Here is a 102,964-nt window from a genome sequence, read left to right as displayed (position 1 = left end):
AATAGCTGAAGCTCTAAATTGCAGAAGTTAAATAAGAAGTAAAGTATTTCAATGTTGTTGGTTTGGATGTTATTGTACATTTATTTTAAATTTTCTACGAAACTATGCAACTAATGATACTTCTTAGATATTTCCTTAACTCAAAAATATATATATTTAGGCCAGGCATAGTAGTGCCATTAATCCCAGCACTCAAAAGGCAGAGGAAGGCAGATGTCTGTGAGTTTGAGGCTAGTCTAGCCTACATAGTGAGTTGCAGGGCTATTTAAAGAAACCCTGTCTCAAAACAACAATATATTTATGAAAAGATAGTTGAGGGGTGAAGGAAATGGCTAGGTGAAAAAAAAAAAAACCAGTTGCCACATAAATGTGGAGACTGGAATTTTGATTCCCAGGACCCATATGGAAGCCAAAAGGATGTGGTGTCCCATCTTTGAGTACACACATGAATAAACAGGCACGCACACACACACACCACCACACACACACACACACACACACACACACACACACACACACACACACACACACACACTGCGCATACACAAACAAAACAAGAAAATGTAAAAGTCAACGGAAATTTGAAAATGAGAATTGGTTGAACTGAGCAGGTAGCTCAGTCAATAGAGTGCACCTTGCATACAGAAGAACAGGAGTTCAATCCCCGGAACCGAAGTAAACATGTCAAGCACGCAGAGCACACACATGTAATTCCTGCACTGAAGAGGCAGACACGAGAACGAGACAGCCTCTGGAACATGCTAGCCAGTCACTTTAGCCTACCTCATGACAGTTAGGCTACTGACAGACCTTGTCTCCAAGGAAGTGGACAGCATCTAAGGAATGGCATCTAAGCTGATCCTCAAGCTTCCACCCAGGTCTGTAAACACATGTGCACAAACACATATGCATTCAAGATGAGACTTAGAAATGTCTCATCATGGTGACATTGATGAGTTTTCAAAGCCTTACCTGTGTGACTCTGTGATCCATGGCTAAATTCCAGACTCCAGTTAGGTTCTTGATAACGATTACCTCACCTTATTCTCCCAACACCTCAATGAAGGAGTTGTGGATCCCAGAGCATCATTCCCAGACCATTTCTTTGGAGTATATTTAACAGGCCAAAGAGAGCCGGCTCTCACCTCTGTGTGACTGGGTGTGCATCCATGTAAGAGCTGATGTACAAACAAGAAATGTTTGGGTATAACCTTTAAATTTTATTTCAAAATTAGGCTTTGAGGGTTCTGGAGAGCTGGGTCAGAGGTTGAGAGCACTTGTTGCTCTTGCTGAGGACTCAGGTTCAATTCTAGCACCCACACGATGCCTCACCATCACAGGAATCTGACACTCTCTTCTGGCCTCCAAAGACACTAAGCATAAAGGTGGTATTCGTTCATATGTGTAGGCAAAACACTCATATGCATGCAATAACAAAATAAATAAAAAGAAATTTAGGCTTTGATTCTGGCATGGTGGCCTCGTGCCTTTTATCCCAGAACTCAGGAGATAGAGACAGGAAGAGCTCTGTAAGTCTGAGGTCTGTATAGTGAGGCCCAGGGGACTAGAGCTGCATGGTGAGACCCTGTCTTGAAGACAAAATTAAACGGAAAATTTTGGGCTTTGTCTCTATACAGTATTTAACTTTTAAGTAAGTGCCTTAGTTTGCTTTTCTGTTGCAATGATAAATACCATGACCAAAATCCATCTGGGGAGGAAAGGGTTTATTTGGCTTAAGTCCATCATTGAGAGAAGCCAAGAGGGACTCAAGCAGAGACTCTGGAGGATTGCTGCTTCCAGGCTTACTTTCCAGGGCTTGTAGAGCCTGCTTTCTTATGCAACCCAGGATCACCTTCCCTGGGGAAGTCCCACCCACAGTGAGCCTTACCACACTAATCATTAATCAAGAAAATACCTTCGAAGCCAGCTTTTAACCTCAGCCCTCTGGATGGCAGAAACAGATGGATCTCTGCAAGTTCAAGGCCAGTCTGGTCTACATATCAAGTTCCAGGCCAGCCAAGGTTATATAGTGAGACCCTGTCTCAAAAAAACACCAGAAAGCGAGATAGAGACAGAGACACAGAGACAGACAGACAGACAGACAGACATGCCCCCAAGTACTTACCTGAAGGCCAATCCAATGGAGCCAATTCCTCATTTGAGATCTAAAACTAACACAATTAAGTTTTCTTCCTCATTTAAATCTTTAAGTGGATTGACATCTACAGAAAGATTGTCCCTGTTTAGGCTGTGGCTTCCATCACATTTCTTTTGAGGGAAAAGTTTAGGGTCACTGTTTTAGTTGGGGTTTCTATTGTTGTGAAGAGACACCATGGCCACAGCAACTGTTATAAAGGAAGACATTCATTGGGGCTGGCTTCCAGTTTCAGTGGTTCAGTCCATTACCATCATGGTGTGAAGCGTGGAGGTGTGCAGGCAGACATGGTGCTAGAGAAGGAGCTGAGAGGCAGGCAGCCAAAGTGAGTGCCACCCTAGGCTTTGCTTGAGCATCTGAGACCCATCTCCAGTGACACACGCCCTCCAACAAGACTATATCTCCTAATCCTTTCAAATAGTGACACTCCCTGATGACCAAACATTCAAATTTATAAGCCTATGCAGGCAATCTCATACAAACAACCACAGTTTCCCACAATAATAATATGTTGAAAATTTTAAAGACCGGGTTATAAAATATTCAATAAATATTATACAATAATATTTTAAAGAAATATATCTGTATGTACGATTGATTATAAGAAGGTTCTGGAACACTATACCCAAGGGGGCCGTATGAGAAATTTGTGAAATTTTTAATTTTCTTTTTGCATATCTAAGTATTCTAATTTTTATGCCACAAAAATAATATGTTACATTTTAATAAGATGAAAATGTTTCAGCCACTAAAGTAATATAGGAGTCAGACAACCTATGGCATGGGAGATTGTTCATTTGGTAAAGAGCTTGCTATGCAAGCATAAAAACCAGAGTTTCAGACCCTCAGGAACTCAGGTAAGAAGCCAGGTGTGGATATGGGCATCTGTAACCCCGGTGTTCAAGGGAAGCCGATACAGGTGGAAACAGGCAGATACTTAAAGTTTACTGGCCAGCTAGCCTCACCAAATTAGTGACCTTCGGGTTCAGAGATCCTGTCTTAATTTTTAAAGGGGAGGGGTGGAGAATTATAAGAGGAAGACGGCTGACATCTACCTCTGGTCTCTTCACACCTGCTTGCACATGTGCACACACACAAACATGTGCATACATACACACAGAGAAACTCTGGTTCTGAAGACATCATAACTGCTCTTGCAGACCATGCCTCAAGAACACACACTTGTAGTATTTCAGGCACTTTGTCCTTTCATTTACTCCTCTCTGTGGCTCTACACAGTATTGTTTTCATGTCATATGTGAGGAAACATGAGACTCGAGAAGATCACACATATAGCTAATCCATGTGTCCAGTACAATAAAGGCTCACATGAGTCCAATGGCCACACTTCCCCCACCTGAATTGACAGCCTCCAGAACATGCAAGCAAGCTAGCCTAGGACCCTGGATGTATTCATCATCACCACCACCCATGGGACCCTAATAGTCCTGCATCTAAGCGCATCTAAGTCACGTTCCTTCCTTATAGGTCAGGAAAGGAGTGCCTTGTTAAGCGCGTGTGCGCGCGCGCGCGCGCACACACACACACACACACACACATACGCACGCACGCACGCGTCACTAGCTTCTCCTCATCCTATGTCAAGACGAATGATCCAGTTCTCAGCAATCCCAATGCAAAAGTCTGGCTTGTTGTTGTCATTTTAAGATTAAATATGGGTTCTCTTGCTGCCTGTGATAAAGGCTCTTTGTGAGAGCGACTGAGGAGCCCTTTCTGAGGTACAACTCTCTCAAGGGAAGAGTCTCTACCTCATACCTGGCTGACACAATTGGCCTCTTATTGTAACAATAACCTGTAAAACATCAAGGCTTTGCCTCAATTACCCTTTGTTTTCTTGTTCTCTTGGATGTTTGGTTAAGTATTAATAGGACTTTGATTCACCATTACACCAAAGAGCTTCAGCTGATTCATTTGCAATGTCTCCTTGCAGTCATATTACTTCTGGGAAAAACATAATTGCCGGACAGTTTTCCCATCATGAAGGGACACAGAAGACTCATATGCTGCACCTTACAGAGTAGGTTTGGCTGAGTGACAAGTGGTAAGTGGTTGGCCAGGAGCCAACATTACAAGAGGAGAAGGAATCTGAGCAGATATGGACACGCAGTGACTTTGGGAGTGGAGGACAGATTTGTGGGAGATGCAATAATGGAGGGAACGTATCTACACTGGCACCAGGAGCTATTTGTGAAGTACTCTACTCATTGCTGGCCAGCCCCGGGACTACAGGCTTTTACACATGTTAAGTGATTCATTCTCTCAAGCAGGAGCTAATCCAAGGTTTAGTGGGAGTAGGTTACAAATACAACACGCTCAAAGTTGTCCTGTGAGAGTCAAGCACAGGTGACCTTAGAGGGAAATATATCTGACCTTCATGGTCATAGAAGTGTGGTTCTATCAATGTTGTGTGTATTGACTCTCTGCAAGGCCGGGGACTTGTCTATTCATAGATCAAAGATTCCAATCAGGCTTCCAAAATCCTTCAAGAAGCTTCTAAAATCCCCCAAACAGGCAAATTCCTGACTACTACCACCAGGACAGAGTCCCTCAAAATAGCAGTGGGAACACGTTGAGTTGATTCTGTAAGTTCCTGGCAGAGGTCAGATCCTGTTAGAACCCTCAGAGCTTACAGGTAAGGAATCCTGCCAAAACTTGAGCAGGAATTTGCTTTTTTCTGATCCTAAGACTTGGTAAAGAAAGCTCCTGTTGAAGTGGGGATAACACAGACTTTATTTGTTCTCTTCAAAACACTGAGAATGAGAGAAAATCTTCACTAGCTGTACACTGATAGAAGATTAATATCTAAAGTATTCCAAGAACTCAAAGAAAGAAATCAAACAACCCAATCAATAAATGGGCTAATGGAATGAACAAAGCATTCTCAAAAGACTAAGTACAAATGCACAATAAGCACAGGAAAAAATGCTTACCTTCACTAGCCATCAGAAAAATATAAAGGAAGACTCTATTCGGAATGGCATCTCAAGATTCCATCTCACTCTATTCGGAATGGCAGTCAGTAATAGTGGGGGAAGAGGAAGGCAGATCCCTGTGGATTCCAGGACAGCCAGGGTTACATAGTGAGACTATGCCTCAAAAAGCTAAAATCTAAAGTAATGATGAGGGGAGAAGGAAGGAAGGAAGGAAGTTGATAAGAATTTGGAAGAATCCGTATACACTGCTGATGGGAAATCTGTCAGACCCCTATGGAAATCACTATGGAGATTTCACAAAAAGTTACAATAGATCTTCCACTTTACCCAACTATACCACCTCAGGATATTCATCCAAAAAACTCCAAGTCAACATACCACAGAGTTACTTATACATCAAGGCTGAATGCAGCACAACTCATAATTCCTAAGTCAGGAAACCAACATATGCTGGTTCTAGCAACACAGGACTAGATAAAGAAACTGTAGTAGGACTGGATGTGATGGCACAGGAGATCTCAGTGAGTTCAAGGCCACTGTGATCTACATATGGAGTTCCTGGCCAGCCAGGATACATAGTGAAAACTTGTCTAATAAAACTGTGGTATACATACACAACGGAATGTTTTTCATCAATAAAGAAGAATAAAGTTGCTTGTAGGAAAATGAGTTCAATGGGAAATAATATTAAACAACTTAAATCATTCTCCAAAAATTTTTTTTCTCTCATTTGATAGGCATAGAAAACCATGTATGTCCATTCTAGGACATTTGCACAATAACACAAAAAGCTGAACCATGTGTTCTGAAGGATGTATTCTGTTGTTGAGAGGGTCCTTACAACAACCCCATGAGGAAACTGTCATCATTATTTAGAAACAACACGATCCAACCACCAAAAACTTGTTTGTTGTGTTTTAAGGCAAATGGCCCAGACTGCTGTCTGTTCAGTCACCATAACCCATTTTCTCTTCTTGGGCACACAGCCAAACTATTTCTCAGACTCCTGTGTAGTTAGGTAGAGCAAGTGACACTGAATCCCAGCTGAAGGCATACGAGCAGCACCATTCGAATGCCTGACCCATTAAATGCTGGTGCCTGTCTACACTTGCCTGCCCTCCTGGTGTCTCCAGAAGCACATGCTAAAAAATAGCTGCTTCTCTATTGAGCTGGGTTTCTAGATAAAGGAGCGTGTACCTGGTTATTCGCTTATCCAAAATAATTGTCCCAAACTGTCAGTTATGCAAGAAACAAATTTTTATCATGTGTGAACTGGCAGAAACCTTTGTGTCTTTTTTAATATGATTCTACATCTTTCAGAATATCTATACATATATACAAATATACATATACACATACACATATACATAAAAAGTTTTTCAAGACAGGGTTTCTCTGTGTAGCTTTGAAGCCTGTCCTGGAACTCACTCTGACCAGGCTGGCCTCGAACTCACAGAGATCTTCGTGTCTCTGCCTCCTGAGTGCTGGTATTAAAGGCTTTTAATCCCATTACTCTAGAGGAAGAGGCAGATGAATCTCAGAGGCCAGCCTGTTCCACAAAGCAAGTTCCAGGACAGCCAGGGTTACACAGAGAAACCCCCACTGTGTGGAAAGAGAGAGAGAGACAGAGAGAGAGAGAGAAAGAGAGAGAGAGAGAGAGAGAGAGAGAGAGAGAGAGAGAGAGAGAGAGAGAAAGAGAGAGAGATATCCCATGCCTCCGTGGCTAGCAGTTGAGGAAGGAGGAAGTCACCGGATGACTAAATGACAACCTCTGGTCTATGAAAGCACATGCACACATGTTTATATGCACCCCTGCCTGCAGACACATGAATTCACACATGAATGTACCTCTACACATACATACACATGTAAAAAAGAAAAAAAAAAAGCTTATCCTTTCCTATCTTCAGAAGATCTGGCAAATTTAAGGATTTAAGGTGAGTATGATTGTGTCTACCTATAACTGTATTACAAAGGGTGCTGAGGCAGGAGGATTGTGAGTTTGAGGCCATTTGGGGACACATATACTCTACCAGGAAAAAAAGAGAAAGGGAAGATGGGCAGAAAAGAAATCACATGTATGTATAGCCTGGATTCAGCAGTAAGGACAGTTGGAGGTCATATTGTTAGTATATTGTATTTATTTGTGTGTGTGTGTGTGTGTGTGTGTGTGTGTGTGTGTGTGTGTGTGTTACATGAAGAATGTCGTCTTCCTGAAAGGATGCAGTCTGTTTGTGCAGGTGGCTGTAGGGGACCATGTTGAGCACTTAAGGAAGCTATTTAATTCACGTGTCTCTAGAACCCATGGGAAGGCAAATTCCAGAGTACCTCCACTAGCTTTCGCTTGATTGCTTCAGAGCAGTGAGCCCTCCACTTTGGATTTACTTAATTCCAGGTGAAGTCAAGTTGACAACCAAGAATATCCATCACACAGTGCAAGCATGAAGACTGGAGTTTGGATCCTCAGCATCCACATCAATGCCAGACAGACACAACGGTGTGTTTGCGATCACAGGGAATCCCCAGAGCAACTTGGCTACTAGACTAGCTGAGTCAAGGAGCGACAGTTTCACTTGAGAAACTTCACTGCAACACAGAAGGTGGAAAGTGATCAGCGGGATGGCCTACATCAACTTCTGGCTTCCACGCTCAGGTATAGACATACCTATGCCCAACACATGCTTGTACACCACCTACACACATACATACACATGCAAAAATGTAGCCACCAATATAGCTGACACTCTTTCTCTCAAGAGGCATGAGCTGTATCTGTTCTTAAATCTAGTGAACCCTGACTGGCATGGAGTAGGGTGAAAATGAAGCAATGTAACATCTGGGTCAGTCCATATAAGGCCATGAAGCTCCTGCTTTACTTGCTGAGGACATTGGCATATAGATAATGTCTATACTTATCAGAACAATTAATTGGAAAGAATTGATCTAGGTTGCAAGTGATGAAGCTCTGTAGAGAGTTGCGAAGTGCTGCGCCTTAAAGATGGTGCTGGCTTCCTTCTTCCATGTTTCTCTGTCGTAAACAAGTCCTTATTGGCTAAGCCTGTTCAGCTTGCTTGCTTCTGTATAAGAGCTGCCTATCTGCAGGGTCCATGTGGCTCACTAGGGTTGGTCAGCGCAAGGGGCTTTAAGCCTGTGCGGGAGTTTCCCCGGAGTTAGAAGAAGAAGCTTGTTCAAGGATCCTGATTAAACTGCTAGAAGAATAGCTCCCCTGAGTTGCGTCTTCCTTGCTGGTCGAGGTTGGGCGCGACAAATCTCCAACTCACACTTGCTTGAATGTATCAGCTTACATACTGAAAAGTTCACGGGAAGATGCAGAGAGAGCTAGATGCCCAAAATTTGTCATCTGGGACTTGATCTCTTTCCTCTATGGGTTCTAAATTTGTATGTCCTCATTCACTTATCCTCTTGCTGGTTATCCCTGTAAGGTAAAATGGCTACCAGCAACCCTAAGTTTATAATCAACTGCTTTAGCCACTAAGTAGAAAGAGCCTTGTTTCCCCAATAATTCAACCAACAAGTTCTAGGAACAACTCTCACTGACCTGACTGGGAACACACTCACACAAACATTCAGACCCACACGCACACCCAGACACACACACACACACCTGAACCGATCATTTTACTTTTACACTTCTATTGTCTCCATCTGGCACATGTATCAAACCCAGAGACAGAGGCAACCCTGTTGTCATTGCAACTGCATAGATTGAGAATAAACAAATGTGGGTGAGGATCCCCAAAGAAAATAGAGAACACAGATTGTGTAACCCCAATACAGGCAAACTAGATGAAAACCACACATGTGCACCTGTGTGTTGTTTACTCCATACCCTTAATGAATTTGAGCTAAACAGTAAAATGACCACTGCTCAGCATTGTCTTTTCCACCCCACCCAGATGAATGGTTTAAGAACCAAAATTTAATTACATCTCTCTATCAAATTAAGTGGATAATAAGATCAAGTGGCTACAGACATCAAAGGAAGGGCTTGCAACAACCCCAGGAGCAAGAGGATCTCTGGACTTGATCTCAAAGCCTGTTGAGTTGTGGTGCACTTGAATTACCTGAATCCCAAGACTGTTTCCAAACCCTCTGGATATAGTGCATGGGCTAAGAGCACAGATTCTTAACGCTACCTGAAAATGTTGGGTCCTTATGAGATTAGCCAGTCATTGACAAGTTACTCAAGCTGCCTGTCTCTTAGCTTTCCCATTGGCAAGTGGAGGTAATAATATAAGTACCTCGTAGGAAGAGTAAATGAGTCGTTATTTGCAAAACACTTGGAACAGTACCTGAAGCATAGTAAGAACTATACAGTACCAACTATTCATCACCTGGGAAGATGAGCACAGAGCCAGGGCCTTTGAAGCCACCAGCAAGCAAAAGCATGTGACTCTGGCAGAATTGTTTATTTTCTCTAGAACTATTTCATTTCTTTCTGTTAGATACTATAACAATTATATCGTTCTGCTTATTTTACGGGCTCTCATAAAGACCAGTAGTGGTAATGGGTGCTGAATTCTTTGAGAAGCTCAGTCTTTTATAAAGAAGGAGTCTTATTAACATTATTTCCCTTTGGATTATTTGATTTGTGCATAAACAGGGCAGTTTTACACCTTACACTTTAACTCAAAGAATCGTGAGGAAAGAAGCTGGGCAGTGGTGGTGGTGGTACATGCCTTTAATCCCAGCTCTCAGGAGGCAGAGAAAGTTTCAAGACAGCCAGGTCTACACAAAGAAACCATGTCTTGAAAAACAAACAAACAAAAAATACCATGATGAAAAAAAAAAAACCAAAAACAAAAACAGACTACTTCATGAAGTGATGATTGATTGTCCAACCAAGCCTAGTTCAGAAGTCAGAGGAATTGTTTCATGATTTGAAATGCCCAGTTCACTACAATGGGAAGAGTATTAAATAAGGGTGAGGATACTTGGATTATAGTTTCCAGTTCTACTGTTAATTTCCTGTATCAGTAATTAATATGTGCTACCACGATCTGTAAAATGAAAAAGTGTGTCCACAGCCCTTTGATTTCCTCTCCACTCACTGTATTCTATTCGTGAGGGGCTTCTGGCTATTATTATTCCAGGCTGGAACCCAATCCTGTCTCAGGGATTTTTCACTTGAATGCTCCTTTACCTATTTTTGTACAAAAAGCTCCATGGCTCATTCATTTTCTTTTTATAGGCTTCTTCATGAACGTTATACATGCAATGTTTGTGCAAATGTCTGTAACTCTGTGACTATATGTCTTATGGCAGTCGAGGTTCTGAGCATAAACAGAGCTGGTCACCGAGGTTAAATACCCATCAGGTCTCCGAAAAGTAACTTCTCTTAGGCAGAAGTTATTTACAAATATAGTCTATGATTAATAGAAATAGCCAACAGTTTATGTCAAGCTCCACAATGCTTTCTTCTCTCAAATTTCCTTCAAACAATAGCCCAGATCGCCTTGTAGATACCAGTGGTCTATAAGGCAATGCATCCAACTCTCTACTTACAGTTTGTCTTGACTTTCTAAGATATGAGCACTTTAAATATTTCTTAGTAGACTCCCAGGAAATATTTAATCAAACAAACATTAAATGGAGAAAAGTTATTAAGTATTTTAAAAACTGTACATATATACACATACACATTGTATACAATTGAACAATCGTGCTTAACAACATGCTACACATAGACGTTAAACTGTTATGGAAAATACCAAAGGAAAAATGTTGTGAATGAAACTGAAGAATCTTCATTAAATTCCCCTTTTTTCTTCAAACTAGTAAGATTGTATTAGGAGCTGTTGGTTATAATAGCTCAGTGGTAGGGCTGTTTCTTGGCATGCTTTGATTCCCAGGGCCAACAAAATAAAACCTGAGCCTCTGAATTTGAGAGTGAAAGATCATCACACCAACCGCAAACTTTGGTTTCCTTGCATGCCAAGGGAGCTTTAAAAAACACATGCACCTTACATTCAGTGTATAACAAGCATTACTGTAAATTATGGGTGAATAAGGGCCTTTGACAGTGCAGGGTCTATAGCGAACAGCAATGTTAGCCGATAGTGACTGCTGTGTTTTCTGTGTAATAAAAACATATGTTGCTTTTTTTATTAATATTTTCACTCAATATAGTTTGATCATGTTTTCCCTCTTCCAACTTCTCCCTACTTACTCAACTTTATGTTCGACTCTTTAAAAAAAAAAAAATCCATTAAAACGAAAATCAAAACCAACATGTAAATGACGACAAAACAGAAAAACTCCCCCCAAAAAGAAAATCAAGTAAGTCCACAAAAAAAAAAGCAAACCACCGAGCTCGTCTTTTATTGGTCAACTAACTGCGCTCCCGCAAACCGCAGGACTGGCTGCCCGGAAGAGCGCGCTGCTCGGCCCGCCTCTTCCGCCCACGTGACCGCCACATCCGGCTTTCTCAATATGGCGGCGCCCAGCGGTGCGGACTGCACGTGAAGGAGAGCAGGCGAGCCAGCCCCGGAGAGAAGCGTGTGCGCGCCGCCGTCTGCTCCGTGCCGCCCGCGGGCGCCTTCCTGCCCCCCCGGAGGCCCGCGGAGGGCCGCTGCTCCTCGCAGCCATGAAGCCCAAGCCGCTTTCCCACAAGACGGAGAACACGTACCGGGTGAGCGCGGGCGTTTGGGCCGGGAGCCGCGGCCCCCACCGCGGCCTCTGTCTGACTAAGCGGATACCGGGATCCCTGGGGCTGCAGAGTCGGGGGCGAGCTGGGATCGCTCGGCCCGAGCCCTGCCGTTGTAGCAAATGCGAGTTCCCGGGGAAGCTGGGGGGTTTGGGCGGTGAGCGCTGGCCTGTCTGTGCAGTTCCCGTCAGTTCAGGCTCAGATGCATGGCCGGGAGATTTCCCGTGTTTCCTGCAAATGCGTCTCCCCTTTAACCGTGAAGACTGAGCTGAGGGCCGCGGGGGGGGGGGGGGGCAAGTGCTGAGTGACTTCCAGCTAGTTACTGTCTTTCCAGATCTTACTGTGACGGAGTCTGCCTGAGTTTTACAAAAAGAAAACGAAAAAGAAAAAGAAAGAAAGGAAGAAAAACACTTCTTGCCATGATTTATATAGATCCCTGTGCTTTTAGTGTGGTATGAAATATGAAAGACTCAGCAGGTGTACATGTCAGCGGTCATCCAGCTTCCTCCACCTATGTGGAAATGGCATTGGAAAACCATAGCTTAGCAGGTAGATCAGTTGTTAGAGTACTTGGTTACTTGGTTGGCGTGCAGGAAGCCCTAGGTTGGATCTCTGGCACACCTACACCTCATTAATAACAAATAAATAATAATAAGTAAATGATGTGTGGTGGCTAGTATCTGATATCCCAGAACAGGAGGATCCGAGGTTAAATTTAAAGGTCACTCTTGTCTACATAGCCAGTTCCAGGCAAGCCTGGGATATATAAGTCAAAAGTAAGTAAATAAATACATTTTTAAAAAGTAAGTTATGCAAAAATATGGAAGTATTTATTGTCGGCAAGTAGTTGCACAATGCATTTGTTTAGAGTTCTTACATTTTCCTTTTGTGTTTCATCAGTGGTAGCCTTTCTTATTTTTTAAAAAAAGTTACACATTTTATGATCAACAGGATCTGTTGTCTGAAATGACAAGCTAAGGGTACTGTTATTTGTGATGACAGTTCATAAAAAGCTGTTGAAGCTCTAAACATTTTACCTTCAGAGTCTGATGTGGTTGTGGTGTAGTGAACTCCAACCAATAGCAAGATACAAGCATTAAATGCTAATGTGCCTTAAACATGCTTTTCTTCGCAGTTTCTTACATTTGCTGAAAGACTGGGGAATGTGAACATTGATATCATCCACCGCATTGACAGAACAGCAAGCTATGATGAGGTAAGAGAACATTGATATTAGCAACTTCAAACCGTTTTGCTAACATAAGTAACTGTTTTTCAAGACGGTTTTTAATGTACATGGCAGCGATTTAGACCTGTGGTATTTAGAAAAGAAAGCACACATAGCAAATACATTTTAAATTCACTTTCAAAAGTCCTCAATATCTGTATGTTGCTAGCTGTTACCATTCTGGAGTCGTGCCATACGGGCTTGGGCATTTCCATCCTTGCTGTGGGTTCAGTTGGGTGATTTGGGTGATGCAGGGTTGAATAGTCAGCTTGACTTGATTTGGAAACTCTTCTCGTACATTTCAAGCGGATCTACAGACCTGGTATTTTTGGTTTGGGGTTTTTTTGTTTGTTTGTTTGTTTCAACTCTGATTTCAAAGAAATTGATTTCTTGGGGTATAGTTTCTTCCTCTTTAAAATGAGAGATGCTAGACTACACAATTTCCCATTCTAACCACATCCCTGTCGTTCTTCTCTGAAGAAGTGTTTTCCTTTTTTGCTGCCTCAAGCCCTTATGTTTCTGCTAGTCTTTCAAGCTGTTGTTGATGTAGACACCTTTAGCTTGGGGTTTCAACCTCAGTTCTTCTCCATCTATTACTAATCAGAGTCTACTCTGAGTCTTTGCGTGCATTGTCTTCTGACCTCTTCAGTGTGTTAAATGGTACCGTCTAGATCAGTATAAAATGCTTTGAGAACTCAGAATGAGTTCTTTGAGAGTAAGAAGGATGTCAAAAGATGATCTGTGTAAGATTTTACCCTAATTGAATTTTGCTGTTTGTGTGAGGACAAAAATGGCTCTTTCAAACTGAGGGAAAGGTCTTAGAAAAGCAGCAGAAGCTAGGAAATGTGAGTCACATTTGAGAGCCTATAAAACTGTTCAGTCTTAAAAGATGTGCTCAGGGTACATGCGTGTGTGGTGAGTGGCGTGGGAGAGATGGGAAAGATCATGAAGAGTTTCATGTGCCAAGCTTGGTCAGTTGCCTTGGAGTTGCACTAATGGGCTACCTTACTCTTGCAGGAGGTTGAAACCTACTTCTTTGAAGCTCTGCTGAAGTGGAGAGAGCTGAACCTTACAGAGCACTTCGGTATTTTTGTTTTATGTTTTATTCTCCCAGAATGTGTACTTTGTATGTTTCCAACTAGTGATGTGATGGAGAAACAGATCATAATCCTTTTTTTTTTTTTTTTTTTTTTTTTTTCCCCCGTTAATCCAGGGAAATTTTACAAAGAAGTCATTGACAAATGCCAGTCTTTTAACCAGTTGGTCTATCATCAAAATGAAATTGTTCAGAGCTTGAAGACTCACCTGCAGATTAGGAACAGTTTTGCCTACCAACCTCTTTTGGAGTAAGTCACGTCTCAAATGAAGACTTGATGGCATTTATCTGAGTTTTAAGAAAGTCATGTCTCATCACTGACCTTAAGTAGTGTTTATAATTTAGATAAATCTGCCTCCCTTTTTAGTTTACTATATCAGAAAAGGGTATGTTGCCGTAAAGCAGGGTAACACTTGCTCTGCCGTACATACATTACACATACAGCTCCCGCAAGAGCTGTGTGCTTCTTTGACACTAGGGGAGGGGGTCCCCACATTCTGCACTGACTGTTTCTGCTTTGATTTCTCTGCTCATCTGTACAGACTTCAAGACTTTTCTATCTCCTAAGATTTGAGCTGCTGAGCAGGGGTGGAGCATGCCTTTAATCTCATTGCTCAGAAGGCAGAGGCAGGCGTATCTCTGAGTTTGAGACCAGCCTGGTCTACCGAGTGAGTTCAGGGCAGCTAGGATCACACTGAGAAACCCTGTCTTAAAGAAGAAGGGGGAGAAAAAACCAAAGGGAGGGAGGAAGACTTGAGCTGTGAATGACAACTCTATAATCCTTGCACTCAGGAGGTAGATGCAGGTGGATCTTGTCCAGCCTGGGTTACATAACAAGACAAGAGCTTGTCTCAGAAACTAAAGCAGCAACAATAGAAGTGCTTCAGTTTAATTCATGAAATAACCATAAGCTACCTATGCTATCTGTGTCATCATACAGCCTTTGTTGTTGTTGTTGTTGCTTCGTTTTCCATCCAGTTTGGTAGTACAGTTGGCACGGGATCTGCAGACCGATTTCTACCCGCATTTTGAAGACTTCTTCCTGACAGTCACCTCCATCCTGGAGACTCAGGACACGGCACTGTTAGAGTGGGCTTTCACCTCGCTGTCGTACCTGTACAAGTACCTGTGGAGACTGATGGTGACGGACATGCCCAAGATATACAGGTGACCCTTTATTCGTGCAGGGTGTCTTGATATGCCTTCGTCCTTTGTCCTGACCTCTCCCCGACTCTGGCTTATTTCCTTGTTCAGAGCTGATTTACCAGTCACCGTGGTCTGCATGCCAGCTGGTCTGTCAGTCTGCTGTGTGTAGCATACCTACGTACTTTCTTCATCTCCTAAAGTGATTCCTGCCATCTAAACTTGACTTGGAATTTATCATATTAGCAACCCACACCCCCATACGAGCCATGCTGGCTTTGAATTCTGTACCTCTTTGGCTGCGTTTTGTTTTGTTTCTTCACTTAGGTAACACAGGCTTTATTATAGTTCTCCGAAATATAATCCTGTCCTCTACAAAACCCTGAGCTGCTGAAGAACCCCGTTTAAAATGTTCAGCTAGCAGAGATGCCATCTCTAAATACACAGGGATGTAGAAGGAGAGTGAGTTCCTTGAAGCCTTTTTGTCTAAAGAAAAGAAAAGATCGATATCTGTTCAAATCCGTCAGACTTAGTAGAGCTCTCATTTGGTTTTCTGATTATTTCTACTAAGATTACTGTAGGAACAAAGATCAGTCCTGTGCATCCCAACAGAAGGTGTGGGTGTGGGGCAGGACAGTGAAACCAGCCTTCTTCTGTCTTGGCTCTTTAGAGGCATCTTTGATTCTTTGGTGTAGTGATTCCAGATTCCAGAACTCTTCTGTCACTCATGCAGCTCAGAGAACTTGTCGTGAATGCTGTCTGCTGTTAAATTTCTTGGGAGAGTCACATATAAAACAGATAGAAATCTTTGTTCTGTGTTATATTAAGAGGGAGAGGCTTCCTGGGCACACACTGGTATGTGTAAGGGTAAGATAGGTTAACAGCAGAGAAGCAGTAGGAAGAGATCAGATCATAAAGGGCTCTGTCTTACTAGGAGGTGTTCAGCTTCATTGTGGGGACTCCGACATCTTCTAGGTCTGCCTTTGCCCAATCTCTCTGACACTTGCCTCTTCCCATGCCCTGATACCTCAAGTTTCCATTATTGACTAGTTTTTTTTTAACTAGATTAGCCTCTTTTTTCTTCCTTTATTTGTTACACCAACTTAATCTAACCGAAATAGGGTATTTCAGCCACTTTTTATTTGCACCTGTAATTAGTAAGGAGCTGTTAGATACTAGAAACATGGCAAACGTAGGATAGTTATATTCTGGTTTTTTTCCATCATTAAGTAGGCTAACCTGTGTGGTTACATAATTAGTTATAGCGGTGTGGTATGTGACAGTGTACACATTGTTTACCCTTCCCCTCAGCTCACTCTCTAAATAATGGAAGTAATAATAGTGCCCAGCTTATAGAGCTGTGCTGATTAAATAAAGTAAAGCAGAGGAATTACTTGTAGAAATGTAAACTAGTGCCCAGATTCCTCTGCCTGGGCTTCAGAGCTACATGTTTACCTGGGCAGATTTATCCATCAAGTCCCCTCTCTTGCCTTATCAACCCTCCTCTTTGAGACACGCCTCCTGCCTCCTTATAAGTTCCTGAGTGTGATCGTTTACTTACTACTTACCCATCTTTGCTCTTCCTAATAATAAGCTCTCCAGTTCACACCCCAATTCACCCCGCCTTTCTGAAGTCATCATGAGTTTCACCGTTTCATGAAATGTTTCTTTGAAGTCCAACGCCACTTAACTTACGCTGTTGTCTCTGGCCTCAGCCTTCAGTTTGAGCCTGGCTGTCTCTGTGATCATGTGTGCATACTAGCACTGTTGACCAGATGCTGACGTGAAGCACGTGTGTACTAAACTGATACCTAACTGCCCGTCTTTCTCCTTTTACAGCATGTACAGTACCCTCTTGGCGCATAAAAAACTACACATAAGAAATTTTGCTGCCGAAAGTTTCACTTTTTTGATGAGAAAGGTTAGTCTGCTGTTTTATGTACTTATTGGTAGTAGATTGTGAGGAATCTGATGATCAGAATAGATGTTTTTTAAAATGTAATTACAAAGTAACTTTTTAAAATACATAAACAGAAGCTTGATATTATTTCCAGCTTGTGTCGCTCTAAGGTTTAGACTTTACCAACTAATTAGTGAACTGTAATTAGAGTCATTCTGTTACTTAGGTCTTTACAGCTTTCAGTGTATATAATATGTTATAAAATGTCCTTTGAACTAACTCAGTGAAGCTAAGTACCATTTATGTTGGTCTGATTTTTTTTTTTTTTTTTTTTTTTTTGCTTTTCCTGGTGAATTTTAGGTTTTGGTAATAAAATAAAAACATTGGTATTAAGTTTCTTTTGTGCTCATAAAATATAAATGCTTGATTTACTTTAAAAGATAGAATGTTGCTTTATGTTGTTTTTCTTAGCACATGCTTTCTTACCATATCTGAATTCATCACCCTCATGTGACAATTACGAGGGCAAGTACGTGATTCTAGTAGTTTGAAATCATTACACATTCTGTTCCTTTCAGAGTTTTTCAGACCCTATTTAAATATGAGTATATAAAATAGTATGGATTCTTATTTAGTCATCCTTGTAAGGGAAATTTTCCATTTCTCATTTTAGGTCTCTGATAAAAATGCACTTTTCAATTTAATGTTTCTTGATCTTAATGAGCATCCAGAAAAAGTGGAAGGAGTCGGACAGTTGCTCTTTGAGATGTGCAAAGGAGTCAGAAATATGTTTCATTCCTGTACAGGCCAGGTAAAGGGGGGGGGGGATATTTGAAGTTTGCAGAAGGACAACAGAGAATAAAGTGAACGGTGTCAGGGTGGGTAGAATTCCTAGGATACATAGGAAGTACAAACTGGGGAGTGTCAAGGTTAATAATGTGCTTTTTAATGTACACTTTGGGTACTTTTACTTATAAAATCACATTGGTCTTCTTGGTCCCGAGTACTTGAAACTATAACATCAATTGATGGTTATGGGTGGAGGGGAGAGAGGCTTTTCTATGATAAATTCCACATCCTAAGGCTAGGCAGTGTGGTTGGTACTTACCTGTAATCCCAGCACCTGGGATGTTGAGTTATAAGTCAAAGCTGCCATATCCTAAATTTTTAATAAGATCAGTATGATAAACCACAGCTTAAGGCTTTCTTTAAAAATTACTATCCAAAAAAATGTTTTAATTGCTTTCTCTTGCATTCCCACAGGCGTTGAAGCTCATTTTGCAAAAGCTAGGGCCAGTTACTGAAACAGAAACTCAACTACCATGGATTTTAGTTGGGGAAACGCTGAAAAACATGGCCAAATCCACTGTAGTCTATATCTTTAAGGAACACTTTGGTGTGTTTTTTGACTGTTTGCAAGTAAGTTCTAATTTTTAGGAATGGATATGTACCAGGACAGTCTGCATACCCTTTGTCATTGCTCTGAGCTGAACGCTGTTAGAGATTGGATTCCTTATCAGCTCCTTTATGCTTCTAGCCATACATCGATCTTGCATCCTCCCCGTAGTCTTTCTTGTTTGCTTGCTTGCTTGTTTTGTGGTATCATACAATACAGTGGATCATAGTGGCTGAGACAATCGCCAGATTTCCTGCTTGTATCTTGGTTCTACCAGTTATTGCAAGTGTGCCTTGGAGAAGTTATGTAGAGTACCTGTTACTTGGTATTTTCATATGATAAAATGGGGCTGATGTTACCTATGTCAAGGATGCTGTGAAGGTGTTGAGTAAGTACTTCCAAAGAATGAAGTACTCAGGAAATACTAGCTGCCGTTGTCTAGTGATGCCTGAACTGTGCCCCCTTCATTAGTAATAAGAGTGTGAGAAGATGAGCTGTCACAGGACATCCTGTTATTGCATGAGCAAATGGGTTTGGTGTTTTGTAGTTACTCTTTCTCTCAAATTCCTGATTTGAAGGAATCACTCCTGGAGCTACACAACAAAATGACAAAAACAAACTGCTCTGAAAACTCTGAACAGATGAGTCGGCTGCTGGAAACATTGCTGATCCTTGTGAAACACGGAAGTGGGTCAAAAATAGCCAGGCCTGCTGACGTCTGTCGGGTGAGTTTCCCAGTCCAATGTGCCTAAGCGTTTGTTAAAGGCTGGGGCTGGGGTGTGGCTGTGTCCTGCACTCACCTGGCATGTGCGAAGGACTGATGGTCCCCAGCGCTGAAGGGTGGGGGTGAAGTAGAGATTGCTATGTGTGCCTTGTTTTCTCTTTGATTATTACAGGTGTTGTCTGAAGCATTGCAGACAGACAGTCTTTCCACATCTTGCCGGAAGACCCTCTTGGATGTGGTTTCTGCTTTGCTTCTAGCTGAAAATGTTTCCTTGCCGGAGACCCTCACCAAAGAAACCATAGAGAAGGTAGTTCACTTCAGCAGATGTTACTTACTTGAGTAGTTAATAATGTGTTTAGCATTGAGTATACCTGCTGAGAAATACAAATGAAGCGTGGCAAATGCTCTGCCCCCAAGCGATTGAGCTTGTTAGGGAGCTGCATGTCATGATGGGAACAAGCCGGATGGAGCACAGATAAAGTCCAAAGCAAACAGTGAACATGCGTAGTTTCCTGTGCAGTGGGGTGTGCTGCATATGCCAGGGTAGGTATGATGCCTGCCCTTATGGCTGGGTAAGGGAGCCTGGCAGTGAGTAGTTACAGTATGGTGGATTAATGGGTTAGAAATGTCTGTTGAATTATGATCGTAGTGGTCTTTAAAAGTTTCTTAACAGTTTGCCAGCAGAGGGGAAAACCCCTGATGAAACTTTAATGCCTGACCTGTGTTCATAAATGTGTGTAGTCTGAGCACACAAACAATTGAGAAAAATGTGATAGATAGCGGTAGAACTCTCTTTGCTGTGAAAGGTTAGGGTTTATCCTGTAAGTCCGAAAGGCCCCAGAAGAATTGAAGCAGGATCATATCTGCTGTCTGCATTCTAGTGGGTTTTGAAAACATGTTGACATGGGACTGAAAATACAAAACTGAGTTTCTATGGAGCCTTCTGCTTTTCCTGGTGTGATTGTGTGTAGCTGGGAAAGGTCCAAGCAGCCGTTAGTGTCTGCAGTAGTCACTGAGGTGCCACGCTCTGCATCTAAGTTCCTTCAGAGCTGGTTAAGCCTTTGAATGGAATGAATAATGGTTGGCCTGTGGTGTGCCTGCCATCCCTTACTGTAGGGGTAAGGAAGGAACTGTATACATTTATAAATACTTTTTCATCTTTGCTTCACAGATATTTGAAAGCAAGTTTGAGAGACGTTTGATTTTGGATTTTTCTGAAGTCATGTTTGCTATGAAGCAGTTTGAACAGGTAAGCAAGACATTGATTTTAGGGTACTTTCTAATTATGTCACAGTATAATCAAATTTGAAATTTTGCGATTTTTCTGTTTTGTTGCTTTTTGAGAGGAGCAGAATCGGTGCTTGCTATTTTAGTATACTTTTAAAGCAATTGCAGTCAGTCATAAGTTGTATGGGATACTTTATATGTGAAGTCATTTAAAATGCTATCTGTCCAGGTTGACTGTAATCCCAACACTTGGGAAGTGGGGGCTGGAAGATGAGGTAATAGCCCGACTTGACAGGGTGTTTAAGGCCAGTCTGGGCTGCCTAGGCCCCACCTCCAAAACCACCATGCCAAAAAATAAAGCCAGGTGTGACACATGCTTGCGCTCCCAGCACTTCAGAGGCTGAGGCAGTGTGAGTTCAAGGCCAGCTTGGACTATATAACAGGAACCAAGCTAGCCAGTGTGCTCACACAGGTACACACACAAACATAAACACACAAAAAACAGTGATAGCTAGTAGCCACTGTGCTTTTAGTAGTAAGTGAGTTTATAAACCATTGGTAAAATTGAAAAGTCAGCTTAAAGAACTTGGGTGTGAGTTAAAAACGTAGAGAATAGTTTCATGCTCGGCTCTGTAGCCTAAAGTCTCAGACTGCCCTGTGCTGCATGAGACCACTCTCAACCACCCCCCCGTTATCTTACCTGGATGTGGTGACCTACACCTGCATTCCCAGCACTGGGGAAATGAAGGCAGGTGTGTGTCTCTCCCCTGACAGCATTCAGAGTGTTGCTGCATTGTCATCTAGCTGATCTTGCTAGAAACCCATTGAAGTGTTGTGATCTCTTTCCTGGGTGTTCTTTTTGTTAATGATTGTTAATTTCCGTTTTTGTCTTCAGCTCTTTCTACCGAGCTTTCTCTGTTACATTGAGAATTGTTTCTTGATGGGTGACTCTGTGGTCTGTGACGAAGCGCTGGCCATTTTAGCCAAGCTCATCCTGAACAAGGCTGCTCCGCCCACTACTGGCTCCATGGCCATTGAAAAATACCCTCTGGTTTTCTCACAACACACTGTGGGGTAAGTTCTGAATCCATTCTCTATAGTGATGGTAAGATTATCCATTTCTAGCTGATTGCCCAAAATGATAACTGTATATATTCTCTAGAACAGTGTCCATAATAAAGTGTTATGGGAGGCTCAGGCTGTGCCTCTACACACAGTGATTCATAAGATTACAGTTTGCAAAGTTTAAAACAAGTGCATGTGAGTGTAGAAAAATGTGGATGGAAACAGAAACTGTTAGCTTTGTTTATCTCAGAGGGTGATTAAGAAAAGAGAGGTTGCTTTTCTGACTCTTTCTGGGCATCCAAGATGTCGAAGCGAGGATGTGGTGGGTCCTCAAGCAAAATTCCGGATTTTCCTGGGTCTTCCAGTAGGAGCCATAATCAACTGTGCTGACAGTACTGGTGCCAAAAATTGTATCATCTCTGTGAAGGGCATCAATGGACAACTGAACAGACTTTCTGCTGCTGGTGCGGGCAACATGGTGATGGCCACAGTTAAGAAAGGCAAACCAGAACTAAGCAAAAGGTCCATCCAACAGTGCTAATTTGACAATGAAAGTCCTATCAAAGAAAGGATGGGGTGTTTATTTTGAAGACAATGCAGGGGTCATAGTAAACAATAAAGGCAAGATGAAAGGTTCTGCTATCACAGGTCCAATTGCAAAGGAATGTGCAGACTTGTGGCCCAGGATTGCATCCAATGCAGGCAACATTGCACGATTCTCCAGTGTATTTGTAAAATATATTCATTAAAAAGTCTTTGCTACAAGAAAAAAAGAAAAGGGGTGTTTAGCTGGGCAGTGGTGGCACACGCCTTTTAATCCCAACACTTGTGAGGCCGAGGCAGATGGATCTCTTTGAGTTCCAGGCCAGCCTGGTCTACAAAGCAAATTCCAGGATAGTCAGGGCTACTAAACAGAGAAACCCTGTGTTATAAAACCAAAACAGAAAAAAGTGATTATTAATTTTTGTTAACCTTTTAAGGTAATTTTAAATTCATGTGTACTTTCAAGAAATTGTATAGAGAGGTTCTGTGTGTACATTTCCCACTAGCAACATCTTACCAAATCTTGCTGAGGTGTTAGAACTGGATACAACTTAGCAGCGTCCCTGGACGTCCTCACCTGAGTGCTGTCCATATGCACATCTCTGGGTCTGTGCAGGTGGTCCCTCAGCAGGCCTGTCTGTCGTCACCGAGAGGCACGAGGCACAGACGTGTTCGCCCTTGTCCCCATTTGTTTCTAAGAACTCAAAGACAGTGATATAATTTCCCTTCTCCCGTGCCCCTGCCCACTCCACAGTTCCCTCGCCCGCCCGCCCTTTCCTAGCTGTACTCACACTTCCCTTCCTGCCCCGTACTCAGCCAGCCTGCCCTTTTTACATCACCGTGAGAACGCTCTGTACGTACGGTTGTGCGGTGCACTTTGTGCCAGTGGTTGGCCTTTCCACCTAGCACAGTCCCTGTGAGATTCACCCAGGTTGCTATGCCCGTAAACTCGGCCCTCTGTTTCCGAGCAGGCTTCCCTGGTAAGAACGGAACACCATTTAATTCTTCACGTGCCGAAGGACATTTAGTATTTCTGCTTCCTGGCCATTGCTCGCTCATCTACTGTGAACATCTGTGCTTTCAATCCTGAATGTCCCAACGTGGAGTTTGGGGCTTTATTTATGGTCAGTGTGAAGAGTTTGAACCCACCTCTTGTAATAGCGTTATAGTGACTTGTGAAGGCAGGGCTTTGAAGAGCCAAATACAGTTTATTAATTCATGACACAAACAACAGTTCTATAAGACATATTGAAAAGTGAAAAGTGTTTTTGATTTTTTTGTTTGTTTTTGTTTTAGAGCTAGGACCTCACTATGTACTTCTCCCCTCCCTCCTCCCCTCCCTCCCTCCCTCCCTCCCTCCCTCCATCATGTGAAGTTATGCACTAATTCGAGGTTCAGGCCGACCGGCTGCTGACCCGCCTTGGCGTGTTTGTTGAAAAGCTCTTCTTCTCTGAGGTGCTGGTCTTGTACTTGTGTCGTAAATCACCTGGGCATGTTTTCTGTGTCTGCGCACAGTAGTCTGCTCCATTTATACTTGTATTCCAACTGTTTTAAATGCTTTCTTTTCCTGGGGTGGGTGGGGATGGGTACATGACACGTTTGTGAAGTCAGAGGACAACTTTTGTGAGTGGGTTCTTTCCTTCTGCTCTGTGGGTTCTGAGACTCAAACTCAGGCCCTTGGATTTGGCAGCGAGTGCCTTTACCTATTGAGCCACCCTGCTGGCCCCACTCTGTTTCCGTACTTTATTTTGTGTTTGATGGAGTGGTTATACCTGTGCCACCCTTGTGCTTTGTTAGAGACGCTAGGGTAAGTGGATGGAGTTCCTTGAGTTTTGCTAAGTATTCAGCTTTGAACTTGGGTGCATTCTCTGGGGTGAGGGGCACTGTCCCCACAGTCACGGGGTATAGTTTGGATTAAGAGCTTGAGATTGGGGAGACTTGCCTCCTTACTGCCTGTGTACACCTCCCCCTCTGAAGGTAGCTTCTCTATCAAATGTGCCTGCGCAGTCTTGCTTTTTTACCTGAGTCTGGGTAATGAGTAACTCCTGGAGAATCATTTCCTTGGGTCTTCTATCTTGATTTCACAACCTAAAGCCAGTCTCCAGCAGGCACATTCTTGCAAGTGGCTAGAACTCTGGGTTCTGTGCCGTGGAGTGAGGCTGCTTTGTTCTTGGCATCCCCTCAGGGAAGCCAAGGGATTGATGAGGCAGTGTGTCACACCCCACAGTTCTTTAATCCTCCTGAGAAAAATACATAGTACAAAAACTTAGATCTTTTAACCCCAAGTTAGCGCTACAACTTCAATGTCTCTTTCCCTGAGAAAGCATTCCTCTTCTCCCTCCCCCCGAGATGTAGTCTGTGTGAAAGGTCACTTTTGTCTTAACTCTTCCCGTGGAGATTTTTGAGTCATAGTTTGAGCTGAGTATGGTGACATGTACTTGTACACTCAATTAGAACACAAACAAGGAGTTGGCAAGAGGTGTGTTGCAATTACAGTCCAAGCTAAGCAACATTGTGAGTCTGAGGTGAGCCTGGGATCCATAGAGAGACCTGTCTCTTAAACATCATAGTCTCAGTACCATCCCGGCTGTCCATCTCACCGGAACTAAGAGGAAATTGATGTGGACACGCTCATTTCAAGACTCATGTACTTCTGTAGGCAAAGGTGAAGCCGAGTAAGAGAAGCCTCTCCATAGCGCAGAAGATAATGTTGCTGTGGAGAGGGGCCTGGAGAGGCAGTTAGGCAGTGAGCAAGGAGAGGGAGAGAGGACCAGTCAGTCCTTCCTGGAGTTGGCCTTTGGATTTACTATCACTGTGGAAAGGACTGAGGCTTGCAAGATCTGTGTTCAAGACCCCAGGTGAGGAAGGAAGTTAACTGTAGAACAGTGCTGGGACAAATAATGACTTTAAAAAGTATTATCTCAGTATCTTATCGTTTTATAGATTGTCAAATCATACTCATTGCCAAAAATACTAGCAAGATGACTCGCTGGGCAGTAGAAGCACATGCCTTTAATCCCAGAACTTGATGGGGGGTGTTGGGGTGCAGAGGCAGGTAGATCTCTATGAGTTTCTAGAAAGCCTGGTCTATAGAGTGAGTTCTAGGACAATCCTGGCTACACAGAGAAGCTGTCTAGGGGTGTGGGGAAATAGGTATGATAGCCAATGAATTGGTAGTTAAGTTAAATTAACTTAATTGTCTATTTCCAAATATTCTATGTCCTGAAAAGTGTGAAACAAAAAAAAAAAAAAAAAAAAAAAAAATGTAACCTTTTGTTGATTTAAATAACAGAAGTCATTATAGTCCACTTCTGGTGTGCAAGTTAACCAAACTGGACATGGATGATGAGTTGCCAGGCATATTATCTCTTATTTCTGTGACTAGAAAGGGGTAGTTATAACTGTACTGTATGACTAACACATAACAAATGCTAAGTCATAAAAGTTCACTCAGTAACCTTGCTCCACATTAAAGTCGGAGAACTGTCAGTCATAATTAATAAAAGTGATATTTGCCAATTTTACCACGGTAATTTTGTGACATCATTCTTCATTTGGAAAATAGTAAAGTTCGTGTAAAAAGGAAACAGATGTTTGAGTGTGGTGGTTCATGCCTGTAATCCCAGCAGCACTCAGAAGGTAAGAGGCAGGAGGATTGCCACAACTTCCAAGCTAGCCAGGGCTCATAGCTCTACTCTGTCTCACATAAATAAGAAATCGAGAGTAGAGATCGGTTTGTCTCTGTCCATAAGAAATCTGCCCCGCAGCAGTCCTCGGGCTAGGAAGGACCTGGTCTAAGGTACAAATGGCTTGAAACAGAGAAGCAAGCATGGGGTTGAAGCGCCAGGCACTGCACGTTTGTTTATTTGATCCAGCTTTCACCTCCAGTTCCCTCCTCCGTTCAAGATGCACCCTTTCACACTTGCCATCGTGTTAAATATCCGTCTATTGTTTTACCCTTCAGATCCTACTTAAAGCAGAGGAAGACTAACCCTAAGAGAAGACAGGAACAGTTTCCAGTGCTAGAGCATCTCCTAGCCATACTCCAGTTACCCCCAACTAAAGATACCACTTACCTTTCTCGGTCTTGGGCAGCCCTGGTGATATTACCCCATATTAGGTAAGAAAATAACTTTAGTTTTACAGGTGTGTAACATTTTGATTAAAATGTTACCCATTCTTTGCCATTATGTGGGAATTGAGCATTTCCCTTTTTCTCTGCACTTCCTGAACAGACCTCTTGAGAAAGAGAAGGCGCTAGCTCTAGTGCCATGCTTCATAGACTCGCTCTTCGTGGCTGTTGGCAAGGGGAGCTTTGGCAAAGGTCAGTGACAATCAGCACTTGTCTTCTCTGCCTGTAAATTAAATGTAAACATGAGTCATGCCACAGAATAGTACTTTCTCTGTTCTGCTCTAACTCCCTGTATGAAAGATGCATGTGCCAGGGACCTGTGCCACTTGTATGCACCCCATGTGTGACCGGGTCCAAGTTGCCTCAACACAAGGAAAGTCAGGTATCAAGAGGCTGTTATAACATGGGACACTTCAGCCTTCTGTCTCCTGGTCCTCTTACCTAACCCTAGATACACCTGCTCAGCCACGCTGCTCCACACTCGAAACAGAATCTGACGCCCTTACTTACATGTGTGCTCCCTCTCCTGGGAAGAGAGTTCTTATCCCTGAGTTCTTATCCAGGGCACTCGGGCTGCTTGCTTGTTGCTGCTGTGGTAAACGCCAGCCATGCCCTGCCAAAAGTGACTTAGGGAAGAAGTGATTGTGTTCGTGTACAGTTCCAGGAACGTCCATGATGCCAGAGGAGGCATGGCTGCAGGCAGCCAGAGAAGGAAGCTGAGAGGTTGCTCCAGTAGCAAGGCTCTGTGTTAGCTGGATATCTGGTGGCGAGACCCTGTTGGATGTGTGACTTAACTGAAGAATGATTTCAGCATGAGTAATTTTATATATAGATAACTGAGCTTTTGAAAAGCCCAGGGCTACTGTTATGGAAAGTTCTGGTCCAGGTGATGCGGGAGCATGGATTGTATCCCTTACTTGAAGTGCTTAGAACCAAAAAGTGCTTCACGTTTTGGAGCCCCTCACTCAGATTTTGAAATATGTACATGTGTGTCACTGGCTAAGGAGCCCTAATGTGAAAATGCCAGATCTAACATTGTGACGCTGAAGCTAAGTGCACAGCATGGCAGGGCTCAGACACTCCAGTCTGGAGAAGAGGTCTTGGCCTCAGGTGGCTTCTTAGTCAGTGGCATGAACTTCTATTCTCTGCTTCGGGCTTGTGCTCATTGTAAGAAAGGGACATGTCTGACTCGAGACTCTGTTGCTCTCTGTTACATTTAGACATTTGACATACAGTACTGTGTTAGAACGCACAGACTCACCTTAAGTGAGCCTCCTGTAAGTGATGTTGGTAATGAGTTGTTTCACAATGGAGAGAGAAATAATGTGCTTTTCCTGCTTTTCTGCCCTCAGGAAGCTTATTTGTTCTTTGTCAAGCTATGAATACTCTGCTGAGTCTGGAAGAGTCTTCTGAGCTTCTTCATCTGGTGCCTGTGGAGCGGGTGAAGAACTTAGTGTTGTAAGTAAACCTCTTGCTTTGGCTTAATAATGAACCAAATATAAATGGCCCATTTTTGTGAAATCTTGGATATAACAGAAATATTTCTAATCTGATCTATACCTGAATACAGTCACATGGGGGAAGTTAAATGTTGATAATGTTGATAATAGATCCATTGAAATAAATAGTTCTTGACAGATTTTTAGGTTTTAGGTTATAAAGTTAAAATGCCACTGGATTTTTTTTTTTTTTTTTAAAGCAGGGTCTCTCTCTACACAGTCCTAAAACTCAGTGGGTAGACCACGGTGGCCTTGCACTCCCAGAAATGCATCTGCCTCTGCCTCCCAGCTGCTAAGATTAAAGGCTTATGCCACCATGTCCAGCCCAGCTAGATTTAAAAAGAAAAAGAAAAGTTATTTGGTGATGCTGAGAACTTAACCCAAGGCCTCACACACAGTAGGCAAGCTCTCCACCCCAGTGTTAGCCTTTCCCACTGGTAGACTTTCCTAGCACTTTGATGACCCACTCTGCACATTCTGACCTCTTCCTGTTCTGTTTCACTGATGTGACCTGCATATCTGAGCGCCTTCCCTGCCGTCTTTTGCTGAGTGATAAAATGGTCTGGTTTGGTTTTTCTGGCCTGTACAATTGTTTTGGCCAGCCTCTGACTCTGGAAGTGGCCCTGCTTCATTATTGAGAGGCCTGCTCTGGTTTCTGGAAGGTTGTGGCTAAGCAGTGTACACACGAGGCAGCCCCCAGCCAAGTGTTCCTGCCCTGAACGCTAGTGCTGTTGGGAAGCCCTCTGCCTGCCATAAACCCCCACTGGGAATAAAATACTGAAGTCCTCTCCAAGTCCCTCTGACTGCTTGTGACCCCTGTGACCCTTGACATCACCTGCATTTCCTTGTTCACTTGACCCCAGCTACACTGGTCTCTAACATTCTTGTACGTAAGAATGCATCAGTGCCTAGAATGCTTTTCCTTCAAATACCCCCAGGCCTTCTATTCCCTTGCAGTTGAGCATTCTGTGCCATCCTGTGTCGAATGTCCTTCACTCTGCTCACTGGTCCCTGCCAGCTGCTCTCCCCTTGGCTGCCTCAGGAGCCTCCCTCCTTCCATGCTTTCCTCCCCAGCCTTTATCACTGCTCCACTGAGTACCTTCTAGTGCGCTATGGCTACCGTTTCTAGAATCTGAGTTTCAGGTATATGAGAACTTTGTCTTTGGTTTACTTTCTATACAGTGTCTAGAAAAAAAAACTGGTATATGCTAGGCTCTCAGTCCGTATCTGAATGAAGCCGGCGTATAGAGGGTCTGTAGCTTGTCGCAGAGGAAGGGTTAGGTGGGGGCTGCACTTTTCCTCACCAGCTCCGTTCCTGGCATGCAGTAACACTCCACAGATTTCACATGCCACTCACGGATGTGGATTGGGGTGGCAGCGTTGGCTGTTTTAGTCTCAGCTCTGCCTCTAGCCAGCTGATTGTATCTAAGCACATTACTCACTCGGTAGACCTGGTCTTCAGCTATAACTATAAAATGATGTTAGCAAGCTCTATAAAACGTAAAGCCTGCTGCCTTTTATATTTCCCTCGTCAGGAGACTTTTCTTGGTAACTTAGCGGTGTGATGCACTTTGAATCTCATAAATATCTTGTTGCAGAACATTTCCGACAGAGCCATCTGTGTTGCTGCTGGCTGATCTCTATTACCGGAGGCTAGCATTATGTGGATGCAAAGGGCCGCTTTCTGAGAAAGCTTTAATGGAGTTATATCCTAAGTTACAAGCAAACATTTCAACTGGTGTCTCCAAGGTAATACTGCCTGCGAGTTCGGCCCATGACCACCTGGTTTCCCATCAGAGGACGCTGCTGTGGGATTTCTGTTGGAGCAGTGATGACACTGGCCACAGACTGGTCACAGCAAAACTGCTTAGGGCCATCAGTAAGACTATAAACCTAGGGTTCTGCCTCCAAAGATCCTGATTCAGAAGGACTGGGGTAGAAAAGGGCTAGAGGAATAGAATGACTTTTCTTTGTGTACTCATAAGTGGTAGTAGTACTAAATCTCCATTACAACAGCCCTTCATAGTGCACATTTTATGGACTCGATAGTTGTACTTATGCCAATAGGTAAACAACCTATTCATGTCTTACAACTTTAAACTAGAAGAATGTGTTGTTGTGATACGTTGCTGCTCTCAAAAAGTTTTCAAATTTTGTAAAAAGAAACCTTAAGCCAGGCGTACTAGTGTACGCCTTTAACCCCAATAGTCAGGAGACAGATCTCTGTGAGGCCAGACTGTTCTGCGTAGTGAGTTCCAGGACAGCCCGGGCTGCATAGTAAGACCCTGTCTCTGAAAAGCCAAAACAAGAAAGAAAAGAAAAAATTGTTTAGACGATTCACCTACTCATTCAGGTGCGCAGCAATAGCCATGTGACTAAGGAGTGTGGAGCTGCGGATTTTTGCTGAACGGCGCATGCTTATCCAGGCCTTGCATTTCCTGCCGTAGCCAAAGCGGTGTGCTGAGCAGCCTTACCCACTCAGTCTCATGCTGTCTTGAATTCACTTACTGTTTGAATTAGGTATTGGTCACTGTTGGCTATGGAACAAGGACTAGAAAGGGCCAAGTTTCACCCTGATCAATGGGATCTCTTGGATTTTGTGAGATGTGGGTTTCGCTGACTGTACATCCATGTTTTCTTTCACTTAAACTTTGCAGTTTGAAACCTCCCTTGTTCTTTCTCTAGATTCGACTCTTGACAATAAGGATCATGAATCACTTTGACCTCCAGCTTCCAGATTCAATGGAGGTATTGTAATTATTAAGAGTGGATAGTTTAAAAATATAAAACACATAGTTTCTTAAACTTTCAAAAATGATATCTTTGCTATATAACTGTATAGATCCGAACTATATAAACATGTATGGTAAGAATTGGTATTTTTGGAATTTATATTCTTGTCTACCACAAGTCTCCTAAATGTTCTTTCAAATCTTGTGGCTAGCAGACATGGTGAGAGCTCGTGTTAGCAGGGGAGTCTTCCATATCGCTGCCTCTGGTTTTACCTCTTTCTTTAGAAGAATCAGTAGTGCCCCACAGTTTATAAAATCTTACTGATTCCTCTGTTAGTGGAAATTAAGGGGGGTTTTAGTTATCATCTTCCAGTATTCTGCAAAGTAATGCAATGGTGTTTTTATATATAGAATGATTACCATGATGCAAATATTAGAATGGCACATGAATATATATAATGGTGTTTGTGTGTGTGTGTATATATATATATATATATATATATATATATATATATATATATATGTATTTTCTTCTTCATTTTAGTAGATGCTGTTAGTCATTTAGAATCCTTTTGACAATTTCCTGGTGTGTGTGCACGTGCGCACACACACATACATGCATTTAGTGCACGTGAATATGGGGGCCAGAGGTTGATTGATGTTGGGTATTTTCTATTGTTGGTATGTTACTAACCCCCTCAAGCTCCTCCTATGCCCCCTGCCACTTCCTATTCTTTCTTACATATATTTAAGTATGAATAAATGTCTAAGTACAACCTGCTGTATGTATATGTGCGTACAGCTAATAATTTTTTAAAATTTTAAATTATTGTATTTTATTTTTATGTGTGGATGTTTTGCCTACATGTATATCTGTACACTGTACACGTGGTCAGAGGAGAGCATCAGGTTTCCTGGAGTTACAGATGGTTATGAGCCGCCGTGTGGGTGCTGGGAATTGAGCCCGGGTCCTCTGGAAGAGCTGCCAGCTCTTAGCTGCTGACCACTGTCTTTTGAGACAAGGGCTTCCACTGGGTCAGCTTGCCTTCCTGACCCCTGAGCTCCCGGAGTCTGCCCTTCTCTACCTTATTCTAGGTTGGGTTTTTTGTTTTGTTTTTCATTTTTAAAACCTTTAAGCTGAGCATAATGGTGCACACATTTAATCCTAGTACTCAGGAGGCAAGAAGCAGGTGGATCTATGTAAGTTTGAGCCTGGACCATATAGAGAGTTCCAGGCCAACGAGGACTATGTAGTAAGGCCCTATCAACAAACAAACACCTCTAGTCATGCTTCGCACCCCTTTGGGAATGAGTGTTCTGACCTGCCTTGGTTTCTCTGGCTGAGCAGGATGATGGGCTCTCGGAGCGGCAGTCAGCCTTTGCTATCCTGCGCCAGGCAGAACTGGTGCCAGCTACTGTGAACGACTACAGAGAGAAGCTCCTCCACCTGAGAAAGCTGAGGCACGACGTGGTGCAGAGCGCAGTCCCTCAGGGACCGCTGCAGGAGGTACAGTGCTGTCTGCTGGCTTTAAAATTGCTTCTTAAATTATGTTTTAAATCTTACTTTGGAGATCATATGTAGTTATGAACACTGAAAATGTTCTCATAATAAGTAAGGCAAACCTTCCTTCTCTTCCATGATTCAAGTTAAATCTCTTTCCGCCTATTAAATATGTGGTGGCCTTTTGCTCACGTGAAGGTCTGACACAGTGACCGACCGTCATTTTGTGTTGCTTTAACTACAAAGGGAGGCCTTGGCTACTCCAGCAGCTCGTTTCACTTGGGGTTTCTCTTGCGTTTCTTACCTTGTCACAGCATGTGAGCATTTTAAAATGTAATACTTCACTTTCAACCCTCGTCTGGCTTCAGGGCCCTTACAACAGAAAGAAAGGAAGAGACCAGTTTTGTTGATAAAATAGTTCTAAAATGTTCAAAGATGCTATAAAGGGTAGAGTATGATTGGCGGGTTACAGAAATGTGTCACATGAGAAGCAGAACTGACTGAAGGCCCCTTGTATCCTCTCTTTTCTGCTTTGGTTTGGTTTTGCTTTTTTAAATTTTATTCTAGACTGTCCTACAAAGGCAACTAGGAAAACACGATCCTCCTATATCAAGAACATTTCATGTTATAATGGCCACTGCTTTTCAAAAATAGGTTGCAGCTAGGTTTTAGGGTTCTGAGAAAGGCCATGAAACAGGTAACAGTCAGAACAGTCACACTTTGCATTGCCTGTAAAATACATGAAGAAAACAGTAAGACTAAAATACTTATTGTAGTTTTCCTGATTTCTATCCCTGCCATTGCCTCCTGGCGGTCTCTTCCTTGAGAAGGAATATGAAAGCCCCGCATCGGTTCACGTTGGATTTTAGCCATGCACACTGAAGGATGGGGAGTGGGAGGGAGGCAGAGTGTGATACTCCACAGAGAAGAAAGCCGAGGCAGTGAGCTTCAGGTGTGCTGCTGAGGGTCATGCATCCCGAGCTGCTGGGGCTGGGGTGCAGCTAGGTATTCTGGGTCACCGTCCCCGCTTTCTGCTGCTGTGCACCGCTGCCCCAGTCGATGACAGCTCAGGTACTTCCGTGCCAATGAAGGAGCGTGTGCATGAAGCCCAGCCAGCCTAGAAGGAACGACTTCCCCTCCATTGTACTTCACAGTCCACAGCACGCCTTTCCATTCATGAGCCTTCCCGTCCGGAACCTCATTCAGTTCTCACAGCAAAAGTGTGTGTGGGCAGCATTAGTCCCTTACAGAGGAGAGGGCAGGCTCATTGACCCCTGATGAGGGAGGGCGCCCCGTCAGGTGTGAAGCCCATATTCTTCACCGCATGTACCGCTGCTGCAGGGCACTGGCGTCGGCTTTGGAAATCCCTCGTGGATTCTGTAGGAGCAAGGCCAAGGCGGAGGAAGGCATGTCTGGCATGAGCTTGCATTCTGTGTTCAAATGAATGAGTGAGATTTTAGGAGATGGAGAAAAGTTACTACACACTCAGTCCTGGGAAGCTTCTCCCCAGACTTGCCTTGTGCAAGGGGTGTGTGCCCTTGTACTGCAGCTGTCACACGCTTTCCTAACCAGGCTCTTGCGCTTGCAGGTGCCCCTGCGTTATCTGTTAGGCATGCTCTATATCAACTTCAGCGCCCTCTGGGACCCTGTTATTGAGCTCATCAGGTAAGCGTGGGCTAAGTGATGGGACTGACTAACTCACATAGAGTGGGGGGCATGCTTGCTCCACCGCGGTATGGTTTACGTGCATGAGTGTCTGAACCCTTTGTGAAACAGTGCAAAGAAGAATACATACTCTTTGGTGCCTAGCTTTCAGTAGTTCAGATGTATGGGTACTTCTATGGGTTTACGCGACTGAGGGTTTTCTTTTTATTCTCTATGGTACTGTCTGTATGATGGAAAGATACATTGTGATAATTCCATACTTTTATGTTTACATAGCAAAACACAGAACCATAAATACTTTTTAAAACCCTTGCTGTCACCTACGCGCACGCACACACACACACCCTTTTAGCTTTAACAAGTAATTTTAATAGTCACAGAAAATAGCATATGCTGTGGCTGAGATGTAAAAATCTGTCCTTTTACAAATGTTTGTCCTTGACGCTTTACTATGGCTTTTTGTTAGGCTGGAAATATGTCATGTGTCATTGCCTTTCCAGATCCTATTAATTCTTACTTGACAGTAGCAGAATAAACAAATCCTTTTCCAATTTTTAAACCAATTTTCCTGCTTTTACTTCCTTTCAGAGCCATCAAACAAATGTAGTGAAAATAAATGGCTTTTGACTTCAACCTGGATTTTATTTTATTTTTTTTTATTTATTTATTTTTTGGTACCTTCAAAAGATAAGAAGTGACATATTTGTAATCAGTGGTCCATTATCACAAATGATGGCTCTTAAATGCTTTTAAAGTCTCTCCATAGTGACTGGGCTATTTTACTGCTGGGGACTGTTAATATTCGACATACATAGTTCTCCTAGCTAATGTAAAGTTTATGTGTATTAGAAAGTTAACGGTAAGCCCAGGTGTGATGATGAATACTTTTGATGTCCACATTCAAGAGGCAAAGGCAAAGAGCATCACAGATTTGAAGCTAGCTTGGGTTGCATCACTATGTGTCTCATTAAAGAGGAGGACGAGGGAGAAGGGAATGGGGAGGAAAGGAAGATAAGAGAAGAGAAAAGGAAAGGCGAATTAATGACAAGACTAGGGAAAACGTGAGAATATTGGAAGATTTTTCAACTGTAAAAACAGATGAACAAAACCAAAAAAATAACCCTATATAATTCATTTTGTGTCTCATCATTAAGTTCTTAAAAGTTTGTGTTTGAGACAGATTCTAAATACATACCCCAGGCTGGCCTGGAACAAACTATGGTGATCAGGCTGGCCTCAAACTAACGCAGGTCCTCCTGCCTCTGCCTCCCACGTGATGGGATTAGAGGTGTGTACCACCACACTCAGCTGAAAAGTGTATTCCAAATAGTTAGTGAAATAGATGTTTTTAACTAACTTTGAGTGCACTGGTTGCTTTTCTCCAGAAACTTTCTCATATACTATCTCACTTAGCTTTGTCAACTTGATGTAGCCTAGAGTCACCTGGAGAGAGAGTCATTGAGTGCTTTTCTCCATCAGGTTGCTCTGAGGACTGTTTGTCTTGACTAGTCATTAATGTGGGAGGGCCCAGCCCTCTGTGGGCAGCACAGTCCTGAGGTGGGTGGACTTGAGCTGTATGAGAGCTGGCTGCACTTCAGCTTGCGAGTAAGGCAGTAAGCAGCATGCCTCCATGGTCTCTACCTCTAGGTGCCTGCTTTGAGTTCCAGCGCTGACTTCCATCAGTGACTTGTGACCTGGAAGTCAAGTAAACATTTTCCTCCCCAAGTGGCTTTTGGTTGTAGAATTTGTCACATCAACAAAGAGGACAAAGTAGAGGATATATCATGCTCCATTTTCACTAGTCTTCCTAACTGGGTATGGCAATCCATGCCTGTGTTCTAGACTCAGACAGTGGTGGGGGCCGGCATCTGTGGGTTCGAGGCCAGCGTAGACTGCAGGGAAAGGCTGACTCAAAGCACCTTCAGCAACAGCGCTTATTTGTGTCTACTTATATTTTAAAATAAATACTCTGTAGTCATTTGTGACTATAAAAATAATTCCCATAGGTCGGCAAAGTGGTTCAACAGGTGAAAAAAGGTCTTGCACAGCCTGATGACCTGAGTTCAATCCTTGGATCCCACAGTAGAAGGAGAAAAGGAAATTCCCTGAATTATGTGATTCCTCTAACATCTGTACATACACTGGTACACACGCTGGTACAAATACACTCACATACGTCATACGTGCTCACATATAATGATAAAGTAAAATAAATAGTTTGTGCAATGAAAACAGTATAAAAACAACAGAAAAGTGTGAAATTTATTTTATCCTCGTGTTGAAGGCTAATGGAATTGACAAACTAAGTTAATTGTTGTACTTTTTTTTTTTTTTTTTTTTTTTTTTTTTTTTAGTGGCTATCTCACACCAAAGACCATGCTATATCATGTATTTTATATATTTTCTCTTAGTTCTCATGCCCATGGAATGGAAAACAAGCAATTCTGGAATGTCTGCTATGAACATCTAGAAAAAGCAGCTTCACGTGCTGGTATGAATAAAAGTCTCAAGGGCTTGCCGGGATTATTTTTTAGTGTTTACTGTGGTTTATGCATGAAACTGGGAAACATGAACGATATTCTCCTTGATAAAGCCCTGACTAGGCTACTGTTTCCTTTGTGTTGCTAGGAAACAAATGTTCAGTCTTAAGCATAAGTGTGATAACCTGCAGGCATTAGGAAGGCATCCTTCTCTTGCAGAGAAAGAACTGCAGAAGGGTGTGGGAGAGGCGGAGCCGAGCATTGGAGATGAAAGCTGGGAGCAAGCCCAAGAAGGAGATGCGGGTGCCCTTTACCAGCATCAGTTAGCATTGAAAACTGACTGTCACGAACGACTGGACCATACCAACTTTCGATTCTTGCTCTGGCGAGCTTTGGCCAAATTTCCAGAGAGAATAGAGCCAAGGTCCAGGGACCTCTCCCCACTGTTCTTGAGGTTTATCAAGTGAGTACATAGAGCGGTGTCCCTGGCACGGGGGGGGGAGGGGGAGCTCAGCCTCCCCCAGTGACTGAGGGTTTGCACAAGTGTCTGTTGCTAGTCCATGTCTATAAAACACCGCCTCCTCAGGTAAACACTAGACTAGTTTTGTTCACCGTTCAGTTTTATATGAATCAACATGCAAATAGTGCTAATAAAAACAGGTCAGGTCACCACAGGAGAAGGGCCATGTTGAGTCTGATCGGTATACAAAGGCCCTACTATTTCTTGTCCTGTTCATTGTTTTATTACTTACCTGGGAGTAATAGATATTTTCCAGTGACCTAACCCCAACTACTGTTTTGATCCTCTTCGTGCTGAGGAATGCACTCTCGAAGAATAATAAGAGCTTTCTGAAGCTTTGTTTTGCTTTCAGTATCTGAGTAAGAGAGTCTTGATGGCTTTGAAATTTTAACAAGGATAGAACTAAAGAGTAGATATGCTCTGATGTGCCTCATTACATGGGGAGAAGGTAAGGGTTAGGCTGAGTGGGACATAGCCACAGCCCTGGCTTGTCACAGGGACAGCATCGGGGGAGGGTCTGGGGGGGGTTGGGTAAGCATGGCATCGTGACCTCCAGTGGAAGCAGTGGACATGGAACAGGAAGTTGGCACCGTGCCATGTGATGGCGAAATGGGCCTTTGCCATCAGAGAACCTGGGAGTTTAAGCAGAAAACATGAAGGTGCTATTTGGAGAACAGATTGTAGAATGGTAGGGTTGGAGAGAGGGCATTCAGAAGGAGATTACAGATGTGAACAAGGTTGGCTGGTGGCCTGGCCACGGTTGTAGTGTTAAAGACTAGCTTTTTTTTTTTTTTTTTTTTAAAGAATTCCAATTTGAAGAAAAAAAAAATTGAATGGATTCTACCCAGATCAGCTGGTGTGGTTTGGAGGTGGTGTTAGTTATAGGGAACAGAGACGAGTGGGAACTCTGCATCTCTCTCAAGGTTTTAGCCTGAGCATCTAGGAAGGACAGGGTACCACCTTAGGGTAAAGGGACTGAGATGCTGCTGGTTTGTGGGGAAAACCAAGAGTTATTTGAATTTGTGTTAAGTTCAGGATACCAAGTAGCTAGCCAAGTAGAAATGACAAGTAGGCATTACATTTGGAATAATTACGTTCAAGGAATACAAAGTTGAGGATTCTCAGTAGATGAGTGATATTTAACGTCACCTGGCAGAGCGGAGTCCCCTAGACAGACATGCAAGGGCTGCTGCCAGCATGGATGTGAACTCCCTAGTGCGTTAAGTTTCTGTGTTTTCCCTCAGCAATAGCATCACTCTTAGTTTACAGGTGAATGTTTCAGCGAGGGATAGTCAATTGGATCCGAAAATTGGGTATTTCTGAGCAGTCAGACGTGTGTGGAATAAGGTTTCTTGACCTTCGGCTTAAAGAGGGACCTTACCCAGAAAGACACAGAATCCGCAATGAGTTGCTTTACATATTCTGGATAGAAGTCTGCTTAAATGAGCTCTAGAGAAAGTGGAGAAGGAAAATGAACCTGTGAGTTCTTGTGGTAAGATGGAGACCAGAGAGGAGTGTGGGTCAGAGAGGTCGCAACTGTTGATGGTTTTGTTGTTCAAAACTGAAACAGCATACAGGAATACTGTTGTTACAAAGGATCAAGAAGGGCAGAGAAGACAGGTGTGGTGGTGCACTTCTTTAATCACAGCACTTCGAGACAGAGGCAGGTAGATTTCTGTGAGCTGGAGGCCAGTCTGGGCTACACAGCAAGTTCCAGGTCAATCGAGGCCATACAATGAGAACCTAGCTTAATGGGGAGGGGGGCGAGTAGGGATACAGGGAGGAGAAATTGGAGCTAGGAAAGGTTAAAGCAGACAAAACAAGCAATAGGTTATTGGTGGGAAAATAATGTCCCTCCCCCATAATCCTTTGTGGGGTAATTGTTTGTAGAATGAGAAAAGCGGAATCTGGATTTTTACTCATAACGTGTCTTAAAGGATGTAGCAGCTGTTTTGCAAGGTAGCAAGGGCTGTGTGAGTAGACTGAGAGTAAAGTCCTATTCGGTATAGGGACAGGGAGAGGCCGGCGGCAGAATTGGGAGACTTAGATGCCCTAGTCGAACCTAGTGCTAATGTTTAGGAAGAGGGTACTTTGGTTTTCTGTGCTTTTGGGTATTAGTCATTAAAAAGAATATCTTTGCCTGTGACTGAAGTGAAGCATCTCCTTTGCTCTCTTTCCCCTAGTAGTTTCATAGCTTTAGGCCTTTTACCTTAAATGCACTTTGCTGTTGAGTCCTATAAGTGATGAGGTACAGAAGTCTCGTTACAGTCTTTTGCATATGGTTATCCATTTGCCCGGCACCACTTACTGGAAAGATTGCCCTTTCTCCAGAGTTCTCAGTGCGTCATTGAAAGGGCAGTACTGGCTGTGGGCCAGTTTGTATGCTAATGTAATGCTCTTTTGACCAAGCAGTTTGTTAAGAAATTAGGTACTGTCTCTGAGTTGACTTTTGGCTTGTTATTGCTTTGACTATATTTGAGATTGTAATGCTATGCTTTTGAAAGGACATTGGCAAAGTCAGGAAAGAATACAGTCCTAGTACTTTACATTAATCCTTTACTCTATAGATACAGTCCTAGTACTTTACATTAATCCTTTACTCTATAGATACAGTCCTAGTACTTTACATTAATCCTTTACTCTATAGATACAGTCCTAGTACTTTACATTAATCCTTTACTCTATAGATACAGTCCTAGTACTTTACATTAATCTTTTACTCTATAGTCCACTCTGACCAGCTGTTCTTCCAGAGACAAGGAGGCTGATTTCACATCTTTTCACAATGTAGTAATGGAGCAGACTATCTCTTACAGTTAGTGATTGACTTGTCAGTGAAAGACTACAGGACAGAGAATACTAGTATAAGGGCTGGAGAGATGGATCATTGGTTAAGAACCCTTTTAAAGGACATATGGTAGCAGCTCTCAACCATCTGTAACATCAGCCCACACAGTCCAGCGTCCTCTCCTGACCTCTGTTGGTACCAAGTACATTGTCTGGTACACAGATGTACATGTAGGTAAAGCACCCACCACATAGAATAAAATAATTCAAGAATGCTAATGTAGGGGCACCTTGACTAAGGTGCTGTGTGTGTGTGTGTGTGTGTGCGTGCGTGTGCGTGTGCCTGTGCCTGTGCCTGTGCCGTGTACTGTGGATGCCTATCCAATGAAGCATACTCCTCACATACGATGTTATTGCATGCTTCCTCTTAACAGCAATGAGTACTATCCAGCAGATCTACAGGTTGCTCCAACCCAGGATCTACGGAGAAAAGGCCGAGGGGCAGTGGCTGAGGACGTGGAGGAGGAACCTGCTGTGGAAGACGACAAAGAGCTGGAGGAAGAGGTCGTGCCCTCAGATGAAGCACCCCAGAAGAGAAAGACAAGGAGGGCTGCAGCAAAGTGAGTTCCCCACCCCTGGCTGATCATGGGGCTGTGTCTGTTAGCGCAAGCACCGCAGGCTTCTGTCTCCATGGGAGACAGCTTCATGAAGGACGGCTCCTCACAGCTATCGGCCTGCTGTGGTGCATCTTCCTCAGACTTTCCTGGCTGCTTTGTCAGTCTTTGGAGTTTCAGCTCTGGGTTTTAGAGGCAGGGTTTCTCTGTGGCTTTGGAGCCTGTCCTGGAAGTCGCTCTGTAGACCAAGCTGGCCTCGAACTCACAGAGATCCACCTGATACCGACTCAAACATTCTGGTACTGGGCATTGAGAACTGGTTGTAGTGTTCTGTGGCGCCAAAATTAAAGGAAGACAGGCCCAGAATTACACAAGGGACCTTTGTTGGGGATCTCTTGACATCGGCGCTGCCCAGGGCCACACTTACTGATAGTGTGTCCCAGTAAATTGCATGTTGCAGTCCTGCGTCTGTCTGACCCTTCCGTTAGTCTCTTGGCACCGTGGGCACTGCTGGTTTGTTTTGGAATACTTACTGACTGGTTTTTCTTGCTTCACCACAGAATCTTATGAGTTGAGGAAGTTTGACGTGGTTCCCTTTAAAGATGAGAGAGCTGCATCCTAGAGTACCCAGGGACCCGCTGTGTAGGCACTGCGTGTGTGCACGGGCCGCGGGGGCTCTGCACGTCACACTTCCTTGCCTTTGACTGAGCCCCTTCTAGTTACTTTTTTCTTGTGCTACAATACTTTCTAAGTCCCCTTGGTTACTAATTTACTTAAATTGTTACAAACTGTTTAAAACCATATTTAAGAAGGCCTGCTTGCAGATACTTTTTAAGCTTACCCAAAGATTGTATGGACTGAGGGTCTGCGTGCCAGGCTGGTGCTGCTCTTAGACTATTTGATCTTGCGTGTCCCCACAGCAGCCACTTGTAAATTTGTCCATTTAACTGTAGCCAGTGTCCTTTGCTAAGTGTAAGACTGCAAGGATGAATCGCAAAGGTCTGCAGTAGAGGAGTGTGTCAGATACTTTTATGGGGCTTACGGGAGCACGTGAGGAACCACTCTCTTCTGCCAAAAAGACTGAGGCAGACACTCAGAGAAGACCTTCTGCAGAGGGAAGGAAAGCTCTGTGACCTTAGACAGGCCCGGTGTGAGAAAGATGCCAGTGGCAGAGTTCAAGTGCACTTGTAAAAGGGAAAGGGGAGACAGGCCTCTAGGGACAGGAGCGATGACAGGGAGACGGGGAGAGGGCGGTGGGAGCGGGGAAGTAGTGAATGAGTGTGCACAGGTGTGCTCTTAGTGGCTGCAGCTGAGGGCACGTCCCGTCAGAACCCCCAGGCCAGGCCAGTGCATGCCTGGAGTGCTAACGTCCAGGAAGGGTCACGGCCAGCTGCCTGAACCTCTAGTTTCTTGTTCTTTCCATCAGCTTAATCCCTAGCAAAAGATCAGTTGTAGGTATGTGGTTGTCAAATAAATGAATAAGGCATTTATTTCTCCAGTCACGCCTTGGCCTTTCTCACCCGTGGGTCTGCACACATGCTCTTGCCTCTGTCCAAGCGCCCTGGCCTCATTTCTACCCACTGAGGGAATCTTCAAACTCCAAGATGTGCTTCTGGCCATGCTCTTCTGTCTTTTCAAGGAGAAACTATCTTATGTGAGTCAAGCGCTCACAACCCATCAGTCATACTTGGGTAATGGAATTCCTGCTTGCCTGGATATGAGCTCTTTATAGCTCATGAAAATCAGAAATTCCCTACAGGCTGCAGTGGTATTCTCACTGCACTTTGAAGTGTTCTAAAGAAACTTGTCTACAATACTAAAAATGAAGATGTACTGAGCGTGCACCTCAGTGGGCAGAATGCTTGCCTAGCATGCATGTGGCCCCAGGTTCAGGCAATACTTCATGTGCCAGGCATGGTGGTAGCTTGGGAGTGGAGATAGGAGGGTCAGAAGCTGAACGTTATCCTCATCTACATAGTTCAAGGACAATATGGATGGATGGATGGATGGATGGATGGATGGATGGATGGATGGATGGATGGATGGATGGTCGGTCAGTCCAGACAGACAGACAGAGAGACAGATGACGGGAGTGGGGAGGAAGGGAGGGAGGGAAATTCTGTGAGGATTAGGTCTGTGTGGTAATTTGTCCACCACCTATACCCAAACCTAGAATATTGCTACCAGATATTATCATTAAAAATGTGAGTAAACTGTGCTAGATGTGTAGCACATACCCACAGCTTAAGCCCCAGCACTCAGGAGGCAGAGGCAAGCAGATCTGAGTTGAAAGCCTGCCTGATCTATATAGCAAGTTGCAGGTGAGCCAAAGCCACATGGTGAGAACATGAGACCCTTGAGAGGCTTACGGGGAGCGGGTGAATGACTCTGGTGCGTGCCGGGCCTGTGTAAGCGTAGCCTAGCTTTACAGTCCTTCTCCCTAGAGTCTGTTAGGAAATCAGGTGGGCAGATGAGGAAGATGCACCCCTCCCAGGCTGTTGTGGCAGATGGTGTCATTTGCTCTGGACAGCCCTGTCTCCAGTCACAGCGTTGCTGGTTTCTCTGGTCAGTTGTATAAGCAAGAACCGTTGTCATCTAAACTTGGCCGTGTGTTGCATGCCATTGCTGTTTGTTCTGTGAGTGAGAGGGCGGGTGGATCCTGCCGCTTCCTAGTGCTGTTTGGAGGTTAGCAAAAGCTGAAGTGCCCAGATCACCTGCACTCACCTTCTGAGAGAGCACATCTTTGTGTGGTTTAACCCTTCCTAGGCATGCCCTAGAGGGTTTTCTAGTGTGGAAAGCCTGGATTTTGCCTGCCTGAGATTTGAAGTTTCCTGAAAATAATTCCCTAATCATTAAAATTTGCTTGGGTAATTAACAGCAGACTTATGGGTGGGCATTTGGAATGCTAGTCAAGAGAATGAAATTGAGGGCAATGTTGTTTCAAGATCTTTATTATTTACTGCAATAACCTCTTGTTTTGTTTAGGCAGTTAATTGCTCATTTGCAAGTCTTCTCTAAGTTTTCAAACCCTCGGGCCCTATATCTAGAATCCAAGTTATATGAATTATATCTTCAGGTAAGTGAAATAAATTCTCAGTGCTTAATCCTTGCAGACTTTTCTTCCACTTTGCCCACTACCTTTACCAGAGTAACTTGGGTTTTCCATAACCATGGATAGGGCCCATTCCTACATGTTAAGCACTATTTTTGTTAATATGTACCCTTTTAAAAATCATCTTAATGCACTGTTTAGATTGCACCAGTGTAGTCGACTTTAAAGTCAACTTCAACACACAGTGATTAACACTGAGCAGCAACGACAGTAAAATCATGTTATATCATAGGAAAGGGTGACTGGCTGCCTTTCCTGCTTGACTTCAGCCATGGTTCTAAACCTACGGGGGAAATGGCATTTCTCATATGTAGATGGCCTTTGGGTAGAACTTAATCAGTTCGGCAGACTTTGTCCAGGCTCTGCATATAATTTACAGAGACCTTATTAGGAAGCAGAGCTCGGGAGACTCCGGCCACAGGTAAGAGTGGGTGGATAGCCAGGTCCTCTCCTGACACCTTACTATGTAGAATGTCCTTGTCACAAGACCAGGTTCACACACAGAATTCAGGTCGGAGTTTCATCCCCCCCTTCTGTCTTTCTTTTCATATATATATGAGTTTGAGTCCAGCCTGGTCTACAGTGTATGTGTGTATATATATACATATGGGTTGTTAAACAAATTTCTATCTCATGGTTTTATTTATATATACATATTATTTCATTAACTTATTCCATAAAACTTCATTTCTAGTTATTGCTACACCAAGATCAAGCTGTGCAAAAAATAACCTTGGATTGCATAATGACCTATAAACACCCTCATATCCTCCCTTACAGGTGAGCTATGTAGGCTAGAGAAACGCCCCTCTTCCGAAGTAACCATAACCATTTCCAGGCAAGAAATGATAACCAGAAATACAGTTGTTGACTTATTCTCAGTAGCTAACAAAGTGGAAAGGAGACTACTAATTTAAAGCTCTGTCAGGGAAAGCGGTGCCGTTCCTCTGTTACTAGAGTTCCAGGAGCCCTTTGTGATAACATGGGATGGTGACACAAGAAGTGACCCCTTTGTGCCCTGTGCTAAGCACAGGGTTATGGACCAACTCTAGCCCCTCCTAACCCATGACCTCGTGCAATGTGAAGATGTTTTTGTGAGGATTGTCTACTGGGTGTGAGCCTCAACCTGAACTATTTAGTGTGTTATTTTATTTAGTTGTACTTGCAAATCTTGCTCTTCCCATCTTTGGAAAGTACTGTGGCTGGAGTGACAATTTGTGCAAATCTGTTACAGGGAAAACTTACAAAGGCTGCTGGATGACAGAAGCTTCAAGGAGGAGATTGTACACTTCAGTATTTCAGAAGACAACACTGTTGTGAAAGCCGCCCACCGCGCAGATTTGTTTCCAATTCTGATGAGGTAGTTACACTATTGAAAAATGTCAATCAAAACACAGTTCTCAACTGGCTGTGGTGGCGCACACCTTTAATGCCAGCACTTAAGAGGTTTAGGAGAGGTGAATGCTGACTACCGTTACTAAGTGTGTATTAAAGAAATGGTCATGTTAACTTTTTACCATGAGCCTTTCAGCTGTCTTATTCCCATACATGTACTGACTGCTCTCTGCTGCATATGCTGGGATGACCCTACTCTATTTGAAAGCATCAGTTGAGACTGTTTAGGAATATAATGTGAAGGCTGAGAGATGTCTCAGTGGATAAGAACACTGCCTGCTCTGGCAGGGGACCCCATTCTGTGATCAGCTGTTCACAACTGTTTGTAACTTCTGACCTCTGGCCACAAGGCACACACCTGGTGCACATACTTGAAAGTAACACACACACACATACACACACACACACACACACACACAAACACACACAAATAACCTTTTAAAGATAAATGAGGAGTGTGTTTTGAGCCTAGTGTGTGGTTCTGCATGCATGTATTCCTAGGAGCCAGGTTGAAGGCCAATGTCAGCAGAACAAGGAAGGAGGGGGAGGAAAAATGCTGTATTTTATGTTTGTGGGTTATTACCTGTCTAGTATATGGGTTTATTGGGAGGGAGGGGAATGGGAAATGATGTTTTAAGTTTATAAGCAGAAGTAGTGTTGGTTTTTATTTTCACTCATTAACTCATCCATGTATTTGACCACCTTCCATAAAGAAAAAGAAATTACTTTTTCCTTTTTTTCTCTGTGCTATGAAACTATAGCATAGGAGTTACATTTTTTCCTTAAAGCTTAAAAATAATACATGTGAAGCTAGATAAGTTTCATGATTTTTGTTCTGTTTGTTTGGTTTGTGATAGGGCCTCATTGTATAGCTCTTGCTGGCCTGGAAGTCACAGAGATCTTATGGCCTCTGCCTCTCCCTTGTCTTTTTCTTTTTAAATACCTGTTGCTTGTGTGTGTGTGTGTGTGTGTGTGTGTGTGTGTGTGTGTGTGTGTGTATTTATATATATATATTGTTTTGCGGACTTTCTTTAATATCTGTATTGTTGTTTTCATTTATCCTTGATTTAACTTACCCTTGACTTGCCTGTTTTGTTGCTTTTTCCTCTGTTGTACACTGAATTACCTTCTAGCCTTTTTATTTTCTGTTTCCTGCTTCCTGGTAGCCTGGTCTCATTGTATTTTTTCTTTTCTCTTAACTTTATAATATATCCGTTGAAATCTTTGGATTAGCTCCTTACAGCCTTGTAGCAGACAAGCAGCTAGAGATTTGTATGTATAATGCTGTTTTGACTTTTCAGAATTTTGTATGGGCGGATGAAGAATAAGACAGGGAGTAAAACCCAAGGGAAATCTGCTTCAGGCACTCGCATGACCATTGTCCTACGGTTCCTTGCTGGGACCCAACCTGGAGAGATTGAGTTATTCTTGGATCTGCTGTCTGACCCTGTGAAGCACTTCAAAAATGGTAGCTACCCCCTGCCTCTGAGCAAATGCATGCCCTGTGTGGTAACCTTCTGATGATCCTGAGCAGAAGTCTTTCTAATAGGGCTGTCTCTTCCCATCTCACTGATGTCTTTTTGCTGAAATACATTTTACTGTAAACTTTTCTGATCACACAGTTGACCCCCAGGTTGTCAGTGACCTTGCATTAGAAGACTTGGATTACAAAATGTGTATTTTGTTGTTGTGCATATCTACCAATGAGAAATGGCAAATACTTCTCATTATACAAAAAAAAGAAGAAAAAGTGCCAGACTAGTTTACATAATGAGTTCCAGGTCAAGCAGAGCTACATGCTGAAACTGTATTTTAAAACATGCACACACATGAGAGAGAGAGAGAGAATGAGAATCAGAGTCAGTCCCCACACCCAAGAGATTAAGGACAGCTTGGGAGAATTAACCGGGACTCTTGCTATTTAGTCATTTATTTATTCACAGAATCATTTACCTGTTGAGCAGTGAGCAGCGACTTGTCTGTGTCTCCTGTGATCCCCGTGCTGGGCTCAGCTGAAAAGCAATGTAGTAGAGCAGACTACGCTCTGGTGCTCTCTTCTGTAGCGTGTGATGTTTGTCATGGCTATTACTTGTCATGACTAGGTGTGTTGAATGCTTATTCCGCACATAACATATCAAAAGCCCTTTACAAACAACGCAGTTGATGTTTAAAACAAGCACAGGTGCTCTCATTATTTAATTGCCCATTTTACAAATGAGAAAACTGGTAGAGGCAGGTTTGAACCCAGACCTTTCAGACTATAAAATCCTTTGTTCCAGTTCCAAAATTGATTGGCTTTAGCCCAACATGAGTATTTATCCGATACAGTTATAGGTGGTATAGTTAAGTATATACATCAGTAAATTCATCATCTGATCTCAGGTGGCTATGCAAAGCTTAAGCAGTACCAGTTCAGACCTTTTTTAGCAAATTGTGCAATCAGTATTGTATCCGTTGTTTATAAAGTAGTTGTTTTTATTTATTAGCCTGGAAGTATATGAGAAAGCCGGCATTTTATTCCTGGTCTTGTAGGAGTTTTCATGACTCTGCCAAACTCAGCATAGCTCAGTGAGTTCCGTGCTCAGGAATGGTATTTTTTTAATTGGGTAAGCCAGGCATGGTGGTGCACTCCTTCAGTTCCAGCACTTGGGAAGCGGAGGCAGGTGGATCTCTGATAGTTTGAGTCTACGTAGTGACTTCCAGGACAGCCAGGGCTACATAATAGAGAGACCCCCCCATCTCAAAAAAGAAAATAATAATAAAATACAATTGGGTGAGATTTTTTTCCACTTAGAGTCAGCCCTCCAACCACCATCTTATCTTTCTTTATCCCTCAGTTTCCCTATCTGAAATGTAAGTAGTAAAACCAACTTCCTCAGTTCACTGAGCATTTGTAAAAATTGGGAGATAACACATGAAGAAAGTGTGTTGGTGCCTATAAAGAACACATAGAAAGTTGCATTATTTAGAGAGGCGGGAAGGAGGCCATGACCACAGCACACTAGCATTTCACCGAGCCCCACATCCTCTCTTTCACTAGGGGAGTGCCATTCCGCAGTCATTCGGGCAGTAGAGGATTTGGATTTGTCTAAGGTGCTTCCTGTGGGTCGTCAGCATGGCATCTTAAACAGCCTGGAGGTTGTCCTGAAGACCATCAGTCATCTGATCAGCGAGTACCTTCCCAAGATTCTACAGATTCTGCTGTGTATGACAGCCACTGTCTCACACATCCTCGAGCAACGAGAGAAGGTAAGACTTGCTTCTCAACTGAAAAAGTCTGTTCTCCTTGGAGCTGGGTTGTCATCTGAATCACTAGTGGCTTTCAGGGTTAAGTCTCCTTCTGTAACCCTTGCTATGTTGAGTCACATAGACTCTTCAGGGATACATGCAGGGTTCTGAACAAATATGCAGCCTGATGAGCAGGGCTGGTTAGTTAGGTGGCTAGCTGCGGGAAGGTGAGTGCTGTAGATTTTTGTCTGCATGTGACCTTGTGGCTGTGAGCTTCTGTTTGAGGACACAGGGAAGTAATTTGTACAGTATGATGCGCAAAAGTGTCTTGGAGCTATTGGGTTTGGAGTAAAGACCCAGGCTCCAGTTTTGTCTTCTGAACTCTGGCTATTATTAACAAATGAGCATAAATTTCGATTTGTCAAGAGATTGTCTCTGGGGGCTGGAGAGATGGCTTAGAGATTAAGAGCACTGGTTGCTCTTGTAGAAGATCTGGTCCAATTGTTAGCACTCTCATAGCAGCCCACAGCTGCCTGTAGCTTCAGTTCTGGGGATCCAACACTCACGTACACATACACATACACATTCAAGCAAACCACCAATGCACATGAAATAGAAGTAAGTTAGAAAAGAAATTGTCTCCGTCGATTCATAATACACCCAGTGACTTTGGAATGCAGTCTTAAGTAGAAGTTGCCTACCACAGTTCTAAGCTGCTTTTTAGAAAGACATAAATTGACCTTGCTAATGAAATGAGTCACCGAGCTGTAGTGTGTTCTGAGACAAGGGAGAAGTGCCCAGAGCACAGTGAGTGGAAGCAGCCAGTGAGGTTGCTGATCCTACATGAATGTATTTGAAAGTGTGGAAACTACCTTTCTACTGGAGAATTCCTGATGAACCTTGAGCAGAGGCGTGATAAGTGAATGGCTTCACACCAGTTGTGGCAGGCACACCAGTAGCTGTGATTTGCTGAAGGAAGCAGAGGCAAGAGGATCATGAGCTTCAGGCCAGCCTGGGCAACGCATTTTAAAAAAAAAGATGGCGTTGTATCCAGGTGTGCTGGCACACCAGCCTAGTCTACATAGATCCAGGACAGCGAGTCTCACATAGTAAGACCCTGTCTCAAAGCAAACGGAGGAAGGAAAGAAGAAAGGAAGATATTGCCTTGGTTGCTTTGTGGGAAAGAGGCTTGGAGAAGCCAAGAGTGGTACCAAAAAGAGCTCATGGGAAATTCTGTAGTGCGTGAGCTTAGAGGAGAATGTGAGCATTGAGCATTTCAGAGAAGCGGGAGCGAGTGTCTGTGCACGTGGTAAATCACAAAGGGTGACAAGTTTCATAAAGACACGTCCTTTGGACTTTTAATTAACTTAGAAGTTACTCAGTAATGGGCCTTGCTCCCAACTCACATTTTATAACTCAGGATCATTTGTGCAATTTCATGATTCATTAGTTACCGAGGTGTTAGGCTTGCTCAAGGGTGTGGAGCTTCTTGCTCTTTTAAACAGGTCCAAGGAGTTCCTGTCAGAGGCATGGTGCATTGCCCCACGGTGATTTTGACCTAGTATGTGTTTGAGCTCAGTTACACACTTACACTTTATGACTTTGATGGCCTTTGGGGTGTTGGCTGACAGGAAGTGTGTGTTGTTAGGGTTGTAAAATGGTTTTGTGGTGTTTGTACATTGAAGCAGTGGCTGTGTATAAATATACATAAAGTCTACAAAAGCTTACTTTCCGGGTTTTCCTCTGGCTTGGTCAACAATTACGGAGTAAACCGGACGGCTGGAACTGTGGTTGTAGAAATGGATAGAGCATGCAGCAGAGATGGAACACGGTCTTGTTTGTTAGCACTCGTTTGTTGCTTGCTTCAGACGATCACAATACCACATTTTTTAAAGTGTCAATGATCATTTTTGTCTTCTCCCGAAACCTGACTCTAGGGACGGCACACATGATCCCAGTGGAGTGGAAACAGATAGAGTGGCTTGTCGCTCAGTCACCTTGTGTTTGCCTATTCCTTCTGTAGCCTGAATAATGAGGTGATAGGTGGAGGCAGATGGTGTGCTCTGTGGCAAATGAAGAGCATCCCTGTGCATAGAAATAGGCATCTGACTTGAAAATGTGTTGTTTCAGATTTGAATATCTCTGTTGACCAGAATGTTGGTGTTTTATGGCAAGTAACTTCCCTCTTAGTCTTATTATTGTGTCTTGAACATAGACTTGACATTCACTATGTCTCAGGTTAGTTTTTAGGTAAAGCTGTAGGAAAATAAGGACATACACACATACGCACACACAGTCATTTAAATATCTTCCACCCACGATATAGTGATCAGGGTTTGAGGCATCTCTGGTTTGTTGCTTTTAACATTGTTTGGAGAATATCACTCTAAGGCCTTATCTGTCATCTCTAGAGCTAACCCCATTCACTCTTAAACTTCTGGTGGAAATTTTGCAGAGTGTTTACCATTCCCAAGTTTATAAAATCCCTCACATACTGAACTCCTCATGATTTTCAGTCCCTTGTATAAATACAGACTTTGGGCTATAATGCCATGTGTTGATGGAGACTCAATAAATAAGTCTGCACTGACTGTGAACAGAGGGACTGTGTTGTTATGGTTTCACACTGTGTAGGCAAGGAAATGTGATGTCTCTTTGCTGTTTGCTGTGACTTCCAGCCTCTGGAAGTTTCACTGTGTGTCTGTGCACCATGTGCATGCAGTGCCCTTGAATTGGAGTTAGAGATGGTCATAAGCCGCCTGTGGGTCCTCTGCAAGAGCAGCCAGTGCTGTTAACACAGAGCATCTCTCCAGCCCTGCTACGTGAGAAAGAATGCCTCTCTAAGGAATCAGGGTGTGTGTGCATGCATGCATGTCTGAAAAAGACCTTTGTTTGCAGATACAGCTAAGGTTTATTAACCCACTGAAAAATTTAAGACGTCTGGGAATCAAGATGATCAGCGATATCTTTTTGGATTGGGAATCCTATCAGTTCAGAACAGAAGAAATTGATGCTGTGTTTCATGGTGCAGTCTGGCCTCAGGTAAACCTTGGTTTGATTTCTACATCCTGCCTGACACCTTCTACTTCTCAATTTATTTTTAATTTACCAGCATAGTCTACCACCCAGACACGAATATCATCTGCTCTTCTTTCTTACATCGAGACTCTTTAACTTCTTCAAGTTGTTGGAATACTTAGTCAGTTTTTAAATACCATGACATTTATACCGAAGGTTAACGTGACTGACTGTGAGCATTAAAGAAATGTGACCCAGTTTCCATAGCAGCATGTGCTAACAAACATAGGGGACAGTGCGTGTGTTCACTAGCTTTGTCCTGATTTCTCTTCATGTGACCAGTTGTTAAGTAACCGGTGTAGTTAGCTAAGACCACGGTGGGAGGGACTTGATTTTGAGAACAGTTTCCAGCTGTTTAAACGCAGTCATTTCTGATCATTTAAAACCCCGAGTAGCTGGTCCCAATATCTAGACACTCCATGCGCCCGCCATTGCTGCGTTTTCTGTTGGTATTATTTGCTGCCCTTCTCTTTCCTCCGTCTGTCCTTTATGTGTGGTCTGTGCCCTGCTCTCTTTCATCCTCCACTGCGGTGCTTATCCTGTTTAGTGGTTGCTTTTGCTTCTTCTGTAAGGGTGTGTTTTATACTGCCTTTATTTGGTATCCTAGATCTGCAGGCTTGGATCTGAGAGTCAGTATTCACCCACTCCTCTGTTGAAGCTAATTAGTATCTGGAGCAGAAATGCAAGGTAAGACCTCCTTTTAAAAAAGAATGGTGTTTAGGTCTAGTCAAGACTGGTCTAAGGACCATCTGCTGCATAGTGAGTTACCTTTAAATACAGTCAAAACTGATGAAGCAATTCAATGAAAACATGGAAAGAACTCAGACTACATAATTTTAAGAAAACTACATAATGTAAGAAAACAATATGCATATGTTTGTCTGTGAATATGAAATAAAACAGAGATGTCTAGGATGTGCGGCCCTGGCTCTAATCACGACACACACCCGTGTCACTCATCTCTTCCTTTGAGCTTCCTCAGCCCACGTCCCTGTCGTCACACCTGACTTGTGCTCTCCCTCTACGGTTACCACCTAAAATTCTCAAAGAGCTATTATTGTGTCTCCCTGCAGTCCTTCCCTTCCCTCACATAGGGTTACTTGGTACTCGCTGCGTGTCTAGTGGGTGGGTGGTTGAAGTTTCTGGTTAAGCTACGCCCTTCAGCATGGTCGTGTCCGTTGTGCTGGGGGTCTTGGAATCTCCTCTTGTTCACGTGTAAGACAGAAATAACAGACCTAGGACTGGGTGCTGGCCCGGCCAGTGAAGTTCCTGCCGGGCAAGGTGAGAACCTGAGCTCTGTTTGCAGAACCGTGTAAAGGCAGGCAGTTGAGAGGTGGGGACAGACAGACGTTTGGACATTTGCTGCATCTGTCCCGGCCACTTAGCAAGGTCTGTGCCAGTGAGAAACTCTGTTTCCAAACAGCGTGTGGAAGAAGATTCCGGAGGAACACACATCCAGCGTTGTCCTCCAACCTTCGCATGCTCCCACACGTGACCACACACCCCGCACACACACAAACACACACACAAGTAACAGATGTACTCATTGCTTATGATGGTCATATGTAGAGTTGAAGCCTATCTATACTGTGTCAAATATTAATTGGGCCAAAAGATACAGAAACAGAACTGCTTAGAATTTCACTTCTATGTTCCTGGCGCTAAATATGTTACAATACTTGAACTCTTTCCAGTGATAAAGAATTGATAAAGTTAATCTACCCATGGTTTTTTTCCTAAAAGTTATTTGATGTTTCTACGTGGAGGAATATTCTAATTTTTCTTCTGAGTACTTTATTATTCCAATGGCTTCATCCTCTCCAAGTGAATGTATTCTCTGAATTCTATATATCCACATACAGCTATTGTCTCCTGTTGTGGTACATAGATCTCTATATGAGTTTGTAGATAATGTATTTGAAAAACCTTATCAGTACAAACAACTTTCATATGGCTCTTTAGGAAAGGCTTGAGACTGAGAGTCCAGCTCTGACTCAAGTCTCAGTGGCTTAGCCAGGTCTGTCCTTCATTGTCATGTGAAATAATGGTGCTTCATAGAGATGTCATGAATAATAAAGTGTGTGTGTGTGTGTGTGTGTAAATCTAAGTAGTATAATGTTTATAGAGTGGTTGGAATTAGCCATTGAGTTCTAGATTTTAAAGTAATTTCACATATGCATACACATGTTAAAGAAATTCTTAAGGAATGTCTTAGACATAAACATACTGAGAAATATAATGACTATTGCAGTGTCTTTCTCCTGGCAGATACTTCCCTCTCCTGGCTAAACAGAAACCTGGACACCCAGAGTGTGATATCCTGACCAATGTCTTTGCAATTCTCTCAGCAAAGAATCTGTCCGACGCCACAGCTAGCATTATAATGGACATAGTCGATGATCTTCTCAACCTTCCAGATTTTGAGCCCACAGAAACAGTGCTGAGCTTGCCAGTAACTGGCTGTGTGTACGCCGAGGTAGCGGACAGTACAGGTGTGTGCAGGGCACAAAGCCCGTGACTCATAGACTTCACAGGTAGCTGTGGCTCTTGGAAAAAAATCTGCTCATGTGGGGAAGTCTCTTGTTTCAGAGCAGTGTGTAAACTGAACTTCTTTGCGCATGTAGAGACGTAGATTATGTCTACCTAGGCAGTTCTTAGCCATCCCCCAGGACACTGGGAAATGAGTTCCACTGGTGCACCTGTGAATTCTTCCTGCTACAGTAACCCAACAGTTCCTGCACTGTTATAGGGAATAATTTATATACCCTGAGGTCTTATATGAATTTGTAATTTAAAAGCCAGGTGGTGGTGGCGAACAGAAAATCTTTAATCCCAGCACTTGGGAGGCAGAGGTAGGTGGATCTTCTGAGTTCGAGGCCAGCCTGGTCTACAGAGTGAGTTCCAGGACAGCCAGGGCTATACAGGGAAACCCTGCCTCAAAAAAACACAGAGAGAGATAGAGGTAAATTGATTAATTAGTAAATTAATTAAAAATGTGTGTTTAACTACTGCTGTCTCCTTTAAGGAAGAAAGGGTTATTTAATGATTAGAGTTGAAATTTAAATGCTCATCGATAGTTGAATACTTTTTCTCTGTCATCGAGAGGGTAATATATAATGGCGAGGAAGGACTGATTGAAATAACCGTGTTTCAGAGCCGATCACTGTGGGAGGGAGATTGACTGTGCCTCATGTGCCTGCAATCCTCCAGTACCTCAGCAGATCCACAATAAGTGCGGACACAGTGAAGAAGAAGAAGAACAGGGCACGAGTCAGTAAGGAACTGGGCATTCTTTCAAAGTGAGTGGCGTTCGTCCTGCAAGGGGAAGGGTGGCATCCACAGGGTTAGCTTTTATTAAAAACTTTGATCTTGTTTTTCCAAGATAACAAGTTGGGAGTCAGGGGGAATCTTTTAAAATGCATGCAAGGCTTGTGCAAAGTGCTGGGTTTACTCTCTGGCATTAAACATCAAACTAAAGAAGGGGAGTGAAGAGGGAGTGGGCACTTGCTGAGTCTTCCATGCCCTAATCAGACCAAAGGTTTGCTTGTCCCACCTTTGCAAAGTCTCAAGTTTGTTAGATGCTAAAAGATTTGAGAAGGCGCGAACGGGAGACTCAAGCCAGTTTTTAAAAAGTTTAGCAGTAAAAATAATGTATAACAATTTCTACAGAGGCAAACAGTAAGAAATAATATTATCTTAAATTTAGTGGAAGCCTTACAAGACATTGATAACCATTTAATACTGCTTTTAACAACATAAAGATGATAAATTGGAACCTTCTAGAAGCTAGGATGTTTTGCTTATGTTTCTAAATTTCGTCCCGGTTCATCAGTGTGACGGTGTAAAGATGATGATCCCGTAGGCTGCAGGAAGGCCAGCATCACAGACCCACTGATGCTTCCAGCCAAATGACAGCCACTCTCCCAAGTCTGTTTTTCTCTAAGCAACAACATGGAGCTGAATAACCCCTGCCATGAGCTGTTAATGGGTTTACACCGAAATACTGTGTGTGAGACACTTAGTGGTGCTCAAGAATGCCATTTCCTTGCAAACCAGGGAAGCATGAATTGCCTGATGACAGCCACCTAGAAAAGCAGATACTGTGAAAATGATAGAACAGTAGCTGGGAATAAGAGTACCTACTGTACAACAGGTGGTTCTCTGCAGTTGAACACTCAGAGAAACTCTTCTCCCTGATGCATCTTCCTAACGTGCCCATTGTCTTCTTTAGGATAAGCAAGTTTATGAAAGACAGGGAACAGAGTTCCCTCCTCATTACTCTTCTCCTTCCGTTCCTCCTCCGGGGCAGTGTTGCTCAGGTACAGTTCAGGACGTTTACTTTGTCTTCGAGAGAGCGATATCCCATTAGGCTTGTTTATAGAGGGGATTTTATAAGTCAACTCTGTGATCTGTTTGTTCTAGAAAACTTACGGCTGTATAAAAGTCACCATTTAAAATAGAGGGGCATTGGGCTAGACTAGATGGGAGAGAAGTAATCACCTGCCACTGCAGTAAAAATGTCCCTTTCATTAGCTTCTGCCCATTCCAGGGTTTCTCCCTCTTTTGAACAACAAACAGAACCCAAGACATTCATTGTGCACTGCAGAGTCATGAATATAGAGCACACTGGCTAAGTTGAGTGAGGAATCTATTTTTTATTGTTCAACCAAGAGTTTTCTGATCAGATTCTAAAACCCTAACTAACTCCAGGCAAGAGTTCTTCTAGTGGCTCATTTCTCCGGTATCGGGAGTGAGCATCGGTCGTTCAGCGACAAGCCCACAAATCTGCAGACAGCAGAGCATTCCTTTTCCTCAGCGTGCTCATGCCGCTGGCTCCGCTTTGATTAGCCAACCAGAGAGACCATGCTTCCAACTCACGTACATTCGCTATTAGAACTGAAGGAAGGAGCTGTAACTGTAGATTTTGTGTTAAGTTAAAATGCTAATTTTTATAAATGCCATGAAATGATTTCTCCAATTCTTGTAATGTTTTTCAACCCTATATCATAAAACATAAAATGAACTGGGTGTGGTGGTGCATACCTGTAGTAATCAAGTGAGAGAGTGTGTGTGTGTGTACGTGCATGCGTGCGTGTGTATAAATACAGTTTTAGGAAATACTGAAATGCACTTTCTCCTGACTCTCAGGATACAGAGCTTGATATCCTGGTGACAGTGCAGAACTTGTTACAACATTGTCTGGACCCCACTAGCTTCCTCAAACCCCTGGCCAAACTCTTTTCCGTTGTAAAGAACAAGTTGTCAAGACAGTTGCTGTGTACTGTTTTCCAGGTATGTAATAGGCCGTTTTATTCCAAATTGCCCTGTCTCTGTCCCATAAAACATCGGAGCAAGCCACATCTGTTCCGCATGATGTTACGTGAAGTTGAACGGTATTGGAGAACTGAGATTATTAGAGCAGGGAAGTTAGAGTTTTTACTAATAGTTATGCTCATAGTCAGGGATGGGCTACACAGTGAAAAACTGCCTCATAAAACTCAAACAATAAACATACTGCCCTTTCCTTCTAGAGTCTGTCTGATTTTGGAAGTGGACTGAACTATATTACAGACATTGTAAAGGTAAGAAGGAAACCTCATTTCTTTTTGGCTTCAAAAGTATTGTCACTTTGGTTTATTAACCCTGCTGTCCCTGTGTTTATATGTTTGTACCATCACTTTTTGTAGCTTAATGCCTTTGATAAAAGGCATCTCGATGACATCAACTTTGACGTTCGATTCTCAGCGTTCCAGACCATCACCTCCAACATAAAGGAGATGCAGACGGTGGATGCTGACTACCTGGTCCCTGTGATGCATAACTGTTTCTATAACATGGAGGTGGGTGTTCGTGGCAAACACTGAGACTGTTTCGATCGTACACCACTATATACAGTGGCTTAATTCCTAAAGTTGTTTTACACAGAGTAAAGACATTTTTAGGGCAGAGTTTTCTTTTAGCTGCTGACTTTTTTGTTTTGTGAACTACTTTCAGTTACTGTCATGATTTGAAAGACTGAAATGTTAGTGAATACATAGAAGCACTTGGGGAAAAAAATCAAGGTATGTGTTGCCTGGGTGTGGTGGCACATTCCCGAGGTCTCACCACCAGGGCAGCAGGACAGATGGGTCATAGTTTTGATGTCAGCCTGGTCTATAGAGCAGGACACCGTCTTCTGTTGGATTGTTGTGTGGTTTGGCAAGTGTGTGTTTATAGACAGGGTCTCACTGTGGAGTCCTGTCTGACCTAGATAGAACTCTCTATGGAGATCTGGTAGAACTCAGATTCGCAGATCTTCCTGCCTCCATCTCTTCAATATACGCTGCTGTCATGAAACACCACACCTGGCCCTATCTTAAAGAAAGCTGGATATTTACCAAGAGATAAGGGAGGGATTACCGGTGGTGAAAACCGTGGGAAAGCAGGTAGCAGTGATGGTTGCACAGCCTCTCTGGTGTTTCATAAAACCCATGTGGGCCAGCACGATGGCTCAGTGGGTAAAGGCATTTGCCAGTCAAGACTGATGACCTGAGTTCAGTCCCCAGAACACATGTAACGAGCCAGATGTGGTATCTCACATCTTTAATTCCAAGTACTTACTGCAGTAGAAACCCTGCCTTACCAGGGTGGAAGGCAAGAACTGACTCCTAAAAGCTTTCCTCTGCCCTCCTCCACAGTGGGGCTGTGGCATGTGCACACACAGGCAAATAAACAGTTTAAAACCAGTGAATTGTATACTTTAAAAGAATGAGTTTTTTGGCAATTCAGTAATCTCATTTTTAGGTTAACTGTTACTTGAAGGTTTATCTGCTTTTACTAGAGTAAAGGGTGTTTATATTAAGGGCCTTATTACTCGAGGGAATTAAATCTCAAGTGGAAAATGAAGCCAATGACTGTTAAACTGTAGTGGCATCAAGTAACTGGCATTTTATGCACTCTGATGTTAAGAGTTTTGTCTGGGATGTGAGCAAGGGCACAGGCATTTCTTAGTAGGGTTTGCAGTAAAGCTTTGATAGGGTTTCGCTTTCTTGATAAAAGATCTTAATAGTTGAATAACTTGGGCTTTTGCTTATTTTCAGTTAGGAGACATGTCTTTAAGTGACAATGCCAGCATGTGCTTGACCAGCATCATCAAAAGGCTAGCTGCTTTGAATGTTACAGAGAAAGACTATAAGGAGATCATTCACCGCACCCTCTTGGAGAATCTGAGGAAAGGGTTGAAGAACCAGACAGAGGTAACTTTACCCTTTAATTACTGGTGTCTACAGGAGTATCCCTCTTCCGCTGTGGGAAAGCAGCCACATTCAGGGTAAATAATTAAAACAGTCACCAAGCCTTTGAGGAGGAGGTGGATGGGAGCAGTGTGACCTGGATTTTTATTCTATAATTTTTTTTTCTTACAGTGGAAGAAATGATTTCTTTAAAACACGAATAGCTTTTTCACGTACCTTACGTTATCTAGGAAATGAAACTTTTAAAATACCTTTTTTTTTTTCCCCCTCTCAACTTGACATTTGCAGAGTGTTCAACATGATTACACTGTGATCCTCTCCTGTCTGATTCAAACGTTCCCCAACCAAGCGGAGTTTAAGGACTTGGTGCAGCTCACTCATTGTCATGACCCGGAAATGGACTTCTTTGAGAACATGAAGCACATCCAGGTGGGTGTGGTGCTGCCTCGTTCAGCCTCTTTGGAAAGGTGGCCCAGGGAGTCCAGGTTCTCTCCCTGGCCTGCATGTCCACCGGGTAGGTTTGCACAGGACATGATCGTCTTCTGGGCGGGGGTGGGGGGGGTGTCTCATTTCTCGAATGGCATCACCAAACACACATCATAATAGTGTCAACTTTCTCCAGTTTTCCTATGTGTCCAGGGCCATTTTTAAGTGCCATGGATTACATTTCTGGGAACAAATCAAGACCCAGGTGTTTGCCCAGGGTTTCCCGCCCTTACACTTTTCATGGAGAACACATTTGGGGCTGAGGCGGAGGTTGTTTTAGGAGAGAGTGTAGTAATCGCTGCACATTTTATCTAACTTTCTAGATCCACAGACGAGCAAGAGCGTTGAAGAAACTAGCCAAACAACTCCTGGAAGGGCAGGCTGTGCTGTCTTCCAAATCTCTTCAGAATTACATCATGCCTTATGCCATGACTCCACTTTTTGATGAGAAAATGCTCAAGGTAGGCTACTAGGTGCAGGAAGCATGGGCATTAGTAACCACATGAGTTTATCATCGTGGTTGGATTGAAATGAACTTTTTTTAGAACCACCCCTGGTATATGGTAAATACTGTGTAAATGGTAAATATATTTTTTATTTTTATTATTTGTGCACATGAGTCAAGCTCTGAACTAGAAATGAAATTACTCTTCCTAGAAATTTCTAGATTTCTAAAATGATTTCTGGTTTTTGAGAAAGGATCTCACTGTGTGGTCAACATTGACTTTTAACTCTGTTTCCCTGTCTCTGCCTCCCAGTTGCTGGCCTTACGGGAGTATTTCCATTTGTTTGGTTCTTTGGTTTTCTTGTTGGTTGGTTTGTAGACCTGTCTCACTCTGGACCCAGGCTATCCTAGAACTCCTATGTAATAGAGGCTGGTCTCAAACTCACAGAGATCCTATTGCTTCAAACTCCCAAGTTCTGGGACTATAGGCATGAGCTACCATGCCTGGCAAGACCCTTCCTTCCTTCTCTCCATGTTTTTGAGGGTGGGGGTGGTTCATTGTGTTACCCATCTGGCCTTGAATTTACAACACTACTCCATCCCTAGTAGAAGGACCATGGTCGCATACCACCATACCCAGTCTTATTAAAAGGTTGCTTCTGTAAATTCTAGTTTTAAGAGCCAGTAAGAACAACCAACCCAAGCCTCTAAAAGCATTGACATGCATGTGAAGAATAGCTGGAGAGACTCTACCTAGGTTTCTTTGGTGTTGGCACAGTGTCTTCTCGAAGCTTTACCTCTGAACCCACTTGTTTGTGACTTACAGGTGGTTTTCTCAGGGCCTGCTGTCTGTGCAGTCTGACTCTCCGGTCCTGGGCACTGGTTTTAGACAGTGTGCACTCCACATGCTTATTAGTTGGCTTGGGACCTACTGTACTGTCTTGTTGCTTATTTTTTATTTGCTTCCCCTTTTTATTCCTTCTGTTGGTTTATCCTACATTTGTGGGCTTTTCCCCCCTTTGTTGCCTTATTGATCACAGAAGTTTTTTTTGTTTTTTTGTTTTTTTTTTTTTTTTTTTTATCACTTGCTTTCAGCCTCTGTGTTAGCCTTAAAATGCACAGTAAATATTCTTACTGCTTTATAAACAGTCAGTTGTCTTCTAAAAGTATCAAATACGGGACAGTTCTGTTATACTTGCTCACATCGTATAATTGCTGGTTTCTTCATCGTCCATGTCCATTCGCTCATGCTGGGCGCCTTTTCACTCTGGCTGGTGGAGTGTCCATCCGTATGGGCTTTGATGACTCTGTCTTTCCTTACCTATGTATACTGATGAGTGTTGTGTTCCGATCAGAGCCTTTCCTCAGGCAGCTCTCTCTCATCTCCCTGGTACTGTAGACTGCAGCTGCCATGCACAGCCTCTGTCTGTAACTCGAGACCAGTAGATCTTGTGGGGATCTTCTCCTGTACGGAAGGAAACCCCACACACAGTTCTCCACACGCACAGTAGATCCGGCTCAGGGTAACACTCGCTCCGTACCCTTCCTCTCAGGAACACTGTTCTTGCTGCATGTAACATCCAGAGTCTGACAACTGGCTTTAGTTTAAGAGCAGTAGTGTGCAGTTTTTGACATTGGTCACACTCCCCCCTCCCCCACCCCATTTGCTGCCAGTAATCTTGAATCCATCTAGAAAATCTGGGTCTCAACGAGTTCAGACTATATTAGTATTAAAGAATTTAAAGAAATTGACACCATCCTTTCCTGGGATTAAGGCAGGAAAAGGAATAAGGATGATTTATGTGACAAATACACACAATGTCCAAATGAGTATTTTGTCAACTTATCATGAAAGAACAGTCCGTATCTTCTTAATTCCTGGTGGCCTGTGCCCTGTGGCGTTTACCAAATTAACCGTGTTTCCTTAGCAATTACTTGTGTATATTGATGCCCTTGGTTTGTTTTACAGCATGAAAACATAACCATTGCTGCCACAGAGGTGATCGGAGCTATTTGCAGACACCTGTCTTGGCCAGCGTATGTGTACTACTTGAAACACTTCATCCACGTCTTGCAGACAGGCCAGATCAACCAGAAGCTGGGTGTCAGGTATAGTCAGTCCACTGTTTGGTTTCTAACGTGGAACCTAAGCATTGCTTCCTGAAGGGGTCTTTGTGAGATCACCACATGTATCAGTGCGTGTGCTCACAGTATGAATGGGGTTCAGTAGTGCAGTTGTACGGTGAAACAGTTGTATGCTCTGCCCTCATGTCCCCTCCCCTTTCTTTACCTTTTTTGACAGTTTGCTGGTGATAGTGTTGGAAGCATTCCATTTTGACTACAACACTCTTGAAGAACAAATGGGAAACATTAAGAATGACGGAAGTACGTTTTGAAACTTTCTTAAATTAGAGTCTCATTTTATTCCTGGATAACTTGTGATAATTAAAGATGGCAAAATGTGCTGCTTTTTCTTCTCTCTGTCATAAGGACCCATTACTGAGTCAGAAAGAAACTGAACTAAACGAATGGCTTATTCTTATGAAGTCTTACTTACCTTGCAGAAGACATATCTAAGTTGTATAATGCAAACATCTGGGTTGTCTGTGAATACCACAGTGAGATCCTGGGCCCAGATGGAACATGACTTCTCCATCTCAAGATAGCCCTCTTCTGTTTCCTTCACAGCAACCTCCTCTATACTGTCATCAGATTGTGACAGAGCAGCATCAAAGAATGCCCATCACATTGAGACACAGCCAGAACCATTGACCTAATAGTTATCCTTCTCCCCAGAGTAGTCTGCATCAGTACTGGACCAACCCAAGGTGGAGGGAGCTTAACATCCAGGTTGAAGATGAAGAGCATCTTTGACTCACAGTCCCTTATGATGCTGAGCCATGAGTTTTCATTTTCTGGTTCTTAATTCCATATGTTAGTTTAAAATGCTCAATAAGCCAGGGAATGGTGGTGCACGCTTTAATGACGGCACTCGGGAGCGACCCTGTCTTGAAAAGCAAACAAACAAAAAAATGCTCAGCAACAATGAAATGGTAACTGAGGTCAGTTTTTTGAGCAGATGGGCAGTATCTTGTCATCCTGATAGGCACCTCTCAAGGACCCACTTACCTGGCTTTTCATAGGAGAAGCTGAACTACACAAGATAACCATGTTTCACAGCCAGTAAATGACAAAACGGAGGGACTTGATAGCACCATTTTTAATAGTTAGTAGAATAGCAAACACATTTGAGACAGTTACAGAATTTACTTCATTTAATCATCATGGCAGTTCTGCAAGGTGGGTGCCTCTTCCCTCTCACTGGTGACGAGTTCAAAGCCCACAGAAGTTATGTGTTTACAGGGCCACAACTGGACTCGCCTCCCAATACTTACTGTCTCATCTTCTTTTATATGCTGTAGCTTAGTGGCACAGCACATGCCTAGTAAGTGCTAGACCCTGGTTCTACCTAACACAGCTAAAGTAAACAAGTAAGCTAAATCCCAGAAGGGAAATTTCTACATGAGAGCCAGCAGTTGATAACTGTTTCTTGTTCTTGTAAATGGGAGTTTCTGCCGTGAGGAAACTCCAGACGCACTGCTTGGGAAACCTTCTTTTGGCTGAGAATCCTAATCCCAGGGTGTTTCCCCACCTCCCCCTCTCAAATGGCCCTGTCCTGGCCAGGCCACGTGCTATTATACTTGCGCATTCCCTTGTCTATATCCGCATTAGACTCTCGACTGTGAGAAAATAAAGCCCCAGTCCTTTCACACCCCGCTACTTCCTCTTACCTGCCTGTGACTGGAAGTGCCCCCTCTTAGACAGCTTATCACAAGCACACAGCTTCACCATCGTCACCTCCTCCTCCCCACGTTAAGACAAATCTGGCTGCGTAGCTCAGCTGGCCTCAGACTTTTTAATCCTCCTTTCTTGGCCTCTTGAGTGCTAGCTACTGTTGTGGTTACGATTATAGACAGGTATGCACCCCGCTTGAATGACATTTATTTAACTAACAGTGACTTGTTGCAGACACAGTGGAAATGTCAGAGTTACTGGAACAGGAGGCCATGGAATCGGAGCACGTGGATGAGGAAGAGAAGGAACAAGCCTGTGAGAGTTTGTCAGACGACAAGGAGCCACTGGAAGCCCCCGAGGCAGCCGATTCTGCTCAGATGGCAGCTACAGAACAAGAGTCCATCTCGAAGTCTGTCTCTTTCCTTCCTCAGAACAAGGAAGAGTTGGAAAGAACAATTAAAACCATCCAGGGAGCCATAACTGGGGATATCCTCCCCAGGCTGCACAAGTGTCTGGCCTCTGCGGTAAGGACTGGTCCAGCAGCTCCTTCTTTACACTTTGGTATGGCAGGTGTATGCTTCTTCTGTCTCCCAGTAGTAGATGATAAGTTTTCCAGAGAAAGCTAATTAAACATTACAATCTGTTTTCCTTCTCTGATTTTTAGCTACTTCTGTACTATTTAAATATTTTAGGCAGACATTGTAGTCAGACAGAATCATTGTTCTCCTGGTTGACTGGGATAACTTTTAACTACAGTTTCATATACCCAGAGCCTTTCTTTATTGGTATAAAACATAAACCTACAAACTATAACCCATGAGTTATAGCTAGGCTGCAGCTTGGTTTTTTGTTTTGTTTTGTTTTTAGTAAATAAAGTTTTATTAGAACACGGCTAGTATTTTGCATTACAGCAGCAAAGTTAGCTGGCTTTAACAAGCAAAGTAAGAGTGCTTGCTCTGCAAGCATGAAGATCTGAGTTCAGTTACCCTAACGTCCACATAAACACCTGGGCGTGGCAGTACCACATATCCATAACACCCGGGCTGTGGGGAGGATGGGCATGGGCAGAAGAGGAAGATGACTGAGGCTTGATGGCTGTCACCCTAGCTCCAGGTCCAGTGTGAGACTGTCTCAAGGAATTAGGTGACGTAATATGTCAGGACATCCGACTCCTACCTGCGGCCTCCCATTGTGTGTATTACACACACACACACACAACAGTAAACTAACAATAGGCTTAAAATAGAATAATTGTCTTTGAAATGTAAAGTTAGGAGTCCAGAAACTTCCGTGTAGCAAGTCCCAAGCCCTGGGGCTCAGTCCTTGGCGGGCGGGTCCAGTACTGGTAGGCCTTTGTGGTCCTTGGTATTCGAATGTCCCCAAACCTTTCTTACAGACCAAGCGGGAAGAAGAGCACAAGCTGGTCAAGTCAAAGGTCGTGAACGAGGAGGAAGTGGTCCGAGTCCCCCTGGCTTTTGCCATGGTTAAGCTGATGCGTTCCCTCCCACAAGAGGTTATGGAGGCAAACCTGCCCAGGTACATTATATGACAGACAGAGGACTTGAGAGAAACTCAGATTTGCTCCTTTCCCCTGGCTTTGGAATTTCTTTAGTCTGGAGGAGAAATACTGCCATGGTTTGCTGTAGTTCCAAATCCCAACTGGGGATTCGGGCTGTGAATAAGTGAGTTTTTATGGTTCTGCGTCTTGGTTATTTTTCACCTTTGCATTTCCTAGTGTTTTGCTGAAAGTGTGTGTCCTGCTCAAGAACAGAGCACAGGAAGTCAGAGACATTGCCCGAAGTACTCTCTCCAAAATAATCGAGGACCTGGGTGTGCGCTTCCTGCAGTATGTCCTCAAAGAATTACAGACAACCCTTGTCCGCGGCTATCAGGTGAGCGCAGCATTACAGCCCTTGTCCGCGGCTGTCAGGTGAGCACAGCATTTGTACTTTGGGTCTGTCCTCAGTAAAGCTGGTGGAGCAGGCAGGCAACAGCTTTCCCATTTCCAGCCACAGCCGAGTTTGGTGACTCGTGTCTCTATTCCCAGTATTGGGAAGCTCAGAAAAGAGCACCAGCAATTCGAAGGCAGTTCCCGCTACAGGAGCCCCTGCCTCAAACTAACAGCAACAGCAAAGGGTTTCTAACCATCAGTACCTGTCAGCTCAAAAGATCACTCACATTTATGGTTCCTCATCAGCTGGGTTACTTATTCTCCTTTCTTTCACACTGTTTAACATTGTTTCATAGCATCTCGATCCTGACAAAGTGTTATTGCCATGTTTATCTGGATGTATTACCAGCTGAATGAGTAACAAAGAAATATGTATGTGTTTAAGGTTTTAAACTTGGCATAAGGTATAAAATTAGCAATCTAGCAGCAAATGAAACATGAGCAGTTGCATGGTGGTCCAGCCTGTACGCGTGTATCTGAGTGCCTTTCCGTGGTAAATCACTGTACTACCTAAGCATACCATTGTATTTCTGAGCACGCTGCATTTAGACAGCCATCCTTCTGTCAAAGGGCCTTGAATGGTGACATGTGGTGGCATGTCCCGACACAGGTTCTTGAGTTATGGACAGCACCCTCACGTGAGGGTCTCTTAGCCATCTGCATTCTGACTGTGTATCTCGCGTAGGTTCACGTGCTCACTTTCACTGTTTACACATTGCTGCAAGGCCTCACCAACAAGCTGCAAGTTGGGGATTTAGACCCGTGTCTACAAATAATGACTGAGGTAAGATTCACAGAATGCAATTCCGCATTGCAACAGTTCACAAATAAGAAATAAAAATAGACTATAAAAATGAAAATAGAATGTAATGTTTCACTGAGTGATGGTGACTATTTAGTAAGTAGAAGATCCTGCCTAGGTTTAAATCTCGGCACACATGCATGAGAGCGCTCACATGTGTAAATTTACAGAGAATGTACTTTTTTTTTTTTTCTCGAGACAGAGTTTCTCTGAAGCTTTTGGAGCCTGTCCTGGAACTTTTTCTGTAGACCAGGCTGGCCTCAAACTCACAGAGATCCATCTGCCTCTGTCTCTGCTGGGATTAAAGGCATGTGCCACCACTGCCTTGCAAATTTACTGTCTTCATATTTTAGATTAGCAGAAGTTGAAAAAGCTGTGACTTAATTAGAAAACCTACAACTTCATTGCAATGGACACCCTGTTGCTAGTGTCTCTTAAGTTGGGTTAACCTTTCTTTTTTAAAGGAGAGTTGGCATTGCATGTCAACAGCTTTTGAAATGAACAAAAATTTCCAATTATTAGTCCAGTTAAAGGAGTAATCAGAGATATGTCATGGATTAATTAAAAAAAAAAAGCTAAAAGCATGTTCAATCAACTTTATAATAATAAACAGGAATACTTTTAATGTTAAATAATTTAAATGATTTGGGAGGTAGGATTTCAATAATTAAGTTGCAAATGTGGGATTTTATTGGCCTCAGCATGTTGCTCTGAGTTGTTTTTTGTGTTCTGAGCTGGTTTCTAAAGCGCATTGAAAATGTGTGAGAGCTAACAGTAGCCCCTCTTATCTCCTTGCAGTCCAGTCTAACTTGGCTTGGGTCCTATGGTGAACTGTCACAGCCTTCTTGTTAGAGTGTGCTGAGTGCTCATCTCTCACCCCTGCCTTTTGTCCTTTCTTCCTTTCAAAGATTTTTAACCATGAATTGTTTGGTGCCCTGGCTGAAGAAAAGGAAGTAAAGCAGATTCTGTCCAAAGTCATGGAGGCTCGAAGGAGCAAGAGTTACGATTCTTACGAAATCCTGGGCAAGTTTGTCAGCAAAGACCAGGTTACAAAACTTATTCTTCCATTAAAAGAGGTAAGAGCTTGAGTGTGATTTTACAGATAGTCAGCCCAGAGCTCAGGCTGTGACTCCCGACTCCGCCCGTCCTCCTCCAGGCACTCAGTTTGGCTCTCCTGCTAACTGTGTCCTGTTTGGCTGTTGGCCCATCAGCTTGTTTACTAAACCAATCATAGTGACACATTTTCACACAGTGTACAGAAGGGCTATTCCACAGCAGGATCTGAGGTCACCGGGAACATACAAGCATGCATGCAGGAACAACACTCACACACATAAAATAAAAAACAAAAGTGTTCAGGCTTAGGAAGGAAAATGGCAACAGAAAGGCAGTTATTTAGTCCTAGACCACTCTGATCCACAGCTCACATGCTTTCCACTGTTTGTCTTTGCCCGTGGAGAATAGGAACTCTGATTTACCCGATTTCCTACTATTGTCCATGCCCATTTAAGTGATAACCACTCAATAGTGTTAATGATTCACTTTATTACAGCTATGTGTGCTGTGTGGAGTGACTGGCTCCTCTCTTGTCCAGAAGTCTTGGTGGTGGGCAACCCAGTCTCGGGAGTACACTTGGTTTTCTCTGATGCTGTTTTCAGATGGAGAGGGTCTCTCTCATGCAGTGAAGTGCTGGCTGTTTTGCTGAGGGTGACAATGATCCCAAGTTCCCTCCCATTAAGTTCCTTTGCATTTGTCCTAATGCCCGGCCTTCACAGCCCTTAATATACATGGTTTCTTTTACTAAAGCAACTATGCGTTTTATTGGTGTGTGTGTGTGTGTGTGTGTGTGTGTGTGTGTGTGTGTGTGTGTGTGTGTGTGTGTGCAGTGCACTTGGCAGATGATAACTACCTACAGCTCTGCCCTGAACCTCACCAATATAAAAGGAGGTAACAGGAATGAAAGGAATCCAGAAGCAAAGAAACTGCTTACTGTAATTCTCTCTATAGTTAAGGCTGTTGGATAAGCACAGCTTTTCCCTCAAAGGGAGTATGAGATTGTTATGCTCTGTATTCTGAAGCCAAACGTGAGTGGCCATGAATTCATGTTACCCCAAATACCATGTTTCAGCGTGGTAACAGATTAATGAAGACACAAAGTAATAACTCAAGATGTTTTAAGAATACATCGTGGAATGGGCCAGGTGTCACCTAAATGCACTCAGGAGGTAGAGGCAGGTGGATCTCTGAGATCAAGGGCAGCCTGATCCACAAAGTGAGTTCCAGGACCACCAGGGCTACAGAGAAACCCCATCCTAAAAAACAATAAATAAACAAACAACTGAAGTGTACTGTGTTATGACAAAGCAGAGTGTCTGAGTAGTCCCGTGTTGTCTTTGCTGGAGGTCTGTCCTTTGTTCCCCAAAGGGTTTACTAGATAGCCACAAACATGTTGGTTCAAACATGGGTGCACAGTAAATGGCTATTTGTGTGCTAGAGATAGTCTGAGATTATTTGTTTCTGGGCCTGCAACATCCTAGCTTTCCACACCACTGGGGACCTAATTATTCAGTCAGCCTTGTATCGTTATCTTTGGAAACGTCAGTCCACAGGGTTAGGACTATTATCGTGTACGTTCTATTTATTTGAAGATGCCGTACACAGTAGGAAGCAGATATGTGGAGGAGCAATACAGCGTGAAAGCCTGGCTGTGTTCATCGGCATGCCATTCTGTTTGCTCGTTTAGATCCTACAGAACACCACGAGTTTAAAACTGGCCCGGAAAGTTCATGAAACCCTGCGCCGAATTATAGCAGGATTAATCGTGAATCCGGATATGGCAGCAGAATCTCTTCTTCTGCTCAGCTATGGTTTGGTTAGTGAAAATCTGCCACTGCTAACAGAAAAGGAAAAGTAAGTTATGTGGGAACCCTTAAGATAAACCATCTGTCCTGTGCTTCTTTCCAGTGAGCCAGCCCTTCAGTCATGTCCTTAAATGTGTTCATTTAATAACCTGGTGTGATGTGAAACAAAGACCAAGCTGAGTACATCAGCACACGCCTGTCATCCCAGTCCTTGGGAGACAGAGGCCGGAGAATTGAGAGTTCAATGGCAGCCTGGGCTACATAGCAGTTTGTGCTATTTGGACTGAGAACCTTCTGAGTGATAATTTCAACATAAGATTGTTTTTTGTCACGTGTAGTGGTGTACATCTTTAACCCCAGCACTCTGGAAGCAGAGGCAGGGTATCTGTGTGAATTCCAGGCCAGCCTGGGCTACACATACAATGAGTTCCAAACAGCCAAGGCTACACACACCCTGTCTCAGAAAATAGAAAATAAAATTAAAAAATTTTGAAAGATTGTTTTTCTCATTAAGAGGTGGCTTGAAAGACAGCAGTCAATTATTTTCATAACATTCTCTGTTGCCATTTTAATTTTAAACATTTACTGAATGAAAGGCTGGATTTGAAATATATTCCTGTTGTTCTGATAAAAACAGATGTATAACCTAAGTGATCTGAAAATATCTCATGCACTTTCTTTGGATTTTGCTCTGTGATCTAAAAGAAGATCCTGGCATTTAGTTTCAGATTGCAAACCCAAGCATCCTCTTGCTGTCCATCTTCATTTAAATCCGTTCCTTAGCCTGACCTCTGTTGCTAGGGATTGCTGTGACTCTGGTCAGCCCTCCGTCTGCAGGGAGGGAGGAGACAGCTAGAGCAGCCGGGCCCGTCAGTGCCGCTCAGGTCTCCACGAGGCCACTGCAGTACTTCTCTGAAGGAGGTGACGGTGCTTTTCTCTTTCCCCTTGTGATTGATTGACAGGAAGCCAGCAGCCCCTGCACCTGATGCACGACTGCCACCCCAGAGCTGCCTTCTGCTCCCCCCAGTTCCAGTTCGAGGTGGGCCAAAGGCTGTTGTGAGCAAGAAAACCAACATGCACATATTCATCGAGTCCGGGCTTCGGGTAAGACTTTCTTTACGCCTTACATCCTGTTTAATCATCTACAGAATCCAGGTGCCACTCACCTCTGGAAATGCCGCACCGTGAATTAATATAGAAACGGTGAAGGGTCTGTTTGTTAAGTTCCTGTGTGTCCCTACCAATACTTCCAATACTCCCAGAGCAGGCTAGCCTGGGACTTTGTAGCAGTCTACCTGCCTCTGTCTCCTAAGTGCTGGCCTAACAGAATCACTGTATCCGCCACAAGGTAAAGAGATTTTTAAAAATCTGATCATTTTAGTTCCTGTGGCTCACATTTTTCCTGGTCCTTTTGGGCTGCTGGCTCCAGGCTCCTACTGTACCATCCCAACATATATTCAGTGAACCTAGCTTCCCTTCAGTTTGTGAAGTCACCTCACTTGCTTTGAGTCTGTTCCTCGCTAAGAGCCCCCAGGACAAGGTCCAGGTCTGTCCTGGTCATGGCTGCACCCTGTACACTGAGCCAGTGCCTGGAATCCCAGCAGATGCGGATGGTCATTGGTGAATAAATAGCATCTCAGCTGCAGCTGAGTTTCCATGCACATGACTTTCTGACACTCACTTCTTAGATTTCTTCATTGTCTTAAATGTCATATTTGTCTCTGCAAGTCACTTCTTTGCCTAAGTCACCTGGTTCTGTGGGGAAATGGGTAAAATGTCATCTTCAAACCTTTTAGCTGCTGCATCTGAGTCTAAAGACTTCCAAGATCAAGTCTTCTAGTGAGCATGTGCTGGAAATGCTGGACCCTTTTGTGTCACTCCTCATAAACTGCCTGGATGCCAGGGATGTGAAGGTGAGTGAGTACTGGCCAGTGGTGGATTATCTTCCTTCACAAGGGCTGCACTGCGTGGCATTCTGAAACCCAGCTCAGGAACTCTCAGTTCTAGAGATGCCCAAATGTATAAAGGGATTTTGGCACAACAATTACTGTCTGCTTCACTGAAAATAACTGCTGGGGGCTAGGAAGAAGGCTCGGTTAGAAAGGCTCATGGTGGGGCTAGAGAGATGGCTCAGCTAGGCTCACAAGCAAAAGTATAAGAAAAGCTCATGGTGAGTGAGTGTGAGATCGGGGCCCAACATGCACATGAAAGATACACACACACACCATTTGTCTGGGTAGCCCTCCACATCTTTGAAAGGCCTTCTAGGTAGGTTATCGCATTTGACTCTCAAGCACCTTCAGTCGCGTCCCCAGGCCACGAGTCTTCATCTGCATCATGGTCACCATTGTCGTTATCTTAATGACTTCATTCCTGACCCTCCAGATTGCTGAGGCAGATGTTTTCTCTTTTATATTTATCTTATTTTTATTTATATGTCTGCATATGTGCATCTGAATAGTCAAGGAAGCCAGCAGAGGACATTGGCTCCTCTGAAACAGCAGAGTTACTTACAGGCAGTTGTCAGCTGTTGGATTTGGGTTTAGGAACCAAACTTGGGTCCTCTGAAGAGCGGCAAACTGTATCTCCAGGCCCCAGATTTTTCTTTTAATGAGCCTGTCTTTATGCACACTAGACAGGTGCTGTGCCACTGAGCTGTGTTCCCAGCCCAAGGCAGATTTTAATGAGGCAGCTAGGACTGGGTTAGTCATGATGTGGGTGATGAACATCTCCAGAGTCACACAGGCCATCACTTAAAAAACTCAGATTTAAGCCCAGGACTCTTAGTTGACCAGGCTCTTTTTTAGTTTTTGGAGACAGGGTTTCTCTATAGCTTTGGAGCTTGTCCTGGAATTCTCTTTGTAGACCAGGTTGGCCTGAAACTCACAGAGATCTGCCTGCCTCTGCCTCCTGAGTGCTGAGATTTAAGGTGAGTGCTACCAGCAACCAGGCTTTCTCTTCCAGTCCAGCTCAGTGAGAGTTCCATTGTGCAAGAGGGAGTGTGTCAGGTATCAGAGATAGCTGGCCTTGGAAATTGAGGGACTCTGTCTGTAATCATGGAGTACCAGCACATTCTCTATACTTGTTTGTAATTATATTAAATGGTACTTGTTCTTAGGCCAGATTGAGCCAGTTGTCTCTTTGAAACCCAGAAGTTATATATGTATTTATTTTTGGGTTCTTGAAAGACTCTTAAGTGTCTGGCCTTAAACTCAAGATCTCCCTGCCTCGGCCTCCCAAGTGCTGGGACCAAAGGCTCCCACCCCTATCGCTTTGTAGTATAATGCCCAGGAATGTACTGGGAATGTAGCTCAGTGGCGCAGTATTTACCTAGCGTTTGAAGAGACCTAGATTTGATCCTAGGAGTGTTTATTGTGTCAGCTTAGCGGCTGCACATGAATCATTTTAATCACTGTCTGAGGCTCCAAGCCCCTGCAGTCACAGCCCCACTGACAGGCCACAGCCTGGAGGGCCTTCAGCCCCAGATCTGCTATGGTCGTCTTTGTTCTCTTTACCAACATGGACTCGGAAGTCAGATGTGGGGGTGAAAACCGCAAGGTCACAGAAGCCAGCTGACCTCGCTTCTGCTGGACTTTCCTTCCTGAGTTTCTTCTCTGTCCAAATTGCTGGTGTCTCTCTTGCCAATTCTGGTCAGCCGGTTTTTGCTAGCTCCACCCCCTGATTTAACAGTCTGTGTGTGTCACAGTGTGAGATCAAATCACATCATATCACTTCCAAAAAGGTAGATTCCCACCCAGTAGAGTGCTCTGCATATAGAAAACAAACTTTGTAAAGATGGGTTACATTGAATGTCATTCTAGAAAATAGTCATTTTAAATTAAATTTTAAGAAAAAAGTCCTGAAATTGACTGGTCTATCCAAATCCTCAAGAAGTTGATAAGTAAGCACCATTTTTTTTTTTTTTTTTTTTTTTTTTTTTTAAACTTGTGAACTGCTTTCAGTTGCCCTGATAGGAATTCATGTGAATTCATGTCTTCTACAGCAAGAAGTGAGTGACTTGGGGCTGGAGAGATAGCTCAGGAGTTAAGAGCACTGCTCTTGCAGAAGACATGGGACCATCCCTGCGCCCATGTGGGTCATGGCCAGCTATAACTGTAGCTCCAGAGGGTCTAACGCTCTTCACTACATATAACATACATAAATCTTAAAAAAAAAAAAATGTTTTAGCCAGGCATTGGTGGCACATGCCTTTAATCCCAGCACTCAGGAGGCAGAGGCAGACGGATCTCTGTGAGTTTGAGGCCAGCCTGGTCTACAGAGCTGGTTCCAGGACAGGCTCCAAAGCTGTACAGAGAAGCCCTGTCTTGAAAAACAAAATAAAAAATTTTTTAAAGAAATGAGAAACTTAGATTTCGTGGATAGTTCTCCCATAGTAGGCTCAAAACGGTCTGTTAATTATTCATCTCTCCTTGCCCGTGTCCTGAGTCCTAGTTGTACGTTCTGTTTTCTCAGGTGATCACAGGCGCTTTGCAGTGCCTGATCTGGGTCTTGCGGTTCCCTCTACCTTCCATAGAAACCAGAGCAGGACAGCTGGCAAAGCACCTTTTCCTCTTGCTGAAGAACTATGCGAGACTGGGGGCTGCCCGGGGCCAGAACTTCCACCTGGTAGTGAATTGTTTCAAGGTGAGAGAGCCAGGCCAGGGTCACAGCACATCTCTCGGTCAGATTTGTTTCCTGGTTGCTGTTGGGGCCTCACTTTGGGGTGGCTGCTGCTGACTGCACTGTTCTGACTCACAGTGTGTGACCATCGTTGTCAAGAAAGTCAAGTCCTACCAGATAACCGAGAAACAACTTCAGGTTCTCCTGGCGTATGCTGAAGAAGACATTTACGATACGACAAGACAAGCCACTGCATTTGGTCTTCTCAAGGTATGATGTTGCCAGATGTTGGTGTTGGTCATTTATGTACACACATCGGATCCTTAGACTAATATGGAGCATACTACTTGAACTTCTGGAATTAAATGATTGATAAAGGTTATTATGATTGTGATAGTCAGATGCAAGCTAGTGAAGTATTTTTTTTTAAAAGAATTATTTGTTTATGTATATGGCTATTTTGTCTGCATGTGTGTCTACACACCAGAAGAGAGCATTGGATCCCATAGTCATAGGCAGTTGTGAATCACCGTGTGGGTGCAGGGAATTAAACTCAAGACTTGGAAAAGCAGTCAGTGCTCTTAACCTCTGAGCCATGACTCCAGCCCCTATTTAGTACTGAAACATGAAGCCTGTAGTGATATTCTCAGAGGGGCTGGGGATGTCTCAATGATAAAACACCTAGGGTGGGGAGGGTCCTAGGTTCAGTCCCAGCATTGTGTGCATGCATGCATACATACGTGCACACATGTACATACATACTCACCCAAGCCTGGGGAGCTCTGGACAGATTCGGGTGCTCTCGTTTATCATTGTGGAGGATCTTTTTATTGTTGTTCTTAATTTGATGAACTGCTACATAATTTAAAGTTTTCCGTTTTAATCGTTTTCATTGTGTTTGAAAACTGCCTTTGACTGCTTTAACATCATGCCTACTTATGTCCATCTGTGGATGAAATTTGTATGCCTTTTCCCTTTATATTTTAGGCTATCTTATCAAGAAAATTATTGGTCCCAGAAATTGATGATATCATGCGGAAAGTATCCAAGTTGGCAATTTCTGCACAGAATGAGCCTGCCCGGGTGCAGTGCAGACAGGTGCGTAGAGAGCTCTTACTGCTGTAGTAAAGGTTGGGTCACACCTGCCAGCTTTGACTTTTAGTGTTAAAGAGGCCAGGCCCCCCTCTGGCTGGATTCTGAAGACTGCCTTGTGTGATGTCGTTGCTGTGTTTGAGACTCGAGCTTCTAGAGCGGAGTGTTGGGAAGGCCTTCTGAGGGCCGCCCTGTAAACCGAAATCTGAAGAAAAGTAAGGCCTTGCCTCTAGGTGAAGGAGCAGAAGATGCATGCCCTCAGAAAGCACCCTTTGGGGTGAGCAGGGGCTGAGCTTGCTTCAGAGTGAAGGTCGGGTGGCTGGACCTGTGTCTGCTTAGAGATGGAGAGCTTAGAGGCTGCTGACAGCTCAGTGGCTAAAAGTGCAGGCTGCCAAGCCCGATGGCCTGTGTTCAGTCACCAGAGCCCACATGGTGAGAAGAGAACCAGCTCCTGCCAGTTACTCTCTGACCTCCATACACATTCTGTCTCACACACACACACACACACACACACACAATAAATGAATGTAATTTTTAGTGCAGAGCTTTTTTCCAAGAATAGTAAGTCATTATAATCCTTAGGCAGAGGAGTGGCGTGACTAAATTTGCTTATACATCTTAGGAGCACCACATACCATTCCCAAGAGTGGACATCAAAGTTGCAGTTTTGCACAGGGGTGGTTTAGGCTGCAGAGACCGTGGTGGAAGAGGAAGCAGACCCCGGGAAACAGAAAGTTGCTTGACCACAGAATGGAGGGCCGGGCCGGCTGCTGTTCAGTGCTGAGTAGAATAAATAGTGCGCCGTGTACAGCCCACTTTGGAATTACTATGTACAAAGATCTCATTTCTTGGTTTAGAGGAACTGACTCCCTCTCATACGTGATTTCTGGTCTTCAGCTTGACCTGTGACCTGTCCTCATTTGCTGCGATAGGAGTATGTAATAATTCCAAACCGGGCTGTACACGGCACGTTATTACTCAACCCCACATTCTACACAACCTACAAAGTGTCTAGACATAGGCGTCTAGAAAAAAGCAGGCTCTGAAAGTTTAAGGGTATGCCTTCCTCTCGCCGTGTATTTAACTAAGGCTTAGTACTAGTGGTTTGAAAATGAAGCCTCGCAGGCTAGAAGGCTCAGGGAGTAAAAACACTTGCTGCCAACCCTGACGAGCTGGGTTTGATTCCTGGGACCCACGTGATGGAAGGGAAGCACTCCTGCAAGTTAACCTCCTACCTCCATGCATATGCAAACACACATACACATACTAAATAGACTGTCAAAGATGTAAAGTCTGGACCAGTGAGCTACTTAATCTTTCTGTGCCATCACTTTGTTTTATCACCTACTTACTGCCCGAGGAAATAAAAAGAGCCAAGCAAGGGTTAACGGTGCTGGACATATGGTGGTATTCAGCAAGTGGGGTAGTTTCACTGCTGGTGTTAATTTACTCTATGCAAGGGAAGTTAGAAGGTTGAACCAGCAGGGTCACCATGCCACCTGGATATGCAGGCTTAGGTTTGGAGCTTTAGTCACGTGGTGGCAGGCAGGACCTACTTTGTGGACGGGTCAACCTGGAGTTGGTTGGGAAGTGTGACTTCTTCCTCTGGGTAAGGTTCATCCTCCTGTGAGTCCCAGGAAGCACCTTAGCAGGAGAAATCCTGGAGACATGGCTCGCTGGTAGTGTTTGCCTCAGTCTGCCGCCTCATAAGGAACAAGGGGAGGGGAAGGCTTTCCTCCTGGACAGACGGGACCCAGATAGTCAGCTGTGTGTCTCTTCTTAGGTTTTTCTGAAATACATCCTTGACTATCCGCTTGGTGAGAAATTGAGACCCAACTTGGAATTCATGCTGGCTCAACTAAAGTAAGTGCAGCCAGAAACTGCAGTGGCTGGGGGGGGGGGGGGGGGGGCGGCTCCTTCCCTTAGTGTGGTGGCTGTCATGGAAGGACAGCCTGAGTGCACTGGCGGTTCCTGTTGGGTGGTGTGCTGCTGCTCTTGGCTTCCTGACAGGAAGCCTTGCCCTCCCTCCGTGGGCTCAGGAGCACACCCTCTGTGGGTGTGCTCAGGAGAGTGTCAGAGATCAACATAATGAGATCTAAAGCGCATGGCAGGCAGCCTGCTGGGCCATGCGATGATCGGCATTAGGGGAGTGCAGTAGGCCCCAACTTTTACGAAATAAGTTGGCAAATGGATATTTTAATTTAAAACTAATCACAAGATACTGAGTCTACCTAATGTTCTTGCCCTAGTTATGAACATGAGACTGGGAGAGAGTCTACCTTGGAAATGATCGCCTATCTCTTTGACACCTTCCCTCAGGTACTGTTTACCCATGGGCCCCGGGAAGCCTGAGTCTATGTCGTTAGCGTCCATTGCAGTTCCATTCCAGGTGTTCTCACCGGTGCCTATTCCCATAGGGACTGCTCCATGACACCTGTGGGATGTTCTTCATCCCCCTTTGCCTGATGATGGTCAACGATGACTCCGCCATGTGCAAAAAGATGGCATCCATGGCGATCAAATCCTTACTCAGCAAGGTCAGCCTTGAGAAGAGGGACTGGCTGTTTGGTCTGGTCACCTCCTGGTTTGGAGCAAAAAAGGTTGGTGTTGCTTTTGGTCATAGTTCAGTGACATGTCTTAGCTCTGGTACGTAGTTTACGTCAGAATATTTGCTAGATAAACCGTAGAGATGGCACATCCCAGTCATACATTTACATATGTGACTGTGTGAAAAGTATGCTCCTACAATCTCACAGAGCAGACGCTACAGAAGGTGACAGAAAAACCAGCTGTGTGCAGATGTTTCCCACTGCATGAATGTCCCACGCTGTTTCTTCCGCTTTCCCAAGTGTAGTCTGCATTACTCTCCCCGCTTAATACTGTCACCTCACCGCCACCGCTGGCCCATCTTTTATTGAGTCCAGCTATGATTTCATTTATTTTCTTCTCCTTTTTGAAAATTATAGTTTCATCCATGCTGAGTGTGGTTAGCCCTCCACCCCTTCCCCGCCCCCACAGTTCCCCCTTCACGTTTATGGGTCCTGCCATCCACACACACTCACTCCCGGATAAATACACCTAGGTAGAGCTCGGCCCTGCACAGCAGGAGGAGCACGCGCTGTCTATCTTATGTCTCTGGTCTTCTGTAACTCTGTGTCATGCTGTGGTTTGTCCTGCATAGCGATTAAACAGGCAGCTAGCTGCGCTGACCTGTGGCCTGTTCGTGGAAAGTGAAGGAGTTGATTTTGAGAGAAGGCTTGGGACACTTCTGCCTGTGATTGAAAAAGAGATTGATCCTGAAAACTTTAAAGATGTGAGTAATTTGCTGGGCACTAAGCCTTGGGAAATGTGTATGAAAGCACTTCTTGAGTCAAGTTGGTATAGCTGCGACTGTATTTAAAATGCAGTTTTCATTCATAAAAACAAGAATTCGGTGCAGCTGGGACTTTTTCAAATGGGGCCAAGGGGTTAAGTGTGTATTTCAGTGATAGAGAGTTAATCCAGCATGCCCAAGCCCCCAGCACCACTAAAACAACCAAAGGCAGCCTGCTGTGGAGATGCACAGTAGGATGCTGCCTCTAAAAGTAAGTTATCTTCCATGGTGTGTGACGATCAGAGGCGCTCAGCTAGTTCTTACCCCACAAGGTACAGTTGGCAGTATCCAGAAGCATGTTTGCTTATCACAACTACAGGGTGGACTTGCACTGGCATCTGATAAGGAGGCTTGGTGGGATGGTAATAATCACTGTTGCTGTGGTTGGGGAGACTGGTGAATGTGCTGGAAAGACGTGTGCGTAGGGCACTTCCAGGCCATTCCGTTAACTGGCATGCATTCCCCGTGTGTGTAGCTCGTAGAGGAGACGGAAGAAAAAGCTGCAGACCGCCTGCTGTTCGGTTTTCTCACTTTGATAAGCAAACTCGTCAAGGAGTGTAACATTATTCGCCTTACAAAGCCATCCGAGACTTTGAATAAAATCTGGAGTAAGTATCTTACTTAACTTAGTAGTTGTGTTAGAATTACTAAATTTAAATGAGAACACTAAGGATCCCATCAGCTTACTACACTAAGATGTTTCTGGGGTGTATTTCTTCGTCACTAATACATTTATTTCATCATGGAACAGAGGATATTAATTGGGGTCAAGTTTTGAAAAGGCAGATGTCAAAGAAGGTCTGCTGCTGCGTGGTGATTTGCTCCACACACATACCCGCCAGCTCTTCCTTCTTCCTCCCTCTCCTTCCTGTCTTCCCCCAGCTCTGTTAAGACGTGACTTACAGATAAGAATTATCTTTGGGGGACTTGTTGATAAGAAAGAGTAGAGGAGGGGGGGGGGGGGGGGGTGGTGGGGGGGGGTGGGGGTTTTTTTTTTTTTTGTAGTTTAGTTAGTCAGCACATGTATTTCAGGATGCTGCGTTTGAATGGCACATTACTTGGCACTTTACTTCCCGTCTGTGTGGGGTGCCCTCAGATTCCATTGCTGGAGCGTGACCTGGGGGGGGCCCCGCCCCCGCTTTTAAGAAATGTGGTTGGCCCAGGGTGTGGGGCCCCCCCCGTCTTTTCCCCCCCCATCCCCTTGGCTGTTTGCCCGTCCTTTTTTTTTTTACTGCCTTAAGAAATGTGTTGTTGACAGCATCTTACCTCCCTGGATTTGGAAAGTAACTCATGTGGCACCAGGTGTAGGGAACTTGAGGATGTCATGAATTTCTTCATCACCCTACAACTCACCAGGCAGTGTTAGTTTATAATTGTTTCCTGTCTTTCCACCTCACTTCTCCCTGGCTTCTGGAAATCGGGGGCCATTTTTCCCCTCGTTGGTCCCTCAGTCCAAGCACATAAGAGAGTCTCCATTGATGCCTACGCTGTGTTTACCTCCGGGAATCAGGGATGTGAGCCAGCTGAGAATGCATTTTGCTCTTTCAGGCCATGCACACTCTCACCTCAGGCATCCGCACAACTGGGTGTGGGTCACAGCAGCCCAGATTTTTGGATTGCTCTTTGCATCGTGCCAACCTGAAGAGCTCGTTCAAAAATGGAAAAGCAAAAAGACCAAAAAGAACTTGACAGAGCCTGTAGCCGTCAGATTCCTAACAAGTGACCTTGACCAAAAGGTACCATTTTCTTCTGGGATGTTTTGTTTTGTTTTGTTTTGTTTTGTTTTAAAGACTAAGTCACTATGTAGCCCTGAGTTGCCCAAAACCAAGCTGACTTCTCCCTCGGCATCCCAAGTCCTAGGACTTGCATTCCTCCATGACTGGCTCAGGTTGTTGTTATTGACCTGTATGCTTGTGAGGTAAAGTTTCTCTAAAACCTTGTCCTTCCCTTCTGACCTGTGTGAGATGTTTCTCTGCCTTGGGGGTGACCCATGGGTGTGAGAATGCCCACTGACGACTTGCTGCACGTGTAATCAGTAGGAGTTTGGAAGGGTTTGTGTGGTTGGTTTTGACACGAGATCTCAGGCTGACATAAAGTTGTTCTGGAACTCACTGTGTATCCCAGACTGGCCTTAAGTTCACAGGGGTCCCTGGCTCCCACTCCCTGACTCAGATAGTGCCAGCACACCCAGCTGTTCTGTGTGACTGTGGCTGTGTTTTAAACAACCAGCAGATGTGCTGTCTGCCTGCTAATGTCCATTTTTTTTTTTTTTTTTTTTCACAGATGAAGAGTATCTCTCTGGCCTCATGCCATCAGCTGCATTCAAAATTCTTAGACGAGTCCCTAGGAGAACAGGTAAGAGTGTAGTCTCCGTGTAAGAGAAGCAGTTCTACCAACAGGCTAAGAATAAATACACTTACATTTGTTATTTCCTTTCTTTTTGTGTTGTTGTTTTGGGGTTTTTGGAGGGTTGGTTGTTTTGTTGTTGTTGGGTTTGGGGGGGGGTTGTTGTTGTTGGTTTTGGTTTTGATTTTTTCCAAGACAGGGTTTTGGGGCCAAGAGATGGCCCAGTGGTTAGGAACACTCACTGCTCTTCCAAAGGTCCTGAGTTCAATTCCCAGCACCCACATGGTAGCTCACAACTGTCTGATGCTGTCTTCTGGTGTGCAAATGTAAATGTACACACAAAGTACAAACACATATACATATAATATATATATGTATATATATGTATGTATATATTATAAAAATAAAACAATCTTTATAAAAGAAAAAAAATGACAGGGTTTCTCTATGAAACAGCTCTGACTGTCCTGGAACTCGCTCTATAGACCAGACTGGCCTCAAACTCCAGAGCGCCAGGATTAAAGGTGTACACCACCACCACCTGGCTGTTACTAGCTTTCTTTCTCTTTGAATTGGCTTTAGTATTTGGTAAAATGTAAACGTCCACTCCAGTATGTGTTATACATTCATGTCTAGCTGACTCTGTGGTCAATACTGGAATAACTCCAGGCTTCATCACCATTCCCAGTAAAGATGATGGAGTACGGAGAATGTTAACCTTTCATCTTTCACCTTAGAGTACCTGTCTATTTGTGACTGCAGCTTTAAAGGGGTTGATTGATGGGCTAAGTGCACTAGTAAAACCTGGTATAAATATCCTTCCCATACCTCTGGAAGTTAAAGAGAAAGAATGTCATTCACAGTCTGACCTAAAAACGGTCTGTCCCTAAAAGCAGATACTTCATTCCATAAAAATAATTTATATACTTCCGTAGGTAAAATGGGACTGTAGTAGCTCACGCCTGTAACCCCAGCACTTGGGAGGCTGAGGTGGGTTGCTGTCAGTGTGAGGCCAGCTGGGGCTACAGGGTCTCAACTCTGTCTTTAAAAAGGAAATGGTATCATGCTTTACATACGGCGGGATCAGGGAAGGAATGGCTAGCTAGCCATTTAGTGATTGGCAGAATTAAGTACTTGGCATTGAATTCTAAAGACTGTGAATCCTGGTTGACCTTAGTGACATTTTATATTGGTGTAACTAATAATAACTGTTTTCCTCCTGGTAATAATACCTCAGAAAGATCTTTCACAGTTGAATCAACAGGGATAGAAAGCAGCTAATCGGTATTAGGTTCAAAGACTTAATACAAAATAAAATGACAATGCTTATTCCCTGGGAAAATGTTCTATCTCCTCTGACTTTAAAGACAGAACTAAGCCAAATGGTAGCATTTACAGGAGAATGAATTTGGGTGCTTTCTGGAAGAAGGACTTAAAGAATGCAGCCGTCAGTGTAATAATGCTCTAACCACTGTTCTGTCTCTCCTGCATGTTGGGTTAGGGTCTAACAAGCCTTGCCTGTCTCAAAATCTAACCTCCACCCCCTCCCCCCTTTAAGGTTATTAAGAACTTGTTGTTCGTAGCCAAAGTCTTATATTTACTGGAGCCTGATTCTGGGAACAAGCGAGGGGAGTCGAAAGCCGAGGGAGAACAGGACTCCACAGGCGATGCTCTGACTGGAGAAGATGAGGCTGGTGTGGATGGAAAAATGGAGTCGGACAGAGAAGAGAAGGAAGAGCTCAGCAAGCCGCCCACACTGCTGTGGCTGATCCAGAAGCTGACCCGGACAGCTAAGCTGGAAGCTGCTTACACGCCCAGAAACCCCTTAAAGGTGCCGTGGGGTGACGGGTCTTGGTTGCTCATTTGTTTTGCTGTTGCTGTCTGAAACTCACTGTGTAGCCCTGGCTGACCTGGCTCTGCTAGGTCAGGGAGGCCTGGAACTAACAGAGAGATCTGCCTATCTCTGCCTCCCAAATACCAGAGTCAGAGGCATATGCCACTATGGCTGGCCCTTGTTCTTTTGACACAGGTTTGTCTTCTGGGTTTGTTTGTTTTCTGGTTTTGGTGACAAGATTTCTTGACCCGGGTTCTAACTTATTGCCTGGTGTTTTCTTTATGTCTTAAGCTGGTCTGAAACTTGTGCTTATAGCAATCCTCCTGTCTCAGCCTCCCAAGTGCTAGATTTATTACAGGAGTAAGTTACAACACCTGATGTGTTTTTTGTTTGGGTATTTTTACTTGGGGTGTTTGTTTTGGGGTTTGGGGTTTCTTGTTGAATGTTTTTATGTTACTGGTGAGACTTTTCAGGTCCTTGTTATTTTGTAATTCGAACTTAAAACTTCAACAATATCTGTCTCAAAATACGATTGAGCTCTGCTTTTCAAATGAACCCTGTGTTTGCATGACTGAGTGCTGAGCAGGGACATTGCAAATGAGAGCATCTCTTCTTTCAGAGAACCTGCATCTTTAAGTTCCTCGGTGCTGTGGCTGTGGACCTTGGAGTGGACCGGGTACAGCCCTACCTCCCAGTGATCATCGCTCCTCTGTTTCGAGAACTCAACAGCACCTATTCGGAGCAAGGTAACCCTGCTGCCTGTGTCCTGAGTGCTTGCACACTGGAACCCTGGCTTCTCTCCTGAAAGCTGGCTGCATGAACCCTTCCTTTCTCTCTTCCTTCCCTGCTGAAGTTTAAGAGAGAAAACATTTAACAGCAAACATATATTTTCCATGTATTCAACGAACCTTCAGTATACTTCCAGTCAAGTCAAGAAATGGGTGTCGTTGGGTGTGACACATGGATATTGACAACTTCAAGGCCAGCCAAGACTGTGTACAGTAAAGCGCTATCTAAAAAGAGAATGTTCTAAATGATGGCTGTACTCTCAGGGACAGCTTTGAGACCCTAACCCTCACCATGAGCTGGACAGGCAGTTACACCTGTAGCCCTGGCACTCGGGAGGCTCCGCCAGGGGAGTCGGGAGTCTGGGCTTTGCCTGGGCTACATGTCTTGGTTTTTCAGGACAGGGTTTCTCTGTGTAGCCCTGGCTGTCCTAAAACTTGCTCTGTAGACCAGGCTGGCCTCAAACACAGAGACACACCTGCCTCTGCCTCCCCAGTGCTGGGGTTAAAGGTGTGCGCCACCGCCCAGCTGAGGAGGCTGTGTTTGGCTGTGAGCCCATTTCTTCTTCTGCTCACTGCACTTGGTGTTGAGGTGATATTCCTCAGTACCCAGTGTATTTGAAAAGCCCATCCTGTGTATTAGGCACTCGGTGTACATCTTAATTCCCAAGGCATTTGAGAAACATGCACCTGCATGGCTGATTTGCATTTATAGAGACAGGGAGGGCTAGAGAAACAAATGGTCTTCCCTCTTCCACATCTGCAGAGCTAAGCAGGAAACCCAAACACTGCCAAGTTCTTCATAGCCAGGTGCCTGCCGGGAGGTAGGCCTCCTAGAGGTGGGACACACCCTGCCATCTCAGGAGCTCAGAGGCCAATGGATTTGTGTTGAGTGGGAACTGGTCATGACACCACGAGAGTTTAAATGGTATTTTGACATGTGACTGCCTCCCGTCTTTTCTGTGTGATTAGCTCCTGTGCTGAAGAATCTGTCCCAGGAAATCATAGAACTGCTCAGGAAGCTGGTCGGGCTGGAGAGCTTCTCCCTGGCCTTTGCCTCTGTACAGAGACAGGCTAGTGAGAAGAGGGCTCTCCGGAAGAAGAGGAAGGCCCTGGAGGTGAGTCTGCTGCTGCCACTGGCCGGCCCACCCGCTCTAAGTGCGCTAACTAGGGTGTGCCCTGCTCCTGGTGGGGATGGGTGGGGGTGGATGAGGGCTGGAGAGAAGGGTTTCATTAATGACAGACATCTGCATTCCATTCGGATTCTTTTAACACATACATTCAAGTAACAAAAGATCTCTGCTTTCTCTTCAAGTTTGTAACCAACCCTGATGTTGCTGCCAAGAAAAAGTTGAAGAAACATAAAAATAAAAGTGAAGCAAAGAAAAGAAAGATAGAGTTCCTGCGCCCAGGCTATAAGGCCAAGAGACAAAAATCCCACAGCCTAAAAGACTTGGCAATAGTGGAGTGAGGTCTGTCTACTATGTGCATAGCAGTAACTCACACTGTCCCAGCTCTGCTGAGAACCCCAACTTCAGCTTTACTGTGCTGGACTGAACACCCAGTAGGTTTTGTTTTCTAAGTTAAACTGTGGGAGGCAGGTGTGGTGGCTTCATACCTGTAATATTTGCACTTGGGGACTAAAGCAGGAGGGTTCGCACAAGTCTTGAGGTGCCTGGACCACACAGTAAGCTTCAGTCTAACTGGGCTAATGAGAACAGACCTCAACCAAAAGGAAATGAGCTAAACTTTGGCATAGATTTGTAATGTATATTTTAATGTGATCATGCTTATATTTTTTAAATTAAAATGTTTAATATGCTTCTCCTATATCTTTATTGTCTAAAAAGTGTATGGTACTAAATGACGTGGTTTAAAGCCTAGCTTTTCACTAAAGGATCATTAAAATAGAGGGGAAACCTGCTGAGGTGGCGTACACCTTTAATCCTAGCACTCAGGAGGACATAGAGAAACCCTCTAATGTGTGTGCGTGCGTGTGTGTTTATGCATGTATATGCAAAAAAGTAGAATTTAGAAATGAAGAAAAACAAAGCAGTTGTAATAATATGTAAACTCATCACAAGGCATTGTAATCTGTGCAAACAAAGACCCAGCCATGCTGATGGATTTAGTCATTGGTTGACTACATTTGGGAGCAAATCCCCAAAAATTCATGTTAAGCTGTTAAAGCCAATTCTAAAATTTACATGGAAAACAAGACAGTGAACCAACACAGCAAGGCGCTTTTAGAAAAAGATGGGTTAAAGGCTTGTCCTCTATGTCCTGTATGTCCCATCCTGTCTAGTAGGTACTTGGCTTACATCTTCTGATACTATCTCTGAGATTCAAAATTGTTCCTAGTTTACAGATGAAACAGACTGAGCACATAACCTAAGGAGATGTGGAATGTAGGTAGGTTCAAAACACTCCCCTTACATACACATGCGCGCGCGTTCAGATTTACTTTGTAAACATCAACGTTGCAACTCAGGATTTATTCTGTCCTGTATGTGATGAATCAGCCAAATCATGATCAGATTGAGATGCCAGGGCTTATGTGCTGGGCAGCATGTACCACACCTTGTTTTTCCAGAGTCATGGGTGAGTACTTATAGCACCTTGAGAATAAACCTAGTAGCTCTGTAAATAAATTTTCTCTTTTACTGTTTTCTAGCTATGTGCCATTGACCAGAAGTTACCTTAAATGTTTTGCATAGTATATGTACTAGGACATAAGGGATGCACTTGTCTGTGTGCAGATGTGAAGGTCAGAGGTTGACTGGAGTTTCATCGAGCACTTTCCATCTTATTTTCTGAGATAAAGGTCTTAGGGCTAGACCTTGCCATTTTACTAGACTGGCCCCCAACACTGAACATGTCTTTAACCAAGACATGCCAGGCTTTTTACATGCTTGCTGGGTATGCAATGGTGATCCTCAGGCCTGCAGTTAAACCCACTGAGTCACCTCCCCAGCCCCGAGTAGGACTGTCGTCCAATGGAAGGGAATGCCCAGGAAATGCCCACACGCAGCTACTACAATTCATCCAAAAACAAAAGCCTGGCCCATCAAAAGTGCACTCGTTTTGTTGTGCTGTGTTGGGAATAACTGTCCCTAAAAAAATTTCAAAGGACTCAAACTAAATAGACGCAAACACAAAAAGGTTTTGAACGAACCCCAAGCTGGCCATGATGGTAAGCAGCCACAATTTCAGCACTGTAGGAAGCCAGACATGAGGGTCACTGGGAGTTTGGGCTGGCTCCAAAAATTAAAAAATTCTCAAGGGCAAAGTGCATTCCTTCACTTACCTCAACAAAATGCCCACATATGGGAAAGAAGGCTACAGCCCACATCTCTACCAGTGTCAAATTTCTAAATGCCAGTTGTCCGTGGCTGCAAGAACCCCCAGTGTTAGTAATACTGTAGACTATACTGTCACTGTTGCTAAGTCTGTGGAGGATTATTAGGCTGGCAAAGTTCCTTTGAAGACAATTTTAAGCCTAATCTTTAAAACTAGAATAATTTTTGCTATAGAACCAGTAAAAATTCTTATTTTATACCGAAGAGGTAAATGGAAGACAGTAAAGACATCTTGTTAATACTTATTAAAATTACTTTTTATTTCCTTTCATATGAAGTTTTTTACTGTGTTGTGAACTCACCAAATACAGCCATTTGGGATCATTTTGACTGTATCATTTATCATTTTACTAACATAGACAAGAGTTTACATAAACATTACTTTGAATGCCGTAACTACTTTAGCATAATGTGCTTGTTTGGTTGGTTGGTATTTTTGTTTTAAGACAGTCTCAAGCAGCCCTGGCTGGCCTCAGACTCACCAAAGCTGCGGCTAGCCTTGAACCCTTGGCCCTCCTGCCTCTGTCTCCTGAGCATTAGGCTTGTAAGTGTGTGGCACCACACCTGGGTGTCTGTGTTCCATGTTGATATTTCCAGAAACAGTATGATTTATGACACAGATTTCTGACCCAGAAGACAGACTTTGAACTTTACCACACCTCACTGGATAGGGAGGGCCTGGCAAAGCAACATAGCAGAATCCTGCTTTTCTCACGGGGTTTCTGTATAATGTTCGGGTCAATAGATATAAACCTCTTTTGACAACTAGTATGTAGTGTAAAATAATTTAAGTCAGTAAAGTAAGCCAACAATATATACTCATGCCTATAACCAAAAACTCTTAAGTGGAATAGCTTAATATAAACTAGTCAGTTAGGCAAGTGAAGATTATATATTATACATACTATAATTCTAAGCTATTTTGCTAAGACTAATCTTTGGAAAGCCTTAATTCATTTTAAGGGGAAAAAAGTCTGCGCTAAATATTAGTGTTCATACAAACAAAATGCAACCACTAATTTAAAAATAGGAGGGTTCCCCCCCAAGAGTGTACATTCTTTAATAGAATTGTATTTGAGTAAGAATTCCATACAAATAGAACATATGCCTTAACACGAGAAAGCAAGGAATAATATTTTACATTACATAAACCATCTGGGTAATTCAATCAAGCTAACCCTCTCACCAAATACTTGTTTTTCATATTTATTACAAACACTGGAGTCAGTTCTGTACATGCCAGCAATCACACAGTTCCAGCAGTCACAGAAGCACATCAGGCTGATTGCAGTGAGTCTGTCGTAGCTCTTGCTTCAGAGGTGAATGGACTTACTGTCTGCTTTTCAACGTTTCAACTAACCTGCAGAGAGAAGATACAACAGTTTAACCAAACTAACTTTCTACAAAATAAATTTCACAATGGAGGTGGATTCAAAGCACTTTAGATTAAAGAAAAAGGCCAAGTATCTACTAATTTTTATTTTTTATTTTTTTTTTGGGGGTTGGGGGAGAGAGAGAATCTCAAATAGTCCCCAAGAAAAATCAACATTGCATCATATGCCGGTATGGTAATGCACACTGGCCCCTGCACTAAGGAGGCTGAAGCAGGGTCCTATCCTGGGCTACATGCCCAGAGAAGAAACACAGAGCACTAGCCTGCCTGCAGGAAACTTCCCATATGCACACACAGCTGGCTTCAAACACACGCTTACCACTCCATGGCCTCATCAAGGCCAGTGCCTTTGGTCGCTGACGTTTTAAATATTTGCCACTTTCGGTCCTTCAGGGCAGGTAACCCAAGTGCATTTGCCATTTCTGAAGGTGTCATGGCCTGCTCCATGTCCTGCTTGTTAGCAAACACCACTAAAATGGCCTTTCTCAGCTCTTCTTCCTAAATAAAATGGAGAAAGACTTCATTTCCTTTCATCAATTTGCACCCTTGGCTTGGTGTTTAAGACTGTGTCTGCTGTGTATCCATACTCCTGTAAACATCTCTAATGAAACACACTGGGTCACAATAACAACACAGACATGAACACAGAAGGGAGGCCAGTGGGGAAGGGGGGGTTGGTGGGAATGGCAGGACAAGAAACACAGAACATACAAACAAAATACAGTACAAATACACTGGGCCCTGCCAACCCCACTATTGTGCACAGCTAACCCTGCTACATAAGGCTGCATTCAAAACCATCTGAGTAAGAAGGAAAGAACAGCAGTCTTGCACTTGGTAGGCTGGGGCAAACAGGTAAGTCTGAGCCTAGCCTGAATACATGGCAAGCAAGTTCAGGCCAGCAAAGGCTAAAAGCAAGACCCTATCAAGAAAAAAAAAAAGAAGAATAAGAAGCACTAGTCAATCGTCAACAATTTCCGGTCAGTCCTGATTTCCTGTTTTATTTGTTGATATTTAGCACATCTGAATGTTGAGGGTTTTGAGTTACAATTAAACCTATCTTTGCTTTTGTAAATCTTTCTAATTTCAATATCTTACACTTACTCACAAATTCAGTGGCTGATTTCCGTATTTCACATGTTTGTTAATTTAGAAGGTAAAAACCTGAAGTGCTTTGTGTTTGTTTTAATGGTAACAGTACAAACTGGCACTAGACCAGTAGGATGGACTGGTGGACACAGTACTGATGGACACAAAAGCTCTTTCCTTAGTGTGACTTCCAGTTCGGGCTCTGTAAAGCTGTGTTCTCCGCAGTGTGAGGGAATGCCAGCGAGGATGTGCTCTGCTGAGCTACACCCACAGTGGTTTTGAGTGAGACTTTGAACTATGAGTCCAGGACAGGCTCATCTCATGATCCTCTGCCTCTGCCTCCCAAGTACTAGAATACAGTATGACCTGCAACTACAGGCCCATCTCAGTAAGATTTGTAAGTCAAACCCTAATGCTGCAAATGACTCCTGACAATCTCACACAACTCAAGATTATAAACTGAAGTTAGTGACCAGTTTCCCTGAAATAATACTTTATATAATGTGAACCAGGACTAAAGCTGCTGTTTTAAAAAGCCATTATATGTAACAATGATTAATTAATGAAAACGGAGGTCATGAGTTTATAGAGAGAGAAGTTATTATACGGAAGGTCTTAGAGGGAAGAAGGGAAAGGAGAAACCCTTTCTTTCATCCTAACTTTGAGAAATTACGTGTCGAGTAGTAGAACTGCTGTGGTGTGTGGCAATTACCTATTTTTCAGTGACCTAATGAGTTTAATTGACTTACTTCACAACAGTGGATGCTAACGTAGCTACATTACATTACTCCGTTCACCAGCAACCATTAACTGAGGACAAACCCTCAGGAAGGATACGGCCTCTTGAATGATGTAATTATAACCTCAAAACAATAATTTTAAAAATGTAAAAAATACATCTCTGGGACCTACATAAATGTAAATGAGAACCAACACTATGAAGTTGTTGTGCTCTGACCTTGTACAAGTGTGTACACATGCAAACACACACACACACACACACATATATGACGAGCAGCACACTCAAGCTAATTTTTTTTTTAATTGCCTCATATTTAAAAAAAACTCTGAACTTTCAAGGGAGTCACGAAATCTACCTTATAGGAAGCTATAGGGTTGGATTTTTAGTCCATCCTTTTTCCAACTGTATCTCTGGAATAGGAAGTAACATGCACTTTTTTAAAAAAAGAAGGAGGGAGGGATGGAGCTCTGGTTAAGCAGGGAACTCACGTTTGGTTCCCGCACTCACATGACAGATTACTCCATTTACAATCCCAGTTTCATTTAGGCACATTGTCTTCCAGCCTCTTCAGGCAGGAGGCGCACAGGTGGTAAAGAACTATATGTGCAGCCAAGCACGCACACACACAGGCACGCGCGTGTGCACACATACACACACGCACACACACACGCACACACACGCGCACACACACACGCACACACACGAGAAAATATTTTTAAATAAATCTTTAAGTGGGCGGGGAGAGTTAGCCCAGTGGTTAAGAGCACTTGAGCTCCGGCAGAAGACCCAGGTTCGAGTCTTAGCACCCACACATTGGCTCACAATCATCACAATTGTCTATACTTCCACTCCCAGGGGATCTGATACTCTCTTCTGACCTCCATGGTACTCACACATAATGCAAACAAAATGTTCATACACATAAAACCTGAGAAAAAGATAGGAAAAGAATGGAGGAAACCGGTCCTTGCATGTCTTTTTAAATATCACTATACAATATACACAAGAAAAAAGTAAACAAATGCAAATGATTCCTCTAGTTCCTCATTCAAATGTTTAATGTTAACTTTTAAATGTTTGCTTACCTCCAACATTGCAACTAACTCTGACTTGGAAATGCCAATTCGGTCTCGGTCACAACTGTCAACTACATAGATGACTGCATCTGTGTTTGAATAGTAACATCTCCAGTACGGCCTAAAGAAAATTCAAAAGTGGAAAACCCATCAGCCTTTGCAAAAACCTTACCATGTCAATGTATATGCTGAACGGGGTCAATGACAATGATTACATGCCAGCCCTGGGGTCAATGACAATGATTACATGCCAGTCCTGGGGTCAATGACAATGATTACATGCCAGCCCTGTTCCTCTCCTGTTCAGAATAATGCAGTAATGACTGATTGTTTCTGATAGAAATACATCTTACATCATACTCAGTGCGACTGGGTTAAAAGAACAGAGATAAGTACTAAATTACAGGCCCAAAATTAGTTTCTAAGTAAGTTAGAACTTCAGGATAAGAAGATACAAATATGCTCTACAAAGAACACTAAATATATCAATAGGAAAACTATACACAGTCCCGATGATCATAACTTACAAGTCTTTAGCCAGGAATCCCTTACAAGAAAAGAATGGGGGTTTTTGCCTGTTCCCCCTCAAGACAGGGTTTTAGTTTCTCTGTGCAGCCCTGGCTGTCCTGGAGCTCACTCTGTAGACTAGGCTGATTCAAACTCAGCGATCCACCTGCCTTTGCCTCCTAAGAGCTGGGATTAAAGGTGTGTGCCACCAATGTCTGGAATTTTTAATGGGTCCTTAATCACTGATGGAAACTAGAAGTAGAATTTGCTAGTTAGAAATAATCTGGAGTGACTTAAATGAGTAACTGAATGGCAGAATATTTAATGAATGTATTACTAATCAATTACTGCATTTATGTCACCTCTGCATGGCCTTGTACAGATGCCAAATCGCGGAGGGTGTCTTAACAAAACGAAAATAAGGGGCCAGGTTCTCAGCCCTTTCAGTCTTCCTGGAAGGGTTTTCATTTAAGTGATTATGCGAAAACATTACTGGACACTCTAAGGAAATACGCAGTTTCAAATTCTACCTCGTCTCAAGCAATGTGACCCTATATAATTTACAACAGGGATATATTTTGGTTCCTGTTGTCAGCACTACAAAGAACCAGTAAATGTCCAACATCACCAACTGACCTGGTGTCCACACGTACCTGATACTTGTCTGTCCTCCCAAGTCCCAAACTTGGAATTTGAGGTTTTTGTATGTTACCGTCTCCACATTAAATCCAATAGCTGAAAGAGAAACTCAAATCAATAGTCCATGTAGACTGATCCACCCTGTCTTACAGCGTGTCCAGCAACTGCTCTCACTTTCAATCACATCACAGGCTGAATTATTTTAACATTTAAGACAATATACGATGACACACACAAATCAACAAGATCAAAATATCTCCTGACCACTCTGTTCATGTTATTAAACACAATGCTGGCACGTGTGTGTGTGTGTGTGTGTGTGTGTGTGTGTGTGTGTGTATGTGTGTGTGTGTGTCAAGAGCACAAGGACAACACTGTCATTCCTCAGTCATTGCCCATCTTTTTTTTTTTTTTTTTTTTTTTTTTTTGGAGACAGTGTCTCACTGAGCATGTACCAGTCTGCCTCTCCACTGCTGGGATCATAACTGGGCACCACCACATCCAGTCTGTTCTTACATAAGCTCTAGGGACTGAACTCAAACTCATAACAATTTACCTACTGAGCATTCTCCCGTTTCTTAGAAGTCTATTCAACTCTCCTGAGTACTAGCATATAAGTAGTCAGAAAGGTTTTTGTTTTTTAGTTTGGTTCTTGATAGGGTTTCACTGTGCAACAGCTCTGGCTAACCTCAAACTCACTCTTTAAACCAGGCTGGCCTCGAACTCACAGAGCTCCATCTACCTCTGCCCGAGTACTGGGATTAAAGATGTATACCACCTCCACCAGCATGTTCAGAAAGTTTCATCTGAAAAGCACAATTAGAGATAGAAAAGCTGAAGTTCTGGTGGGCAGTAAAAACTAAAGTCATCACGAAAGACTGGGCTCTAAAAGCCAACAAGGACACAGCAAGGACTAGGAGAGCCACGTTGTCTGCAGTCACGTCAAAAGCTCGCTTGCAACAAGGTCACAGCTGGATGGTAAACATCCCACCCCTTTTGTCCACCACCCTTCCTAGGTCTAGCTCTGGCACCACACAACTGAGACCACAAACTACTTTCAAAGGAACGAGTCCAAATGAGGGAGAAAGTAACACTGAAAACACTTAGGGTGGATATGTAGATATGTACAAAGTTTGTTTACATTTCCTAAGCTTAAAAAAAGTCAGTGAAAAGTGACTTAGTTACTACTGACTTTTGTTTCCTATTTACAGTTGTGTTGGTAAATGATGTATTTGGCAGGCAACAATGCACATTACAACTGAAAAATAAAACCATGGCTGGGCATTGGTGGCACACACCTTTAATCCCAGTACTCAGGAGGGAGACAGAGGCAGGCAAATCTCTGTGAGTTCAAGACCAGCCTGGTCTACAGAGCTAGTTTCAGAACAGGCTCCAAAGCAATACAAAGAAACCCTGTCTCAAAAAAACCAAAAAAAAAAAAAAAAAAAAAAAAAAAAAGAAAGAAAACTAAAACCACAGCAAATGTGGGAAACTACAAAGGAAGTCCCTGTCTCCCTCAGAACTAGACAAATGGAGCTCTGTGCTCATCACCAGCAAGAGCGCTGTTTCTGAGCAAAGGGCCGGGTTGAAAGCACCCCTCACCCACACTTCGGCCCACCCACGGTGCTGCACTGAGTCTTGCAGAGGTCACCAAAAGCTACCCAGACTGAGAGGAGAGACTCTGAGAAGTGAGACTCAAAGGAAATGAAATGGGCAGAAAACTACAAAAGAAATCACAGACACTACAGAACCCAAACGTTCTTCCATAAAAGCAAAACAAACAAATCCTGGAAGGTTTAGTGACAAAATGGGAGTGTCCGGACAGAGTAATTCAAAATACAGTTTAAAATGTTGAACAAATTATATTACAGTTTAAAATGTTGAACAAATTATATGGATTCTTCAATTACTCTTCTCTCTATAAATGTGGTTACACAAATGAAAAAATGGAAACATCAAGATCATCTGCATATAGTAAAACAGGACTATTTGCAAATAATTTTCTCAGACAGCAAGAATAATAAAGCTATGAGTTGAGTTAAAGTTCGGGTGTTTCTTCTTAGTGTTGAGGTAACCCAGTCATTTCAACATCAACCTCTATAATTCCCATCTTTTAAAGTGATCTACAGAATTAGTTAGGAGAAACTAAACTGTGATTCAAGTAATAAAAAACGCATAAAAATGTACTTCATGTGCAACAATACCAACTTAACATCTATATACTTCATTACACAGTTAGCAAAGTGCTTTGTACACTTCATTTATTTACTCCTCAAAGCCAGTATATATTTAGTTTCTTCATGCATGAAGATTTAATGACTTAAGCTCTAAACAGACATCTGTTTGCTGGGTAAGGAACCTTAAAGTGCATCAGATGCTTCTTAGTTTATTTTTTAAAATAGTATTGTGAATATCAATTCCATACTAGACATTTACAAACCCCTACCAACTTACCAGTTTACTCAGAAAGTTATATATTAGATGGAAACCAGAAAAGTTCTACACTCAAACCAATACTTACTGGGAATAGTAGTAACAACTTCTCCAACCTGTAATCTGTATAAAATTGTCGTTTTCCCAGCACCATCTAATCCCAAAATTAAAATCCTCATTTCCCTGGTTCCAAAGAGACTGGAAAAAATACTTGAGAAAAAGCCACCTACAAGATAATAAAGATAATAAATGAATTTAATGTCATCTTTGAAATTAGGTCCATAAAACATTTAACCTTGTCTTTTGAAAGCTATATGCCTAATCAAATAGCAAAATTGCTGTATGCACTGGTAGATACTTTTGTTTCCAATGAGATATATTATTCAACAGCAAACAAGTAATAAACAATGTCCCTAGATCCTAGTACTGTCAGGCAGCAGAAGATACACTAAATATCAGGCATGCAGACACTGCCCTCAAAGGTCCAGTTTACTTTCCAATCTTGCATGGGCATGGCAATTTAGCAGTCCCCTGCTTCCCCCTAAAGAGCAAGGCACCTGTCAGAGAGGCAGTGGCACAAAGGAGCCCTTCGAGAAAAGAGCAATCACCTCACAGAGGCAACACCAGAACCTTCCATGCTCTCTGTGACGGCCAAACAAGACAGAAATCACAGGTATTTCATTGCTGACCTGTGTTTCCAATAGCAGCTATTATAGAAAAGTAATTTTATTATTATTTGGGGGAAGTATTTTTTGAGACAGGGTTTCACTCTGTAGCCCAGTCTGGCCTCGAACTCACAGAGATCCACCTGCCTCTGCATCTGAGTTCTGGGATAAAAGGCGTGAGCCACCGACGCCCGGCTACATTCAGTTTCAAAAGTAAAAGGCAAGGCCTTTTGGCTAGTGGTCCAAGCTACTCGAGGAGGCTTAAAACAAGAGCACTGTGAGTCTGGAGCCAACTCTGGCTACAGAATGAGCTGAGTTATAGGCTAGGCAACTTAGTGAGATCCTGTCTCGAAGTTTTAAAAGGGCTGGAACTGCAGCTCAGCAGCAGGGTGTTGGCTAGCAAGCTCAAGGCTGACTTCAGCCATCGCCTTCGTACGAGCACGCGCGCGCGCACACACAGACAGAGAGGAGGGTGGGGAGGGAAAAGGAGAGGGAGAGGGAGGGCAGAAGACGGGAAGCAAGCAGGAAGAAGGGAGACGTCTGTCACGCCGTGCACTGAATCCTGGCAAGGCGCGGGTGTGACCCTTGACACGTAGAAGGGAGGCAGGCGGGAAGAGGACGCTGCGGGGCTACGGAGAGCCGAACGCAACTGGGATGCTCGGGATCACGTCTGAGGAAACCGCGCAGGGACCGAAAGCAAGCGACCCTGGAGGGTGCAGCGGTGGCGCGGGCGTCGCCGTAGGGTGCGCTGCGCGGGGGAACCGCAAGCCTGCGGGTGGCGCCGGGCCGCCCGTAGCCCCCTATGGGCATTGCACCTTCCTCAACTCCGGCCGCCAACAGTCACAGCGGGCGAGCGGCTCCGCCGGGAGCAGCGCAGCGCAGCGGCCCCGGCGCCCGACCGAGGCGGGCAGGAGGCCGGGGCCAGGGGCGAGCGCAGGCGGCCGCCCCCGCCGCGCCCGCCCCGCCGCCGCCGCCTGCTCACCCATGATGACCGCCGCCTCGCCGATCCTCACACTCGGGCCGGGACTCGGCAGCGACTCCTAGATGCGCCTGGGCGCCGCCACCTCCGCCGCTCCCGGCCTCCGGCTCCGCCGAGCCCGCTCCGCCAGCAACTTCCACGTCGTCCACCCGGCGGGGGCGGGGGCGGGAGCTGCAGCCACTGCGACTGCGCGCCCGGCACGGCGGACTGGGCGTCCGCGTCGGCGCTTTCGACGCACAGCCCCGGCGTTCTGAGTCCCGCTGAAGCGGACGCCACAACGATGACGACGACAACAAAAAAAAAATTAGAGAACAAAAATTGTCTCCGGACTCCACTTTTCCGAACAGGAAAGCCTTCTCACATATTAGAATTCGAGTTCGAGTTTTTTTTTTTCCTTGTTAAATGCTGACACCAAGTAGTGGCGAATCGGCGAACGCAAAATAAGAGTGAGAGCTCGATGAAGCGAGGGCACGGGATGCCGGCGCGGGTTGCAGCATCGCAGTGGTTGCAGGTCCTGGGGCGGTCTACGGAGGCGGTCCACTTTTCCCCAGATGCCTTCCCGCAGCAGCAGCCACGACTACGTAACAATAAGGGGAAAGCTCACCCACGCTCACTGCGAGCCACCCGTACTCACTGCGAGCCACCTGTCACGCGGAGTAGCCTCGTACCTGAGGTGTCCTCTAATTTTTGTCCTCTGGGTGGCCATCTGACCACCTTTCCGCCTCCGCAGGACTGGGAATTTGTTAGCTCCTGCGACTGAGGTTGGAACTTAGTTTCCGATCGTTGCTGAGTGGTCTTGAAAAGGTCCCTAAAATTCTAGAAACGCTCCCTGCCTCTGCGCTCCTGCTCAGAGGCTCGCGCGAGTGCCAGATCCAGATCGGATCCACCGGTAACCCACAGCCATGGCCAAGGAAGGCACTGCCACCGGAGCTGAAATGGACGTCAACGCTGCTTTGGAAGAGGTGCTGAAGACGGCCCTCGTCCACGATGGCCTGGCTCGAGGAATTCACGAAGCTGCCAAAGCCTTAGGCAAGCGCCAAGCTCATCTTTGCGTGCTTGCATCCAACTGTGATAAACCTATGTACATCAAGTTGGTGGAATCCCTTTGTGCTGAGCACCAAATCAACCTGATTAAGGTTGATGACAACAAGAAACTCGGGGAATGGGTAGGCCTCTGCAAAACTGATCGAAAGGGAAAGCCCCGGAAAGTGATAGGCTGCAGTTGTGTGGTGGTTAAGAACTATGGCGAAGAATCTCAGGCTAAAGATGTCATTGAAGAGTACTTCAAATGCAAGAAATGAACAGCAACGACAAAATTGGCGTGTTTTCCTTTATGTTCCTAAAAAACGTAGAAAAGTAGTATTATCTCAAACTCTTGAGTTTTCGCCGGAAATAACAGCCCCTTTTAGGGTTTCTTCCAAATGTGAACTTTGCACATCATGTTCTTATTTATAATGGAAATTTTCATCTGTTTGGAAGTTTAAGAACAGTGTAAGATCTGGTCTAGCTTTATTAAGGTTTAATTGACAAAATTATATGTATGCTACACTGTGATGTTTTGATATGCATGTTTATATACTATAGTGATTTCAGTACACACATATATATATATATATATGCATGCAGGTATCTCTTTGACATACTGATTTAATTATCTTTGAACAAATATCCCAAAGTGGACCCTACAGTATTTTATTTTGGGGGAACCTCCATATTGTTTTCCATAATGGCTATGATACTTTACGTTCCTGCAATAGTGTCTCTTTTTTTTTTTCACTTAAATATACTACATAAACATTGAATACCCTGATCTTCACCCAAAGCCCTACATTCAAAGAAACATTCCTTACAAGGAAAAGTTGCTCCAGAAAATGAATTTCTTCCTAGACACCTGTGAGATCTGGAGAGTGATCTACAGTAGCCACAATGAGCAAAAAATAAGACATTAAATAGCCAGTAGAAAATAGAAGCAACAAATAACAAAACAGCATTAATTCGGGTGCTCACAGCATCTTGCAGAGAAACAACAGAGAGCAAAGAAAGGGTAGTGTCAAATCAGGAACTCAGCAAGAATCCTCTCTGAGGCAACAAACTAGAGTGCCTGATCAGAGGTGAGGCTTCCATGTTAAAAAAACAAAAACAAAAACAAGCAACAGCGGGTAGAAACATCACTGGGTCAGGTGCTTACGGTCATCCAGCAGAAACCAACCGGGAAGCCCCTAAAGCAAAGCCAGAACTTAGCACTGAAATTCAAGAATCCAGCCCTCATTCCACTGATGAGCTTTCCCGTGCCTGAGTTTCTGGCTGTTTTCACTCTAGGTATTGTCATAGCATGGCGCAAATACTAGTAACTTCTGTTGGAAATGCTTCACTTTCTAGCTGTTCTCAAGGACAGCAATTTTTGTTTTTTGTGTTTGTTCCTTTCTGATTTTCTCTTCCCATACAGAGCCACAGACCAGGCTGACTCAGCACAGGGGAGGTGGGAGTTTTAGGATGCTTAGCCCTGAAGGAGCATAGCCAACCCTGCTTCCAGCTTTAGCTTCTTGGCTTAAAGAACACAAGACAATTTACCAGTTAATGCCATTGCAATACCTGAGCCGTTTGAAGGTTCTTTGTGAAGACTGCCTTGTCTACATGCTTCACGCATAAAGCATGCTTAGGAGTCCACTAACCTCACCTACTCTTCCCCCTCCCCTCCCCTCCAATATGAGTTGCTACACTCGGCAGGTCTTGATTAATTACTACTTCAAACTTATGCTCTTATAGATTTTCCATTTAAATACAACTGCAGAAAATACCGGAGAGTATGGATTCTCTTTAAAAGAGGGTGAAAGGGCAAATATGTCCCATTTGTAAGTGAACTAATAGATGTCACTTTAAAGGCTGGGAAGCACACACCTTTAATCCCAGTGCTGCGAGACAGGGGCAGGAACATATCTGAGTTCGAAGCCAGCCTAGTCTCCATAATGAGTTCTGGGACTGGCAGGGCTACATAGACCCTGTCTCGAAGGAAGGAAGGAAGGAAGGAAGGAAGGAAGGAAGGAAGGAAGGAAGGAAGGAAGACATCACTATAAAACTACTATGAGAATAAGTCTCTGTAGGCAAAATTTTGGAACCTCTGTTTTTCAAAACTTCCACAATAAAGAGTAATCTCTGAGGCTAAAGAGACAGCTCAGCAGTTAAGATCTTTTACTGCTCTTGCAGAGGACCCAGGTTCGATTCCCAGCACCCACATGGTGGCTCCCAACTGTAAATCCAGTTCCGGGGAACACACTTATATTGGAAGATTTGGGGTTTTCTCAAGACAAGTACATAGAAATGACTTGTATAACATATTCACTCAAATTGTCGTATTTAAAGTTGCAAGGGCTGGAAAGATGGCTCAGAGGTTAAGAGCACTGACTATTCTTCCCAGCCCCCACATGGCAGCTCACAACTCCCTGTAACTCCAGTTTCAGGGGCCCCAACACCCTCACACAGACAGACACACAGGCAAACATACCAGTACACATACAATAAATTATTAAAGAAATAAAATTGCCCCAGTTGCCATTGCTCTGATTTTCAGCACAAATTCTTATCCAAAGAAACCTAATTTGCTCACTATAGTCTTGTCTTATGCTTACTGTCTTACATTCATTAAAATTAAAATAAATGGAGTTTTATTGTTATTGCAGAAGAGCACTAAGATATTTGTTGTTTGCTATTTGGGGTTTTTTTGTTTGTTTGGGGGGTTTTGTTTGTTTTTTGAAACAGGGATTTTCTGTGTAACAGACCTGGCTGTCCTGGAACTTACTCTGGAGACCAGGCTGGCCTCGAACTCACTGAGATCCACCTGCCTCTGTCTCCCAAGTGCTGTGATTAAAGATGTGTGCCTCCACTGCCTGGCCTTGTTTGGGTTTTTTAGTTGGTTGGTTGGTTGGTTGGTTGGTTGGTTGGTTGGTTGGTTGGTTGGTTGAGACAGAATCTAGGCTTGCCTGGAACTCACACTATGTAGACCTGGCTAGTCTTGAGTGCGCATGCTTCACCATGCCCAGCTATATGCTAAATTATAAAATGAGATTTGGGGACTAAGCAGTGATTATTAGTTTCATTCTTCAATGCTCTATTTATTATTGAATGTATTTCCTACAGTAGTCATAAATGAACTATTAACTATTACTGTGTGATACTGGAGGTCAAACTCCCAAAGAATGTTCCTAGTCAAGAGCGGCCACTAGGTGGCGATGGTGCTTTAACCCCTTTCTATTAGACGCCTGTCAATTGATCATCCCTATCAGAAGCAATGAACAGCTTGCGATTTTATCCTGCTTATTGGGACAGCCTTGCTGTGTTGCTCAAGCTACACTGAAGCTGTTATCCTCCTGCCTCGACTCTAAATGCTAGGATTACTTACTGTATATTACATAGCCTAGCTTCAGAATAAACTATGTAATATTTTATTTTCCTTTTTGTTTTTTTTTTTGTTTGTTTGTTTGTTTCCAGAGTCCCACTCTGTAGCCCAGGTTGTCCTCAGACTCAAAGAGGACCCTGCTACCTCAGCCTCCCAAAAGGTGGGATCATAAGCATAAGCCACCACGCCCAGCCAATTTAATCGTTTTCGGTTGATATAATCCAATAACAATTTACTAAATTTTAAAATTAGACGTGTTTTGTTTTCACATCTAATTTTCCCCCATTTAAATTCTCATTTCATTCTGAGGTACAGAAAGAAGCAGCAGGTACAGCATTTTGAGATTTTATGGTTCCTCAGAGAGAAAGCAATTGAGCTTCTCTTGTTTCTCTGAGGATTTTGAGGTCCTAAGAGGTTGGCAGTGGCTGCCGGAGGCCAAGGGACAAAGCAGGAAGCAGGAATGTGTCTGCCCATGGCAGGCTTGTGTTCCTGAGCCTGACTTCCCTCCCAGAGACCAGAAGGTCTCCAGTGAAGACCACTGATGACAGGTTCTGTCATCAATGCAGCTCCCCAGAGGCACTCGATGCCACCATCCAGCTATGTGCCCCAGGGGAGTAGGAACTCTGGCGGCTGAAGGTCCACAGGCAGTGGATAGTCAGCAGCGCCCTCACAGAGAGAACATGGGATCATTAGATTTGCAGCAGTACCCCACGCAGCCCACCCCACGGGTGCTGGATAGGGTCTCTCCAAAGGGTTTGCTCCTTGATCTCCTGCTGGCCTCACAAATAGTCCAGTACAGATCCCACGGCTCGTCAGCACATGGCTCTGATAGAGACGCTGGGAAACGGCACCTAGCTGTTGTGTCTTTCTTCCCTGGGAGGCCAACTTTCTGTTTGTGCAGTAAGGTTCTGATTTGGAACCCACCTGGGTCTAAGTAAAAGCCCTGGAGCCGTCCTGGTTTCCTTTCTCTTAGTAACTGGGAAAGTTTCAGACTTGCAGCTTGGTATGTATCCTCAATCCCAAGCTACTAAGAACCAGTGTTGACTCTGTTCTAACGAAGTGATTCAGCAGTCTGGGCTGTGAAGGGCGCGCGCGCACGCGCGCACACACACACACACACACACACACACACACACACACACACACGGCTGTGAAGGGCACACACATACACAGCTTCTGGCTGTTTCTGCACTGATATCATCCTTGAAAGCTTTGTAATCTTCCAAAGACTTGAAATTCAGGCCGTGTCTCAATTCAGTCCTCTGTTTTTTTCCCAGATAAGAACTCATTCTGCCGTTAGCCCAGGATGGCCTCGAACATGCAGCAGCACTCCTGCCTCAGTTTCCCCAGTGCTTAGTTACAGGCTTGCCACCACACACAGCTGCTTTCTGAAGTCTTGACCCAAGGTCCTACGGGCCTTTCTCTTCCACTTCGCCAGTTGGAGAAACTTGGAGTGAAGTTTCCTTTTCTAATCCTTTCTGCCCTCGGCCAGCTGTCTGCTTACAGACCCAATCATTTGACCCTCTACAACATCTTACAGTTCTCAGAGGCCAAATGATTCTTCCAATACCTGGCCTGGAAATCTCCCAGCTTGAGCTATGTGGCACAAATTTCCTGTTGCTACAGGAAGGGCTTTTTGGTTTGGTTTGGTTTTTCCCCACCCTTTTCAAAGCTGTCTATCACAGTTCTCTAGTCTTTGGTGATACTGACATTTGTTCCCAGCCTAGTTACCCTTCTTCCTCTACCTCTAACAACTTCTGATTTTCTAGCTCCCACCCACTGGGTTCAAAAGCCAAAGGCACATTTTAAATTCTCACGCGCTCCCATCTGCTACTGATCTCTGTGTCAGCTAGTATTGTATATGTCAAATTTCTTAGAAATTAGGTCAGGCCAGGTGAGGCGACGTGTGTAATCTCAGCAATTGGGAGATGCAACACCGGCTACTTCTGTTCCACGAATCCGGCGAAGGCCTAGAGATTGAAATAAAGAGACAAGACATCGGGTCATTCGTTCAATGGCAATCTCGGAAATGCCAAATGCCATTTATTGAGGGAATGAAACGGGCTTAAATACTGACTTACAGCACAGTGGAATATTACAGGATTTTTAGGCTTAGCTCCTCCCCACAAGGTGTGTGTTATCACTTGAGGTGTGTGTTATCAAAATGGGAGAGCACCAACAACAGCCTTGGGGCAAGGAGCTCCCGCCAACAGCTTCGGGCTTGCTCAAGGTGCCTCAGGGGTCCATGCAGGGCCCTACAGAGAGACAGAGGCAGGGGTATCACCAGCCCATTTTACAATGTGAGTTCCAGGCCAACCAAGGCGACACAGCAAAACTCTCTCTACAAAACAAAAACCAAGGCTGGGGACACAGCTTAGTGGTAAAGTACTTGACTTATGCCTGAGGCCTCAGGTACCAGCCCAGCACCCCACAGCCACACACAAATTCAGGAGATCCAAACAACAGTAAAGACAGGCATTGGTGGTGCACACCTTTAGTCCCAGCACTGGGGAGGCAGAGGTAGGAGGATCTCTGTGAGTTCGAGACCATCCTGGTCTAGAGAGCTAGTTCCGGGACAGGCTCCAAAGCCACAGAGAAACACTGTCTCAAAAAAACGAACGAACATACAAAACCAGTAAAGTATTACTTATTCAAATTCCCAAAAGTACTTGAACAGTTCTTCCAATAGTCTTGTGTGGGGTTTGGCGGCTGGATGAGCGGACCTCTTTGCTCATATGGTCTTTAAACTGGTTTTGACATGGCTCCAGTGATGTATACCCCACATGTGTGTGCACCAAGATCCACGAGCAGGTATGATTAAACCACGTGATTCACAGATTCAAAGACTGAACAGCCCAAAAGTCTGTCCTTGTATTATGTTTATTACCTTTAGCAAATGTCTTCGGGGACCACACTATATAAGTAGGATTGAGAAGGAGGAATTTTTTCTCAAGCAACAGCAAATGTCCTACGTGTCCCTTCGTGCATCCTCACACCTGACTAGCCTATTCTCACACAGGACTAACCTATTTGCACACAGTTCTAGCCTGTCTTCACAGGGCTAGTCTATTCTCACACAAGACTAGCCAGCTTGTCCTCACATAGGGTTAGCCTATCCTCATGCACGACTAGCCTATCCTCATACAGGGTTAGCCTATCCTCACACAGGACCATTCTATCCTCACGCAGGATTAGCCACTGACCACAGAGCAGTCTGACAGGTAAC

General features: G+C 43.8%; 3 protein-coding genes across 3 annotated transcripts; 2 read left to right on the top strand and 1 right to left on the bottom strand.

Moving 5' to 3' along the window:
* Positions 1 to 11,653: 11,653 nt before the first annotated feature.
* On the top strand, positions 11,654 to 84,295 carry Utp20 (UTP20 small subunit processome component). The gene is made up of 62 exons (XM_051206343.1): positions 11,654 to 11,761; positions 12,912 to 12,992; positions 14,022 to 14,088; positions 14,218 to 14,350; positions 15,079 to 15,267; positions 17,083 to 17,164; positions 17,817 to 17,954; positions 18,407 to 18,562; positions 19,118 to 19,264; positions 19,436 to 19,570; positions 20,435 to 20,512; positions 21,386 to 21,564; positions 26,063 to 26,218; positions 26,334 to 26,422; positions 27,583 to 27,688; positions 29,328 to 29,478; positions 30,415 to 30,477; positions 31,810 to 31,968; positions 33,551 to 33,627; positions 36,039 to 36,118; positions 36,327 to 36,570; positions 39,849 to 40,034; positions 43,014 to 43,104; positions 43,835 to 43,920; positions 44,375 to 44,500; positions 45,837 to 46,003; positions 47,576 to 47,784; positions 50,662 to 50,805; positions 51,449 to 51,528; positions 53,110 to 53,333; positions 53,996 to 54,140; positions 55,073 to 55,160; positions 55,990 to 56,133; positions 56,373 to 56,423; positions 56,529 to 56,681; positions 57,921 to 58,076; positions 58,362 to 58,502; positions 58,883 to 59,020; positions 60,974 to 61,113; positions 61,307 to 61,389; positions 63,034 to 63,323; positions 64,196 to 64,335; positions 64,535 to 64,691; positions 65,436 to 65,534; positions 66,461 to 66,628; positions 68,296 to 68,462; positions 69,376 to 69,517; positions 70,210 to 70,326; positions 72,887 to 73,057; positions 73,172 to 73,303; positions 74,021 to 74,131; positions 75,909 to 75,988; positions 76,375 to 76,444; positions 76,543 to 76,725; positions 77,307 to 77,438; positions 77,974 to 78,106; positions 79,047 to 79,234; positions 79,782 to 79,853; positions 81,403 to 81,675; positions 82,298 to 82,424; positions 83,436 to 83,581; positions 83,779 to 84,295. Exons 1-62 carry the CDS (start codon positions 11,717 to 11,719, stop codon positions 83,932 to 83,934), a joined length of 8,361 nt encoding a protein of 2,786 aa, XP_051062300.1. The 5' UTR covers positions 11,654 to 11,716; the 3' UTR covers positions 83,935 to 84,295.
* Positions 84,296 to 86,841: 2,546 nt separating this feature from the next.
* Arl1 (ADP ribosylation factor like GTPase 1) lies at positions 86,842 to 95,446 on the bottom strand. Its single transcript, XM_051206359.1, has 6 exons — positions 95,349 to 95,446; positions 93,790 to 93,927; positions 91,283 to 91,364; positions 90,132 to 90,243; positions 87,535 to 87,713; positions 86,842 to 87,182 (listed from the first exon to the last, which is right to left on the bottom strand). The coding sequence occupies exons 1-6, from the start codon at positions 95,350 to 95,352 to the stop codon at positions 87,152 to 87,154; spliced, it is 546 nt and encodes a 181-aa protein (XP_051062316.1). The 5' UTR covers positions 95,353 to 95,446; the 3' UTR covers positions 86,842 to 87,151.
* A 773-nt stretch (positions 95,447 to 96,219) lies between these two features.
* On the top strand, positions 96,220 to 96,767 carry LOC127237928 (40S ribosomal protein S12). The gene has a single exon (XM_051206360.1). It carries the CDS (start codon positions 96,248 to 96,250, stop codon positions 96,644 to 96,646), a length of 399 nt encoding a protein of 132 aa, XP_051062317.1. The 5' UTR covers positions 96,220 to 96,247; the 3' UTR covers positions 96,647 to 96,767.
* Positions 96,768 to 102,964: the final 6,197 nt, after the last annotated feature.

This window comes from Phodopus roborovskii, unplaced genomic scaffold, assembly GCF_943737965.1.
Source record: "Phodopus roborovskii unplaced genomic scaffold, PHOROB, whole genome shotgun sequence".
Taxonomy (NCBI): Eukaryota; Metazoa; Chordata; class Mammalia; order Rodentia; family Cricetidae; genus Phodopus; species Phodopus roborovskii.
Note: the sequence above shows the minus strand (reverse complement) of the source record. Positions and strands in the feature narration are given on the sequence as shown.

Bases quoted from the DNA above. Each gene is read 5' to 3' on its own strand.
- Utp20 (XM_051206343.1), top strand. From the start codon at position 11,717: ATGAAGCCCAAGCCGCTTTCCCACAAGACGGAGAACACGTACCGG. The intron at 17,955-18,406 runs GTAAAGGGGGGG...GCATTCCCACAG, and splicing joins TTCATTCCTGTACAGGCCAG to GCGTTGAAGCTCATTTTGCA. The intron at 82,425-83,435 runs GTAACCCTGCTG...CTGTGTGATTAG, and splicing joins CAGCACCTATTCGGAGCAAG to CTCCTGTGCTGAAGAATCTG.
- Arl1 (XM_051206359.1), bottom strand. The intron at 91,365-93,789 runs GTAAGTATTGGT...TTTCTCTTTCAG, and splicing joins AGTTGTTACTACTATTCCCA to CTATTGGATTTAATGTGGAG. The intron at 90,244-91,282 runs GTACGTGTGGAC...AATTTTCTTTAG, and splicing joins GGAGGACAGACAAGTATCAG to GCCGTACTGGAGATGTTACT.
- LOC127237928 (XM_051206360.1), top strand. From the start codon at position 96,248: ATGGCCAAGGAAGGCACTGCCACCGGAGCTGAAATGGACGTCAACGCT.